At 42.7% G+C, this 144,179-nt stretch overlaps 1 protein-coding gene and 1 pseudogene across 1 annotated transcript; one reads left to right on the forward strand and one right to left on the reverse strand.

The window, feature by feature from the left end:
- Positions 1-27,563: 27,563 nt before the first annotated feature.
- LOC147441059 (uncharacterized) lies at positions 27,564-34,793 on the forward strand (annotated as a pseudogene).
- Positions 34,794-48,203: 13,410 nt separating this feature from the next.
- Positions 48,204-101,383, reverse strand: LOC147441060 (large ribosomal subunit protein uL3m-like). Its single transcript, XM_086482798.1, has 5 exons — positions 100,820-101,383; positions 49,191-49,400; positions 48,748-48,852; positions 48,558-48,671; positions 48,204-48,480 (listed from the first exon to the last, which is right to left on the reverse strand). The coding sequence occupies exons 1-5, from the start codon at positions 101,246-101,248 to the stop codon at positions 48,307-48,309; spliced, it is 1,032 nt and encodes a 343-aa protein (XP_086338924.1). The 5' UTR covers positions 101,249-101,383; the 3' UTR covers positions 48,204-48,306.
- Positions 101,384-144,179: the final 42,796 nt, after the last annotated feature.

Genomic DNA, 144,179 nt, shown 5'->3' on the forward strand with positions numbered 1-144,179 from the left:
CAAAAACTATGGCAAGACATTGTTTCTCATAAGCAAAAAGACTTAGATGACTACTACTTGTACAAGCAAGAGTTTCTACGTCTTTGGGCTCTATGGATACGAAATGTTGCTAACCCTGGTGATGGTGCAGAATTTCTAAAGAAGGAGAGGTTCATAGCCGGACTCTTTCCTGACCTTAAGGTAAAAGTTGAGGCGGTTGCACCTGCTACCTTTGATGCAGCTGAAACTAGGGCTGCTGAGAAGTATAGGAAACTCAAGTGCTTAAGGGGAGAGGTTCCAATAGAAGGTCTTACACCCAAAGGTAAGTCACAAGCATCAACATCTAGGGAGCTTCCTGAGGTAATGTTTGAAGTGATTGAGAAGTTAAATGAATCCTTAAGCAGCCTGTCAATTCACCTTGCACAAGCCGTAGGTCCAAAGGGACAAGCAAAGAAGTCTGAAGAGCGAGACCCACGACCTAGGAGAGTCTTGCAATGTTGGAATTGCGGAGAGTCTGGACATGGGATGTATAATTGTCCTTGGCCCCGTGGGGAGCCAGGGAGACCTAACTTGAATTACCCAGTGATGAATGCAGGAGAAGGAGCTGGTCAACAACCAAGGCTTCTACAAAGGCCAAATGGACCAAGACCACCTCCACAAGGAGTAGAAGGAGTTCCACCTTTGCCAGATCCAAATGTGCATGTGGTAGAGGTGACAAACTCAAATGAGGTTGACATGATAGCAAATGGCATTAAGCGTGGCCGAGGAAAAGGTAAAGAGAAAGAGGGTGTCCCATCACAGAGTGACCATGGACAAGGCAAGAAGGCAAAGGAGACCAAGGAAGCTAAGAGGACTCGGCGTCGTATCAATCTCCAAGACTTCCCTCTTGGACATGGTATGGCTCCATACAACCTGTTGGAAGACATGCGAGGTAAGGGCCCTGATATCTCATGGCCTCAGTTTCTTGCATTATCCCCACAAGTTAGGAGGGATTTAACAAAGGCGGTTAGCACTAGGAGAAAGGTAAAAGAGAGTTTTCCTATTGTAAAAGTTGCACATGCTGAAATGAACGAGGATATTACACCTGTGCTAGATTGTTACATAAAAGGAAGATTGGTTAGGAAAGGTCTAGTGGATGGGGGTGCACAAATTTGCATCATGACAGAAGGGCTCATGCAAAGACTAGGCATGCACATCCATGAGACACCTGAAATCAAAGTGAAAATGGCAAACAATAGCAAGGCTAGGTGCGTAGGCATTTGTAAAAATGTTTTTGTGGAGGCCTTTGGCATTAAGAAGGCAGTGGATTTCTATGTCATGTCTACCAAGGGAAATGGTTACCCATTTATCCTAGGAAGACCATGGCTAATGAAAATGCGAGCTTTGCAGGATTGGGAGAGTGGAAAGCTAATTTGCAGGAATGACAATCACAAGAAGGTTGTCTTTGACATGAAGGAGCAATGCCAAGAGGAGCTCCATGAAGAATCATCTCGAAGTGAGACGGAAGAAAATTGGACTGAAAACACTTGAGAAGAAGAAAGTAGCGGCAGCATTACTGAAGAGGAGTCCTCCATTGAAGTCATGGGGGTAAGGTTTAAGCCAAACAACCAGGAGACCTCTTCTCGAGGTTTGGAAGAGGTAGGTTCCCAAGAGAACCAAAAGGTGGAAGATGAAGGAATGCTGGAAGGTATGCTATCAACAACACTTACAAAGGATGAAAGAGAGGAGTTCAAATGTGTGCTAAGGAAGTTTCCTAGGCTTTTTGCTAAAGACTACACCGACGTGCGTGGAGTAGATGTTGTTCAACACAAGATTGAGTTGAAGCCAGAGGCCACACCTAAGGCTCAAAAGCTACGAAGGCTAGGAGTCATTAAGGAGCAGGCTCTACTTAAGGAGGTAAGAAAGCTTCTAGCAGCTGGTTTCATTTATCCAGTGGAGAATTCAGAGTGGGTCTCTCCCGTTGTTGTCACTCCTAAGAAAAACGGCAAGTGGAGGGTGTGTGTGGATTATCGTCCACTTAATGAGGCAACAAAAAGAGATCACTTTCCCCGCCCATTCCAAGATGAGATACTAAATGAGGTAGCTGGTCATGAGAAGTACACTGTGTGCGATGGTTACTCAGGTTACTTTCAAATAGGGATTGCACTGGAGGATCAATTGAAAACAACCTTTATCACTCCTTGGGGTTGTTATGCTTTTAGAGTCATGCCATTTGGTCTGACAAATGCTCCTGCAACATTCCAACGTTTAATGAATATGGTGTTTCAAGCATTCTTTGGGAAGTCAATTAGGGTGTTCATTGATGATTTCTGTATTTATAGCTCAAAATCATTGCATCTACAAAGGGTAGAAGAAGGTTTAAAGAAGCTCTACGACATGGGAGGTCAACTCAACCCCGACAAGTGCCACATAGGTGAGGATGAAGTGATCTTGCTCGGTCACAAGGTTTCCTATAAAGGCATTGAGGTGGATCCTTCAAAGGCAAAGGCTCTTATTGAGCTCCCATCACCGAAGAGTCTTAAGGAGGTCATCTCTTTCATTCAGAAGGTGAAGTATATGTCACGCTTCATTCACTTAGCCTGGGAGTTGCTTCACCCTTTGCAAAAGTTGACACAACAAGTAGAATTTGCATGGTCTGATGAGCTTGAAGAGTACTTTTGTAACATTAAAGTCATTTTGTCAGAGCTACCAACACTCATGCCTCCTTGTTGGAAGTACACATTCTTTGTTAGCTCTAGTGCTGGGAAAGAAACAATTGGTGCTGTGTTGCTACAACAAGATCCCCACAGTACAAGGATGCGACCCATCTACTTTGCTAGTAGGGTCATGAATGCTTTGGAGAGAGACTACACAGAAGCAGAACTCATGATGCTTTCTCTCATGTTTGCGGTGAGAAAGTTTAGATCCTACCTGCTACCAAAACCTTTTGTAATTCTCACTGCAGAGAATTTGTTCCCTTGGGTGTCATCTCAAATGAATCTTAGTACTAGGATCTCAAAGTGGATTATGGAGTTGCAAGAGTTTCAATACTCTTTCAAGGTAGAAGATAGTGTGCGTGCACAATTGGCAGGGATTCTCACTTATAGGGTGCATGAAAAGGAGATTAAGGTGTTTGAAGTAAAGACCCTACCATTATCACCACCAAAAAGTATTCCTAATGCTTTTACCTTTTTCTTTGATGGAGCTTTTCGTCGAGCCACAGGAAAAGCAGGGGGAGGGCTAGTGTTGCTCAACCCAAGTGGAGAGGTGGTCATGAAAGAGAAGTTCAATCTACCAAGTTCAGCTAGCAACAATGAAGCAGAATATGACACTCTACTTCATGGTTTGAAGATGTGCATTGGCCAAGGGATACAACGTCCCATGGTAAAAGGAGATGCACTTCTCATTGTTAAACAGATTTTAGGCATTTGGGCATGCAAGAATGAAAGCTTAAGGACAAAAGTTCATGCCATTCGTAGGCTATTTAATCAATTTGAGGAGGTGCAATTATATCATATTCCTAGGAAACAAAATGAAGATGCTGATTTACTTGCACAACAAGCCGTTGCATGTGTAAATAAAGAAGTGCAGGTCATCATGGTGGCGGCTACTGTGAAGCAACCGAGGTACCAGGGATTGGAGTCATTGGCTCCCATCATTGGCTACATTTTGGATGGTGAGTTTCCACCAGACTTCACAAAAGCTCAGAAGAGGAGACTCATGAAGAAGGCAAGCATGTATCTCTTCCTAGAAGGCTCCCTCTATCAAAGAGGGAAGGATCAAGTATGCAGAAGAGTACCAACTATTGAGGAAATTCCAGCCATTCTAAAAGGTTTGCACGAAGAAGCATGTGGTGGTCATTTTGCCCAAGAATTAACTGTGAAGAAGATTTTGCTTGCAGGGTATGTTTGGCCAAGCTTGCATGTGGATGTTCAACATTGGTGTAAAAGCTGTCACAATTGTCAGATAAATGGAAATAGAAGGTTGGTGCATGGCCCGAGGCAAATAGTGATTGCAAATGGACCCTTTGAAAAGTGGGGCATTGATGCCATGGGTCCTCTGCCTAGGACAAAAAATGGTAAACTCTACATTCTAGTGGCTGTAGACTATATGACTAGGTGGGTGGAAGCTCAAAGTGTGGCAAGAGTGAATGAGAGGACAGTTAGCAAGTTTGTGTACAATCACATTTGTTGCAGATTTGGCACACCTTTGGAGATTGTTTTTGATAATGGTCCAGGGTTTAGGAAGGGCTTTCTCACATAAGTCTGTGAAGTACTTCACATTCTACATCGTCACAGTACACCCTACTATCCCCAATCAAATGGTTTGGTAGAAAAAGCTAATGGTGTCATTGCAGGCATCATTAGAAAGATGGTGAAAAATAAGACAAAGTTGTGGGATGACTTCTTGGATGGTGCCTTGTGGGCGTATCGAACCACATATAGGGAAGCCACGGAGTTCACACCATTTAACTTGGTCTATGGTCAAGAGGCTTTACAGCCAATTGAGCTAAACATTCCAACAATGCGACTTCATGGCAAATCAGCACAAGATGATCAAGAAGCATGGATGGATTGACTTCTTACCTTAGCTGAGCTTGAGTGGAAAAGAGAAGCAGCATACGAGTGCTATAAGAGGAAAGCCACACAGACAAAGGAGAAGCTTGACAAGAAACTGAAGGACAAAGGCATCAATGAAGGAGATATTGTGCTAAGGTATGACAATCGACTCGATAATCGTTTTGATACCAAATTTGAAACAAGATGGCAAGGGCCATACATAGTCAAGAAGGCTTTCAATTCAAGTTACTATCAGCTTATGGACTTGAATGGTAAAGAGCACTCCAAGAAAGTAAACGGGTATCGCTTGAAGCCCTATTTGAGTCGCCTTCTACCAAAGGATCTACCAAAGATCTGTCCAAAGGCCGCTGTCTCATGTAAGTATTGTTACATAAAGCATGAGTGTAACTCTAGCCAAAATTCCGAGGGGCCAAACAATGAAGATCTTGTCAAGGACTCTGAAGCACTCTCTTTGGAAAAGATGCTCTATGATGGTACATGAATATACCATCATCCAGGGGGAGGGCTAATGATAGCCGTTTTTCGGCTCTTTGTAATTGCCACAGTGAGTTACCTCACCCTACCAAAATCACCCAAACACTGTGGCTATCCCTACCATTTCACTGTACATAGGCGTGCGTGAGTCACGGGACTTTTCCCATATCTTCTTTAAAAAAACCCTCAATTAGCTAGTCATTGGGCTAGTTGAGCCAAAAAAATAAAAAATAAAAAAAAAATAAGTATATTATGGCCCATGCGTATGTAAATATTTCTTTGTATATAGGGCCTAAATAAAAGATTTTTTCATAATTATTTTGATATTTATTTAAATATTTCTACCTAGGTGTGTGTTATTTATGCTCTGTACATTGCCTCACCATTACCACAATTTTTTTTTACCATTTTTCATACTCTTAATTCCATATAGAAATATTTTCATGTAAGCTTCTCTTATATTTGGTGTAACTCCACCCCAACAAAAATCCAAAAAAACTAGTTTTATTTATGTGTATATTTTTTCACTATTTTGATTTTTCCCTTCCTACATCTATTTTGTTTTTTTCTAAAAAATTAGAACACCAAAAATATTTATCTTTTTATGGTAGCCTCATAATGAGAGAGATTTCTTTTGACCCCTTTATATTTTTTCCACTTATATTATTGACATGTACATATTTTTTAGACCCCTCAATATTTGATTTTCTTAGTTGTACTATTCACTTATATCCTAATCTCAACAATATCTTCAATTATAGACCTACCAAATAAGGTCAAGGGTAGGTGGCATGCATACATGCACTATGGAGGGCTCACTCTTGGAGGTATTCAAAAGAATCATCCAAAGAAGGACCCCACAAGGACCTTGCAGTGGAAAAAAACGGTCGGTTTTGCTGAATTTTTTAAAGTTCACTTGCTCTCCGAATTTGAAAAGGTGATACAAACAAAAGTTGTAGGTCATGGGCTGAACTTTTGCCTCAAAGTTTTTCATATTTTTTTGAGCTACGAGCTGTGAGCTATGATTTTTTTAGTGGACCCCATTTTTCCCATGCTATGCAGCCACACTCTCTCTTCCACTTTATCATTTTCCTCTTTCACACACACTTCTCCACTCATCATCCCCATCTCTCTCACCACTCCTCTCTGCACACTACTCACCTTCTCCTCAACCTTGAAGAATAAGAGAAACCATGGTGAACTCATACCTCCCACACACAATTCCATTCCAAAATTGACCACCTAGTCTCATTTTTCCTCCTCCAATTTGCCCATATCTATCAAAAAAACCACAAAATTCAGCCTCTTCTCTTAAAAGACAGCATCATGGTGGTTGATTACTCAGCTTCAATTATCTTGTCTCTCAAGGAAGGTCAAGAGTGGAGAAAAAATGTACCGTCAAAGCTAGTGGACCGTCAACAGGCGTCAAAATCGGCCCTACTCAAGACACTTGGAGCATCAACCTTGTAAGAAAGCCACCTTTTCTTACCTCTTAAGAGTTTTTTTCTTCCTTATTTGTATCCTACATGGATACTCCCATTCTAAATATCCAATTCCATTTGTAAATTAATACTAACTCTACTAACACTAACCCACTATGAAAAGTCCTATCACCTCCATTTCTCTCCTCTCTCTTTCCTCACCAACTTCTTGATAATTCCAAGCAAAAGAAATTAGATAAATTGCTAAAAATCTAACCCAACCATGGTTAGAGGAGTAACCCTAGCCTTCAAAATTGCTATAAAAGGAGGGTGTAGCTAGCACAAAGAGGGAGCCATAAGCAAGAGCACTATGCTATAGCTTGAGAAGCCAAGCTCAACCTCTCTAGAAGGAGCTCTTGAGTGCAAGCTCATTGTCTTATGCATGTGCATGTGTTGTAATAGGGGATTAGCAAGGGAACTCTATGCCATTGTAAGAGAGAGAGTGATCATTCAATTGAGAGTAGGAAATCTATCATTTCTCCTACTAGTGTAAGCCCAACATTTGTTGAATCAAGGAGGGTGGATTTGGACTAAGCTTGGATATTTTGTCTCCCTTCCAACGTGAAGTAATGGACAACAATGATGCGTAAGTGTCTTGGTGTTTTTTGTTAAGTTCTTGATAGCTTGTTCTCTGGTGTTGTCATCAACCTAGCCATAAATCCCACATACTGTAAGAGGGCGACGGGGTGGAGAGAACTCCCCTGGCTTTAAGACAGTGATTGGGGTGGCTTTTCTTGTGATGTGTTGTGGTGAAATTTACGCAAGCTATGTTGAACAAATACTAATTTCACTTTGATTTGTCATGACAGATTTGTAAGAAGGTATTAATGCAACAAGCACCCCCTCCCCCTTTCTCTCTCTTTCTTAAATATATAGTTGTGTTTGCTTGATCATTGTCGATACGTTTCAAAGCAGCCCGAGCACTATCTCTCTCTCTCTCTCTCTCTCTCTCTCTCTCTCTCTCTCTCTCGTGTTTTAAAGTGTGAGAGTGTTCCATTGGTGTTAGGGTTAGTGTAAATTCCTTGCTTGTTTGTGGGTTGCTCTAACGATTCTCCTCTTTTGCGTCCTAGTTCGCTCTTAAACTAGGTGGTGCCCCTTGTGTAGTTGGGATTTGGCTGTGGGTTTGTTGTTTTGGTTTGTGTTTTGGTGTGCCCTAGCCCCATTGAGCAGCACGGGAGCCTTGAAGGGTGTCTAGAGGTTGCTCTTCTTGTTGCCCGCCCCGGACCGCCTCAACATATAGATGCTTCCAATTTTGCCATTGGATGTATACTAGCTCAACCAGGAGATGGAAAAATTGATTTTCCTATTTCTCATGCTAGCCATAGGTTGAATATGGCAGAGAATAACTATACACAACTGAAAGGGAAGGACTAGGAATGATCTATGCCGTGAAAAAGTATAGACATTACCTATTAGCAAACTAATTTGTGTTCTTTGTGGACCACCAAGCGTTATTGTACTTAGTCAACAAGCCATGCAACGCAGGAAGAATAGTGAGATGGTTCATCATTCTTCTAGAATTTGATTTCAGTGCAGTTGTGAAAAAGGGCACCACTCATCAAAGAGAAGATTATTTGTCAAGGATTGTTTTTGGAGAACCACCTAAGGGTGTAGATGATGATTGATGACCATAGCTCAAGTGGATTCACAAATTCCACTTCCTATTACAACCAGATTAATTGAGCAATTGGCTATGTATCAATTACTAGCTGAAATATTGTACAAAATAAATCAAGATAGAATATTGCTTTTATGCATTAATCTCGAGGAGAAAACCCAATATCTAAGTCAAGCACATATTACTACAGTAGGACTTCACTTTGTGGAAGACCAAACTATGCAAAGGATCTTGAGACTTAGAGTATTTGGCCAACTATGAGGAGTGATGTTCATTCTTTTGTGAAAAATTGTCCTCAATGTCAAAAACAAGCACCTATACCTCATGTAACATTGTTCCAAATGTCGTATGTTCCTAAGTGGACTAACTATTTAGTTACTTACTTATCAAGCCGAAACTTTTTCGAGGATATGAGTAAACGCCGTCAAAGAGCAATTGAAACTAAAGCAAGAGACTATGCTCTTATTGGAAACCAATTGTATCGAAGAGGTAAAGATCAACATTTGCGTCTTTGTGCAAATTAAGACGAATATATTCCTATTATAGAACAAGCACATGTTGGATTAGTTGGAGGTCACTTTTCTAGTAAGACCACCGCAAGAGCAATCTTAATGGCAGGCATATGGTGGCCAACACTTTTTGCGGATGCTAAGGAATATGTTCAAAGGTGTGATGCATGTCAACGAGCAAAAATGTCAACCCGTGTAGATAGCATGCCCTTAAGACCAATGATGGAGGCTAGAGCTTTCGCAAAATGGGGTATAGACTTTGTTGGGCCAATACAGTCACCTGCTTATAGAACCCAAGCTCAATATATCATTGTAGCTACGGACTATTTGACCAAGTGGACCAAGGCTAAAGCAACTCAAAAGAATGATGCCAGAACCACCGTCGCATTCTTATATGAGTATGTGTTCACAAGATATGGACTGCCAATAGAAATTGTCAGTGATAGAGGAAATCATTTCCTCAATAAAGTAATTGAGTATTTTCTTACTGAATTTATGATCATCCATAACAAATCGGCTCCCTATCACCCACAAGCAAACGGACAAGCTGAGCATACGAATAAAATTCTTAGTTCGGTATTGACTAAATTGATTAGTTCATGAAGGACAGACTGAGAAATGAATCTCCATGCAGCTCTATGGGCTTATAGAGTTTCATTCAAAACATCTTTAAATGCTACACCCTTTAACCTTGTTTATGGTCTTGATGCCATACTGCCAATAGAATTTCTATTGCCGACACTAAGGGTAGCTAAGGATCTTGAGTGGACTAGACATGAATTGTCAGAGAGACTTGAAGATTTGAAAAAGCTAGATGAGCAAAGGCTAACTACTGTAGTGCACAAAAGTGAAAACAAGAACAATTTTTTGATTCCCATCTAATTACAAAAATCTTCAAAAAAGGAGACTTATTTTTAGTCTATTCCCTTAAGCAACACATTCCCAAGTTTAAGAAAAAGGAAAACGAACTGTTTATTATTGAAGATGTATCTCTAAGTGGAGCAGTTACGTTGTTCACCCTAGGTGGTGAACCAATGGCTAATTGGATTAGTGGATGTCATTTAAAGAAGTACAATTTACCACTAATCAATGAATTGCTAGAAAGGATGCATGCAACTAAGCAAAGAAAGATAAAATGACAGCAGGTTATTGATGAAGCCCAAGAAGAAGCTCGGCTTTGAGTACTCAAAAAGAAAGCTGCTCTCGAAATCAACAAATACCTATTCCCATCAACACTCTGGAAATAGATGACCGACAATGGGAATTGCAGAAAGATGAAATGTCAAGAGATGATGAATGGTTAGATGGAATGGACCTTAGCATCAAAGTACAGATAAATAATCATAGTACAAATGCATTGGTCGATACAGGAGCTCGAGTAAATGCAGCCAGTTATTCCACATACAAGAAAGCAACAACTCAGTCTTTGACAGCAGGAATAGCGACTATCAAAGGATACAACAAGAACCCAACACAAACATTGGGAGTAGTCAACTTAAATGTGATAGTACATGGATGTTTATGCCCTCATCAGTTTGTATGCTTACCAGATGAACACATGAATGAGACGATGATTCTTGGAATCCCATGGATGTAGACTTACAAGGCAGTACCAGATTGGGATACCAATCAGCTCAAGCTATCACCTAAAGACAGAGAGCTCATTGTTCCAATTGCACCAAACAAGAAGGAATGCAAAGGAGGTTACCAATAGAACAAACCACGAAGCAATCAATCTTCTCCATCCTATCGACAAGCAAATGCTACAAGTAGCATGCAAGGAGTCATGCAAATTTGGTACCAAAAGCACAGCTTAAGGACAAGCCGATTCAAATCTGGGTGCCCAAAACATCATTGACAGCACCAACGACGGTTCCAAGGTTCAAAAACCAAAGAAGAGTATCTTCGAGCAGGGAATCTAACACGAAATGGATTTTTTTTTAAAAAAAAGCACTTATCTTCTCTGCAAACTGTAAAACCAATCAAGCAATGGAGAGTTAAGTCTCAGAAGACTTCACCACACCATTTTGACCAAGACAAACCAAGATACCAATGGCAGGTAAAAGCTCGACAATCATCATTATTGATACCAACATCTCAAAAAGCCAGCATGCCAAAGCATCCTGATGGGACAATCAAGCAAAGAGCACACAAGCTACAAGATTTGCTCTTTGGAATACAGCAAAAGAAAACCTCGACATCATAAACCCTTGAGTTAATTACTCAAGACCTAACTCTTGCACAGCATAATGGTTTGAATTGCATTGATCTTCAAAGCATGGTAGAGCTAACCAAGGCTATGTATAGACACGATTATTCAACCCATGCACACAACCGTCCCGGAGTACGCCATCTAAGAGGGAGTGGAAGGGAACTAAGTCATTAAGGGCAATGTTTGAAGAGGGAGAAAAAAAGTTTGATGTTAACGTGTGATTTTATGTAAAATTGCCTAATAATTCCCTTAACAAATCATCACAGGGAAAATTTCAATAATAACATCTCCTCGATCAATGTAAATAGTGTATATACTATCAGAAAATCATCAAAAAATAGTCTTTTTTGTTATTTTTTATCATTTTTCTTGATATTGGGACTTAAAAATGAAGAAATCCAACAAACAACAATAAAGTTGTGTTTTTCAATGGATTTGCTTCATTATTAGATTTTCATTTCTTTTTTTAGAGTATTTTGTTTTTTTCAATAAACATGTCAAAAATTATGAATAAATAGCAAATAAGCTCAGATGGAAAAACTGAAGACGTGATGATGATCAGAAGGATAAGACAGACAGACACAAAAAGTCTCAATCAAATCAGCATACGAAAGCGAGAAGCCTAAATTAGGCGGTCAGACTTACTTTTGCAAAATTCTTGCAGAATGAGCTACAGGAATCTGATTGAAAAAAAAAATTAGTTTAACATAGAATTCACGGACTAGTAAGACTAACAGGATAATTTGGAGAAAAATGGTTCGAAAAGTTCGGATATAGATGTCCAGGGTAGTCTAAAATCACCTCATTTCCACTTGTCGCCTTTGGAGAGAGAGCTTTTCAACCTTCTTCGCGCGTATTTTCTGGAGTCCACATTCGCATGTTTACAACGCCATCTCACACGAGACATGAGGGGTAAATTCTATACTTATCAATGATCCATTCTGTATGGCCGGTAGCTAGTCTAAACCCCAAGAAAAACCCCTAGAAACCGAGCAGTGCACGAAGACCTACAACTAAAAATTGACCATAGCGGCCTGTCAGCTCAACCAAATCAGACGAGACTTGAACTATAGCATGTCCCTAGATGATAGAACACTTATATATCAACAGTTGACCATTTGGCAAGGGTCTAGGGGGGTCCCAAGTAGAAACCCTAGGTTTTTGACAGATGCAAGAATTGGATTCTAACTCCACAGACAATTTATAGAGTGGGTCTATACACAATGTATATGGTTGGTTTCATACAATTAGTAAGGCAAGCCCTCAGAAATCAAAAAACAGCTCGAAGGCTACAAAGCGTCAAATTTGACATGCGTAGTTAAACTGACCCCAAATGGGCCAAAACTAAATGAGTTGCTTTCAGGATTATGTAGCGGACAAGTCCATAGCCTCAAAAGTGACTAACCAGCTCCACATGCCATGTAGTCACAAAAATCGATGATTTCATAGTCGACATAGCACAAAGTGATGCCGACAGCACAAAACTTTACCAAAAATTCAATTTAGGACTTGTTTTAGGTGTATAGAATATGTTTATGTCAAAATTTTCAAGTTTTACAAAAAAAAGTTGACTGCTGTAAATAATCGTGATTATTTGCTTTTGTAATATTTTGGCTTGAAAATGGTACCATCACCTCACCTATCACTTGTACACACTTATTACATGCCACTTTTCAAGTATGAGCCAAAATAATCAATGATAACTTGAAAATTTGTCAAAAAACGCAAAGAAGTCCTTTCAAACCAATTTCTATGTTATCAGTCACATTTTTTGATTCAAATCACCTCATATTGTATACACAGGGTCTACATCATGCCTAGAACCAATTTGCACCAAATATGTTCATTTTGATGAAAAAGTTAATAATCACGATTATGTACTTTTTTACCAAAATGGGAGGAAAATGCAACTTTGCCTTCATGGGACCAAAGCACATGGTGTCTTAAGCCCACTAACCAAGTTTGAACAAATTTGGAGCTCAAAATCTCAAAATTCCTTTATATCTATTGTTTCAGAGACACAAAGCCTAAATCGGACACCATTCTCACCATGTGCACTCAAAATGAGCCTACACTTCACTCAGAGTATCTAATTGATATATAGTTTAAGCCCATGATGCCAAAATTGCAAAAAGTTGAAAAATTTCATCAGCTGTAAATAATCGCAATTATTTACTTTTGTTGCAAATTTTTGTTGGGACTTTATGATTTTGATCTTACATGTTTTTATGCATCTATGCATGTTCAAAAATTGATTTGAAGAAAATTGGACTCAATTTGTCAACAATTCAAACTGAAGGACATTTCAAAGTGGAATCTGCCAAATTTTCTAACTTTGGCACTCGATTCACTTAACAGGAGCAATGCAAGCTGCGGAGAAGGCCAAGAAGAGGGTCACTCAAAAAGAGAAGCTGCAAGAGCTGCCACCATACCAACTGGACCCCAGTTCAATAAAGACAGCCAAGGCAACATATCTATCCAAAGAACATCTTGAAGAAAACAACACCACAGTTTTTACAGACAGATTCAAAAGTGAAGAAGGACATCAGTTAGAACTACACCTGTTGCCAAAATAGGTCTATGATGTCGCGACAAAGCTCGAAACTAACAAAAGGCTTGGACTCAAAGAATTCCCAAGAGCCATGTGGTGTAGATTTTCACAAATCCTATGAGCTTTTGTCTACAATAAAAGAAAATGGAACAGCGCAGATTACTGACCAGCAAGGGCAGAAGGACAATGAGGGCTAGAGACATAAAGACAACAGGTATCTTCACCAAGGAGATCGTTGCGACTACCTTTGCTGATCTCATCCAGAAACAGGTGAAAGAACCAGCACGGTTATATCATTAACACTTCCACTTTCGAGGAATCCCAAAATCCGAGCCAATAAAAGCGAGCAAACCATAAACCGAGCAAAACTAACAATATTTTTTGATATCCTTGTGCAATATATTAGTATTTTTTGATATCCTTGTGCAATATATTAGTTGCAATGCAAAATTACGCCAACCATAAACTTTTCTTTGATATCTTTGCAATACAAATTTTTTGATATCCTTGTGCAATATATTGATTGTAATACAAAATTATGCAAAGCATAAATTTTTTTTGATATCCTTGTAATACAAAATTATGTGTGGGCAGACATGTTATGGTTGTAACTGCTTGATAGTAATATAACGAGGTGCCGGATGAGAGCGAGGCACACTTGGTTTGGTCGTGAAGGCAGAGTAGACAACACACCACAGTATCTTGGATTTTTGTTGGTTAGAGATACTCCCTACCCAGTTTCTTAACCTATAAAAATAATTTTAAATTGTTCTATCTCTAACACATGCCAAAAACCTTCCATCAACATTGAAATCAACCAAAAAGGTGTATTGCATCTACATATCAAAATGGAGTGTGCAACAAAAAAAAATACTGCCGCACTGGAATATGTGGGGCAAAAGTTAATAGCCATAAGCACATATCACCGAAAAAACTAATGTTATAAAACCACAGCAAGGTCCACAAGCCTTTAAGTCTGCATCAGCACCCGTGACCCTCCAAGTGCTTGGACTAACTCCAATTTCGTTAAAGCCGCCTAATGCATGAACTCATGAGCATGAGGGTCAAGGCCAAGTACTTGCAGAAATATGAAGTAAATGTGCTTACATGGCATATACACAAGGCGCTTGCTTTCCCGGTTTTGAAAATCCTCGCAAGTACATCTAGGAAAATCTGACATTGTCACAGACTACGTCACTCCCTTTGCACTTGACCCCACAGTATTAACATAGAAAACATGTGTTTCATTGCAAACCACAATGACCTCTCGCACCAACTCTGCTGCCATGGTTCTACCCACTTCAATCTTGCCATGAAACTCCTTTGTTAATCGTAATCTCCATTTCACAATCTTTCCATCTCTAAATTTGGGACGGATGCTGCTAGCAACTCTTTGGTTCAATGGAACTGTTTCATGCATTCTTGATGCTGATGTAACTCCTACTTGCAAAACAAAACCATTGGCTTGCAGCTGCATTACCTCTTGAGGTTGCAAATTTGTGCCCTCTACGACCACCCAAACAACGGGAGCTGGACCTGGTGGCCCTTCGACTATGCTGTGAACCTTCCAAGTGTGCATGTTATTGGAATTACAAAACCAAATGAACCCTTCCACAAGGCCTCACAATTGTGAACCAGATGGAGGATATTTCTTGCGACCCCAAAAACAAGGAGCTGGCACCCCTATTTTGGCATCCGTTGAGCATGCATTAATAGACCGCCCACATCGATCTCCATCTTTTGACACTACACCAAAACAAGTCATCTTTCGCCCAAGTTCTGTTCTCCTTATTGCCCAAACTGACTTTGCTACATTTACTTCGGGATATGGGACATCCTTTGAAGCTTTTTTTTTGTGTTGAAGCCCACCAATTGAAGTTGTCATTGTAACATACTCTGGCCTGTGGCTATCCTCCTCCAAGACAATATTTGCATCAGCAAAAATTGGTCTCTTTTTTCTAATACTCTTCTCTTGGAGTATATTTCTATTCATTTCTGGACTATTGACACCCATTTCATGCATTGATGAATGTGTGAGGTCAACTAGTTTCTTTCCAGCTATCGCGGAAGCAGATGAAGGTCGGTTCATGAAGCGATCTGCCAAATCTTTAATGCCGAGACCGGTGGAGCTCCCAACACCTTTCAAATAGGCATTATATTCCACACTTTGAAGCACATCTAAAGCCATATCTGCACATGCTGCCTCATACAAACTTATGTGATCCTTGTAACCAACCGAGGCACGCATACTAGCATGTTTTGACTCAGACAAGTTTGTGTTAGGAACAAAGATACCTGCAGCATCTTGTGATACAAATCTTTCCCCCCAATGAGGCACTCGTACATCCCACCAAGCCAACCATGTCTCCAATGAAGAAATCTCCCCTTCAATGGCCATTCCTGTTTTCCAAAATATTCTAATGTCTCCCTTACAATGCTCAGCCGCATTCTCTGTAGGTGCAGTTCTCCACTTGCGACACAAAATCTTGTGCTCCTCTTGAAATGCTAGACGGATGCACTTGACAGTATGTCGAACCATACTTTGCTCCCAATGAAACAAGCATGATCTCTCTTTGTCTGGAGTAGACTTCTTTGCTCCCCCAAAATAAACAGTACGCACAGCAATCCAATTGGCATTGGCTTCATCTGCCATAAATCCCCTAAACTATGGCTTATCAAAACCCTGTTGCTTAACCACATTGTTCAGCATCTTCCAAAATTCAATCTGAGCATATTTATTTTCCACGCTAAACTCAGCAGTTGCAATGGTGAGCAGCTCTCGCACGTTAGGGTCGTAGACATGCGCTGACATAGTCGGCCATCCTTGAACACGGTGAACATGATCAAAGTGCACCCACATTTGCTCCAAATTCCCTCCAGGACGCATGCGATTCACCAAATCAACTCCACTGCCCGGTCCCTTAATTGACATTTTAAATACATGAGGTTGTACTTTATCACCCAATTGGCCTGGGAAAAGGATACTATGGATAAAAGGATATCTGCACTTGCTTTTCAAGTCAAGCACTGCCTCAAGACCTTTTGAAGTGATATTCTTTGATCTCTTTGCAGACTCCAAACTTCGTTCGACCCTCCTTTTATTTGACAGGGGAGTCATACTGTCAAGGAATTCAGAAAATTCCAAATCTTCAATCATAGCACTTGCAGTTGAACCTGCTCCAATAAGCTTTTCCATGATAAGATCATTAGTGGTGGCCCGCTCCAATTGTTTCGCAGTCACCAAAGGGTCCCGACTTGCTCGCTCAAGCAACATTTCATCTATGTGACTTTCGACCATCCGACTCCTCCCTTCTGCACATGGATGATTATGTTCTCCAAGATGCAAAGCACACCTAGTACAATTATGCTTATCTCTAGGCAAACAATAGTAAATTACTGTAGGACATGTAGATATACATTCGGGAATTTGTCCACAATGAGTGCATACCAGTGTGCCATATTGAGAAGAGATCAATCCTTTAGGGATGGATTTAACAAGCCGACCTCGCCATTGAGACTCATTGAACATATTTGAGCGCAAATAAAATGGACAATCAATGTTGATGCAGCACAAATGCCCAGAGCATCTACTAAATCTGACAATGCCATTAAAACTATCACTGCTACAAGTGACATACTCTGTCCACATGTGACTATCATGTCTTTGCTCCATACCACTCATACCTGAAGAATTACCAGATGGTGGTAATTCAAAAGCAATATACCCATCATAATGAGTTGGTAGCTCATCAGTACAAACCACTTTCTTGGCTTGATGAAGGGCAATATATAAATTGCTTTGCAATGGCATGCACTTAATCATGTCAATAACACTCGCATTGATCTCAGAGAGAGGTACTTTCTTGTCTTTCATGTCTTGAGAAACTTTGCCAATGCCAGCATCAATCTAATCCTCACTTCTCATATCCACCTTGTAGAAATGGTGTTTTTCATGATCAAGCATAAAAGTTTGCTCACCATCTGATGATATAGTAGCTTCTACCTTGACTTGCGGGCCAGATAATGTTAGTGGACGAAGACAAAATTTAGCATCACAAAGCTCAAAATGTTCTTGCAAAGAAGCAACTGTCAAAGAATAAATTCTGGTATCAAACATAAGCACTAGCTTCTGTCCACTCCCTGGACCAAAAACTGTAATGCATCTCCCCATGGGTAAATGGTGTGTTTAGCAGAAGGTAAGAATAGCACAGTTGTGATTGATACAGCGGGTGTAAATAGAATAGATTGATATCCTTAAAATTCTATCCATAAGCACAAGCAGCCAGGAGTATTGCACGTTTGTGTTCCCACGAACAACAATTATTGTTTTATAAAATATATATTAGAAATAAAAATTCACTATATAATATAGCCAAAACATGAAGTATAACGTGCTCAAAAAACGAGCCTGCTTTTAGTGTTAAAACACTAAGGAAGAACCTGTTTTAGTTTTAAAAACACTAAAAAAACGAACCTGCTTTTAATTTTCAAAACACTAAAAAACGACCCTGTTTTTAGTGCTTTGAGTTTTACGATTTTCAGTCAATCGAGCTTATTAATGACAACCGAACTTCACCTACTCAGTTAAATACCCCATGCACAATATCTCATGCCGAAGTTAAGGGCGTTTACACTACTGAGTGTTTTTGGTGTATTAAATTCTAAGACACTCAAATTTCAAAAATTCCCAAAAAGCCCTAATATTTTGTCACAAATTCCTAAAATTCCCTTTAAGTTTTTCAAAATTCCCAAAGTACCCCTTGTCGTGAGATCAAATTTCTTGAAAGGCAGAAAAAATTGTAGCTTTTCATAAGAAGACTGATTGTCTATCAGTACGAGTAATTGCTTCTTTATTTTTTAGTTATAATTACCCTTTTTGCATGGTAATTTGTGACAAATTACATGCTAAGTATTTAAAAGCGGATTCATGGTTTCATACTTAAACAAGCTCGAAAAAAACCTAGATATAGTATAATCCCACCTACAAATTTTGAAGTTTACCTTTAAATTTTATATTTGAAGGTGAAAAAACCTTTCAAATTTTGAAAAAACTAGTGTAATTTGGTGATTGCACCTTCAAATATTATCAGTTTACCTCCGTTGTTTCACATATGTAGGTTTGCAGGCAACTCCACGCCATCATTAACTGATTCGCAGGCAACTCCACGCCATCATTAACTATGGTCATTAGCTATAGGCGGGCAACACGCGGGCAACTCCATGCAATATAATTATTACCTCTTGAGAGAGAGAGAGAGAGAGAGAGAGAGAGAACGATCTAATTTGCAAGGGGCCATGTAGGTCCCTAGTGTATTTTTTTAATGCTATTCATAGTGCTAAGCATTAAAGGTCTGTTTCTAATATCTAGCGCTAGCTATCTCTCATCTGTATCTGCGCTATCTCAGAAACCTGCAACTGCTGCGTTTTTTCAGCCCTTCATGCCTCTTTGCTTTCACCTTCCTCGCCTCACATCTCTTCCCTGTGCAGCCGTTATGCAACTCTGCTGCGACCTTGCTCGCAACCAAGGGCCTTCCTTGCGCCCATAGGAGGCTTTCTTCCCTGCCCTCTTGCGCCCATAGGAGGCTTTCTTCCTTGCGATAATTCCCTGCTGAAAATCGAATCAGTTAATCTCTCAAGCCAAGCCGGTTTAGAGAAGCCGCCTTCACAACTCAAATCAAGCTCGGAGCTTGGAGAAGGGAGAATGAGTCTAACTCGACCATGGGGAGAAGGGAGTCTACCTCGGCCCGAAAACCTCCTGCTAGGTAGATTTGAAAACTACCTGTAGCCATCCACGCCGGCGTGGATGGCTACAGGTAGTTTTTTTTTTTCAATGTTTTAAGGTTATGTTTGTAAGGCTTATGTTTTAATTAAAATGAGAAGCCTTCTGTAACTGTAACTCTTCAAAACTTTCTGTAACTGTAACGCTCTCTGTAAAGCTCAAGATAGATGTTGGAGGGGTAGTGTACCCACTGCAAAGAGAGAGAGAGAGAGAGAGAGAGAGAGAGAGAGAGAGAGAGAGAGAGAGAGAGAGAGAGAGAGAGAGAGAGAGAGAGAGAGAGAGAGAGAGAGAGAGAGAGACCTTATCGCCAGTGTATTGGAGAATCATGGCGGAAACTCAAACCCAAGTGCTTGTGTTGGGCTAAGTTGCCATGGCTCTGCCTGGACTTCTGTGTAGCTTCCTTATCATTTTGATTCAAAGCCTAAACTACCTGTAGCCATCCACGCCGACGCGATGGCTAGAAGGAGTTTTGAATGTGAAAATCTACCTGTTTATAAGCTCTCTCTGAGAATCTTCAGATCTGCATAGCTTCTCTTAAAACTACTTGAATCCATCCACGCCGGCGTGGATGGCTAGAAATAGTTTCTTGCGACATGATTTAGGTGTAGTGATTCATTGTTGCATTGAATTTAATCATGTTTTATTAAGCTAAGTAATCTCAGTCAAGCTATCCACACCAACATGGATGTCTAGAGGGAATTTCTTGAGATAAATTTTTTGATTGATCATGCTTTTTTGTGAAGTAATTAAATTGTTTTTGGTTTTGTTTTGCAAGTCCTTCAATTCGTGGACGAGGTCGCAGAGGGAGACGGCTTTCTTCAACTCAAGCTTCCAGTATCTTAGAGAGCAGTGATCAAATCATTGCAGTCTCTGTCACAGATATGACAGATGGTTTGGAGACATAGGAGGAGGAGATGCAAAGTCAGGACTTGGTGTTGGAATTAGGGTTGAAGAGAAACACACACAGCTTGGAGAAGACGAAGGAAGCTCAAGGCACACAATAGAGAGTGTGTTACTTAGTGTGCAATGGAAAGATAGATAGCCCTAGAGTGATGGGCGTATATACAATGCACGGGGGAAAAAACCTCCTAAAGAGGGAAAAAATGCCTCGGCGGTCCTAGTGTGTTCACACACATCACTACCACATGTATATGGTAACAAATCCCCCCTGGAGTGATGCGGTGAACGAGAGCTGGCACATGAGTAAAGGGAAGTGCCATGCCCTGAGGACAGGATCAGTCCACAAAGGGGAGTAAGCCCAAAGCTTTGCGGAAAGCTTCAAGCTTCTCACGAGACAATGCCTTTGTGAAAAGATCTGCAAGGTTGTCCTGTGTTGGCACATAAGCCAAGCTGATCTCTCCTGCTGAGAGCCTCTCCCTGACATAGTGGTAATGCACCTCAATGTGCTTTGTGCGAGCATGAAAAACTGGGTTCCTCGCAACTGCCAATGCGCTCTGACTGTCAGTGTAGATAGTGTTGGCAGTGTCCTGTCCAACACCCAAGTCAGCCATAAGGCGTCTGGGCCATACACACTCAACCGTAGCTGTGAAGACTGCCCTGTACTCAGCCTCACAACTCGAAGTGGCCACAGTAGGTTGCTTCTTGCTCAACCATGATATACATGAACTGCCAAGCATGAAACAAAAACCACTTGTGGACACTCGCGTGTCAAAACAACCAGCCCAATCTGAGTCCGAAAAAGCATGTAAGTTTGGCGGCAATGATCCCCCCTTGGGATAAAACAAGCCAAGATGTAAAGTGCCACTAAGGTAGCGGAAAATCCTCTTGACAGCCTGCCAATGCTTAGACCCTGGGCTATGCATAAATCTGCTGACCTGCGAGACTGCAAACTGAATATCTGACCTCGTGTTGCATACATAAATGAGGCAGCCAACAGCAGTTTGGTAAAGAGTGACATCAGCAGGATCGCCAGCATCATGTAGACTCAACTTCAAACCTGTTTCCATGGGAGTGGCAATAGGTTTGCAATCCTCAAGTCCAAACTTACATAGCAATGTCTCTATGTAACTTTTCTGACACAAGGCAATACCACCATCACACTGCTTAAACTGTATACCCAAGTAATGATGCAACAGCCCCAAATCTTTCATCTTGAAAGTAGCATTCAAATCAGCCTTAAATTCAGCAATATGTCTCTCATTTGGTCCAGTGATCAGCAAATCATCAACATAAAGAACCACAATGAGAAATACATCATCCTCACGCTTTACATACAATGTGCTTTCTGTTGGACTGTTACGAAAGCCTCGTTTAACCAAATGAGTGTCAGCTTTCTCATACCAAGCACGAGGAGATTGCTTCAACCCATACAAAGCCTTCTTACATTTGCACACTTTGTCCTCTTGTCCTTTTATGACAAAACCGCGAGGCTGCGTTACATAAACTTCCTCAAATATGTCACCATTCAAGAAAGCAGTAACAATGTCTGATTGATGTACATCCCAACCAAAATGAGCTGCCAATGCACATAGAAAACGCACAGTAGTCATACGACAAGTGGGAGCAAAAGTCTCTTCATAATCTATGCCTTTTTGTTGTGCATAACCCTTTGCAACAAGTCGAGCCTTATGGCGATCGATCTCACCATCCGGCTTGCGTTTCAACTTGTAAACCCACTTCGTACCAATGGCCTTTTTGCCAGGAGGCAAATCACATAAAGTCCATGTGTCATTCTCTATAAGTGCATCATATTCTGATTTCATGGCAGCAATCCAATTTTCTGAATTCTGTGCTTCATCAAACGACAGAGGCTCCTCAACATCATGTAAACTAGACACAGCCAAAGCATAACAATCTGATGCATAAGATGCATGGCGAGAGCCTGAACGAGTACGACTAGATAAAGGTGCATCCAATTTACTGTCACGCAAAGTGTGCACCAGCCATTTTGGCATACCTCTAGCCTGCTCATTTTCAGCCCTTTCCTCATCAAGTACATCATGTACATCTGCATCAGTAATAGGCTGTTCTAAAACATTTTCAGAAACCCCCATAGGCTGTACATTTGCCTCATTGGAACTTACATTCGTATTTCCACCACTGAAAAGAGGCAACAAAGTGTCATAAATGTCCTGTGAGCTTACATTACTGTCTCTAGTACATGACAGCAAGGGTTGAACAGAATCTTCCACAAACACTACATCCCGTGAAACCAAAATACGTTTTGTTTGCGGATGATACAACCTGTAACCTTTGCTTTCAGCACTATAACCAACAAAAATACATTTGACAGCCTTATCATCCAATTTTCTGCGCTGCACTTGTGGCACCAAAGCATATGCCAAACAGCCAAAAACACGCATGTGCTCAATAGAAGGTTTTCTATCATGCCATGCTTCATATGGAGTAATAGACTGCAAAGCTTTCGTAGGACACCTGTTAAGTACATAAGTGGCACACATGATGGCCTCAAGCCAAAAAGAATGCGGCAAAGCTTGACTTTTGACCATACATCGTGCCATTTCCGTTAGTGACCTGTTTTTCCTCTCAGCAACACCATTTTGCTGAGGTGTATAAGGCACTGTACATTGGTGTTTTATCCCACGACTAGCCAGAAATGCATTAAATTCATGAGACATATACTCCCCCCCTCGATCGGAACGGAGGGTGCCCATAGTACATTTTGAGACATTTTCAGCCATAGCCAAAAATTGTTTGAAGCACATAAAAACTTCGGACTTCGCTTTAAGCGGAAATACCCACGCATGCCTGGAGTAATCATCAATGAAAGTCACGAAGTACAGGTAATTGCCCAAGGACGGAGTTTGCATGGGTCCACAAACGTCACTATGCACAAGCTGCAACCTGCATGTAGCCCTAACTGAACCATCCTTTGGAAACTTAGAACGCTGCATTTTACCCAGAATACAGCCTTCACAAACATGTTTGATAGGTGCTTCAAGAGGCAGCAAAGAAGCAACCATATCAGATTTCTGCAAACGCAGCAAACTGGCAAAATTCAGATGACCAAAACGTGCATGCCAAAGTTTTGCATCTGAAATAGCCCTTGAATCTACAACAGCATTTGCAAAATTTTGTCCACACTTGTCATACAAAGTGAGCTTATACAGCCCACGGCACAAAAGCCCAGATGCAACAATTTCATCACCAAAACTGAGATCATGAACTGTACATCTGTCATCCACAAATTTGACTACAAGTCCAAGTCTAGCAAGTGCGGATACAGACAAGAGATTCTTCTTGATCCCAGGTACATAAAGTGCATCAACAAGTGTGAAGGAACTGCCATTAGCAGCAGTGAGCACAATCTTTCCAACTCCCTGAACTGGATAAGAGGCGTTGTTGGCACAAGTGACTGAATTCCCATGAGGGACAGACTCGAGAGAGGTAAACAATTCACGATGTGAGGTAATGTGCTTTGTAGCACCACTGTCGAAATACCACACATGTGAATCTGCAGCAACTGACAAGCATGCATCATGGACAGCAGGATTGTAAGTGCACTCTGCGCTAAAAGCCCATTCTGCATCAACATCAGCATCACAATCTCCTTTCACAGAAGACTCAACAATGGCTGCATTTGTAGTGGAACCAGCATTTGCAGTGGAACCACCCTCTTTCTTCTTAGCCTCTTTGGCCTTCAACTTAGGACACGACTTGATCAAGTGATCATTGGCTTTACAATAATGGCAACGCATCTTCTTTTTGCCCTTATCACCAGAATTTCCAGACGAAGTGCTGCCAGCAGAAGCATTAGGAACAGAATTTTTGCCACTCGCAGCAGAACCATAAGAAGTGGCTGCATTACTGTTACCACCCTTTCTTTGAGAAGCAATAAAAGCCTGTTCAACTGCACGCTGCCTAGTCCTGTTTTTTCTAGAAAGTGACTCTTGCAACAGCAATGTGCATAATGCATCAAACTTGACAACTTCAGGATTTCCTTGGGTCATCAGTCTCCAAGTACTAGCAAAAGTCTGGTAGGAATCTGGTAAGGCATCAAGAACAGTCTGCACAAGGGAACTGTCAGAAATGACTTCACCTGCAGAAATGAGTTGCTCATTGATATCCTTGACACTAGCAAGGAAAGTGTCCATATCATCTTCCTCATGCATAATCTTCGACTCTAGCTCTTTACGCAGCAAAGCAATTTTAGCCTCATTGCGGCTTGCATAAAGACCTGCTAGAATATCCCAAGCCTGTTTTGCAGATTTTGCTGAACGGATGTGAGGAATAATGGTGCGCTTCACAGACAACGCAATCAATGCATGAGCCTGCGCATCCTTAACATCCCAACGAGCTTGTTCTGCTGTAGGCAAAACAACTCTAACAGCTGCAATCCTTGCAGCAAGACCTGCAACATCCTCAACATCGCCTACATCTTCAGAACCAGGACGTACATCAATGCCCTGCACAATGTTCCAGACACCTTTTGACACAAGAACGTGTTGCATCATATAAGCCCACATAGGGTAGTTGTCCCCATCCAACCTGTCCTCAGCAGCAAACATCTTGAACACATCTGTGTTGTTGTTGTCAGCCATGGTAAATGCTGCACCTGATGTGAAAACTGCCCGAAAATAGGAGAAATGGAGCGGGAACAACTTGTGCTATATAGCACAAACCGTAGAAGACTATAAGGCACCTGTTATGCAGAAAACGGCACTGACAGAAAATCTGCACAAAATGACGAAATAGCCTGTGCAGTACTGCCCGTAGTGGAAACGGAGGTCGAAATGAGCCCAAATCAAAATTCTGAGCAGACCAAGCTCTTCGAGCTCTCCCAAAATATTTGTAGACCTGCGAACGCTTGCCAAAGCTCACTGAAATCGGAGAAAGTGAGCAGGCGTGTGCTGGAGCAGCTGGCGACTAAGCCCGGGAGGACGTGACCTGCTCTGATACCAATTGTTGGAATTAGGGTTGAAGAGAAACACACACAGCTTGGAGAAGACGAAGGAAGCTCAAGGCACACAATAGAGAGTGTGTTACTTAGTGTGCAATGGAAAGATAGATAGCCCTAGAGTGATGGGCGTATATACAATGCACGGGGGAAAAAACCTCCTAAAGAGGGAAAAAATGCCCCGGCGGTCCTAGTGTGTTCACACACATCACTACCACATGTATATGGTAACACTTGGGGCTTGGATCCATAAATGAAGTTGATGAATCTCTTGCCCCACAAGAGGCATGTTTTCAAATAGTGCCTTATGTCGTAAGAGATGAAGTAGCAGTAGAGACTGAGACAGGGGAAGAGCACAAACTTTACATGCATAGAGGACAAGATATTCTTCAATGTACTCGCATGTTCAGTTGTTTTGATTGTCCACCAATTCCTTTATGTCGATTGATCCCTTATGCAAGGGTGAGAGGCTTACGAGATGATGTTAGTGGATTGAAAGCTGCTTTTGCAAAGGACGGCTACATGCAAGAAAAAGGAGCTTTTATTGTTTCAGTTTGGAATTGCAAGAAGGAGGAAGCTTATGTGATAGGTATTTCATTTCTCTGCTTTGGTCTTTCCTACTCTCTATTTCTCATAAATAGTAGTTGAGTGTGATTTTCTGCCTATGATTATCTTTTTTGCAGAGGACCTTCTTTCTTCATGGGACCCAATATGGGTTGATATACATAAAGAGTTTGAAATTGAGCTTTCTAAAAGACCAAACCTTCAAGTTCTCTCTAATAAAATGTTCTATGTTTGGGAGGGTAATCATAGAACGGTCGCTTGGATGGCTGCTATTAAAGAGAGATTCTCCATTGATCGAGAGAAACATTGTAGTGTGCTTTGTACAGTTATTGATCCTACTCAAGTGCCAGAGATAGCTCTGCTTAGTAGCTTGCAAAGAATGAATTTGTAAGCTTCATGACTTTCTATATATTTTAGTAGAAAATTTCTATGTTGTGTTTCTGACTTTGTATATATTGTGTATGACCTTGGAATAGCATGAATACACATGCCCTTATAGTCACGCATCTTAGGGATGAGCTTGTCAACTGCTCCCACATTTGTCCAGCAGATCATGAAGCCTATGTAACAGGGCTTCCAGAAAAAGATCAAAAGTTGATTGCTGCAGTCCGTAAGAAATACTCGAAGGGTGTGGAGCCTTGGTATCCACTTACTCGTTGATACTTGGGAAAGCTCTTATACGATGTGAGTGTCTTTGACTTGCTTTTTTGGAACGATCTTATATTTGCTTTTTGAGAAAATTACATATGTTCAATTGTGTATTGAAGGATAAAATATCCAAGTAATTGAGCCAAAGAGTATGTGCTTGTTTTTTGCAAATTATTTATTTTTAAGTATGTGTTGAAGCTTCAAATGTCCAAGGAATTGAGCCAAAGAATAGAGCAAGCTAGGCAGACAATGACAAATGAAGAACTAATAAAAGAGGAGGAGAAAATATTGAATGATTTAGCACTCAAATATGGAGAGCGCGTTGGGAAGGTGGTTGAAATTTTTTTTTTGGGGTGTTTTGCACATAGTGTAATAGCCATCTAAACTTGGTTTTCTATTCGTTCCTCAAAAATTGCAGTTGCTAAATATTGTTGATCCGAATCTTGGACCGGATTGGATGGTTCAAGTTCTTGCACTCAAATGGGGTCCTGATAGTTGGGCTACGCTTGAGAAACTGAACTTGATTGCTATGCATGATGCTCCTATCCTAAGCAAACTGTTATGGGTTTCCTTGCTTGAGACAGATAAGATTACTAGATCCTCTTATGGTTTAAAGAAAGGAGATCATGTGTATCGCATGTGAGTAAAGTTTCTATTGACTTTCAAGAATCTTTGATTGATGTAGAGTTGCTAGTTTTTGTGATTATTTTAGTTTTTTCTCAACTTCCTTGTTATGTAGTTGAATTCGTAGAGAGGGCCTTCTACAAAGGATTTTTGATAGGGCCACAAAGTTTGTGGAGGACTTGAGCAACATTGCTGGTGGTATTTTGTTGCCTCATGATTTCTCTCTTGCCTCTTACTTTGAGGAGCTCAAGTTTGAAGCACGACCCTATCTTTATCCTTTGGAGACCTCTCTTGAAGCTAAGACAAAAGATGTTGACAAGCAAGCTATGAAGAAAGTGGACAAGGTACGCATGGCATCTCAGCGGCTAGCCTACAGGTCAAGCTCATCATACTTTTATTTCAAGCTTTTCATAATTACGAAGTGTGTAGTCATGTTATTTTGTTATTTTGTTTTAGATTTCTATTATTCTTGGTTGGAAAAGGCTTTCTATCAGGGATTCCATTCTTAGCTAAGCAGTGGGCACAACTATCTACTGGGGAAGGATGCATGTACTCCCCTTCCATGCATAAGCTCACTACTTGGGAGATGGAGGCATGTCCATGGTGGATAGACATGGCTTCTGGGCATGTATTGGAGAGAGAGAGAGAGAGAGAGAGAGAGAGAGAGAGAGAGAGCTTCACGATACTATGAGAGTTGGTGGCACATCAGTCGATGTGCCTCTCCCTCTTAGAGTGGACGAGGTGAAATCCGGTAAATGGTTACTCAAAATAGCCTCAAACATAATTTTTCTAAGAGCTTTAAATTCTCTTTTTCCTAAAGTTATTTGTTATACATACCGGTAATATTGTGTTTCTTTGCTTTTTTCAAGCTACAAATACTTCTCGCAAGGAAAAGGAGGTGATTGTTGAGACTAGGGTGGATGCAAACATGGAGGGAAAGCATGGTGAGATTTCACTTGTGATGCAATTGTTTGTTTCGTTCATTTATTGGAGTTAAGTCACTTCGTACTGCCTCTTGTATCGCAGTACCTCTTGGGGAGATTGTTGCAAAGAAAACCATTTCTTTTGTCTACATCGTTGATACTCCCTTGTCTTCTCTGTCCTCATTGCCTGACTCACGATGCATGGCCATTTCTGGAGACTACATAGCCATTGCTGCTGATTTTAGGGCCGGTGTTCGACATCCGGCATGGATTCGTGTTCATGAGCACATGGGATGTGCACGCCTTGATGGGACCTTGTGCATGCGTGGTGGGAGAACAGTCGCATGAGCTGCTGATTTTATTTTTTTGGATCTTCCCTTTGGTGGTTCCCCATTAGCCTCCCCTATTGTACCCCTTTGGGATGTTTGTAGTGAGGATCATGTTCGTGCAGGCATGCAGCTTGCATATTCGAGTTTGTCAGACTCAGGGTGGTTGTTGATCATGGTCTCTATGGCAGGTTTTTGCTTCATTCATAATTTTATACAATACTTGTCGAGTTTTGTTGTGTGTTTTTTATTGTGACTTTTGAAACCTCTTGCAGGAGATACCATTGGCTGGGTTGAGAGATTTTGTCGTGCATCAGAGATGGCTATTCTGTTAGGAAATAAGACGTAGCATCTGTTGGGTTGTCCTCAGTGTGTACCTTGACCAGATCAATGAGCTTTTTTGGCCAAGAAATCTCTCATGAGATTGTTAGGAAATAAGACGTAGCTGAATAGATAATTGAGTAGATTACTTAATGGAGAGAGACAGATTTATATACACGAGATTATAGAGTAGAGAGAGAGAGAGAGAGTACACACGATATACGTGGTTCACCCAATGTGGGCTACGTCCACGGGAAAGCAGCCACTCAATGGCTTTAGTACTTCAAAACAAGAAGTAGTTTACAAAGGGATTATACCCTTAATGGAGCTCCCGCCTTGCTTCACTCTCACCACCTCACACTCACCTTGTTGCATCAACTCCACACTATGAAATGTATGTAGAAATGGCCTCCTTTTATAGACCAAAAGGGCTGCCCTCTCTTATGAGAGATAGCCATGTGTAGCCGCCCTTGTGCGAATAAGTCCAAATCGGACCCTCCAATCCGCCCATGTGTGGCCGCCCTTGAGAAGACAAGTCCGCTTTTGAATTCGGCCACTGGCCATTGAATTCGGCCACCGGCCGTTGACTTCCGACCACCGGCCACCGGCCATTGACTTTCGACCACCGGCCATCGGCCATTGACTACCGGCCACCGGCCAACCGACCGGTTGTTTTCCGACCACTTTTCGGCCGCCGTCCGGCCATAATATTCCGGCGAAAAGGAATATTCCGGTGAAAAAAAAGTTCTCGGGGGCCTCCGCCCCCAAGGTCTTTAAAGTTGCCCCTGATTCTTGTCCGTGAAAATTTTGGTTTCCGGTGAGTGATTTTCCTTCACGCACGATGGCTTCTCCTCATAATGGGGGCCTTACAAATGTGCGCTTTTACCACAGAAAATTACAAGGGTAAATCAGGCTCCATACTTAACAATCTCCCACTTGGAGATTGATCTCCAAACCAAACCTGTGACTGCTTTCCATTCTGGCTTCTTATCCTTGAATGGCGATTGAAGATGAGCAAAATCTCAACTTCTCCTTGTTGACCACCTTTGTAAACATGTCTGCAGGATTTTCACTTGTATGCACCTTTCCTAGCTTTAGTTGTCCCTCTTCCAAAAGAGTGCGTATGAAGTGATATCTCACCTCAATGTGCTTTGTCCTTGAATGAAAGGCTGAGTTCTTCGCAAGATGGATAGCGCTTTGGCTATCACTATACAAGACACAATTGTCTTGTTTGAATCCAAGCTCTTTTAAGAATCTGTGAAGCCACAGAATTTCTTTGCTTGCCTCCGTCATTGCTACATACTCTGCTTCCATGGTAGAAAGTGAAACCACTTTCTGCAGCTTTAAAGCCCAGCTTACTGCTGTGCCTCCAACCGTGAACACATAGCCAGTAGTGCTCCTTCGAGTATCTTTGTCACCTGCCATATCTGCATCAGCATACCCTTCTAGAAAAATATCAGTTCCTCCAAAATACAAAGCATTTGTTGTTGTCCCTTTTAGATACCTAAGTATCCACTTCACAGCTTGCCAATGTTCTTTACCTGGGTTGTCCATGAACCTACTCACAACTCCCACTGCATGTGCAATGTCTGGCCTTGTCTAGACCATAGCATACATTAGAGAACCTACCACTGCAGCATATGGAACTTTAGACATATAGGCTATCTCCTCTTGTGTCTTTGGACACATATCCTTCGTTAGTTTAAAATGACCAGCCAAAGGTGTAGAAACTGGTTTTGCATTTTGCATTGCAAACCTTTCTAGTACCTTCTTGATGTAATCTTCTTGAGATAGCTTTATTGTCTTCTTCGTCCTGTCCCTTGATATTTTCATACCAAGTATCCTCTTTGCAGCACCTAAATCTTTCATTGAAAAAGATTTGGACAGCTCCTCTTTTAGGTCTTTGATGTCCTGCATGTTAGCACTTGCAATCAACATGTCATCAACATACAACATTAGGATGATGAATTTCCCATCTCCCAAATTCTCCGTGTAGACACAGTGATCCGAGTTGCATCTTGTGAATCCATGATCCAACATCCATCGATCAAACTTCAAGTACCATTTTCTTGATGCTTGCTTTAAACCATACAAGCTCTTCTTTAATCTGCAAACCATTTTCTCCTTACCTTTTACTTCATATCCCTTTGTTTGAAGCATGTAGATTTCCTCCTCTAAGTCACCGTGAGGGAATGCCGTATTTACATCCATTTGCTCGAGATTTAGATCATGAGTAGCCACAAGGCTTAAGACAAGCTTAATTGAGTTCATTTTTACAACAGGAGAAAATATTTCATTGAATTCAATACCTTTCTTTTGAGAAAAACCTTTTACCACAAGCCTAGACTTGTACCTTTTCTTCCCCCCTTCTTCTTCCTTTAGCTTGTACACCCATTTTTTTTGAAGTGCCCGCTTACCTTTAGGCAACTCAACCAACTCCCATGTTTGGTTGCGATGTAGTGAGTCCATCTCCACTTGCATGCTCTTCGTCCATTCTTCTTTGGATTCATGTTGCATAGCTTCTTCATATGATTCCGGCTCTCCAGAATCTGAGATCAAGAGATGGTTGAAGGAAGGAACAAACCTTTCTGGAGGTCTACTTGCTCTTGTAGATCTTCGGGGAATAGGTTGAGGCTCCTCATTTGGTTGACGTTGTTGCACATTGTCACCGTTTGCAGTCCTTGAGTCTTCTCCGTCCTCAAGCTCCATGTACTCATCACCTGTTTCTTTTGTTTTTTTTCTTTCCAAGTAATCTTTGTACATATTTTGTTCGTTAAAAATTACATCCCTACTCCTTAAGATTTTACCATCTTCAAGATTCCATAGGCGATACCCAAAGTCTCCTTCTCCATAGACAATGAAGAAACACTTTTTGGACTTTGCATCTAACTTTGATCTTAGGCTTCTATCTATGTGCATGAAAGCCTCACACCCAAACACTTTGAGAAATGCATAATTCACCGGTTTACCTATCCATGTCTCTTCTGGAACTCCCCCATCCAATGCCGTTGAGGGTGACCGATTGATTAAGTACACAGACGTACTTACAGCTTCTGCCCAAAGCTCAAGCGGTAGGCCTGCATGTAGCCGCATGCTTCGTGCTCGTTCCATGATTGTCCTGTTCATCCTTTCCGAAATCCCATTTTGTTGAGGTGTCCTTGGGGTTGTCCTTTGCCTCCAAATGCCATTGCTAGCACAAAAGCTTTCAAAAGCTTGGCTGCAATATTCACCTCCATTGTCGGATCTGAGGCATTTAACCTTGGTACCTGTTTCATTCTCCACCAAGGCTTTCCACCTTTGAAATATGGAAAATACATCGAATTTATTCTTCATGACATAAACCCATGTTTTTCTAGTCGCATCGTCTATGAATGTTACATAGTACAATGAGCCACCAAGTGATGGTGTACTTGCAGGACCCCAAACATCAGAATGAACCAACTCAAGTTTTCTATTTTTTCTTTCATTTCCTGATTTTTGAAATTTTACTCTCTTTTGTTTACCATAAACACAATCTTCCCAGAACTCTAATTCCACTTCTTTCAAACCTGGTAGAAGCTTCTTTGTTTGAAGGATTTGCATTCCTTTGGCACTCATATGCCCAAGTCGGTAGTGCCACACCGCACTGTCAACTTATGTAGTTGCTGCACAAGCTGAAGGTTGCGTGCTAACAGTACACAAGTAAAGTGTACCGACTTTTTCACCCTTGGCAATCACCAAAGATCCCTTTGAGATCTTCCACCGTTTGTTTCCGAATGCAATGTTGTGACCTTCATCGTCCAATTGTCCTGTAGAGATCAAATTTTTGCGAAGAGAAGGAACATGCCTAACATCTTTAAGCTTCCATTCATTTCCGTTAGCAGTTTTGACAGAAACTGTACCTTTGCCGACAATCTCACAAGCTTCATCATCTCCCAAGTATACATACCCAAAATTACCTTTGGTGTAGTCTTGGAAATGTTGCTTGTGTGGTGTCGCATGGAATGAAGCCCCGGAATCTACTATCTAGGAATTAGACACATTGCCTAATGAGAGAATTAGAGCATCTTACTCTACTTTACCTGCCACATTGGCCTCCGATGTTGGCTTGTTGTCTTGAGACTCTGTCTCCTTCTTCTTCTTGAACCAGCAATCCTTCTTGACGTGGCCCTTCTTGCCGCAGTTCCAACATTCAAGAACTGACTTTGTGCGTGACTTGCTCCGCCTTGAGCGACCACGACCCTTTTGGTTTTTGAAACTCTCCTTAAGCCTTCCTCTTGTTTCCACTGATAGTGCAGCACTTGATGATTCTCATGTGCTTCTCCGTCGCATTTCCTCGCTTAGGAGAACACCCACAACATCATCAAACTTAAGAGTATTTGTGCCAGAGATAGAATTACTTACAACCATCACAAGGCTGTCCCAACTATCCAGTAGAGATGATAGTATAAGGAGAGCTCGCACTTCGTCATCGAAATTGATTTTCACTGATCGAAGTTGACTTATGTTTGTGTTAAAGTCATTTAGGTGTTCTGCAACTGAACCATTCTCTGTCATCTTTAGATTGAACAAGTGCTTCATAAGAAATACCTTATTGGATGCCGATGGTTTCTCGTAGAAGTCGTCAAGTGACTTCATCAAGTCCTCCGTGGTCTTCATCTCCGAAACATTGAAGGCCACCGTTGACGCCAAGCTTAACTGGATTGTTCCCAATGCCTTTTGATCAAGGACAATCCATGCTTCATCTGCCATTGTTGCGGGCTTCTTCGCAAGACCGCCTAGTGGCAAATAGAGGTCCTTCTGGTAGAGATAGCCTTCAATCTGCATCTTCCAATGTTGGTAGTTTTTGCCGTTAAACTTCTCAATCTTGAGCTTCCCTTCCTCCGCCATAACTCCCACTCAATTCAAGGAATCCTTTCCTTGAGATAATTTAGCTACGAGCAAACCTTGCTCTGATACCAGTTGTTAGGAAATAAGACGTAGCTAAATAGATAATTGAGTAGATTACTTAATGGAGAGAGACAGATTTATATACACGAGATTATAGAGTAGAGAGAGAGAGAGAGAGAGAGTACACACGATATATGTGGTTCACCCAATGTGAGCTACGTCCACGGGAAAGCAGCCACTCAATGGCTTTAGTACTTCAAAACAAAAAGTAGTTTACAAAGGGATTATACCCTTAATGGAGCTCCCGCCTTGCTTCACTCTCACCACCTCACACTCACCTTGTTGCATCAACTTCACACTATGAAATGTGTGTAGAAATGGCCTCCTTTTATAGGCCAAAAGGGCTGCCCTCTCTTATGAGAGACAGCCATGTGTAGCCGCCCTTGTGCGAATAAGTCCAAATCGGACCCTCCAATCCGCCTGTGGCCACCCTTGAGAAGACAAGTCCGCTTTTGAATTCGGCCACCGGCCACTGGCCATTGAATTCCGACCACCGGCCATCGGCCATGGACGACCGGCCACTGGCCAACCAACTGGTTGTTTTCCAACCACTTTTCGGCCGCCATCCGGCCATAATATTCCGGCGAAAAGAATATTCCGGCGAAAAAAAAAGTCTCGGGGGCCTTCGCCCCAAGGCCTTTAAAGTTGCCCCTGATTCTTGTCCGTGAAAATTTTGGTTTCCAGTGAGTGATTTTTCTTCACGCACGATGGCTTCTCCTCATAATGGGGGCCTTACAAATGTGCGTTTTTACCACAAAAAATTACAAGGGTAAATCAGGCTCCATACTTAACATATTCATTGTCGCATTGTGGTCCTCCGTCATGGAGCTTATGGTTACGGTAATAGCTTTGGTGGTCGGATTGAGGTAATGCTCTTCTACATATTAACTTGTTTGTTTCTCATTTTGGTGTGTTATTATTATTGTGATTGCCCTCTAATTGTCTATGTGGTGGTGTAGTGTCATTGTTCTCTCTTACTTATGGTGCATAGGGTTGGCATGCAACCACCTTGCTTTGTGGTTGAGAGCACTCCACTATTCAATCGGCTTGGCATGCAGCCTTTGGATTCTTACATGATGCACCATCTTCCAGAGTCTTCTCTAGCCAGATCATCATCAGGGGAGCCATGGCGTGGTGGCTTGCAACGAAGTCACTCTTTTATTGCATGTTTTTTGGAGCTTCTTTGTAGGCCTAGAGGTCTTTGTTTGGAGTTGGGATGTAGTACAACGCCCGTATTGGTAGCATGCTTAGGCACAGGGCGGGTGTGTGCAGCAGTCGACATTGATGACACTTTGATTTCAGATTATGTGCAGCCATTATTTCGCCCTAAAAAGCGAAGCAGAGAGGAAGCCTCCACCTCTCTTGATGTTGATGATGTGGGTGACATGCCTTCGCGTGTCAATCCCTTTGATGAATAGTGAGAGTCCACCTTACACTTCATTTCCCCCACCTATTTTATGTTTCCATCATACGTTTATGCTATTTTGTCACTTTTTTGTATCATTGTTTAGTATTTGAAAATTATGGATAATGATTCAAACAACAATTTGAGATTTCTTGTGCTTTTAGGATGTAGATTTTGTATTGCTTGCATGCGGATTGTGAGACTTATCTTTTTCTTTTTGTATGGAAGTGTGTTGCTAGTTTATGCTGAGGGGATTGCAAAAACCATGGCTGTTGATATACGATACGATTTTGACACCCACAAGAAGTGTCAGAGACTCAATGTCTTTATTGATGACGAGTGTGACTCTTCATAGTCACGAGATAGAACCATATCATTTCTTGTTTTCATTAGAGTGCAAAGGCACGACATGCTGTTCTCTATATTCCACTTGTTATCTTACAAATCTAAAGAAATCTGTCTTTTTTTGTACAAGATTTGGCAATTCTCTCTTAGTACAGTTTTAGAAACTTTGTAGATGTATGAGCATTGTTGACTTGCATTAGTTTAAAGTTAAAATAAAAATTATGGTGTTGAATGTAGTTGTGGATCATTGCATGGTTTGTAATAGCTTTGCTACTAGCTTGGGTTTTTCATTGCTCAACATCAAGTATCAACTGTGCAAAAGAATCTAGAGTCTAATTTTGAACAAACATATTGCTACAATTACTTAGGGATCTAAGATCCTACTATTATTAAAGTAGGATCTTCATTCATCTTTCTTATCAAAGCCCATTTGGTTTCTTTATTCATTTGCTCGGATTTTCCTTCGCTCGAAAAATCTCGCTCGCCACATGGTAAGACTCCCACTTTCTAGCAAAGAGACCACCAAGGTACACAACATCCAATCACGCAGTTGTGACTACCTTCACACAAGTGTTAAATTCCACAACCAGGAAACCCATTGATCACGTGCAGTATGTGCTATCCACATTGAAGGGTACCAAGAAAGAGGGCAAGATCAGTTACCTAGGTGCACCTGAGGTACTCACAAGAATAGTGTATCATGCTATCAGCATGGCAGACAATTTGTCGTCCGTCCCATATCAAAACACATGGATAGTATCAGCACAGCCATCTCCAAGAACCACAAGGTCGACAAAAAGAGTTTACAAATCTGATGAGGAGTCTGCAAAAAGCTTTCATGAAGCACATAGCAGCGAAAGATCAAACAATGAAGAGAAAAGTGCCAAAGGAGAGGAAATGAAGAAGAAGGCAATGGCTGCACATCAGGAAGAACCTCAGCAAAAGAAAGCGAGGTTTGAAAGGAAAAAAAAAACCTATGAAAGAAGCCGCCAAGCTACTAGTGAGGACCCAGCACGATGGGTTCCAAGAGATATAAAAGGCCCTCGAACCAAGAATCCTACAAGGAGAGAACCAGAACATCCCAAGGATTCTCTTGAACGCATGTACAAGGAAGCAGAAGCGTTAAAGCTAAAAGAAGCTCAAAAAGCTGAAAGAAAAGCAAAGGAAGATGCGGCGGAACAGCAAAGACAATCTTAAGCGATCCAACAAAGTGAAGCCCAGCACGATCAAGAAGAAATGTCTCCCAAACCATCATCACCTGCTACGGAACAACAAGACTAACCCATGCCAAGTCCTCCACCATCACCAACAATTAGACCCATTGAGGGCGAGCAAACCAAAGAAAGAGAGCCTAAACCGCAAAGAACAACAAGTCCTGAACCACAAGAAACTGCTAGTTTTGAGCAACTGAAGGCACAAGCAACAGAGGCCACCCCGTCTACCACCAACCAACAGGTAACGACGGAGGCATCCATGAAGCCTCAAGAAGACAAAACAGCAGAGGCAACCACACAGCCAAAACAGAGATAGAACCATGCCGCTACCATAAACAGCCGCCACAGTCCCACGCAAGGAGCCACAAGAGACTGCTGAAATATCAAGGCTGCTCACAAAACAAGAAGACTGGCAAAAAAATGATGAAGTAATTCTCCAAGTAAACGAATATGCCAAGCCGATGTAGGAAATGACAGAGAAAATGCGATCAACAGTACTTAGCCGCAGTGCTAAGGCTAGAGAGATGGAGATGGTGATAGATGCTCTGCAAGGAGAACTAGAGAATAGGATGACTGTCATCATCGATCTGCAGAGACAAATCCAAGAGTTGAAAGTTGAACCTGAACAACACCAGCTAGCCAGAGAAAAGCAACAAAAGGAAATGGAAGAGCTAGGTGAACTTCTCACAAAGTAAACAAATGCCTGCAAGACCAAAGACGAACAACTGACAGAGGTTACCAACGAACTCTTAACTATAACTCCGTCAGTTCAAAACATCTAAGTGCATCTCGACGTGGCAAACGCTTCATTACAATATTCAGAGCAAAGGATCAATGATCAGGTAACCTTCTTATGATAGATACGAAAAAATCTCGCAGTTGCCTCGATCAAAGGTACAGACGAAGTGTATAAAGCACTGGAGAAGAAGATCTCGTGCTCGAGCTAAAACTAGAGCAGTCACAACGTATAGACCTTGCATTAATGCGAGTACAAAGAGAAGAAGAGCTGCTCAAGGAGATAGCAAAGCTCAACAAAGTTAATCAGCTACTGCAAGACGGACAGCAAGAGACGCAAGAAGAAGCAGGTACTTCAGAACAACCTTACATTAAAATTCTTTCAATCTCTTTCGCTGAGATGGAAACACAGCCGTCAGAAAGGCCAAGAGGAGAAGAAGACTTTCAGGTACCAATCACAGATGTCGATCACGTGCCAATGGTCCAGCTGTCAAAAGTTGAGGAAGATGCACTCAAGGAGCAGGTCGCTCAAGAAACAGATGAGCAATTGAAAGTAGTGGTGGATTGGAAGCTGAGAGTTCTCCATTCAGTCGATGTTACTCAACTCACTCCCAACCAAATTAATGCACAATGGCATCAACAATCACTGTCATATCGCTTGATCAAGGTAGAGCTGCTACAGGTTAAGGAACGACTATATAAAGACATGTAACCAGAAGGAGTAGACAAAGTCCACCCCAAGTGGAGAAAGAGCTCGCTGAACAAGAATCCCAGATACTTGATTCTGTTCACAAGAGCACCTGCAGCAAATCGAAAAGACCCGACTTTTTGTCATGTACCAAGAGTAAGGACGTGGCAATCACATGAGGCAATGACAAAGAAGCAGCCTACATGGCTGAATTATCCAAGTTGCTAGCTCTAGAAAAGAGAACTTCGACAAAGGAATACATGGTGAAAACCCTAACGGGCGCCATGGCATTCTTCAAAAGTCTCCCTGATCTCTCATATACTATGCTCTACAAAATATGCCGAATGTTGTTCACTTGCATTGAAGCTTTTCATGAGCCAAAACAAGCAGGAGAACCGTGGATGTCATTCCTCGAGGAAAATAAAGGTCTTTGCTACGACCTTAACAGCCGGCCTTCCGAAGAAGTCCTTTATGGCTTCTACGTCCGCTGCATGTTCTTGATATCTCACAATATGTTGACGTTTGAGGAAGCGATCTATATAGGGTTATTCACTTGGCGAACGAAGATATTTGAGCCAGTGATCAGCAACCTAACTTCCAAATTCGTAGGCTATTCAATCATCGAGCTTAAGAACAGAGTCACCATGCAATTTTTGCAAGTTTCAGAAAAAGAAAGAAAGATCAAATATGAGAAGGCACTCCATGATGCACTTAAAGACCGCCTCCCCAACCGTCAACCCGAAGATTATTTCAGCCCATAAAGTTGTGTCAAGGGATGACACAGGCGAGGAGGGAGAGAAAGTTAGCAGCAAGCTAACTTGGACACCATTTTTTGAAGCTCTGATTATAAGCACAATTATTATTTTGATGAATCGAGAATATTGTAACTCCTATTTTTCGGATAAATTTTGTAATCAATGAGCCGGGGCTACAAGCTTCCAAATTGTATCAACCTGTCTTTAGTTAGAGTTCCTAGATTATTAGTTTTGACCACCAAAAACCTTGGCTTGGGTATAAAAACCAATCTTATAAAGTCATTATTAAGTTTTGGATAATGAAATACACAGCGTGATCTAACGGCGCTCACTTCTCTTCTTCTTGCGCTTCCTACTCCCTCCCCAGTTGTCACATTGCAGTTACGGCTGTTGCATTGCAACCGCAGGTAAGAGCTTTACGCATTGACGTAAGCAATTCACAGTATTTCGTAGCTTTTGGCGTCATCGACCCGTGGCTTAATTTCATCATAAGTAGGAATTTACACTTCAAAATCAAAAACTAAGCATACACGGGATATTGAGGCATCATTGCTAAGCATTTAGATGCATTATGGGTCAAAAAACGACTAGGTCAAAAATCCACTGCTGTTAATAATCGCGATTTTTGCACTTGACTTAAAGTGAGATTTGAAACTATAAACAAATCTAATTAGGTCTTATAAACATGTCCTAGAAGTTTCGTTACCTTTGGATGTCATTTGATGATGTAACGAATGTGATTTGTTTGCCGATGAGCGATTGACTTTTGGTGATTTCAATCACTTGAGTATAGTTTGAGTTAGATGCGAGTTGTTTGTTGTTTTCCAAGAGATTGACAACATCTTGTAGTCTCTATACACTGAGAAACGTCGGCACGTTACCTTCATAAAAGAGAGTTCTTTTTTACGTATGCCAGAGCATTCAAAAAGTAATCTCAAGACTAGATCAATACCTAAATTGTAAGTTTTTGTTGGGCCTTTAAAATACTCTAGTGAGTAGAAAAAATGGCTTACAAACTCTCATTATATACCCACTCTCACATTCATCGGTATTTCATGTAAGTTGTTTACATAAGAGATTGCATAAGAAAAACGATGTCATTGATCAAAAGATTTTGGTCGCTTTCATTGGACCTCCAACCCAATTGCATAAACCTAGGTATATTTTCGATTACCTACGTACGCATTATCATATGCGTTGACAAGCATAAGTCAAGTGGAAAGACAACCTGGAGAAGGTGCCACTTAGAAAACATAAGTATTTTTGCTCAACAATATCCCACTTTTGTTTCCAAGGACGAAAACACTCTCCAAGAGGGGAGTAATGATAGGCCAAGGGCCAGAAATCAAAGACCGGTTTGAACACAACTCGAGGGAGAGAGAGCCATTAGCAAACAAGGATTATTCATAAACTTGACTAAAGGCTTGCTTGATACATTAACTAATTAAACACATTCTAGCGGCAATCTCTTACGAGAAGAAACGTTGTACCCATTACATACCTAAACGATTCCAAGTTTAATTTTCGAGATAGATGTTCTTTTTATTCAAACATGAGGTGGCCCCAATCATGCAATTCATTTATTGAAGATTTTTTTGCAACTAAATGAATAAACAAGTGAAAAAATCACGATGGCTTTCTAAAACGATTAAAACGTGCTAAAATCATTAGGTTGAGTTTAAGTAGAATCAGTGTTTAAGAAAGGATTGCCTTAGCTTAGCCTTGAGCAGGTTGAAAATCGAGACCAGCTGGTTGCAAACCATGGTAAAGGGAAGAAAAACTGGTGAAATATGTGAGAAAATAGTTCAAAAATCTTGCAAATTTTAAATTTATGCTAGTATTTCCAGTTCGCTTCTTTGTGGGGAGGAAACTCAACGGATGGCCGCTTAATGAAAGAGACTTTCCTTAATATTGACTTGAATTAAGTTATAGAATATAAGAAAAGTCGAGCCATGTGAGGCTTTGAAATAAAGAAACTCATTAATATATATATATATATATATATATATATATGTGTGTGTGTGTGTGTGTGTGTGTGTGTGTGTGCACGCGCACGTGCATGCGTGTGTATCCATAGGATTTACTAGAATTATGCAAGCGAAGTTTCACTTTAACATTCTAAAACAATAGAATGCAAGAAAAGTCAATTTATGTCAAGATATGAATTGAAAGTGAAATAAAATGATACTAATTTAAAATTGAAATAACATTTAAGGTAAGTCTCAATCATCACTGAAAACATTGAAAGTATGCCTGACCCAACTCAACTCTAAGGCTTCTTTTCGAAAGCCAAAAATCTTGATAAAAAATGTGAAATCCATAAGGAAAGAAAATGTGAAATCTTGCATGAAAAGTCGAGCGTGGGACGAAGTCAAAAGGTGAAAAGTTCTTGCAGGATATAAAATAGTCAGAAGTGTGAAGGTATAGGGAATGGTCACGTGTGGTGACCATTCTCTGTAATGCATGTGACCCCTTGACGACCGGAGCCATGGGGGAGCAGACGTTGCAAAGAATGGTCACTGCGGGGTCATTGGGGGGGGGGGTTGCACCTACCGCACACGTCAACAGTGGGAATCTCGCCAAGCTGAGATGGCAAGTGTCCTCTGACATGCAAGGACAGTCGCTAGAGATTCCAGATTCCAGGAGTTGAGATGGCAAGCTGTGAGTATCTCAGGCTATAAAAATTTCACCAACTAAGGTGTCAGAGCAGATCGTGATTTCCTTGCGCTGACAAGGCAGCTCCTCATTGGAACCATGGGCATACTCGTCCAAGTGCTGACCTGTCATACATCTACTGGTGCAAGCATGGATTCTGCTGGAGAATATGTAGCAGATTGACAGCTCGAAGGTTTGCCCCGCGACCCCTAACCTTGACGGTGTAGGGAATGGTCGCCTACTGACCATTCCCGTTAATCATGGGCGACCGGCGGAGGCCGGGAGCCCTGATTACGGGAATGGTCAGTAGGCGACCATTCCCGGCCTTCAAAGTTGTGGGGAGGGAGGGCCAACATTTGTGGCATCTGACAGCGCTAAACAGTCTGCAGCGCAGATTTCGCTTGCTTACGTGGTGGCTCGTGGTTGATTGGAGCAGGGCATGTTCTGGCTGCTGAGCTGTCAGTAGAAGGACGCATTCTGATCACTGATGTGGAGGGCAAGTATTGGCTGATTGTATTCTGGCATTCTGAGAGCTGAGGTGGCATCCATCTGACGGCCCATGCAGGGATTACGCCAAGGAATGGCTTCGGGATGGATGGCCCTGATCACCTGCCCCGCGACCCCTGACCTTGACAGATATGGGAAGTCAAGAGTAGAAAGGATACGAAAAGTGAAAAGTTGTTAAAGGATACAAGGAGTCTCAATTGCCTATAAAAGGGATACCTTCCACGAGATACAGCTGTTTCACTTGCATTTCTCTCTCCCTTCGTCTCTCTCTCTTTCTTAAATAATTCCGTTGCTTAGATGTTAGGTGTGATATCCCATGAGGTTCCTCTTGGGGTTAAAGGCCCTAAACGGCCGGCCCATAATGTACATTTTGTATAGCTTCAAAGGGTTTTAAAACCCTTGGCCAAGTTCACATTGAACTTGGCCCAACATTTTAAAAATGGTCCTAAAGATAATAAAAGGGATGCAAGGCTCAAAAACGTGAGCACTTGATTTCCCCCACCTAGCGTGAGTCTCTCTCTCTCTCTCTCTCTCTCTCTCTCTCTCTCTCTATTTCGATCTGCATCGTGGGCTCTCTCTCCCTTCATCGCTTGCACTAGTTGCCGTGCTCTACCACCTGCACTTCTTGCTGCGCACTCAACAACTGGTATCAGAGCTAACTTAGGGTTTGGCCCAAAACCTGCAAATGCTGATTTTCAGCCAAGAGGATCAACTTTGACGCGAAGAGTTGCGTTTCGTCACCAAGGGATCGTCCCCGGACACTAGTGGGCCCCCGGGCTTGCACTTTTGACCTAAAACAGGCTGAAAATAGGTAAAAATCAGCAATTACAGGTCATTACAGCAAAACACAGGTATTGCAAAGCATGTATTAAGGTGTGAGTTCGCATTCCCTTAGTCCCCACTGCCGAAAAACACTGAAATTGCCGAAAACAGGTCTTCAAAACAGGTGTTTCCGACAAATTTCAGATTTGCGCAGGTTTTTTACAAGTGTATTTCGATGTATATACAATGGGGGAAGTGCAAATCGCTTTAATTTATGCACATTGACCTCCTCTTGCCTATGTATGACCATCTGTGGGCCAATTTCATTCAAAATTGATGCAACAAATTGGGGCTTTTGCTCATACATGCTTCTAAAGGCTGTGTTTTAGCCTTATGTATGTCCTGTGAGGGTAAAAACAACCAAAATTGTTGTTTTTGGGCACAAGTTAGCTCGCTGAAATTTTTTGCGCAGAAAATTCAGAACTCGATTTTTGTGCCTAAACTGACCCGTTTTGCCTCGAATTGCTCATGTGACTATTTGGAGTTGTTGTACACACTCCTGTGAGGCTGTACGTCGTTTTTGGTGCGTGTTGCCTAAAATTTCAGCAAGTTAGCTCTCCTTTTGTGCAACTATGGCGTCATCCTCCTCGAACGTGAAGAATCTCTTTGAGATCCGGCGCTTCGAAGATACAGGTTTTGACCTATGGAAGGACAAAATTCAAGGAATTCTCTTCCTTAAAGACTGTGACAGGGCATTAGAGGAACACAAGCCAGAGGACATGTCTGATGATGCATGGGCCACTTTGAACAAGAAGACCATTACTTACATAAAGATGGTCGTTTTTGACGAGATCTTGGTAGATCTCAAAGGTCTTATGACTGCTTTTAGTTTGTGGGCAAAGTTGAAGGCAACGTATGAAAATACAACACCGGTCAATCAAGTGCATTTGATGCGAAAACTTATTGGTATGCAATTGGATGAGTCAAAGAGCGCTGCAGAGCACTTGTCGTCGTTTATTACAAGTACTTTGTCGCAGTTGCAGGATTCAGGCATGCCTCCCTTTGATGATAAGCTGAAAGCTATCTTCTTGCTTATGACCCTACCTGATTCTTGGGAGACATTGGTGGTTTCACTGTCTAATAACCCCAATCTGACCTTTGATGGTGTTAGGGGTTCTATTCTCAATGAGGAAATCAGGAGGAAAGCAGGTGGAGAGGGAGGCAGCTCAGCCAACATCGTTAGACGCAGGACAGAGAAGAAGAATAACTATGCACAAAGGAGTAAGAGTAAGAGCAAGGAAAGGGGAAATGCCAGCAAAGGCAAGGGTGATGTGACATGCTATCAATGTGGTAGGAAAGGTCACAAGAAGCCCGATTGCAGGTATTATAAAGCAGAGTTAGAAAGAAAGAAGAATGGCGGAGACAAAAAGAAAGAGAAGAAAGAAGTCAAGACAGATGCACAGGACAGCTCTAAGGACAAGGAGAAGGCCAATGTGGCCTCTAGTGTTGTTATTGAGGAGTTGTCAGATGTAAAGGACATCCTATGTGCTACTTTATCAGCTGATGATGCTCACGAGTTTGATGCCTCTCTCTATGTTCATACACAAGACATGCAGATCACTAAGAGTGATCTTATTGATGCTTTGTTAACTGTGAATGATGCATTGTCCCGGACTTGGATTGTTGATTCTGGTGCTTCGTTTCATGTGACTCCCATTAGGGAGTGTTTTTCTACTTTTACTGCAGGCAGCCATGGCCATGTATACCTTGGAAACGATCATGCATGTTCCATTGAGGGAATTGGCACCGTGCATCTTGCTACAGATGGCACGAATGAGCTTGTTTTGCATAATGTTAGATATGTGCCGGGAATCAAGAAGAGTCTGCTTTCCGTTGGTCAGATGGACATGCATGGTTACAGCGTTTTGTTTGAGAGAGGATCATGGAAAATGACTAAAGGCTCAAGGCTGATTGTGAAAGGCACAAAGAAAGGGACACTTTACTGCTTGCAGGGAAAGGCTTTGTTGGGCAAGTTTATTGCCTTGGCTGAAATTAACTCACATGGAGTTGTGGCATAAGAGGCTTGACCATATGAGCCAAAAGGGCCTCACTAAGCTTTGTACTTTGAACAAGCTTGATGCTAAAGGCACAAAGCTTGACTTTTGTAATGAATGTCAATATGGCAAGCAAGTGAAGCATTCTTATTACTCCGGTGTCTCTCGTAAATCTTGTGTGCTTGATCTTGTACATTCTGATGTATGTAGTATGCCTTCTAAGTCTATGGGCGGTGCATGCTATTTTGTCTCCTTTGTTGATGATCATTCTAAAAACATTTGGGTTTATTTGCTTAAATCTAAGGATGAAGCCTTTGCTACGTTTAAGAAGTTTCATGCATTTGTGACCACCCAAACAGTAGAAAGTTGAAATGCTTGCGTACGGACAATGGGGGGGAGTTCACAAGTGCTAAATTTAAGAAATTTTGTGAAAATTTAGGCATTAAGAGGGAGCTTACTGTGCCATACAGCCCCTCTTCTAATGGTGTGGCTGAAAGATATAATAGGACACTTTGTGAAAGGGTGAGATGCATGCTATCCACAGCTAATCTCTCTCATGGATTTTGGGGAGAAGCTTTGAAAACTGCAGTGCATATATGCAATCGATCCCCTCACATGTCTTTGAAAGGTGACATCCCTGAAGAGGTTTGGTTGGGCAAACCTGCTTCATATGATCACTTACGTATCTTTGGTTGTGAAGATTTTGTGCATATTAGACTTGAGTTGAGAAGCAAACTAGATGCCAAGTCCATTAGAGGCCTCTTCATGGGATATGGTGAAGAAGGTGAAATGGGTTACAAGATTTGGTTGCCTCAACTCAAGAAGGTTGTACGCAGCCGGGATGTTGTTTTTAATGAGGCAAGGCTGCTTCAAAACAATTGTGTCGCAAAGCATGACCATAAAAAGCTCAAATTTTAGCATGACCAGCCACCTGTTAGGCCTATTCTTGACCCTCAAGATGCACCACGTATGGCTGAAAATGTAGATAATCCAGTGGTGTTTGAGCCAGATGATGTTGGACAGCAAAATGAGGCTCCTGAAGGGCATTTGCAGCCACATAATAATGCTGAAAATGGTGCTGAAAATGATGGACAGCAGCCCATTGTTGATGATGTTTTCATCCACCTGATATAAACCCATTTCCGGATAATGTAGATCATTGGGTGAGGCGTTCTACTCGTCCAAGACGGAATGTGAGTAGATATGATCCCTCTTTGCATTACATTATGTTGATAGATGAGGGGGAGCCTCTTACTTACAAAGAGGCAAAGACATGTGAGCACAGCAGCAAGTGGGAGCTTGCTATGCAGGAAGAGATTAAAGCTTTGCATGCTAATGATACTTGGGACTTGGTTGAATTGTCCAAAGGTAGGAAGGCTATTCCTAACAAATGGGTGTATAAAATCAAAACAGTTGATGCAAAACCCAAGTATAAGGCAAGGCTGGTTGTAAAAGGATATGCTCAAACTAAAGGCATAGACTTTCAGGAAGTGTTCTCTCCTGTATTGAAGATGACCACTTTGCGTGTGTTGTTTGCTATAGCGGCTGCTCTTGATTTGGAATTGGACCAAATGGATGTACATACATCTTTCTTGCATGGTGATGTTGATGAAGAGCTTTACATGAAACAACCCGAGGGTTTTGTTATTCCTGGAAAGGAACATTTGGTATGTAAGCTCAATAGAAGCTTGTATGGGTTGAAACAAGCTTCTAGACAATGGTACAAAAAGTTTGATGCGTTTATGCTCAAACATGGGTATTAAAGAAGCCATGCAGATCATTGTTTGTACACAAAAATTGATGAGGATGGCAGCCCTATCATTCTTGTGCTCTATGTTGATGACATGTTGATTGCTGCAAAGAAAAGCAGCACTGTGGATGCTCGTAAACAGCAACTGAAATCTGCATTTTCAATGAAAGACCTTGGGGCAACGGAGCATGTACTTGGAGTGAGGATTAGAAGACAAAGAGACCAACGCATATTGTATTTGTCTCAAGAAAGGTGCTGGACAGGTTTAATATGACTGATGCAAAGCCTCTTGGTGTGTCGTTACAGCCATATGTTAAAATCTCCAAGGACGATTGTCCCAAATCAAAGGAAGCAACCAATGATATGCAAAGTGTGCCTTATGCTTCAACTTGTGATTCACTTATGTATGCTATGGTTGCTACTAGGCCTGACATAGCCCATGCAGTGGTAGTTGTGAGCCGATTTATGGCTAATCCAGGCAAGTTACATTGGGATGCAGTGAAGTCCATTATGAGGTACTTGAAAGGGACTAAAAACAAATGCCTCTGTTATGGTAAAGGACCATTGGAGTTTTAACGGATTTTGTGACTAACATGGCTGGTGATGTGGATACACGTAAATCCACAAGTGGTTATGTATTTACACTTGCAGGAGGCGTTGTCTCATGGTGCTCTAGACTACAAAAGATAGTTGCACTGACTATTACAGAGGCTGAATATATTTCAACCACTGAGGCTTCCAAAGAAGCCATATGGTTGGCACGTCTATGCAGTGAGTTTTGTTTGCCTGACAAGGCACCTATGCTTGGTTGTGATAGCCATGTTTTATGCGCGCACAAAGCATATTGATGTACGGTATCACTGCATTCGAGAAGTGCTTGAGGATGGCCTTATCAATTTGGTTAAGGTCCATACGTCACAAAATCCTGCAGATGCTCTCACTAAGCGCTTATCCAAAGCACATCAGTAGCTATGCATACAGATGGTGGGAGTCACTTAGCTTAAAGGCGCCATTTATGCCTTTAAGTGGGAGGTTGTTGGGATTAAAGGCCCTAAATGGCCAGCCCATAATGTACATTTTGTATTGCTTCAAAGGGTTTTAAAACCCTTGGCCAAGTTCACATTGAGCTTGGCCCAACATTTTAAAAATGGTCCTAAAGATAATAAAAGGGATGCAAGGCTCAAAAACGTGAGCTCTTGATTTTCCCCACCTAGCGTGAGTCTCTCTCTCTCTCTCTCTCTCTCTCTCTCTCTCTCTCTCTCTCCTGATTTCGATCTACATCGTGGGCTCTCTCTCCCTTCATCGCCTGCACTAGTTGCCGTGCTCTACCACCTGCACTTCTTGCTGCGCTCTCAACAGTTCCCAGTTTATTCTGTGATTTGTGAATCTCCGTGCATTACATTCCGATGTCAGGGAGGGCAGCGGGATATGTTGGAGCTCAAATTAAACTCTAGGTTACACTAACAAAAGAGCTGCTGAAACTTTTTGAGGGCCTAGCTGTACAGGTAGAGCAGGAAAGAAAGACTGACTGATAAAACAACATGAAAAAGGCAAGCACCACAGAACAGGGCAAGGTACACTCCTGACACCAGTCCATTAGCTCCAACTACCCAGTCAACAACATGAATTATAACTATGGAAGGCCTTTTCTATTTCTAAATGAAAGCCTCTACTAGTGGTTTTTACCCATTAGTACAAGCTCGAGGGTCCACCCCTTAGACAAAGAATGCTATAGTGAGCCTAGGATTCTATTTTTATGATTCCTTAACCACCCTAACCATAGGGCCATGTTCACGCTTGGGACGACTACTAGTCCCAATTGGAAAGAAGAATAGAGCATGATCTGCATAACTTGCACCAGGATTGTGATAAACAAGCCTCTACAAGAACTAAAGAATAAAACTACTAGTCTCCATGCAAACTTAAGTTGTGTAAACAAGACCAAATATTGCACAACAAGACCAAATATGCCATCATGTGCATCACTCAATCACGAAGGTCAACCTCATTGCAAAATTGCAGAAGTCTCTTTGGGCTACATCTTTTTTCTGGGACAAGGATTTAATCATCTGCTAAGAAGGGATCGACATCCCCTATCTCTGCAACCAGAGGTTCAACTGACGTGATATCCTCATTAGAGTCGGGAACATAAGTTGGAAAAGGGGTGATGGACAAATCCGGCCTTCTCTGAAAAGCGTCCTTCACAAAGACAAAATTGCCAGCATGTCCAGGAACCTGTTGTGATTGCTCTTTCCATCAAAATACAGCATAATGTATTGAAGCAAGCAGTAAGGGGTCCAAGTATACTATACCTGGCCTCTAACCCACATCAAATTTCTAGCTGGATCAATTTTGTAGATCCACACACATTTCGCGGTCCGCCGCTTGCCTCCCATGCGCCCAGCCATCTTCTTCCCTTTGAACACCTGCAGAGGCACGGCACTTGACATAGCTTGTGTGAAGAAGGATGCATGCAAGGAGGTAAAATCCCATCCACAATACCTTGCCAGGATCCTGGCGTCCACCAGTCGAGCCCAAACTGCGGTGAGAGAGAGAAGCTCCATGTGAAGCTGGACCTCCAGAAAAACCCCACCTTTTCATTCCCCCCTGCATCAGTGATAAGTAAACCATCAATACCTCTAGAAACAATGGATACTAGTGCATTGTTTGAGCGAATGCAAGTGCCATTTTAAACAAGTCAAGTATCAGTCAAAAGAGTGTGTTTTGTGTTCAAAAGCTGCAGTGTCATCGGAGACTGTTGCAGACTTCCATAGCCGGACCTTAACGTCCTTGATAGAGTGCTATGGGTCAACTTTAAACGGAAAGAATACAAATTGACACGATGTGTAACATTTGTAGTAAAAATGAGGAAGAGTTTTACAGGTGTGATTAAAATGAGGAAGAGCTTTACAGGTAGTAAATAAGAAGCTTCACACAAAACACACCTGAAAGCCTTTGCCTATAGTGATTCCAGCTATGTCAACATACTGGCCAGGAACAAAGTGGCGAATATCAATAGGTGTCCCCACAGGTAGCAACGCATCATCTGTGACTGGAAACTCGGTCAGCTTGCGCTTGAGAGGGACTCCTTGCTTGATGAAGTGGCCAACCTCAGGCTTGGTTAGTTGCTTGGCTTTCTTTAGCCCACACCCCACCTGGACAAAATAGCAAAAAACATAAGTGAAAACTAGCCACTTAGTTGCAACTCTTTCAAAAATAGCTTCCACTGGTTAAACTTAATTTTGAACCCAAAGCAACTGCCTCCCTGATGATTGAAGAATTGATCTGCAGGGGGTTGTGATAAAATTGAGCAAATCAACTATTCTTAAGAAGAATTGAGAATTAAGTTAAGAACAAGAGGAGGCCGAGGCTTCACCTCGTGGAGTTTTGCTGTGGTGAGCTATTTTTGGTGCTCACCTCCTCTATTGTACCAGCGCCCCCTCTCCCTTTGTTCAGTACCTCTCATTCCCATGTGTCAAGATTGTCTCTGCTTCACCTTTTATATTATTTTATTTATTTTCCCCCTAAGTTCTGCCTATGGGCAAGTGGAGAAAGCCTAGAGGTCCCAAGATAATGCATGGTGGTGTGAAATGAGCCAGGGTCAGTTAGCCATAAGTGTGGGCCGTGGCTTGTGTTTTGAGTTGGTCCGCATTGAAATCGGAAGTGTGTGCGCCAGTTTTTAGGCTTGGATGACCTTTATAAATGTGGACAGAGCCAGTTAGAAGGTTATGTGTGAAATGAATTAATGAGAACAATACTTGTCCTCGACAATCAAAAATACACCTGCCAAAAGAGGCTTCATTAGGGGAAAAGTGGGAGACAGTGCACCTTCTCTAGGAAGCATGCCAGAGAATCAGCCCTAACCTCATATTTAAAGACCCTAGGCCCCAAAAGCAGTTTACAGTAAAAAGCCTTCAAACTCAAAAGCATCTGGTCCAAAAGCAAAGCCAAAAAGCTGCCAGCGTAACTTACAGAAATCCGTACAGCTGCCATGTCATCAGCCAATGCAAAACGCGAAAATCCGTACAGCCTGCTACGTTATCATTTCAACGCAATTAAACGAAAACCTACCACGTCATCAGTTTGTGACATCTCCTGGTGGGGAAATTTCTTCTTCGCCACTTCCATGCTCATCACCTCCATGCGAAGTATCCATTCCGCTTCGGGTGATGACCATACACTAAAGTCTTGGGTTCTTAAGTTCACGAGGAACTTGGGTTCTTGTGGTTCTTGGTTTCTTGAGATTCTTGAAGTTCTGGAATCTTGAGATTCTTGAGGTTCTTGAGGTTCTTGAAGTTCTTGAGATTCTACTTTAGCTTGCAATCTGTGTTAGAGAAGGATCTTCTCTTACTCGAGCTCCTCTTTCCCGCGGGCGCACCCCTTGGCGGCCTTGCGCTCACACCAAGGTTGCTTTTTCCCACCTCACGTCGATTGGCCGGCCGCTAAGTCCACGGTCCGCTCTCAATGAGTGAAAAGAGAAACAAGGGGAGGCTGGACAAGCCCTTCTTTCTTGTGTTTCTTGTCACTCTTCAAAAACACAATTAGGAATCGACACGCACAAGTGGACTTGGGTTACGTGCGACCGCAAACAGCAAAAAAATTCTTGTGGTTCTTTCCTTGAGTGATACAGAACACTCCCAAACTCTGATACCAATGTAAGGTGCAACGGATGAATGTTGAACTTTGCTCAAGATGAGTGCTCCGAACTGTGCTCAAGGGTTCCTTTTAATTACGGAAGGGAGAGCCTTCCGTTCCTTTAGTGAGAGAGTGTATATGATCACAAACAAGTGGATAAACACAGTGAATGAAGGTGCTGAGACTGAGAGATAGAGAGAGAAGAATACGACACCACAATGTTGTCAAACCCTCCTCCAAGGGCCCCACTCTCTATGACGAGAGCGGTCTACTATTGATTGCACAAATCTCTACAATGCAATGGACTTGCCGACGATGTTGACGACGATGAGGACGGCGACGAACGGGCTGAAAACTGAAAACGCTAATGGCTGAAATCTGCAAATCTTGTATCTACTAAATTCTAATTGCATGTCAGTGACGACGGCGATGACGACGATGCGACGACGACGCTCTAAAAACGCAGATGCTGAAATCTGTGAATAGCGGGCTGAATCTGCAAACGCTGGCTGATCTGATCGTGCGGCGAGAATCTGCTACGGGAAGGTGAGATCTGCGAGGTTTGGGGACTGCGGTACGGAGGCTAACTGCTGAAAATGCAAAACGCTGGTGCTAGGGGCTGAACTGTCGCCAAAAACAGCAAAACGCTAAGGCTGGTCTGCTGTTCCCAAAACGCTAGGCTGAAATTGGTATCTACTGCAGAAACGCTAGGGGATCTGCAAACGCCAGGCTGATCTGCAACTTGCAAAACGCTTGGGCTGACTGCAGTTGATGAAAACGCCAGGCTGTTCTTTATGGCTCAAAATGCTAGGTGTTCCGCCGGGGGTCTGCCACAAACTAGTGACGTCACAGATTTCCGAGATTTACGTTGTCTTGCTGACGTGGCACTGCCCGTCTTTTGCGGCAGTGTACGGATGCTTTTTCCTACGCAAACCAGGGCTGCAAAATTCTACGCAAAGGCTTATTGACAAGTTGCTTTAATTTTACCAAGCCAGGCTGTGCTTTATTATTTAATGCTTTTAATTGGCAGCTTTTGGGGCTCTGTTTTTAGCACCCCTTGTAAACTTATAAATTAGTGGACAGGGCTCCCACTCTGCAGAGCATCTGGACGCAGAGTCCGAGAATGAGACCCCTCCCACTCCCTTGTACTTAGAGCACAGATTAATACAAAAAGAAATACCGAAAGGGGCGCCAATCTCTGTGGGGCCAATATCTCTAGGCACGAAACAAGTGAATCTCTGTTGTGTCGCGGTAGAATCTTGACTTGGAGTGTCCAAGTTTGTTGCAGTGGTATCAGAGCGCGGCTGATTTCTCTTCTACTGGGAAATCTGATCCTTTTTCTCGCGACACTTATGGATTCAAACAGAGATCAATCGACTTCCTCTGCATGTGGAGATGTTGCTGCGGGAAGGTGAGATCTGCGAGGTTTGGGACTTCTATTGCAATGTCTGACTGCTGAAAACTAAAAACGCTGGTGCTACTGTGGATCTTGTCGCGATGGAACTGCAAAACGTTAGGGGTTGATCTGCAATTCAAAAACGCTCGCTGAAATCTGTGTCCTGCTGTGGAGAACTGCTAACGCTAGGGCTGATCTATTGTCTTTCTGTTGCCGGGGCTGATCTGCAATGCAAACGCCAGGGCTGGTCTTCAATGCAAAAACGCTAGGTCTGCTGATGGGGGGGGTCCTGCTGAGAAGGTTCCTGTTGAACCGAAGTTCCTGCTGCCTCTTCTATCAGAAAGTGCTAACGCTAGATTTCTTTATATACATGCTTGTCTAATTTTCCCTACCCAGTTCGCAACAAAAGTCGTTTAAAAATAATAAGTGAAAATTGTCTAAAATAGGAAAAATAGATCTATGCACTGTAAAAATGCTCCTAATGGGTTCTGATTGAAATCTGATGGTCATGTTGTGTGCAACCAGAGGATATGCATCTATTCTAAGTGCCTGGGCATGCACGGTCTGCGAACAGACTCACAAAAGTGCCATAACACTTCCTGCTCTAACTGAACTGAACCCATGTCATGAAGTAGCTAGTCCACGTACACATAGGGTTAGATGTGCACGTGATATCCTCTGCTTTTCAAAGTGAGATATTGGTACCGAACTGTATGGCGTCGAGGGAGATCGCCAACAGTGTCTGGAATCCTGGGAAGGACTCTTCGTCGGCCCACTCTGATGCGTGGGTCATGCGATACTTGAACTTCAGAAAGGTCTGCAATGCTTGCTTCTATGGGCTGCGCTGAAAGCGACACAAAGTCATCTCTTCAATCATGCCCTCGTTGATGTCATCTTCACCCACTTCCCCATACACTCGACCTATGCGTGCCACACTCACCACTCTTTTTTTGGTAGAGTGTGGCTATTTTGGGCTAATATCTATCATCAAACCAATAGGGCAAATGGTATTGTTATTTGCATGGAAATCAATTGGAGTGGCCACCAACACTGAGGGCCCCAAGCCACCAACTAAACCTCTCTCTCTCTCCCTCTCAATGCAGCTTGCCATGCAATTTGAGAGCCGCCAATCCACACCTACTGAGCTACATGCAGGTCGTGGTGGTGCGGTTAAAGAGACTCATGCATGGCGGCCCCACACACACACACTGCCATGCGGGCTCGTTCTCTTTCTCTCTTTTTTCCTCGGCCACTTACGACCACTTGCACTGATTGCACATGAAGCTCTCATTCTCCTAGTCCTTCAATGCTTCAACTTCGTCTATAGTCATGCGTCTACCTTCTTCAAGAATCTCCGAAAATTCCTGAAACCACTTCCAAGACAAAAACATGAACATATCCATTCCATGTAAAATGACCGGAAAAATACTATTCCTTCGAAAAAACTGTGCGTGTAATGCAGATGAACAAAGTGACGGAGTGCCAAACCATTCATCAAACACACGCAAACAATGGGGTTGAATCTTGACTTTCTGATCTAAATCAATCAATTGTGGCAAATCACAATGGAAATGCATGTGCTTGATGCTCAATCCTTCTTGTGCTCTTTTGGATTGTGTCATACCAAGGAAGAGACATGGAATGTGAATTTCTTGGGTGCAAACATTTCATCTTTCCATGAGTAATCTGCATACATCCATGCCCATTCATGAGTGAATGGTGTTCAACGTACAATATGTCATCCCTATGAAAAGGGATCACATAAACACGGTGACTAAAATACAGGAAAGCATCACGAATGAAACACTCGAACAATGCGTGCTGACTAATCATTCGATCACATTATACTTCTTGTGGGGGTTCTTTGGACCTCGACTCGAGAGCCAAGATCCTTTCGTCGTGATCGATCATATCTGCAACGAGGTTAGCTTCACTGGACAAAGTATCAACTAAACCATCATCCTTGTGAACAATCACATCATTATCCAGTAAAATCATCATGCTCGTGAATAATCACATCTTGATCATGCAAATCATTATGCTTATCATCATGCAAATCATGTGTGTCATGCTTTGGAAAAGAAGAGACTGAGAGAGTCTCCTTCTCTTGAATCTCTTTAATCTGTGCCTGCACATTAGAAAAGAGTCGGAACAACTCTTGCATGTGTTGGGCGCTCTGTGCTTCACGCTCTAACCATCTTTCTTCCTGTTCACGTGCTATGGTTGCAATTCTTTCTTCGTATTTACGCTCTATTTCGGCTCTTCTTTCTTTGTGCTTGCGATCCATTTTTGCTTTTCTTTCTTCACGTTCTAACTTCTTATCCATCATCATCTTGTCGAAAGCCTCCATAGGAGTTAGTGCAATCCTTGGCGTAGATGGAAAAGGGGAAGAGTTGGAAAAACCTCCTGGTGGGGTAAATTCTTCTTCGCCTCTTCCATGCTCATCACCTCCATGTGAAGTATCCATTCCGCTTCGGGTGATGACCATCCACTGAAGTCTTGGGTTCTTAAGTTCACTAGGAACTTGGGTCCTTGTGGGTCTTGGGTTCTAAGGGCTCTTGAGGGTCTTGTGTTCTTGAGGGTCTTGAGGTTCTTCTTTAGCTTGCAATCTGTGTTAGAGAAGGATCTTCTCACCTAAGTTCTTCTCTTTCCGGCGGGCGCACCCCTTTGCAGCCTTGCGCTCACACCACAATTGCTTTTTCCCACCTCACATCGATTGGCCGGCCGCTAAGTGAACGGTCTGCTCTCAATGAGTGAAAAAAGAGACAAGGGGAGGCTAGACAAGCCCTTCTTTCTTGGGATTCCTGTCACTCTTCAAAAACACGATTAGGAATTGACACACAAGAGGACTTGGGTTACGTGCGACCGCAACAAGCAAAAAAAAAATTGTAGATATATATATATATATATATATATATATATATATATATTCTGTGGTTCTTGTGATTCTTTCCTTGAGTGATAAAGAACACTACCAAAGCTCTGATACCAATGTAAGGTGCAGCGGAAGTGAATGTTAAACTTTGCTCAAAATGAGTGCTCCGAACTGTGCTCAAGGTTCCTTTAACTTACAAAAGGGAGAGCCTTCCGTTCCTTTAGTGAGAGAGTGCAATGGACACAAACAACGTGGATAAACACTGTCAATGAAGGTGCATGGGACTATGAGATAGAAAGAGAAGAATATGACACCAGAATGTTGTCAAAACCCTCCTCCGAAGGCCCGACTCTCTATGGCGAGAGCGGTCTACTATTGATTGCACAAATCTCTATAATGCATGGACTTCCGACGATGAGGACGACGACGGGACGAGCTAAAATCTGAAAACGCTAAAGGTTGAAATCTGCAATGTCACGTGACACATCCAACCCTATGTGTCCCTGGACAAGCTACAGCATGACAAGGGTTCAGTTCAGTCAAGTCAATCTAGAATTAGAAGTGATCAGGCACTTTTGTGAGTCTATTCGTAGACCGTGCATGCCCAGTCACTTAGTGTAGATGCATATCCTCTGGTTGCACACAACATAATCATAAGCATTCTCATCAGAATCCTTCAGGGAATTTTCCAGTGCATTTAGCCTATTTTACCTATTTTTGACATTTTCACTTATTATTTTTAAGTGACTTTTGTTGGAAAGTAGGTAGGGCAATTTTGCTAAGTTTGTATATAAGCAAACTAGAGTTAGCACTATTTGGCAGAAGAGGCAACAGGAGCCAAGCTCAACAGGCAACTTCTCAACAAGACCCCTTGGCGGTTTCCCCCTCCAAGCAAGAAGAACCTTTCCCCTAGCGTTTTCTTCATCCACAACAACCTAGCGTTTCTGGAGTGCATCAGTCACCTAGCGTTTTTGGAAAGCATCATAGCCTGGCGTTTTTGCCTCAGGACACCATCGCCACAAATTCCTTCAGCTAGCGTTTTTACAAAGCTCGGCATACCTAGCGTTTTGACAGTTTTCAGCCACAGCCTGCAACGTTTTTCAGCTATGAAGTACCTGCAGTTTTCAGCCCTAAAGAGTAGCAGATTCAGCCCGGAAAGACATCAGCGTTTTTTTTGCTTGTTGAGGTCGCACGAACCCAAGTTCGCTTGGGCATGTCGATTCCTAATCGTGTTTTTGAAGAGTGACAGGAATCCCAAGAAAGAAGCGCTTGTCCAACCTCCCCTTGTGTCTCTTTTCACTCATTGAGAGCGGACCGTGCACTTAGCGGCCAGCCAATCGACGTGAGGTGGGAAAAAGCAACCTTGGTGTGAGCGCAAGGCTGCCAAGGGGTGCGCCCGCGGAAAAGAACAAAACTCGGGTGAAGAGAAGATCCTTCTCTAACGCTGTTTGCAAGCAAAAGAAAACCTCAAGAACCTCAAGACCCTCAAGAACTCAAAAACCCAAGAAACCAAGACCCCCCAAAGAACCCAAGTTCCTCGTGAACTTAAGACCCAAGACCACAAGAACCCACGACTTCAAAATGATTGTCACTCGAAGCAAAATGGATACTTCGCTTAGAGGTGATGAGCATGAGAGAGGCGAAGAAGAATTTTCCCCACCAGGAGTTTTTTCCCACCCTTCCCCTTCCCCATCTACGTCAAGGATTGCACTAACTCCTATGGGGGCTTTATACCAGATGTTTATGGAAAGGAAGTTAGAACGCGAAGCAAGACATGCAGAAAGAATGGCAGAAATGGAACGCAGACACGCAGAAAGAAGAGCAGAAGAAAAGCAGAAATAGAGCGCAGACACCAAGAAAGAATGGCAACCGCCGTCAAAGGAAAGAGCGACCAACACATGAAAGAGTTCTTGCGACTCGTTTCTCAAGCTCAGGCACAGATGCAAGAGATCTGCGAACAAACTCACAAAGGTGCCAGATCACTTCTTATTCAAGACTGGCTTGACTGAACTAAACCCTTGTCATGTTGTAGCTTGTCCACGGACACATAGGGTTGGATGCGTTACATGACAGAAGGAGTGTGGCTTTTGGCGAAGCGTCATGTCTCTTGAGCGAAGGGTCGTGACCATCCAAGCGTAGGGGTTCTCCTTGGCATGGCACGTTGCGTATCTGCAACTAGGGGTTGATGTAATACTGTAAAATAGTCACAATCGTGACATTACCTTCTATTTAAAATGAGAGCCTCGGTTAAAGGAATGACTTCTTATGTTGATAGAACTCTAAAAAAGCATTGAATCTTCGAAAATCTTCAGTCTTTGAGTTAATTGAAACCTTTGCTTCTTGCGAAACCTTTTTGCTTTGACTGCTAAATCCCATGTCATTACATTATTCAAAGACGTTTTAGAGGAATCTGGCATAATTACATTGATTGCAACAGCTTCTCAAGGCACTCTTCAAATGGGGTAGCTTCAACTCTATGAATCACTAGAGAGGATTTTAGATTGAGATTGCAATCATCTTCCAATAATGAATCCCAAAACTCTTCAGAATCGTCTTTAGAAACTGCCACTTCATGACTTGCAATTGGCATATCATCATCCAGTAAAGAATCAAAGAAAGCATAGTCGTCGTCAAACCAATGGTGACCAAGAATCATGTCGTAGTAAGATAAAACTTCAAAATCCAATTGATCTGCATAACCTCGAACTGCAATACTTATTATTAATAAGTGATTTTGTTGGGAAACTGGGTAGGGCAATTTGACTCAGGCAATATATAAGAAAAGCTAGCACTAGCACTTTCTCGCAGAAGAGGCAGCAGAGACCACAAGTCTGACAGTGCACCTTCTCAGCAAGACCCTGTAACAAACTTGGCACTCCAAGTCAAGATTCTACCGCGACACTGGAGAGATTCACTTTAAAACAATTCACAGTTCACAATTGATTCGACACGGCCCGACGGAGTTCCGTGCCTAGAGATATTGGCCTCAAAGAATGGCGTCTTTTTCGGTATTTCTTTTTGTATTAATCTGTACTCAAAAAACAAGGGAGTGGAAAGGGTAACGCGTCTCACTCTCAAGACTCTACATCCAGATGCTCTACAGAGTGGGAGCCCTACCCACTAATTTATAAGTTAACAAGGGATGCTAAAAACAGAGCCCCAAAAGCTACCAATTAAAAGCATTCAAAAATAAAGCAAGGTGTCTCACAAGCCTTGCTTGGTAAAATTAAACCAACGTGTCAAAAAGCCTTTGCGTAGAATTTTGCAGCCCTGGTTTGCGCAGGAAAAAGCATCCGTACACTGCCGCAAAACGCGGGGTCCGTACGGCAGTGCCACGTGAGCAAAAGACAGTGTAAGTCCCAGAAATATGCCACGTCAAAATTTTTGCCTCCTTTACCGAAACTGCCTGCCAGAGGGAGTGTGTGTATGATGTGTCACCATGCCACATCACCAGTTTGTGACATACCCCCCTCTTGAAAGCATTGTAATCGCCCTCGATTACGCCTGCAAAACAAACAGAGGCCATAAACTGTCTTAGCAGACACTGACTGTTAGTACCGACGATGTAACAGACTTGGACACTCCAAGTCAAGAATCAATCGCGACAGCACCAAATAACCACCTCAAAACAATTCACAGATCACAATAGATTTTCACTGGCCCGGCAGAGTTCCGTGCCTAGAGATATTGGCCCCAAACACTGGCACCCCTTTGGTATTTCTTTATGTATTAAATCAATGTCAAAGTACAAAGAGCGGTTAGGGTTTCACACTCAGACTCTCCATCCAGATGCTCTGCAAAGTGAGCCCTAAACCATGTATATAAAGATTACAAGGGATGCCCAAGAGCAGAGGCCCAAAAGCTTTCAGTTCAAAAGCAGTTTCTCTCTCTCTCTCTCTGAATGGGAGCAAAATAAAGCAAAGCGTAGCCCAAAAGCTCGGATTTGCGTCCCTCAAAAATTTAGAAATTTTTTAAAAAAAAATCCACCCCTGTGATTTACAGAAATTAAGGTTTTTGCAAAATTAGGATTTCTGGCAGAAATTAGGGTTTGCAGGAATTTTAGGGTTTCTAGCAGAAATTAGGGTTTTTGTTGTCGGTAGCCACGTCATCACTTTGTGACATACCTCCATCTTGAAAGCATTGTAATCGACTGTGATTACACCTGCAAAACCGACAAAAGCCATAGCCGTCTTAGCAGACACTGACTGTTAGTACCTACGTACTAGGAACACACATCTAGCACATGTACCAAATCGACAGTCACATCACACAACATCACGGGACATCACTAGACATTCAACATTCATTCCGATCGTAGACCATGATTTATCGGCAATGTAGCTAGCAATCACATCTAGGTCCAATCAGGACCTCATCGATGTCCGATTGACTAACCCCTCTTGCAACCATGTCTATTCGAGATCAATCAGACCAAAATGCTGCAGTCATTTCGTCTATTAGTTCCTGCACTTAAAAGAAATCAAGAACAAATCTGTATCATAATCAAGAATTCCATTTCATAAAGTCATCCAGTAGAATACTGTCAGCTCTCAGTATCCCTGAAGCTCAAAGAGACATCAGTGACTTTAGTATCAAAATCAAGGCATCTGTTGACATCTTCGGCCAAGCTGAATTTCCGGGTTCCGTTTGGAGTAGACTATGCTAAACCAAAGCATCGAGGTAAAGTTTCACAATCCGAGGAGTATCTGCTAGGTCCTCCTCCTCCATCCACTTCGCATCAAATGCAGGAAAGTTCTTGAACTTAACCAAGAACCGCCTTCGGACTTTATCTTTCTTCGTATCCCTATGTACCAAAATCTGTTCAGAAACAAGAGTCTCCTCGTTTTCTTCCACTTCGGGTTGCTCATCAGGCTCCCCATCATCAGACACATCACCCTTAAAAGGTTTCAAGAGACCCACATGGAATGCATTGTGAATCCTCCAAGTATCTGGCAGTTTCAATCGGAAGGAGACATCGTTTATCTTTTCAGTAATCTGCAAAGGTCCGTAGTATCGCATACTAAGCTTTGGAAAAAGCCTCTCCTTTCCCTTTTTCTCTCTTAGGTCTGCCTTCTCAAAACGTAAGAGCACCCAATCATCCTCCTTCAGTTTCAAGTCGCGATGATGGCGATCCGCTGCCTTTTCTGTCGTTCTTGAGACTTCTGCAAAGTCTCGCGAACCTTGACAAAAGCCATATCCAAATCTCGCAAATATTCATCCGCTTCAAATATCTAATCTTTCATGCTCAGGAAGGATGGAACCTTCGCAGCACTTTCAACAATCTCAAACGGCGTCTTCCCCGTCGAAGAGTATATCTTGTTATTGTAGGCAAATTCCACCAAAGCTAAGTTCTTTTCCCATTGAGTCTTCTGATCCGAGATACAAGACTTCAATAAATCTAAAACCACTGAATTGGCAATCTCAGATTGCCCGTCACTCTGCAAGTGGAACGATGACGAGAACTACAAGCGCGTGCCAATGTTCTCCCAAATTGCCCTCCAAAACAAACTCATAAATCTGGGGTCTCTGTCGAAGACAATCCTCTCAGACGTGCCATGTAATCGGAAAATCATCGTGATCATTCTGTGTTCTCGGGAGATCAAAAATGAAATCCATTGCAATACTTTCCCAGGGGTGGGTGGGTATGGGTAAAGGCTGTAACAATCCATGTGCCTTATGCCTGTCAAACTTGACCTTCTGGCATACCAAGCAACTGCATACAAACTCTTCGACTTCCTTCTTGAGTCTCGGCCAAAAGAAGTATCTCTCTACCCCTTTCATGGTGGTAGCAATGCCGCAGTGACCCGTAAAAAGGTGGACAATGGCATTCAATCATAACCTTTTCCCTCAACGGCTGTGTAACGCACAACATGGTTTTTTTTCATCAAGTAGCCTTCCCCAAGGGAGTATCCAGCTATTGTCTCCCCATCCCATATCCATGTGAAAATATCTGCAAAATCTGTATCTGTGGCATACTGATCGACCATATCCTCGAAGCTCCTATGATGTATCGCGGAAATATAGACTCACAAAAGTGCTAGATCACTTCCTATTCTAGACTGACTGGACTCAACTGAACCCTGATCATGCTGTAGCTTGTACACGGACACACAGGGTTGGATGTGTCACGTGACATCCCCTCCTTTTCAAAGTGAGGTACTGGTACCGAACTATATGGCGTCGAGGGAGATCGCCAATAGCATCCGGAATCCGGGAAGGGACTCTTTGCCGGCCCACCCTGATGTGTGGGTCGTGCGGTACTTAAACTTCATAAAGGTCTGCAACGCTTACTTCTTTGGGCTGTGCCGAAAGCGACACAAAGTCTTTTGTGGCTCCTTCGATGCTTCAACTTCGTTGAGAGTCATGCTTCTTTCTTCTTCAAGAATCTCCATGGCTGAAAATTCCCGGAAACAACCTCCAGCACAAAAACATGAACATACCCATTCCATGTAAAGTGATTGGAAAAAATCTTGTCTTCGCTAAAGACTGTGTATGCAATGTAGATGAACATAGAGACAGAGTGACAACCCGTTCATCAAGCACATGCAAACAATGAGATCGAATCTTTCTCTTATGATCTAGAGCAATCAACTGTGGCAATTCACAACGGACATGCCCATGCTTGGTGCTCATACTTTCATGTGCTCGTTCGGAAACTGTTTCATGCCAAGGAAGAGACGTGGAATGTGACTTCCTTACATACATACCTTTCAACTTTTCATGAAAAATCCGCATACATCCGTGCTCATTCATGAGTGAAACGTGCTCAACGTACAATATGTCATGCCTAGGAAAAGGGATCACATAACGATGCTGACTAAAATATAGGAAACGATCACGAATGAAACATTCGAAGGATGCGTGCGTATCAATCATGCGAACACATAATACTTCATGTGAGGGTTCTTTGGACCTAGGCTCAAGAGCCAAGATCGGTTCTTCCTGAATGATCGAATCGTCCTGTGGGGGTTCTTTGGACCTCGACTCGAAAGCCAAGATCGGGTCTTCGTGATTGATCGAATCTACAACGAGGTTAGCTTCGCTAGAAAAAGCATCCACTAACACATCATCCTTGTGAACAATCACATCATCTTCATGCAAATCATCATGCTTGTCATTCAAATCATCATGCTTATCATCATGCAAATCATTGTGCTTATCATTGTCAATCAAATCATCATCATGCTTCTCAGTAGATGGGGAAGGGTCGGAAAAACCTCCTGGTGGGGAAAATTCTTCTTCGCCTCTCTCATGCTCAATACCTCCAAGTGAAGTATCCATTCCGCTTCGAGTGATGATCATTCTGAAGTCCTGGGTTCTTGTGGGTTCTTGTGGGTCTTGGGTGCTTAAGTTCACGAGGAACTTGGGTTCTTGAGGTTCTTGAGTGTTTTCTTTCTCTTGCAATCTGTGTTTGAGAAGGATCTTCTCTTCACCCAAGTTCTACTCTTTTCTGCGGGCGCACCCCTTGGCGACCTTGCGCTCACACCAAGGTTGATTTTTCCCACCTCACGTCGATTGGCCGGCCGCCCGCTAAGTGCACGGTCCGCTCTCAATGAGTGAAAAGAGACACAAGGGGAGGCTGGACAAGCCCTTCTTTCTTGGGATTCCCGTCACTCTTCAACAAAACACGATTAGGAATCGACACGCCCAAGTGAACTTGGGTTCGTGCGACCTCAACAAGCAAAAAAATTCTTGTGGTTCTTTCCTTGAGTGATACAGAACACTGCCAAAGCTCTGATACCAATGTAAGGTGCAGCGGAATGATTGTTTGCGCTTTGCTCAAAATGAGTGCTCCGAACTGTGCTCAAGGTTCCTTTTGTTCTTATGGAAGGTAGAGCCTTCCGTTCTTAATGAGAGAGTGCTATGATCACAAACAAAGTGAATGGACATTGTGCGTGCAAGTGTATGAGACTTAGAGATAGAGAGAAGAGAGATACGACACCAGAGACGACGTAAAACCCTCCTCCGAAGGCCCCACTCTCGTCGGCGAGAGTGGTCTACTTATTGATTGCACAAAGTGGTACAATGCGGATGCAATGGACTGATGCAACTTGGGACTATGCCGATGACGACGACGGTGACGACTTAAGGTAGAAATCTGTGGTCTTCTATCTGCTGAATTTCGGGACTGTTTCGGGGCTGAAAATGACTGTTTTGGCTGCGTTTTTATGGCTGAAAATGAGGGTCTCCTGCAATGCTTCAAAGGCTGAATCTGCTACTCTGTCTAATGCTGAAAACGCTGCTGTTTTGATGCTGATTGGCTGAAAATACAAAACACTGGGCTGCCTCTGCTCTGCGGATTGGCTGGAAACCAAAAACGCTACCTACCTTTGCTAGCGTTAGTGAACTCTGCTGGCTATCTGGGGAAGCTGGCGATCATGGGAGAAAACGTCAGGGATCTGGAGTTGTTGGCGATGATCGCAAGGGAAAACGCCAAGCAATAGGGGGTCTTGATGGTGATGGAAAACTGGAAACGCTAGGCTTGGGGAGGGAGGTCGCCAAGGCCTTGAAGGTGCTGAGGGTATTGCGGGTTCTGCTGAGAAGTTGCCTGTTGAGCGCGGAGCTCATGCTGCCTCTTCTGCCATTTAGTGCTAACTTGGGTTTGCTTATATATTAACTTAGCAAAATTGCCCTACCTACTTTTGTTGGAAAGTCACTTAAAAATAATAAGTGAAAATACCAAAAATAGGGAAAATAGGCTAAATGCACTGGAAAATTCCCCTGATTGAATCTAATGGATCCTGAAGGGAATACTGATGATCATGCTGTGTGCAACCAGAGGATATGCATCTACACTAAGTGACTGGGCATGCACGGGTCTACGAATAGACTCACAAAAGTGCCAGATCACTTCCTATTCTAGACTGACTGGACTGAACTGAACCCTGATCATGTTGTAGCTTGTCCACGGACACATAGGGTTGGATGTGTCACGTGATACTGCTTGTCTAGAGAACGAGGCCGAAAAGATTGCTGTCTAGAAAATTGGTGTCGAGAAGACTGAGGCTGTTGTAGTGAGCGCCAATTAGGATTAAAGTTGCTTGGGTGACCACGTTGAGGAAAGCGGCCACTGGTTGAAGACTGATTGCGCATAAATGAGGTCCATGTTGGACGACGATTGTCTCCAAGCCGTTCGACATAAGCAATGGCAGCATCCAGTGTAGTTATGTAACTAAGTCAGACTTTGTAAATAATTAATTTATTTACGAGAAAAGAATTATCTAATTAGTTGTGTGCACACCAGAATAGACCTAGCAGTTCTAAGGCCTCAGGTGAGCCTAAATGCGGGCTAGAACACCTCAGAGGGACCTTAGCAGAAATTACCCTGAAGCCCTAGTGATTGGGAAATCGGGTCTTCAGAAAGGGGTAAGCAGTAGCCTCAGATTTTAGGCTCAGAAAAATACGCGCGTCAGTACAAGCACATGAATGAGATGGGGTCCTTAGAACAGTGACCCTAAGGCTAATAAAGCTAAAAAAAAGCCTTAGGGTAAATTTCGTGAAATTAAATTTAACGGTCCGTGCCCGGGCGGGCGGCCGGACAAGCGTGAACAGGTAAAGGCGGTGCAGTGCCCGAGCGGCATTGCGCCGGCAGACCTTTGGTGTTCTCATAAAAGAATCATTGGTAGCAGTTGTTAGTTAGTTGCACATTTTTTATTAATGAGCTAGAAGTTTTTAAAGTCAAAAGTTGAATGGTTTTTAAGTTTTTAAAGTAAGTGTGCCAAGTGGCACACTTACCAATGCAAACTAACTCTCTCTCACTCTCACTCTCACCCTCTCTCTCTTCCTAGCGCCTCCTCTTCTGGGAGGCTATAAGAAAGCAGCCCCTCCCCCTCTTGCCAGGTTGGGATTGCACTACCCCCCCCAAGTTGATCATCCTCTACGCAGTGAAGCTCTCCATTGAAGCTTGAGAGCAGCACCTTGTGGTGTATGTGGAGCCTCTGAGCACCCATCACCTAGAACAAGGCCTCTCATGGTTGCTTGCAGCTTTGGGAGAAGTTTCATCGCGTAAAGTAGTGGAAAACTCTTTTTCTCCCTTGTCTAGCTGCTGCAAATTCCCTGTTTTCAGCCCCTAATCACTTGTATTAGGGTGAATTTCAGCAAAGTCTTATTAGAATCTCATTCCCCACTACCTACTCTACACATACACCAAGTTTGGAGCATTTCCATCGCGAAAAGGACCTCCATTTTGGCATTGGAACGCGCTCAGGTAACAATTTCTGGTTATGTGCAGAAAATTACAGCAATCGTGCGTGTGTGTGTTTGGCATGTTTCTGTGGTTGGTTAATTGCAGGAATGATTACGTCCAAAGGGGCACAGTTAGCGGAAGATAGACCCTCATTCGTGAGAGCTTCCGATGAGTTTTGTGGAAGGTAGACTCTCTCCTACGAGAGCTTCCCAAAATCTCACAGAAGAGGATAGATCCTCTCAGTAGTCAGAGAGCAGTTTTTCTACTCTCTCAGTCAGAAGCACAAAAAGGCCAAGAAAGAATAGAGGACGGGCTTTTGCCCCGTTCCTGTGCTTGTAAAGATTCTCCCTTAGTAATAAAGATTTTCTCTTTATGGGGGGGGACCAGCCCATCTTCTGGTCCCCAATGAAGTGTCAAGTTTTCTCGCTCCCTCTAATTCTCTTGAGTATTTGAAGTGCAATTAAACGTCAGTTTACGCTTCCGTATTTTTGTGACAGTGGTATCAGAGCGAGGTGCTCTCTCTCTTCCTGAAGGGATTGACGACTCTTGGCAGACTGCAGAAATGGAAGGACGCGAGATAGAGTTCTCTCTCCTCCAACAGCAGGTGGAAGAGTTGCAGAAAGCTCTCTCCCATCCAGAAGTCCAAAAGATTCTCCATACTCTTGAAAAAGGGAAGGAGAAAATGTCGATGGGGTCGGGAGAAATTCCGCAGAACCCAAAGGCGCCACAACCAAGAAAAGATCCTTTGATTGGAACTTCCCGCATGCACGAGAGGCAGAAGAAATCTCCAGAACGTCATGTGCGGTTTAATCCAAAAGTTCAAGAGCAGGATCCCCCTGATTCCCCTCAGTTTTCTTTCATGAAGGATCTGGAAGACAGTTTCTCCGGAAGACATGTTTCTCGACGATCCGTCGCAGCAAGAAGTACATTCAAGGGAAAGGACTCCTGTCCCCAAGGAGTCTAAGCATCGAAAGAAGGAGCACCATAAGAAGAAGCACCACAGGCAGAAAACATTCAAGTCGGGAGATAAAGATGTGAAATTCGACACCTACAATGGACGGCGTGATAATGACAAAGCTTTGGCTTTCATCCGCCAATTTGAAGTTGCATTTGCTGAAGGGAATTTTAAAGAAAGATCCAAGCTTCGCCATGTTAGTTTGTACCTGAAAGGCACCGCAAGCAATTGGTGGTTAACCCTTATCCTGGAAGAACGCAAACCCCAAGATTGGACCGCTTTCAAGAAGGAGTTCTACGCACAGTTCCTTCCTCCAGACTATGAGGAAGAGGTAAAGAAAGAATGGGATCGACTTTCACAGTCAGAGAACGAAACCGTTCCACGCTATGTGGATAGGTTTTGGGACGTTCTCTTGAAAGTCATTCCATTCAAGAAGATTGACGATTCGGAGAAGATGCGCAAGTTTGAAGCAGGTTTGCATGAAGCCTTGCAAAAGGCTATGAAGCTTTACCCTCGAGGTAACTTGCAGATACTTATGGAATCAGCCCGCATAGCTGATGGAATACATGACAAGGGTACTCCCAGGAAGATGGAGCAAAGCACTTACCATGCTAAGCAGAAGGCTCTCCATGAGCAACCTACCTCTTCTACTTCTTCTCAAAAGAAGAAAAGAACCGCCTCCGAAGCAGAAGCAAAGCCAAATCAGCCCAAGAAAGGGAGATATCTCTCTCCTGCTGAGTTGCGAACCTACATTAGTGAAGGAAGATGCTTCAAGTGCGGACAAGTTGGTCATATGAAGGGTGACTGTCCAACCAAACCTCCACAACCACCCTCCTCCAATGCAATCCCAGATGTACAGGGAAATACAACCAAGGATGGAAAAGAAAGAGCTCTTCTCAAAGCATGGGGTAGTATCAACAACCAACGGGCTCTTATTTTGTTTGACCCTGGTAGTACAGACAACTTCATCTCTACCAAGCTAGCTGACGACTTGAACTTGCAGCCCAATCGTTTTGGAGTCTCTATTCAAGCGCAATCAGCTTTCAAAGGGCAGAACTCAAACTCTACTCCAATCATAGGGAAGTTGAATCTAAAGGTCGACGACTACAAGGATCAAGAGTCTTTCTTACTAGCTTCACTTGAAGGATGCGATGTTATCTTGGGAATGCCTTGGCACTACAAGATGCATCCCATTCCTGACTATGTTCAGAAAACCTTATCTTTTGCTCATAAAGGAAAGGAGTATCTTGTACTTGCAGATGCAGGTGATTGGCGTATTCCTATCGCCAACCACATTGCCGTCAAGAAAGAAATGAAAAAGTGTGTTTCAGCGTACTTGATTTTTGCAAGAGAGAGAGATGTGTCTGTTTCACAACTTTCTTCCTCTTTAGAGCAAAAAAGACTTAAGTTAATAGAAAGATATAATTTGTTTTGCAGATGAACTTCCAAATGAACTCCCACCTTCGCGACCTGAGGATCATACCATTGATTTGATCCCGGGAAGTTCTCCTCCAAATCAGCCCCCTTATCGAGTTAGTCTAATGCAGCAAGAGGAAATTCTCAAGCAGGTTAACGAACTTTTGGAGAAGGGCTTAATAAGGCCTAGTACTTCTCCATATTGTTCACCTGTCTTGCTAGTACAGAAAAAGGATGGCACATTCCGCATGTGCATAGACTATAGATCTCTAAACAAGATCACAATCAAGAATCGATTTCCAATCCCTCGGATTGACGACATTCTTGACAAGTTACAAGGAGCAAGTGTCTTTAGTCGTATAGACTTGAAGAGCGGTTATCATCAAATCCGCATAGCTCCTCAGGATGTGCATAAGACTTCATTTAGAACAACCTTCGGGTTGTATGAATTTCTAGTGATGCCTTTTGGGCTCACTAATGCACCAGCTACATTCAACAGAATGATGGATAGAATCTTCCACTCATACAGAAGCTTTACAGGCATTTTCTTTGATGACGTCTTAATCTTCTCAGAGACGGAAGACGAACACTATAAGCATCTCGCCTTAGTGTTTGAAGAATTACGCAAACACAAATTATTTGTGAATGCTAAGAAGAGTGAGTTCTTTCTAAAAGAAATCCACTATTTGGGCCATATAGTATCTCACAACCAGGTGAGAATGGACCCTGATAAGATTCAAGCAGTTGTAGAATGGCCTATGCCAACTACAGTACATGATGTACGAAGTTTCCTTGGCCTCTGTTCTTATTATCGGCGTTTCATTCGAGCTTTTGCTGCGATAGCAGGTCCCCTCCATGACCTGACAAAGAAGCGGATTCCATTCCATTGGGGGTTTGGACAAAAACAAGCTTTCGAAAAGCTTAAGTATCTACTCAGTCACGGACCTGTTCTCACCGTCCCTGATCTTCGCAAACCTTTCGAGGTATACTGCGATGCATCTGGAGATTGTGTAGGAGCAGTTTTGAACCAAGAGGGTCACGCGATAGCCTATGAAAGTCGGCGCCTTAAAGATGCAGAGTTGCATGCCTCCATATACGAAAAAGAGCTAATGGCAGTAATTCATGCTCTTTCCATTTGGAAACACTATCTATTAGGAGCTGATTTTATTATCAAGACAGATCATCAAAGTCTTCGCTACTTTCTCACACAGAGAAAGTTATCAGAAAAGCAGATGAGATGGGCCAACTTTCTTTCAATGTTTCATTTTCAGATTTTACACACTTCTGGAACAAAGAATGCAGTTGCAGATGCTCTCTCCAGGCGTCCAAAGATCAATGCACTCACAACAATTTATCATGAGGACCTAGAATCTCTCAGCGAGATGTATCCTCAAGATCCAGACTTCGCCACAATTTGGGCAGATCTTCAAGCTGGTCACTCAAAGCCACCTTATTCTATCAGGGATAATACACTCTATCGTCAACAAGCAATATGCATAGCTCAGCCCTTACGACAAAAGGTGATGGATGAAGCACATAATTCTCCTTATGCCGGGCATCGGGGAATTGCTTCCACCACTAGTGCCCTCGAAAGGTATTTCTTTTGGCCAACACTCCGTGCGGATATTGAAAAACATGTACGTGAGTGTTTAGTATGCCAAAAAGTGAAATATGACAGACATAAAGTTTATGGCAAGCTTCAGCCGCTCCCTGTGCCTAACACGTCATGGGAAAGTATTGCCATGGATTTTATTACGGATCTTCCTCGATCCAAGAATGGAAATGATGCAATCTGGACTATCGTAGACAGATTCAGTAAGCAAGCCCATTTCCTTCCAGTAAAGAAGACGATCAAAGTTGATCACATGGCTAGAATATTTCTAGCTCAGATTTTTAAACACCATGGATTGCCAAAGACTATTGTGAGCGACAGAGATCCCCGCATGACTAGTCTATTTTGGCAGGCATTGTTTGAAAACTTGGGAACTAAGCTTGATTTTTCATCAGCTTATCATCCTCAAACAGATGGTCAAAGCGAAATCGCTAATGCCACTGTTTTAGATCTCCTCAAGTGCTATGTTTCGGAACGACAATCCGAATGGGAACAGTACTTACCAATAGTTGAGTTTGCATATAATAATACCATACATTCCTCAACTGGTAAAGCTCCCTTTGAAATTATTTATGGGAAGCCACTCCTACTTCCTATTATGGTTACCAAAGAAAACATCTTCGCCGCAGATGAATTTGTGCGCAATATTGATATTGCCCATCAACAAGTAAAGCAAGCGATTCTTCGTACTCAAGAGCAACAGAAGAGAAAAGCAGACAAGCACAGAAGGAATCTCAATCTTGAAAAAGGACAATATATCCTGCTTCGGTTTGAGAAAGCTAGATTGAAAAAGCAGGTCGGCAAAGGGAAAGTTGTCAAACTTTCCCATAGATTTTACGGCCCTTTCAAAATTACAGATAAAGTCAATGATGTGACTTTCAGATTGGATTTGCCTTCTCATTGGCGCATCCATAATGCTTTTCATGTCAGTCTCCTCCGACCATATGTTGGACCTCCTCCAGTGGCGCCAGTACAAGAAGATCCTCCAGAAGTCGAAGAGACTGAGGAAATCCTTCAACCTGAACAGATAATACACCACTCGGAGAGACAACTCAAGTCGGGGAGTCTACATCGAAAGTATTTAGTCAAGTTCAAGAATTACACTCCTTTAGATGCAAAGTGGATGACTGAGTCCGATCTCAAGGACTACCCGGACATCTTGCACAGTTATGTTGACGCTCTACAGTTGAGGTCAACTGTTTAGAACCAAGAGGGATGTAACTAAGTCAGACTTTGTAAATAATTAATTTATTTACGAGAAAAGAATTATCTAATTAGTTGTGTGCACACCAGAATAGACCTAGCAGTTCTAAGGCCTCAGGTGAGCCTAAATGCGGGCTAGAACACCTCAGAGGGACCTTAGCAGAAATTACCCTGAAGCCCTAGTGATTGGGAAATCGGGTCTTCAGAAAGGGGTAAGCAGTAGCCTCAGATTTTAGGCTCAGAAAAATACGCGCGTCAGTACAAGCACATGAATGAGATGGGGTCCTTAGAACAGTGACCCTAAGGCTAATAAAGCTAAAAAAAAGCCTTAGGGTAAATTTCGTGAAATTAAATTTAACGGTCCGTGCCCGGGCGGGCGGCCGGACAAGCGTGAACAGGTAAAGGCGGTGCAGTGCCCGAGCGGCATTGCGCCGGCAGACCTTTGGTGTTCTCATAAAAGAATCATTGGTAGCAGTTGTTAGTTAGTTGCACATTTTTTATTAATGAGCTAGAAGTTTTTAAAGTCAAAAGTTGAATGGTTTTTAAGTTTTTAAAGTAAGTGTGCCAAGTGGCACACTTACCAATGCAAACTAACTCTCTCTCACTCTCACTCTCACCCTCTCTCTCTTCCTAGCGCCTCCTCTTCTGGGAGGCTATAAGAAAGCAGCCCCTCCCCCTCTTGCCAGGTTGGGATTGCACTACCCCCCCCAAGTTGATCATCCTCTACGCAGTGAAGCTCTCCATTGAAGCTTGAGAGCAGCACCTTGTGGTGTATGTGGAGCCTCTGAGCACCCATCACCTAGAACAAGGCCTCTCATGGTTGCTTGCAGCTTTGGGAGAAGTTTCATCGCGTAAAGTAGTGGAAAACTCTTTTTCTCCCTTGTCTAGCTGCTGCAAATTCCCTGTTTTCAGCCCCTAATCACTTGTATTAGGGTGAATTTCAGCAAAGTCTTATTAGAATCTCATTCCCCACTACCTACTCTACACATACACCAAGTTTGGAGCATTTCCATCGCGAAAAGGACCTCCATTTTGGCATTGGAACGCGCTCAGGTAACAATTTCTGGTTATGTGCAGAAAATTACAGCAATCGTGCGTGTGTGTGTTTGGCATGTTTCTGTGGTTGGTTAATTGCAGGAATGATTACGTCCAAAGGGGCACAGTTAGCGGAAGATAGACCCTCATTCGTGAGAGCTTCCGATGAGTTTTGTGGAAGGTAGACTCTCTCCTACGAGAGCTTCCCAAAATCTCACAGAAGAGGATAGATCCTCTCAGTAGTCAGAGAGCAGTTTTTCTACTCTCTCAGTCAGAAGCACAAAAAGGCCAAGAAAGAATAGAGGACGGGCTTTTGCCCCGTTCCTGTGCTTGTAAAGATTCTCCCTTAGTAATAAAGATTTTCTCTTTATGGGGGGGGACCAGCCCATCTTCTGGTCCCCAATGAAGTGTCAAGTTTTCTCGCTCCCTCTAATTCTCTTGAGTATTTGAAGTGCAATTAAACGTCAGTTTACGCTTCCGTATTTTTGTGACAGTTGGGTTAAACTTTTGCACATCATACTTCAGGTTGGGTTCTAGTCCGTCGATAAAATTGTGTAGTTTATCCGAGGAACTGAGGGTCTCTATCTCCAGAGTTAGCCTTTGGAACTCTGTGATATACGCGGCCAAGAAACCTGTTTGGTTCAAGCGACGGAGAGCAGACCGGGCATGAAAATCCGCATTCGCAGGTTCAAATGCTTTGCAAATGGAGTGTCGGAATTTGTCCCATGAAGGAGTGTGTTTACCGTCAGCAACTTTACGTTGCCACCACAGGAATGCTGTGTCTTTCAACAATGAACTGGCTAATGCAACTTTCTTACTTTCCACCAAGTCCGTATTGGACATGTAGACCTCCATCTTAAATATCCATTGGTCTAGCACGCGCTTGTGCACTGGCTACTATGAACTGGCTAATGCAACTTTCTTACTTTCCACCAAGTCCGTATTGGACATGTAGACCTCCATCTTAAATATCCATTGGTCTAGCACGCGCTTGTCGCGGCGACCATTGTATGGTTCTGGCAGCTTAACATCGAGCTTCTTTTTCTGTGCCGAATTAAAAATTTTATAAAGAGGCTGTAATTCATGATTGTCTACCTCTCTGTTGTAGGATCTGGTTCGTCTTTGTGTGCATCGATTGAAGCTTTTAAAGAAGAGGATGTAGCAGCAGAAGGGTTTGCTCGAGAAGAAGTGTGCGTCTGCTGCATCTGCTCCAAACGAGTGTTGAGGGAAGCAAGACTTGTTGTAAAAGTCTGTTGTAAAGCTTCCATTTGTTCCTTGAGGAGAGCAAGCATTTGTGCCTGCTGGCCATCTTCTTCTGCTTGGGACATGGTTCTGCCTCAGAGAGCGTATCGAGGAGATGCTGGAGAAGTATGAGGCATGTAGACAGGAGAAGCTGATTCTAACGATTCGCCAAGCTCTGCTAGAAAGCCGGAATCGAAGTCTGAATCCTCGAGATCCTCTATCTCTTCCACTGGAGGTGTTTCTGCTGGAGCGGGCGACAAAGGTGTATACTCCGGAATGCGTAACTCGCTGTGAACACGTACAAGGGGCTGGAGGGATATAATATTGTTGACAACATCCACTCTGCACTATGCCAGTGAGTAGGCAAGATGGGTGTAGCGCCCAAGGATAAACTCGTAATGCTGAAGGTGCTGAGATTCGCAGGTTAGAAAAATATGCCACACCACCCAAGTCTGGAACTGTGTCTCGTGGCGGTGGGTGACGTAAAGTAAATATTCCTACTGGACCGGCACGGCCTGTGGCACGGGAACAGGTGCGAGGACGGGTTCTGGGACGGTTTCTGGAACGGTTTTTGAAGAATCCGGAATAATAATGACCTCTCGTGCGAGTACGGCCAATTGTTCGGGCTATGGAGTATCGAAAATAAGAATTACTTGTGGTGCTGGCAGCGGATGCGCCGGCAAAATTGCGTCGGGAATCTCGTCTATGTACGAGAGATAGGGGATTGGAACGTCGAAAGCATCGTCGGCCATGATGGTGAAGTATCCCGCACGCGCACCAGGCGAAGGCCAGACTGTGTAGCGCGGAAAATTGGCAAAAGAGGGGGCGGCAGAAGTTGCTCACGCTGGTGCCGAATTTTCATTGCATTGGCTGTTTCACTGGCTGTTTCGCTGGTGGCCTATTGTTTATTTTTTTAATGTTTGGTACCCAATAGGTGCCCACCTAAACTATTTGGGCGGCCGGCCAATTCCCTTAAAATTTTAATGGGTGGCCAATGTTTATAATCTTCAACGACATGCTTCAAAAAAAAAACGCTGGCTGGACAGTGAATTTTACGCAACGCTGCCTTATTGCCTTGCGTAGCACATTACTGCCGAAAAGTTGTCATCGTTGGCTTGCTGCGCTGCTAATGCCCCTTGAGAAGGGTGCCGTCTGGGTTGGGTGTACCATGCAGAGGGTCACCAACGAAGAGACACCGGCGAAGGGGTGCAAAGCAGCCCGCATATAATTTAGCCCGTCGGAGCAGGAAGTCCGCCAAGGGGTGCTCACACGAAGGGGTACTCACAGGTACACCTTGTCACTTGAAAAGGCACACACTCCCGCTCTTACCCATGCACCAGCTGTCACAAAACGGGAGCGTACACGAGCACTTAGAAAATCTGAAAATTATAATTCTTTGAAAACATGAGAGAAGGGAGAAGATCGACACAGTATTGGGGACCAGAAGATGGGCTGGTCCCCCCCCCCGTTAAGAGTATTCTTTTATTCAGGGAGAATTCTTATACAAGCACGAGAACCCGAGGAAACCCCTCCGTACTGTAGTCTTAGACCCAAAGGTCGTGCTTTCCCGTAAAGGGCTTGGGCACAAGGCCGTTCCTTCCCGTGAGGGACTTAAGCGCGAAGCCGTACTTTCCCGTAAGGGACTTAGGCATGAAGCCGCACTTCCCGTGAAGGGCCTTCCCGTGAGAAGAGAGATTCCTGCAAAACAAACCACACAAAGCAGCAATTCTCAATGCGTATCAACACCTTATACCTATCGCTCCTTGCTCGGAGAATCAACCTCCGTACTCAGTCGTCACGCGAGCACTTGCAAATTCCGTCGCCAGTCTCTGCTCCAGAATCCCAGCGCTTGCACTTCCTGCTGCTTCCGGCTCCTCCAAACTGAAACGTTGGCTGCCCTTTTATAGGGTCTGACACCCGGCAGGAATAGGGGTCCAAAAGCAGAGCTTGGCGCTCCTAGAGAGAGGAGAGAGAAAATCGTGTTTTCTAGAGAGAGAGAGAGAGAGAGAGAGAGAGAGAGAGAGATCGCAATTCAACCCCCCCTGCATTGGTTCTAGCGCTGGCTTTTTTTTAAGGGCCTTGCTTGCTTTATTTTATTAATAAAAGCCTGGTCACTTAAAAGTGGCCGGCCACTTTAATAAAATAAGGTGTGAACCTTTAAAAACTCACTCAATTAGTGAAAACAATGCTACACGGACACATTCCAGACGTCCCCGGGTGCAAGACACGACACAGATGCAATGCAGACACAGACTCCTCGCAGGAAAACATCTGTCCTCCCGCGACTGTTCCTGCTTTTCGTAAAAAGCTTCATTGAACCCATCTTTATTCTTGTGCTTGCGTTCTTACGCGTATTTTCTTACTCAGTTTCGATTTCCTCCTTAGCCTACGGAAGCCCCCTTACTGATGCACCCGTCACCCATCATGTGACGCATCAGAGGCACTCGTAACCCGGCCCTTTCCATCGAACTTACGGAAACTCCTTCGCGATGTTTACCGTCACCCATCAAATGACACATCGGAGTTGTCCGTTCCTGATGGCAGTTCCTGTAGCTACAATCTTTTTAACAGTTCTTAGTGCACATAATAAAATATCCTAAAAAAGAGATTTCATCATTAAAAATAAGAAAATAGTCCAATTAGCAACATCCCTCTGGCTTCTAAACAGTTGACCTCAACTGTAGTGCTTGGACATATACCTCCAGTATCTCGGGATAAGCTGCTAATTCCTCCTGCGTCATCCACTGAGCATCTAGATTCGAATAGTTCTTAAACTTAACCAAATACTTCCGTCTTATCTTTCCGGATTTGAGAGACCGCTCCTGATGATTTACTATCTGCTCCGGTTGGAGTATTTCTTCTGTTTCCTCAACCTCAGGAGGTTCCTCAACACTAGGCTGGCTCGGAGGCGGTCCCACATACGGCCGGAGTAAACTGACATGGAAAGCATTATGGATCTTCCAATTAGGCGGTAGCTCTAATCGGAAAGTGACATCATTCACTCGCTCAGTGATCTTAAACGACCCATAATAACGGGTAGAAAGTTTTACCACTTTCCCCTTATGAGACGCTTGTTTCTTAAGTCTTGCCTTCTCAAACTTGAGTAAGACTAACTGTCCGACTGTTAAGTCCAGATTCCTTTTGTGCTTATCTGCAGCTATCTTATGCTTTTCCTGAGAGCGTAGAATAGCTCTCCTAACTTGCCCGTAGGCGGTGTCCAAATCCCGGACAAATTCATCCGCTGGAAAGATCTTATCCTTAGTTAAAAGGATGGGTGGAAACAAAGGCTTACCATAAAGAATCTCAAAAGGTGCTTTCCCTGTCGATGAGTGTATGGTATTGTTATACGCATACTCGACAAGAGGCAAATATTTCTCCCAGTCAGATTGCTGGTCTGACACATAAGCTTTTAACATATCCAATAGTGTGGAATTGGCTCTCTCACTTTGCCCGTCCGTTTGAGGATGGTAGGCAGATGAAAAATTCAGCTTTGTACCAAGATTATCCATCAAGGCACGCCAAAAATTTCCTGTCATGCGAGGATCTCGATCACTCACAATTGACTTAGGCATTCCATGATGCTTAAAGATCTGTGCCAGGAAGACCCTAGCCATATGATCTGCTTTGATCGTTTTCTTGACTGGTATAAAGTGTGCTTACTTGCTAAACCTGTCCACAATGGTCCAGATCGCGTCATTTCCAGTCTGAGTTCTAGGGAGGTCCATGATGAAGTCCATGGCAATACTTTCCCAAGGTTCATTAGGCACAGGCAAAGGTTGTAGCAACCCAGGCGTCTTATGCCGATCATACTTCACTTTTTGGCAAACCAAACATTCCCTGACATACTTATCAATGTTTGCTCTAAGGCTAGGCCAAAAGAAATATCTTTCCATTGCTAAGGTTGTAGGGAGAATACCCCGATGACCCGCATAAGGCGAAGCGTGCGCTTCATCCATGATCTTCTTTCTTAATGGTTCCGCCACACATATGGCCTGATGGTGGTAGAGATAACCGTCCCGAATGGAATAGGGAAACTCATTCTCTCCACGATGTAGCTTTCCCCAGATGGTGGAGAAGTCTGGATCATTCGGATATAAATCTGGTAGTGCTTCTAATTCTTGGTGATACACCGAAGTGATAGCGTTCACCCTTGGCCGCCTAGACAGTGCGTCTGCGACTACGTTCTTACTCCCAGCCGTGTGAAGGATCTGGAAGTGAAACATACACAAAAAGTTTGCCCACCTCATCTACTTCTCAGATAGTTTCCTTTGCGTAAGAAAATACCGCAAACTCTGGTGATCAGTCTTGATCTCAAAATCCGCTCCTAGAAGATAGTGCTTCCAGTTGGATAAGGCGTGAATCACAGCCGTGAGTTCCTTTTCGTAGATTGATGCATGCAACTCTGCATCCTTAAGCCATCTGCTTTCATAAGCCACTACATGGCCTTCTCGGTTTAACACTGCTCCGATGCGATCACCTGAAGCATCGCAGTGAACCTCAAATGGTTTCCTTAAGTCAGGCACTATCAAAATAGGTCCATGGCTTAGCAAGTACTTGAGCCGATCAAAAGCTCCTTGTTGTCTCGATCCCCATCTGAAAGGAATCTTCTTCTTTGTCAAATCATGAAGTGGTCCTGCTACATTAGCAAATCCTCGGACAAACCTTCGATAATATGAACATAATCCCAGAAAGCTACGTATATCATGTACCGTAGTGGGAATAGGCCAATCTTCTACCACTCGGATCTTGGCAGGATCCATACTCACTTTATTGTGGGAGACTATATGGCCGAGATAGTGTATCTCAGAGAGAAAGAACTCGCTCTTCTTTGCATTCACATGCAACTCATGCTTTCGCAATTCTTGAAACACTAAGTCCAAGTGCTTCCGATGTTCCTCTTCTGACTTAGAGAAGATGAGTATGTCATCAAAGAATACTCCCGTAAAAGCTCGATACGGGCTGAAAATGCGGTCCATCATGCGATTGAACGTCGCAGGAGCATTGGTCAAGCCGAAAGGCATTACCAAGAATTCATATAGTTAAAAGGTTGTGCGGAAAGCAGTCTTATGGACATCCTCAGGGGCGATCCGTATCTGATGATACCCACTCTTTAAGTCTATGCGACTAAAGACACTTGCACCCTGCAATTTATCAAGTATATCATCAATCCAAGGGATCAGAAATCGATTCTTGATTGTGATCTTGTTTAAAGACCGATAGTCTATGCACATTCGAAACGTGCCATCTTTCTTCTGCACCAGTAGAACTGGAGAGCAGTAGGGTGAAGCACTTGGCCGTACTAACCCTTTCTCTAGAAGCTCGTTGACTTGCTTCAAAATTTCCTCTTGTTGAACAAGACTTACCCGATAAGGGGGTTGATTGGGAGGCGAGCTACCCGGTATGAGATCTATGCGGTGATCTTCCGGGCGTACCGGAGGGAGTTCATCAGGAAGTGTTTCCGTGAAACAATCCTTGTACTTTTCAATAAATTGAAGACGCTTAATTTCCAGACTAGAGAGAGAGTCCCTACTAGTTTTATCCTTTGCAAAAATCAAGTAAGCAGAAACACACTTCTTCATTCCTTTCTTAATGGAGATATGGCTTACAATTTGGAACTGCCAATCTCCTGCATCAGCTTGAATCTTTATTTTCTTACCCCCATGATCAAAAGTGAGGGTCTTTTCCACATAATCGGGAATAGGTGTCATGTGGAAGTGCAATGGCATACCCAAGATGATATCACATCCCTCGATGGGTGCCATCAAAAATGATTCGCGGTCCTTGTACTCGCCAATCCAAAGATTGAGTTGTCCTTGCACGAGAGTTGCATTGGTTGTCAACCCCTCGAATGCCGATCCGGATGTAACCGGTGTGCCAAGCTGAGCCGGTGTGAGGCACAAACGTTCCACAGTATCCAGGGAGATGAAGTTATCCGTGGATCCTGGATCATAAAGAACCAATACTCGCTGGTTGTTCAAAGACCCCCAGCCCTTCAGAAGTTGACGCTTCCCTTTCTCCATTTCTGTGTTTCCTTGAACATCTGGAATGGAGTTTGTGAAACCGGCCTGTTCAATCCAAAAAGGGCAGTAGACTTTACTTTAAACCTTGATTTAGCTTTCACCCATTATTAGTCGTCTATTTTACCTGTACTTTCAAGACACAACCAAGGGGAGAGGGATACAGGCTGCTAGATTGCACCTGTATGAGTGGACAGACACCAGATTGGCCCCTAACTTAGGCGCCCCTTTCGGTATTTCTTTATTGTTCAAAAGAGGGAATAAACGCTGTGGTTCCTACAAGCTGCCCCGCACAAACTCGGCTGAATTTCCTCTGTTCCAGCCCGATTTCGGCAGCATAACTGTACTAGAACCCTTCACGGTCAGTATTCCCACGCATTGACCGACTTTCCCGACGCATACGGGCACTTTGCAAAACCTGGCGAGAATCTGCAGCACGCTGAATTCTCTGTTTTCAGCCCTGAAAATGCGCCAGATCGCCTGTACAGCGGTTCCCTTGCGTCCCCGAACCTCCTGGGGGTATTAGGGTCCGTTTAGGGCCAAAACCCTAAACCTGCAAAAATACACAGCAGGCTGTAATTCACTGTTTCGGGCTCCGTTTCGCGTGCCGGTCGCATCCCTAGCAAGTCCTCGAGCTCCCGCACCTGTAGGGCTACTTGCCCTTTGAATCGGACGAGATTTCTGGCGTGAAACCTCTCCGAATTCACCTGTACCTGCGGGGGGATTAGCCGCTAGCTAATCCAGTACCTGTGCAAGAGGCTCTTGCCTCGGCAATCGCGCATGAACCCACACAACTGTACATTGGTCAAATGAAGAGCCCACTAGAGGGGCATAACATACTGCCAAAGGGGAGAGAGAGGGCAGTGCGTAGCGTGCAGGGCATCACTCCTGGCACCGCACTGTGCATAAGAGGGAAAGCAAGCACTCCATAGCTCTTAACCTGTGACAGAGACTTGCAAAATGAGCCTCCCAACTATAAATCACGTTTTTGCCTTCTCTATAAGTAGTAAACTGGCCTCAAAGTGCCAAGTGTCACTCATTTGTGCATTTTCCCGCTTTAGACCCTCGGGTCTAAAAATATCTCACCTGCAGCCTCTGTTGACTTGGCCACAGAGTAACAAAATGATCCCCATGTCAAACTGCACGTAATGACGCGAAGACATTTTCAGGTCCCAAAATAGCAGTTCCCTAAATTTTAGGAGATGTTGCCATTGTATCTTTCTAGGTCATCCGACCCTCTTTGTACACTGCGGCCACATCCAGAACTGAAATGTAGCCTCTGTAGCAAAGGATTCCACTTTGGCTAGTCAATGACCCCACTTGGCTAACCATAGTCCTTGTCCAACCTTAGTGCTCTCTTGCCCTCAGGCCCGGACTCCCTCTGGACAGTTCCACACTAGCTATGCAATGCAGGGCAGTTAGATTTCCCGAGGGGTGTTTCCAAAAAGTGAAAGTAAATAGATAATAAGAAAGAAATCAACAAAAAGGATAGATAGTAGTCACACACTGGTGACAGTTTGAGCTTGGTGGTGCGGGTTCCTTCCTTGCTTTCTCTTGCCTCGTAGAGGCTTCCTTTCGGCGAAGAGCTGCAACCATTGGGCGAAGAGTCGCACCCGTAGAGCGAAAGGGTGTGACCAATCGTCGAAGGAGTGTGACTTTTGGCGAAGATGCACGTTTCTTGGGCGAAGGGGTGTGACCATCCAAGCACAAGGGTCGTCCTTGGCATGGCACTTCGCGTATCCGCATCAATGAGCAAGTATTGTAATGTAGATAAGTCACAAACGTGACACCATAAGCTCTTGCATGGTAGAGACTTGCTTGGAGACAATATTCCTGCAATGGTGATGGTAGTTCAATGGTGTAGCGCTCGCACTGGTCCTCCAAGGAAATGAACTTATAGAAGGACATCAGCAGGTACACGCATTGTCACGTCGAGAAACCTTTGGTTATAGTCGTCCATGGTTTCGGTGGCAAGCATTTTCAAGTTGCCCTCTGTTGGGTTAAAGGCCTAAATAACCCCTTTTTGTATATTTTTATACTTTGTCCCTAGACACATTTTGTTAAAGTCACTTATAATAAAAGTGGGAAAACCCAAAACTCACTTATTGAGTTTTCCCCAAAAACGTGGTCTCTCTCTCTCCCTGCTTCGATCCCTAGCGCTTCCTCTCTGCTGCACTCCGCCTCCTGCTTCTTGCCCCAATCTTGCACTACATCGTGACGCGACCTATCGATACCTTCTGCTTCGCGCTTTCAACTGGTATCAGAGCCCTAGGGTTTCAAAACAGCCCTGCGCAGTCTGCTGGACAGCGAGTTAAAATTGCCCTCCCATGATCAATTTCGCTTCCATCGCGAAGCCCCTTGCTTGCGGAGTCGAAAACTGCCAAAACATCCCAAAACAGGCTGTTTTTAGGTCAAAACAAGTGATTTACAAGTTATAACAGGTCAAAACACCAATACGCAGGTGTACCAAAGTTATGGAATCACATGCATTGATGTTTGTCACGACAAATTGAGTGAAAAGCTGAGTACAGGTGCTTGAAATTGCACTTTTCAGCTGAAATTTCAGATTTGGACAGTTTCATGTAAAGAAATTGTCATCTATCGTATGCAAAGTCTTGTGGCTGCTCCTATTTGCTGAAATTTTCAGCCTATTGCATCTCTCTTGTATACACACTTGTGGTTGAATTAAAATGGCTTCTTCCTCTTCCGCATCTGACACTAAAAGTTTTATGGAAATCAAAAGGTTCGATGGTCAAGGCTTCGACCTCTGGCAAGAACGCATGCAAGGTATCCTTTTCTTAAAGGATTGTGAAGATGCATTGGAGAAGAATAAGCCGCCAGGTTTGTCTGATGAAGAGTGGGCCAGGTTGAATAAGAAGGCTATGGCCTACATCAAAATGGCTATCAATGATAACATTTTGACGGACATCAAGCGTTTGGACTTTGCTTATGCAATATGGCAAAAGCTAAAGTCCAATTATGAAAACACCACGCCTGTGAACCAGGTACATTTGATGCGAAAGTTGGTGAATATGCAACTTGATGACTCGAAGTTAGCTTCTGGGCATTTGAGTGCTTTTACAGGTGTGTTGAGTCAGTTGCAGGACGGTGGGCTTCAGCAATTCGATGATAAGCTGAAAGCTATTTTCTTGCTTATGACATTGCCAGATAGTTGGGAAACCTTGGTTGTCTCTTTGAGCAACAATCCCACCCTCACGTATGACGGTGTGAGAGGGTCTATTCTCAATGAAGAGATTAGACGCAAGTCTAGTGGGGAAGATGGCAGTTCTGCCTACAATGCAAGAGGTAGAAATCAAAAGCGTGATGCGGGCAACAGGACTCAAAATAGAAGTAAGAGCAAGACAAAGGATAAGGATGTCACTTGTTATCAATGTGGTAGAAAGGGTCACAAAAAACCCGATTGCAGGTATTTCAAGAGAGCAGGAAAGGAATAAGGAAACGCAAGATAAGAAGAAGAAAGATGAGAAGAAAGGGGAAATATCAGCAAGTGATTCCTCTAGGGATCCGAGAATGCAAATGTATCCTCTAGTATGGTCATTGAGGAGTTGTCAGACGTTGAGGAAATCTTGGTTACGGCTTCATGCCCCTCAGATTTGGTGATAGCTAATGCAGAAGATATGCTTATCGAAGAAAGATGTCATTGATGCATTGCTTAGTGCTAATGATGGCCTATCCCAGTCATGGATAGTGGATTCTGGTGCTTCATTCCATGTGACTCCATCTTTGGAGTGTTTTGCTACATATGCTGCAGGCAATTATGGCAAGGTGTACCTTGGTGATAATTTTGTTTGCAATATTGAGGGAATGGGTCTTAACAATGGTCAAGAGCTTGTGTTGAATGATGTCAGGTTTGTACCAGGCATTAAGAAAAGTTTGCTATCTGTTGACCAATTTTAGATGCACATGGTTATACTACCATCTTTGCGGGGGGTTCATGGAAGTTGCTTTAAGGGCTCTATGCTTGTTGCAAAAGGGTCTAAAGAGGTACTTTGTACTATCTTCGATGCAAAGCTTTGCCTGGCAAGTTTCTTGTTGTTGCTGAAGTTGCTTCACACACGGAATTGTGGCATAAGAGACTTGGCCATATGAGCCAAAAGGGTATTGATGTGCTTTCCTTTCTGAAGAGGGTTGATGTAAAAGGCAAAAACTTGGATTTTTGTAATGATTGTCAAAAAGAAATCTTCTTATTACTCTGGTGTCTCTCGCAAAGCTAATCCTCTTGATCTTATTCACTCCGATGTATGCACTACGCATGTTAAGTCTTTTGGTGGTACATTGTATTTTGTTCCATTCATTGATGACTGTATTGGAGAGGATGGGTGTATTTGTTGAAAAGTAAGAGTGAGACTTTTAATGCTTTTAAGAAGTTTCATGCTTTTGTCACTACGCAAAAGAGTACTAAGCTTAAATGTCTCAGATCTGATAATGAAGGAGAGTATGTATCTGCTGAATTGCAACGTTTTTGTGATGAAAATGGGATTAAAAGGGAGTTGACAGCCCCTTATAATCCGTCTTCTAATGGTGTGGCTGAGAGACATAATCGTACTTTATGTGAGAGTGCGTTGCATGTTGTCCACCGCTAATCTTTTCCAAAAGTTTTGGAGGGAGGCATTGAAAACTGCAGTTCATATTTGCAATCGCTCTCCTAATAGTACACTGAAAAATGACATTCCAGAGGAGGTTTGGTCTGGCAAACCTGCCTCTTATGATCATTTGAGAGTATTTGGCTGCGAAGCTTTTGTTCATGTACGCAATGACTTGAGAACAAAGCTTGATATGAAGTCCATTAAAGGAGTCTTCCTAGGTTATGGGGAAGAAGGTGAAATGGGCTATAGAATGTGGTTACCACAATTTAGAAAGGTAATATGCAGCCGAGATGTAATGTTCAATGAGGCAAAATTGCTTAAGCATGCTACAAAATATGGTGCTAACAAGAAAACAGTCAGATTCCAACCTTCCGTGCCACCCATTGATGTTGAAAAAGAGCCTCATGATGCATTTCCGCAAGCTGAAATTGATAATCAGCCGGTTAACCTTGAGCTAGAAGAGGTAGGACATGATTTTGATGCTCCTAATGAGGATGGACAGCCACCTGAATTGGCTGAAAATGATTTTCAGCAGCATGATAGAGCTGAAAATGAGTTGCCTTATGATGTAGAACCGTTGCCTGAGAATGTAGATCATTGGGTACGTAGGTCAACTCGTTTGAGAAGGCAACCGCAGAGATTTAACCCCTCTTTGGATCATGTAATGTTGACAGATGAGGGTGAACCTCTTACATATAAAAGAGGCCAAATCATGTGAGTCAAGTAGTAAGTGGGAGCTTGCGATGCAAGAGGAAATGAAATCCTTGTATGCAAATGATACTTGGGATCTTGTGCCATTGCCTAAAAGGAGAAAGGCTCTTCCTAACAAATGGGTATACAAGATTAAGATAGTGGATGAAAAACCCAAGTACAAGGCAAGATTGGTTGCAAAAGGATAAGCACAAAAAGAAGGAATTGATTTTCAAGAAATCTTTTCTCTTGTTGTAAAGCTTACAACTATATGTGTCCTTTTTGCTCTCGTTGCGGTGCTTAATTTGGAATTGAATCAAATGGATGTAAAGACGGCGTTTTTGCATGGTGACATTGAAGAGGACATATACATGAAACAGCTTGAAGGTTTTATAGTTCCTACAGGCGAGGAACTTGTATGCAAACTGGAAAGGGCTCTGTATGTTTAGAGATAGTCATCACGACAGTGGTATAAGAAGTTTGACACTTTTATGCTGTCTCAAGGCTTTAAACGCAGCCATGCAGATCATTGTTTGTATACGAAAAGGGATGAAGATGGTAGTCCCATCATACTTGTTCTCTATGTTGATGACATGCTGCTTGCCGGCAAACATAAGACTATTATTGATGCTCTGAAACGTAAGCTAAATTCAGCATTTGCTATGAAGGATTTGGGTGACGCAGAGCATATTTTGGGCATGCGTATTAATAGAGATAGAAAGCTGAAATTGTTGTTTTTATCTCAAGAAAGGTACATTGCAAAAGTACTTGACGAATTTAATATGGCTGATGCTAAGTCTCTTGGGGTACCTTTACCTCCATACACTAAGCTTAGCAAAGCAGATTGCCCAAAGGATGAAGTAGCATTGAAAGCAATGAAGGGAATCCCTTATGCATCAGCTTGTGGTTCTCTTATGTATGCTATGGTTGCCACTCGTCCCGACATTGCTTATGCAGTGGGAGTTGTTAGTCGATACATGTCAAATCCTGGCAAAGCGCATTGGGAAGCTGTCAAATGCATTTTGAGATATTTAAAAGGTACACAATCAAAGTGTATCTGTTATGGCAAAAGTGACTTAAAGTTGTAGGGATATTGTGATGCAGACACGGCAGGTGACATGGATACCAGGAAATCTACCAGTGGATATGTATTTGCCATTGCTGGTGGTGCAGTCTCTTGGTGTTCTAGGTTACAGAAAATTGTGGCATTGAGTACTACTAAGGCTGAATATATTTCAGCCACATAGGCTTCAAAAGAGGCCATTTGGTTGGGCAGACTTGCAAAAGAACTTGGCATGCCTGCTCATACATCCGTGTTGGGTTGTGATAGCCAGAGTGTTGTCTATTTAGCCAAAAATGCCATGTTTCATGCGCGTACCAAACACAGATGTGCGGTACCACTTCATACGACACGTATTGGAGAATGGTCTAGTCACATTGACTAAGATCCATACACAGGATAACCATGCAGATGTTCTCACCAAGAGTCTTGCTAAGGCTCAACATGAGCATGGCATACAGCTGGTGGGAGTTGGTTAACTTAAAGGCATCATGTATGCCTTTAAGTGGAAGGTTATTGGGTTAAAAGCCTAAATAACCCCTTTTTGTACATTTTTATACTTTGTCCAAATTCAATATGGTTCATATTGAACCTGGACACAGTTTTTTAAGTCACTTATAATAAAAGTGGGAAAACCAAAAACTCACTTCTTGAGTTTTTCCCAAAAACGTGAGCTCTCTCTCTCTCCCTGCTTCGATCCCTAGCGCTTCCTCTCTGCAGCACTCCGTCTCCTGCTTCTTGCCCCAATCCTGCACTACATCGCAACGCGCACCTACCGGTACCTTCTGCTGCGCGCTTTCACCCCCCTCTGCCAAAATCTGGACTTCAAACATAGAAGTCATGTAACTGTGTGCAAAAACTGTCTTGAAAGCTTGCCACGTCCTTGGAGGATGTGGTTGTGTCGCCATTGAACTCCACCATTGCATAGCATATCTTTAAGAAATCCCGCTGCTAGAGAAATCTTGGATTCTTCTGTATAGTTTCCCAAAGCATAGATATTGTCAAATTGCACTAGGAACTGTAATGCTTTCTTCCGATCTTTCACCCCGAAAAGTGTGAAAAAATTGACTGTCGTGCCGCCATCCTTCAAATCTTTGGGTTGGTTAGGCGCATATCCCGAGTATGGATAATAAGGGTATCCATATGGGCTCCAACCATTGTAGCTTGGTGGCGGTGGTGGTGGTGGTGAGGTGGGGGCAATGGCGGTGGCAAAGGCAGTTGCACTGGATCAAAGTCAAATGGCATCACCATATTCCTGACGACTCCCCCGATAGGAGCAGACAGCTGAGAAGGTTGCCGGTTGGAAGCTCTTGTACTTTCTGGTGCCGGAGGAGGAGGTACCACCTGGGGCATCAGAGGGGGTAACATGTAGTTCAAAAATTGTTGAAAACTTTTTAGCATCGGAAGATTCTCTTGAGGATGCCGCGAAAGAATGTCGTGCAGCTCGTCGAGCAGAAACTGCAAATATTCTGTTGAATCCATGAATGCCATGTCTTGGGTTCTTTATGGCTTATGCCATGTAAGACACAGCGATGAAGACGGGAGCGTGTCCGATGCGCGATGAAGTAAGGGTGGGAGTGGCTAATAAGTGCGGGGTCAGGACCCGAAGTATCAAGATACTTCTAATAAAATTTCAATAGTCTCTGGTTTGCTCTGTTTGCTCTTTTGTAGGACGTCGGGACCCGAAGATACTTCAAATAAAATTCCAGTAGTCTCTCGTTTGCTCTGTCTGCTCTTTTGTAGGACCGGTATGCTTTCAGAAAAGCACACGCCTGATGCTCTGATACCATTGTCACAAGACGGGCACCACGTGCCAATAGAAAAGAAAAGACTGAACGAACTTTTAGCACTTCAATAACAACTGAACTGAGAGAGAGACGACACGCGACACACGTATATCACGGAAATCCATACAACTACCACGTCAACAGTCAATGCAAAACGCGGAAATCCGTACAGTTTGCCACGTCATCATGTCGACGCAAAATCAAGGTTTTCCGTACAACTGCCACGTCATCAGATTCTATGCTGTGTGTGAGGGTCCAGCTTTATTTTGATTCCTTTATGTCACTTGGGCCCCATCGAACGGTGTCCCCATAAGTTGGTAGGACTTCTTTTTCTATTGTTGCTTGTTCTTCTTAGGGTTTAGGCCCCTCGGCCGTGATCTGAAGGTTGGCTCTGTTCTTCAGTGACTTGACACGTCAGCACTTTGTGACACTTTGCATATGCATTTAGACTGCATCAGTGTCCCGCCGCCACTCCGGGCCGGGCGCCCACATATATTTCCATAATCATTTTCTTGTTGAATTGTGGGGGATTTTTCCAAGCTTTGCCCTACCTCCCCTGAGGCACCTATTTATGGGGGCAGGGGGGTACCCACTTCCACTACATCTGGTCATTGTGTATTGGGTCTTCTACTCATGGTAGTCATGGGGGGTTGATCGCCCCCTCTTCACCGTATCTTGCGTTTGTGGTCTACTCTCTCTCTCTCTCATGCTTCCGCACACGCGCACTCTCACATGGTATCAGCAGTTTCAGGCTCTGCCTGTTCTGAGGCACTACATCGCAGTAGGTTCTTCTTCCAAGGACTGAATCAGTCACGTTTTTGCAACTGGGGCCAGATCTGCAAGCATTTTTACATCAACCAGGCAAGCGCAAAAAGGGGAGCCATTTCTGTTGCGGAGGTGTCACGTGACACATCCAACCCTATGTGTCCGTGGACAAGCTACAGCATGACCAGGGTTCAGTTCAGTCAAGTTAGTCTAGAATAGGAAGTGATCTGGCACTTTTGTGAGTGTTCGCAGATCGTGCATGTCCAGACACTTAGAGTAGATGCATATCCTCTGGTTGCACACAGCATGATCATCAGCATTCCTATTAGATTCCATCAAGATCATTCTACAGGACAAAAAACCTATTTTCCCTATTTTGACATTTTTCACTCATTATTTTTAAGTGACTTTTGTTGGGAACTAGGTAGGGCAAATTTACTAAGTTTGTATATAAGAAACCTAGCGCTAGCACTTTCCGGCAGAAGAGGCAACAGGAACCCGATGTTCATCAGGCAACTTCTCAGCAAGACCCCCCCTCCCCCCCCCCCCCCCCCCCCCCCCGCGACAACTCTAGCGTTTTCACTCACCAGAAGGCCTAGCGTTTTTGCATCAGATCAACCAGCGTTTTTGCACTTGCAGATTCCCGACGAAGGTAGACAGCAGATCAGCCCTAGCGTTGGCAGATTCCCCAGTAGACAGCAAATTCCTAGCGTGAGCAGATTTCCACCGTAGGAAGCAGAATTCAGCCTAGCGTTTTTGGTTTGCAGATCATCCTCGGCGTTTTGCAATTCCATCACAACAGATTCAGCCCTAGGACCAGCGTTTTCAGTTTTCAGCACATAGACTCCACAGAACAAGTCCCGAACCTCGTAGATCTCACCTTCCCGCAACAGATCCTCGCCGCACAGTGAGATTCATCAAGGTTTACGGTTTCAGCCCGGAAAACGCAGATTTCAGCATCTGCGTTTTCAGTGCGTCGTCGTTGCATCGTCGTCATCGACATAGAGTTAGAATTCAACAGATATAAGATTTGCAGATTTCAGCCATTAGCGTTTTCAGATTTCAGCCCGTCTCGTCATCATCCTCATCGTCATCGACATCATCGGCAAGTCCATAGCATTGTAGAGATTTGTGAAATCAATAGTAGACCGCTCTCGCCATAGAGAGTGGGGCCTTCGGAGGAGGGTTTGACAACATTCTGGTGTCGTATTCTTCTTCTCTATCTCTCAGTCTCAGCACCTTCATTCACAGTGTTTACCACTTGTTTGTGATCATTTGCACTCTCTCACTAAAGGAACGGAAGGCTCTCCCTTCCGTAAGTAAAAGGAACCCTTGAGCACAGTTCGGAGCACTCATCTTAAGCAAAGTTCAACATTCACTTCCGCTGCACCTTACATGAGGACCTCACCTCACCTCATCTGTGTTTTTTGCAAGAAACATCAGATCTACTGATTTCCCTGCTAGCGCTACACTTCTGGGACAGTTTCGTCGCCGGAAATGCCCCTACTCCATTTGCCTTTTTGATCTTCATCTGCGTTTTTGGACAGGTGCTGCGTTTTTGCAATAGGAGGGCAGCTCTCAGCTTTTGGACCCCGGATCTCGCCACCACCTACCCGGCCTTGGCATCCGGTGCCTTGCCGGCGAAGTTCCTCTTCACATCTACAGATTTCAGCCATTAACCCCGGCTGTTTTCTCTGTTTTCAGCCCACAAGGGATTGTGCCAGGGATTCACCATCGTCCTCATACCCTCTGCACCATTTCGGTCAGTTCCGAGAGCGTACGAGCACGCTGAAAATCAACGGACAGCAGCGTTTTCATCACCTCGCAATTGCGTTTTTGGGTGGACAACAACCACTTGGCTTGTGTTTTTCACAGAGGATGAAGTTACCTCTTGCCAGGACACCATCCAATGGTGGTCCATGCGGTCTCTGCTGCAGTACAGGGTATCTTCGACATCAGCTTGATCATCTACAGGCATACGATCCTTGGGAGATCCATTCATTCCAGCCATTATTCGGCAGTTGCGCACTCCAGAGGGGAAGGTGACTTGTGGTTTGCTATGGACACACCTATGCTATGGACACACCTATGCACTCATCAAAGGAGTTCACACAAGATATGACCATGCTCATGGCATATGGGATTCCGACATTCCTAGAGAAGACACCACCATCTTGGGTGGACAAACTTACCACTTAACCTCGACACGTCAGATCACTTGCTTACACATGAGCATCTACATGGACTTAGGGAGAGGATGTTGGATCTCTTCTTGAACAAGTTCATTGCTTGGATCCACAAACTGGAGTGGGACTTTAGTGCTTTGGACTCTCTTGGAGAGTTTACCCGCAAGATGCGGGAGATTAAGCATCCCGCGACTACATCCAGAGTCACCCAGAGCTTCGACTGGATGGTTGTGCAGCTGCTCTTCTACACTCCTGATCATTTGGATTGCTACCTTCAGAGTTACTTACACTCACCCTCAGTAACCTTACAACAGACTTATCCTCAGACCTGGGCAGTAGGCCACTCCTATGTCACAAAGTGATGACATGGCGGACAGCAGAAACCCTAGTTTCTGCCAAAAACCCTAAAATTCTTGCAAACCCTAATTTCTGCCAGAAACCCTAATTTCCAGAAATCGCGGAGGCTGAAAAAAAAAAATTTAATGATGAGCAACGCGAATTTGGCTTTTTACTCTATGCAATGAGAAAGAGAGAGAGAATGCTTTTGCTTTCAAGTTTTGACTCTCTGTGTGAGAGAGAGAGCAGTTGCTTTTGATTTGAAGCTTTTGGGGCTCTGCTTTTGGGCATCCCTTGTAACCTTTAAATTAGTGGTGAGGGCCTCACTTCTCAGAGCATCTGGACGCAGAGTCTGAGAGTGAATCTCGACCCACTCTCTTGTACTTTGAACTGATTAATATAAAAAGAAATACCGAAAGGGGCACCAGTCTTTGGGGCCAATATCTCTAGGCACAGAACTCCACCGGGCCAGTGCAAATCTGTTGTGATCTGTGAATTGTTTTGAAGTGGTTATTTGGTGCTGTCGCGGTTGATTCTTGACTTGGAGTGACCAAGTCTGTTACAGTGGTATCAGAGCACGGCCGATTTCTCTTCTACGGGAAATCCGATCCCCAATTTTTTTTCTGCGGCACCTATGGCTTCACGCAAGGATCAGACGACTCCCTCTGCATCTGGAGATGCGGGTTGGGATCACAACGAAGGTTCAGACAGAGAGTATGGCCTGCCTCGGCCTACTCAGGCGGAGCAAAGAGAGATGAAGCATCGTCAATTGATCGGCGATGCAACAAAGATGATGCTCAGTTTTGCGAAGGATCCGAAATTGGCAAAATATTTGAGCGAGACTTCTTTTCAGGAAGTGCATGCACAGTGGTAAAAAACCACTACACCCACTCTCAAGAAACCTTCTACTCACAAGAAATATTCAGAGAAGGAACTAGAAGAGGTGGTTGATGCACGGATTGCTCAGCTTTTTGACGCGCAAAAGAAAGCCAAAAAGCACGGCAAAAAGCAGAAGAAAAGCACTGACTTCCCGGGATATTTGGGTCGTCAGTCGACTTTTGACAAGGCAAAGAAATGGAAGAAGCATGTTCGATTTGAAGGAGTACCCAGTTCTTCTTCTTCTTCTTCTTCTGACAGTTCTTCTAGCTCCTCGGATTCGAGCGAAGAAGACAGAAAAGGTAAAAAGCGAAGCAAGAAGGAACGCTTCGGAAAGGGCAAGAGAAAGGCAAAGAAGGCTAAATCTCGCCCAGAGATTAACAGTTCTACCGAGGACTCGTCTACACACAGCTCAAATTCCGATGACGGAAACTTTTATGCGAACAAGAAGAATTTTTACAAGCCAACCAGTATGACTTTCTCGAAGATAAAAGCAAGAAAGTCCGAGAGTTTAAGGAAGGTGGCCACTCGATCAAGTTGCTTCGAATGCTTTGTCTTTTATACAGCAGTTTGACATCGCTTTCATGGGAGGACGCTATTCAGAGCACTCCAAGATTCGGAGAGCTACCTCTTACTTTAAGGGGAATGCTCGTAGTTGGTGGTCCACGCTTCTTTTAAACAAGACTGCGCCAGTTAAATGGCTGAAATTTAAGAAGATTTTTATTTCTTCTTGGTTACCGCAAGAATATGAACGAGATGTACGAGCTTCTTGGAACCATCTTCGGATGACCAAGAAAGATACAATCAATGCTTATTGTGAAAGATTCTCGAGCTCTTTTCTACCCACCTCTTCATTCAAGAAGATCTCGTTCAGAGAACAGATTGAGCGGTTTACCTTGGGTCTACCTACAGAGATCCGAGATCACTGCTTGGACCAGAAGTCAGCTTCTATTCAGGAGTTGATGAGTCATGCGAAGCGAGGCTTTGCCATTCACTCTGGCAATCTGACCTACCCCACATATGAGGCCAGGACACAACGAGCCGAACAGACTTCTGGGAATGAAAGTAGAAGGAAAAAGAGCAACCCAGACAAGAAGGATGCACGACCAAAGCTTACTCCTCAGGAGAAAGCTCGCTTCATCAGGGAGGGGAAGTGCTTCGGATGCGGGGAACATGGACATATCTCCGCGAAGTGCCCTAGAAAGGCACAAAAAGAACAGAATGATAAAGACGACGAAAGGCTTGAGAGTTCGAGAGCAGCTGAGGAATGTGGCAGAAAAGGCAGATAGAAAAGCAGAACTGGTACCACATGGCGTGGGACCTGCACCAAATCTAATGAATGAAAGTACAAACTTTGCCGCTTTTTGGGCAAAGTGAAGGATCAGGAAGCTCTTTTGAAGGAGCCAAGGACAACTTCTTTTCACTTGGGATTGGCGGCTCAATTTGGAATTACGCCCGACGTAGTTCGACTGGCACCCGGATGGGATGTTGCCATTACACCGAGCATTGGCAAACTTCGTTTGCAATGACAGGGGTAATCAGGGCACGCGAGTGACGTTCTACTCAAGATCCCTTGGTACCACAAGAACTACGCTGTGGTTGACTACCGGGCCGAGAAAGCGACTTTGATAAATGAAGGGCTTAGAGATTGTACTTGATGAACTTCAGTTTCTTACTCATTCTTTTGGGAGAGAACTAAACGATGGATAAAGGTTGAATATGTTTTGACCTGATCAAAAGAACGCCAAGATTTTTCTCCACGCTCATGCCGATTGCTTTTCAAAGGGCCTGAAGATCAACCCATTGATCTGATACCTAGAAGCACGCCACCGAATCGGCCACCTTACCGTGTGAGCCGAGTACAGAATGAAAAGATTATGAACCCAGTGAAAGACCTCTTGGAAAAGGGTCTTGTCCAACCTAGTACTTCACCGTATTGCTCTCCAGTGTTGTTGGTTTTGAAGAAAGACGGATCTTGGAGAATGTGCATCGATTATAGCACTCTCAACGAAATCACCATCAAGAACAGATTTCCGATTCGTAGGATCGATGATATACTCGACAGGTTACAGGGATCCTCGTGCTTTAGCAGGATTGACTTGAAGAGTGGATATCATCAGATCAGGATAGCGCCAGGCGATGTCTACAAGCCAGCTTTTCGGACGACTTTTGGGTTATTTGAGTTTTTGGTGATGCCTTTTGGCTTAACCAATGCTCTTGCGACATTTAACCGGATGATGGACAGGATTTTTCGAGAGTACAAGCTATTTGTTGGCACTTTCTTTGACGACATCATTGTTTTCTCCAAGAATGAGGCAGAACACAGAGATCATCAGCTTCAAGTCTTTCAAGCATTACGAGATCACACGTTAGTGATTAATGCAAAGAAAAGTGAATTTTTCCTACCAGAGATGCACTTTTTGGGACACATTGTGTCAGCAACAGGAGTGCAAATGGACCCGGCCAAGATAGAGACTATCCGTGATTGGCCCAATTTGAGGAATGTCCATGAAGTTAGAAGCTTCTTTGGACTGTGTTCATACTACACGCGGTTCATACGAAAGTTTGCAGAGGTTGCTTCCCCTTTGCATACCTTGACACACAAAGGAGTACCTTTTTCGTGGAGACCCACAGAGGTGACTGCCTTTCGGACATTGAAAGAGAAATTGACTACGGTACCTATTTTGACTTGCCGCTACTTCTTGTCACAGAAGCAGCTTTCGGAAAAGCAGATGCGGTGGGCGAACATCTTGTCACAGTTCCACTTCCAGATTGTCCATGTGCAGGGACAGAAGAATGTGGTCGCAGATGCTTTGTCTCGGAAACCGTTGGTTCTGGCTATTTCCGCGATACATAATAGGAGCTTCGAGGATATGGTCGATCAATATGCCACAGATACAGATTTTGCAGATATTTTCACACAGATACGGGATGGGGAGACAGTAGCTCGATACTCCCTTCGGGAAGGCTACTTGATGAAAAAGACTATGTTGTGCGTTACACAGCCGTTGAGGGAAAAGGTTATGACTGAATGCCACTGTCCACCTTTTACGGGTCACCGCGACATCGCTACCACCATGAAAGGGGTAGAGAGATACTTCTTTTGGCCGTGACTCAAAAAGGAAGTGGAAGAGTTGTGCGCAATATGCCAGAAGGTCAAGTTTGACAAGCATAAGGCACAGGAATTGTTACACCCTTTACCCATACCCACCTGCCCCTGGGAAAGTATTGAAATGGATTTCATTTTTGATCTCCCGATAACACAGAATGATCACGATGATTTTCCAATTACATGGCACGTCTAAGACGATTGTCTCCGACAGAGACCCCAGATTTATGAGTTTGTTTCGGAAGGCAATTTGGGAGAACATTGGCACGCGGTTGCAGTTCTCGTCATCGTTCCACTTGCAAACTGACGGGCAATCTGAGATTGCCAATTCAGTGGTTTTAGATTTATTGAAGTCTTGTATCTCGGATCAAAAGACTCAATGGAAAAAGAACTTACCTTTGGTGGAATTTGCCTACAATAACACGATACACTCTTCGACGGGGAAGATGCCATGTGAGATTGTTGGAAGTGCTGCGAAGGTTCCATCCTTCCTGAGCACGAAAGATTAGATATTGGAAGCGCATGAATATTCGCGAGATTTGGATACGGCTTTTGCCAAGGTTCGCGAGACTTTGCAGGAGTCTCAAGAGCGACAGAAAAAGGTAGCGGATCGCCATCGTCGCGACTTGAAATTGAAGGAGGATGATTGGGTGCTCTTACGTTTTGAGAAGACACGCCTACGAAAGAAAAAGGGAAAGGAGAGGCTTTTTCCAAAGCTTAATATGCGATACTACGGACCTTTCCAGATCACTGACAAGATTAATGATGTCTCCTTCCGATTGAAACTGCCAGATACTTGGAGGATTCACAATGCATTGCATGTGAATCTCTTGAAACCTATTAAGGGTGATGTGTCTGATGATGGGGAGCCTGATGAGCAACCCGAAGTGGAAGAAAACGAGGAGATCCTTGTTCCTGAACAGATTTTGGCACATAACGATATGAAGAAAGGTAAAGTCCGAAGGCGGTTCTTGGTTAAGTTCAAGAACTTTCCTGCATTTGATGCGAAGTGGATGGAGGAGGAGGACCTAGCAAATACTCCTCGGATTGTGAAACTTTACCTCGATGTTTTGGTTTAGCATAGTCTACTCCAAACGGAACCCAGAATACAGCTTGGCCGGAGATCTGGTGCAGTGGGATGCACAAGAGCGGAGTCACTCCGCTCCTTTGTCAACAGATGCCTCGATTTTGATACTAAAGTCACTGATGTCTCTTTGAGCTTCAGGGATACTGATAGCTGACAGTATTCTGCTGGATGACTTTATGAAATGGAATTCCTGATAATGATACTGATTTGTTCTTGACTTCTTGTGAGTGCAAGAACTGACAGACGAAATGACTGCAGCATTTTGGTCTGATTGATCTCGAATAGACATGGTTGCAATAAGGGTTAGTCAATCGGACATCGATGAGGTCCCGATTGGACCTAGATGTGATTGCTAGCTACATTGCTGATAAACCATGGTCTAAGATCCGAATGAATGTTGAATGTCATGTGATGTCATGTGATGTCCTGTGATGTCGTGTAATGTGACTGTCGATTTTGTACATGTACTAGATGTGTGTTCCTAGTACATAGGTACTAACAGTCAGTGTCTCCTAAGACGGTTTATGGCTCTTGTCGGTTTTGCAAGCGTAATCGCGGTTGATTACAATGCTTTCAAGAGGGGGGTATGTCACAAAGTGATGACGTGGCGGACAGCAAAAACCCTAATTTCTGCCAAAAACCCTAAAATTCCTGCAAACCCTAATTTCTGCCAAAAACCCTAATTTCCGGAAATCGCGAAGGCTGAAAAAATAAAATTAAAATTAAAATGATGAGCGACGCGAATTTCACTTTTTACTCTATGCAATGAGAAAGAGAGAGAATGCTTTTGCTTTCAAGTTTTGACTCTCTGTGTGAGAGAGAGAGCAGTTGCTTTTGATTTGAAGCTTTTGGGGCTCTGCTTTTGGGCATCCCTTGTAACCTTTAAATTAGTGGTGAGGGCCTCACTTCTCAGAGCATCTGGACGCAGAGTTTGAGAGTGAATCCCGACCCACTCTCTTGTACTTTGAACTGATTAATATAAAAGAAATATCGAAAGGGGCACCAGTCTTTGGGGCCAATATCTCTAGGCACGGAACTCCGCCGGGCCAGTGCAAATCTATTGTGATCTGTGAATTGTTTTGAAGTGGTTATTTGGTGCTGTCGCGGTTGATTCTTGACTTGGAGTGTCCAAGTCTGTTACACCTAGCTCGTTCACATTGAGAGCCACACCAAGATGTAGTTTGGTGGCGTTGTTGGTGCGGATTCTGTTTTGGTTGACATAGGAGGATTGGAGGCAGGAGATACAAGCAAGACGGCGCAGACAAATTGGTATGGCCTTACCTCTTCTCAGAGGATCTTCACAGCGCAGACTTCTTAGTCTAGCTTCCCTAATGATACAGGATGATTACGGTGCAGACAGCTTGGTTTGACCAAACCTCTTCTCAGAGACCCTTCACAATGCAGACTGTTGAGTCTCGCTTTCCCCTCATCTTCAATTACCTTGGATTACCCTACCTACTGACAGGACACCATCCGGTGGTGGTCCGTGCGGTCTCTCGGTGACTGATGCAGCTTACAGTAGCTCCTACAGTGCAGACTGTTTAGTCCGGCTTTCCTTGTTTCGGAGGACATTTACTGTGCAGATAGCTACATCTGGCCTTCATGGAGTTTTACACAGCTTAGCCACCTGGCCACACTGGGTTACACATTCATGCATTGATAGGCTTCCGATCATTCTCATGACGGTTCTGCCATTTGGGCTTCCCCATTTTCTCCAGACGGTTTGACTAAAGACACCACAAATCCTATTGGACAGGACTTGTAGGTCTATTGGCACTTGTTTTACGACAAGGAATTGTTTTCACACTCAGTTCGTCCCTCGGAACCTTCATGCAGTATCTTCACCCTGTATCGGCAAAGTACAGTAGTTTGCTACACTGCTCGTGACGGCGCTTTACCATGGAGATCTCTCAGAGGTTGGGACATCTGGCCTTCCTGGAGAATTACACAGCTTAGCCACCTGGCCACACTGGGTTACACATTCATGCATTGATAGGCTTCCGGTCATTCTCATGACGGTTCTGCCATCTGGGCTTCCGCATTTTCTCCTGACGGTTTGACTAAAGACACCACAAATCCTATTGGGCAGGACACTTGTAGATCTATTGGCACTTCTTTTACGACAAGGAATTGTTTTCACACTCAGTTCGGGACCTTCATGCACTATCTTCACCCTGTATCGACAGAGTACAGCAGTTTGCTACACTTGCTCATGACAGCGCTTTATCATGGAGACCTCTCAGAGGTTGGGACACCCCAAACTACTGCAGACATGGTAGCAGACATCTTCATCATTTGTCTCACATCTTCGGCTTCATGTGGTTTGTTCAGCATCCGGTGCTGAGAGGGGGTGTTAAAACTTACACCACTTTGCTGCTCCACAAGCCTAGGGCATACATGTACAGCTAGTGTGCCTTCGGACTGGCCACCCTTTGCATATGCATTTAGACTGCATCACTCCAAGACGGCCACCCACTTTTGTTCGGGCGCCCACATATATTTCCATATATCATTTTCTTGTTGGGTCGTGGGGGATTTTTCCAGGCTTTGCCCTACCTCCCCTTGGACACCTAGTTATGGGGCCAGGGGGGTACCCACTTCCACATCCGGTCATTGTGTATTGGATCTTCTGCTCGTGGTAGTCAAGGGGGGCTGATCGCCCCCTCTTCACCATATCTTGCAATTGTGGTCTATTCTCTCTCTCTCTCTCTCTCTCTCTCTCTCTCTCTCTCTCTCTCTCTCTCTCTCTCTCTCTCTCTCTCTCTCTCTCTCTCTCTCTCTCTCTCTCTCACAAAGGGGTTGTATTCTATGTACACAAGAGACCTTTGGAGATGCCCAATGGCCTATCACCTAGAGGAAGTCACAGTGACATAAAAACCTGTTTCAACCCTTTGAAACCTCGAAACGGCGAAACGGACGAAACGATTCGACAAAACGTGCGAAACGAGTTGATTTTTTCTTTTTTTGCCCCCTTTTGACCAATTAACCTCAAACCACCTGTTCGAGGATTTTTTAAGCTATACACAAAGGCCGCCTCAAAAAATCGATAGATTTTTTGACCCTCACACACATCGAATAATGTATCTCTCTCTCTCTCTCTCTCTCTCTCTCTCTCTCTCTCTGAAGTTACATGTCAACATGGCCCCCTCGTTTTTACCTCCACGTTTTTACAGCTGGCTGCCGACTCACCTTGTTCACTCGTGACTCAAGTCTCACATCTAGATTTTGGTATTTCATGTCTTTACAGATGAATTTGTATGTATATTCAATGTATAATTATACGGACATACATATAAAACGAAACATGTGTTTCGCTGTCTTCGAGCTTCGAAACGAAACGTTTCAAAAACCTCGAAACCCCAAAACGTTTCATGTCACACTGGTTCAAGAAGTGCAAAAGCGGGGCAACAATGTGTAGGCTATGTAAACATCAAGGTGATTTGTACAATGAGTGTAGAATGAAACACTGTGGGGTTGCATAATGCCACGTGATGTGCACGATGATCCCGACCGAAAAGAATTGATGACCTCGCCCATGTGTCAAGAAAGACGCATTGCTGCTGCTCCTCTACCTTGGAGGACCCGGCTGAAGAATCCCACTGACTGCGAAGAGTATGCAGCAGCTCAATCCAAATGTATTTCAAAACGGTGGTGTGAGGCTATGAGCATAGCGAGCCTTCTACATGATCCATTGCATGATGTTGCATATCGTGGTGAAAACCATGTCTTGCTGGCAAAATCCAACTCGTGACCTACGTGTGGGATCATTTGTAGAGTGTCCGAGCTATATCCGAAAGGAATAAGCATGAAGACCGGATTTGTTGGCAAGCCCTGAAAAAAGGTGTGACCCCAAAAATTACAAAAGCCATGCAACCGCCCACCATGTCACAAACCCATCATGGATGCCCACTCTAATCAACGAACAACAAATTGCCATCCACATTGGCTGCGCACATGGACAAACCCAGAAGCAGTGCCGCAAGGACTCCGGCTCTGAAGTACATCTCTGACAAGTCGGATCGTGACCAGTGACTGCTGACCAAGTGCCAACAGGCAATCCTACATGTGCTATCATCCACATGAACAAAACAAATCTTGCGGCTAATCCGGAGGGACCAAATGCATGACCAAAATTGTCGCTAGAAAGCTAGGAGGATGCGCAGATCGTGCCATACCTCCAATTGGACTAGACAAACATGTAAGAAATGCGGAATACAATAAGGATCTAGTAGCAGGGAGAGTAAAGAGAGATACGATGCAAAGTAGATTAGTGACAAATAAAAAACTTTAGATTAGCACACTATTACAAACTGATGGCGTCATCCACCCACGCGCTCTCAAGGTAGAGCTTAGATGGCGATTTAGACAACTAGAACGAAGGCCACTGCCACTCGCCAAGATCCCAATCCAACTAAACAAGGGGCTTGCCTTGCCGAATCAACAATCTCCAAAGTGATGCCACCCCGGTAGTAAAAAAGAGTCTACACATGATATCCTCTAGAAACACTGTACCAATCTGACACGTAGCAGTCAACTGTTGATCAGGTGGAACCTCACGGTGAACTCCAATCTGATGTGGCGTCAATGTTGGCCGGTCTCTGCAATGCTAAAGAGCAATAATAGGGTCTCCTGTTTGAGGGTCGAAGTACACCCACCATCCTTGATGAGAAAGATCCCACCTAGCCCAATCAATGTGAGTCCTCTTGCCAAGCTGACGGCCTTCTGAAGCTGTCACATATGTATTCCATACAAGTGGCTGCCTCACTACCTCCTCGACACACGAAGGTAGGCGTCGAATCAAAGCAAGACGCAATTCTTGCCAAACCCGCAGCAAGCAACGCATAAAAGGTGACAAATTGGACAAATCCAATGGTGCATCTATGAAGGTGAACCTGATGGTCGGGCGACAACGCCAGCAGAGTCTAGAGATCGAAAACTAACACTCACTCTCTCTCTCTCTCTCTCTCTCTCTCTCTCTCTCTCTCTCTCTCTCTCTCTCTCTCTCTCTCTCTCTCTCGCTATGTGCAGTTAAAAGGAGTTGGATATCCTCTACAAAGGACCTCTAGGGATGCTCAATGAAGCCGATCTCAACAGACTTGTATACAATACAGCTCTCCTAACCTCAACAGAAAACATTCTTAGCTGCCATCTTGTATTCGTCTTTCTTTTTTGCTTGTCTCAAATGTTAACTAAATCTCAGTAACCCAAAACCATCACTGCATCATGGTCTGTATATCTACTAGCCAAAAAAATTGGTGTCGAGAGCTAGTAGGAGTACACCAACAGCATTCACATCAAATACACTTAAGACCTTTCCACAAAAATCTGATTAGTATTGATGTGAAAACAAATTTGAGATCTCTACTGACGAATGTTTTAAAATGAAAACTAAGAGAAGAATTCTGATCAGCAACAGAAAAATTTTGGTTGTAAATGAAGCATACAGAAACGTAACTAAAGAACTTCATTTTTACAAAGCAAGGGCTACCTTGGCCTTACCTGGAGCGCAGTGGTGCAATCCTTTCCTTCAACTTTCACTTGTGTGACAACATTGTGATCAAACCAGAGAACAGTGTAGGGAACACGTGCCCCCCACTTGTCCCACCCTGCCGTCATGCCACATTTGATGGCAATGGCACCTGTTCTACATGAGTCTGCTGTCATCTCACGGGGCCTTGTTGAAATTTCAACTCCTTTGGCCTTAGCAACATCTTCAACAGAAATAGCGGGCTGTTTGACAACTATCTCTGTCTCCCGCCCCTTCACTGCTTTGCTCGAATAATGGAAAATGGTGTGATCTGAAGGCCCCTCCGCAAATGGCCTTTGACGAACGTATGCCCAGGACGAGGAGACAATTCTGCTTGCAGATAATATGGGCGATTGTTTGTGCTGTCGAGCAAGCCTGGCAAGAATCGTCCTGGCTTGCATATTGATTCGCACCGCGGCGTCTGCCTTACATAATGCTCAATACTCCTCGACCGTCGCTCGACAACACAGCTTACTTGAGCAAAACCTGCTGACTGTGAGTGAAGGGTTTAAGGGGAGCTCTATGAAGGAACCATCTACCTCTAGAACATTTGTCAAAAGTTTCTATCCTTAAAAAACAAGGTGAAAATTCACTCTGGCCTACATAAGGCTATTGAGAAGAATTTCATAATAAGAGGCTTCTTTGAAAGAGAGAAAAATAGAAAGTGATTAATATTTTAAAATATGTGGTATCACAATAAAAAGTGTGGCAATGAACTATCTAGATTACAATATACTTCAAAAGCATAAAAAATAATGTTACACAATACTCAATGCCCCTCCTAAAAGAGACAGGTACACAAATGTAAACACCCTCTCCAGTGTTCACGAAATATCAATTTTGCAAACATACAAAATTCCCTATAGGGTAGATTCAAAGACGAAGTACTCAAAAATAATCAAAAAATTTGCAATTTAACTCTATTTTCTTATATATTTCAAGTGGATTTTCTCCTTCTTCCCCTCCCTTCAACCAGTTGTTTTGATATTTCAACCGGTTCAACGCTAAGTTGAGACACACTTTTCCGGAACACTGACCTCTCACAAGGGCTTAAAAGAAATAATAAAATAACATTTTATTATTATTACTTTTCCATGTCAAGCTTGATCCAATGGTCCAAAGATGCACCAAAAATCCAACCCTTTACTAAAGACTACTTATGTAGTCCAAAATAATTTACATATGAAGCGAAATACGTCACCACGATTCATTTTAAATAAATGATAAAAGAGAATCTAGTATGTGCCTACGATTTTGGAAAAATAGCAATTAGGCAAAATCCTACGGGATGCCCTAGTGATGTTAAGCAAAAGTGAATGAAAGCAAAGTTGGAGGCCGACCGCAGCTCGCAGGGAGGAGGACATGTCACGTACAAGAAGACGGAAAGGAAGGAGGGAATGTGGCGCACCATGGAGCATAGGGGGCAATTGCTCAAGCGGAAAGGCTGATTTTTGTTGCTTTTGATATTCTAGGGGCGCGCAGGCTCGAGGAGAGCCACACGCCGGGCAAGGATGGCACAGGATGAACATGTGTTTTTTTAGTAAAGAATTGAGTGCGTTCACAACTAAGTCGTTGTGATGCAGTGGCTAGCCAATTTGAATTGTTTTTTAAATCTCCAGAGTTCCATTCACTTTTGATGGCACGTTTTGCTTGGAAGATGCGTTGCAAAGGTGGGGCAAAGGTATCTGTGGAGATTCGGCATAATAAATCTACATACCTACCAGTGTATGATTCTCTCTCACACACACATGCAAAAAGTAGAAGGGTAAAGTGAAACAAAGTGAGAGAGAAGTGGTGGGTAGGATGCATGCAACCCCAATGCACTTTTGGGCCAGTTCTTTTTGCAAAGTTGAATGTCGAGCTTTAAAGGACAGAGATAGCGCTTAAAGCTCAGAGATGGCGCTGCTGAGAAGGCATCTCCTTGTGTTGCTACGATGGCACACAAGGGTGGCATGGATCAAACAGAAGTAGTTCGGGTAGGAACTATTCAAGCGTAGTTGTATTGAATGGGGTGGTTGATAAGGGTTGCCTGAGTCACAGTGCAATGCTATGGGAGAAGGCAGCTCTCTCCCTCTCAACAAGTCCAGTCGCATTGTGGCATTAGACAAGTTGAGGATGGGGTGCACAACAAAGCAAGTCCAGGGAATGCAAGCTGGCAAGGATGCACTCTCTCTCTCTCTCTCTCTCTCTCTCTCTCTCTCTCTCTCTCTCTCTCTCTCTCTCTCTCTCTCTCTCTCTCTCTCTCTCTCTCTCTCTCTCTCTCTCTCTCTCTCTCTCTCTCTCTCTCTCTCTCTCTCTCTCTCTCTCTCTCTCACACACACACACACACACACACACATACACACACACAGCGATCGAGGCTTCGACTCGATGATGGTGATGGCCGTCTCCATCTCTCCAGCTGTGATCGAGGCTTGTATAGGTAGGGAAGATGAGGCCAGGTGGGGAGGGCAGGTGCAAGGGGGGAGGAAGGAGGGGTTACTTAGGGAGGGGGGAAGGCCAAGCCCTCAAGGGGGGCAGGGAACATCGAGAGAATCTCTAAACTATTGTATTTTTTTAAAAGAAGAACCAGTATGTGTGAGGATGTGTGCCCCAACACTAAAAAAAGAAAAATTATAAGATTCCCAGTGAGATGCTCGTATAGGAGCTCTCTCTCTATATATATACCTTTCCTCACATTCCTTTGTACTTTTCAAAGTCGTTGGAAACAGTTGTGGTAGGCCTTGGACTTGATGTGTGTTAGAAGGCCCTTAAATCTCTCTCAACACTAAAATAAAAAAATATATATATATAAGATTCCTACGAGATGCTAATGTGAATGCTCTCTCTCTCTCTCTCTCTCTCTCTCTCTCTCTCTCTCTCTACTTTTTGAAGTTGTTGGAAACAGTCTTGGCAAGCCTTGGACTTGACGGGTGTTTTTGTGTACTTTTTGAAGTTGTTGGAAACAGTCTTGGCAAGCCTTGGACTTGATGGGTGTTAGAAGGCCCTTAAATCTCTCTCTCTTCCTTCATTTTCCCTTCCTTCATCACCTCTTCACACACGAATTCTTGCACAACAAAACTACACGGCACTTTTCCTTTTCTTCTCTTCTTCCTACACACACACACACACACACACACATGCACACACTCACTCATGTGCCTTCCCTATGAGTGTACAACATTGAAGAAACACACGCAACCCCCCTCCCCCCCCCCCGCCGACATGCCGAAGAACGTCGCAAAGGATGAGGTGGCCAAACTTGAAGATAAGGCGGCACCCTACATTACAGACACTCACAACGTCATCATCAACAGGCTATCCAAGCTTGAGAAAGAGGTTGAAGCATTGACCAAGGAGAAGGAAGCATGGAAGAAGGAGAAGGAAAAATGGGAGGAGGAGAGAGAGGAATGGAAGAAAGAAAAGGAAGAGGTGAAGGAGAAAATCAAACTCCTCCATTCTTCTAGCGCATCCCTCACCCGAGAAGAAGGAGAGCTAAAGCAGAAGCTCTCAAGGCAAGTATCAACGACAAATCGGAGACCACCAATGAAGGATGGGTCAAAGTATCAAGAAGAATATCAAAAAAGAGGCGAGACTGGAAGCCCAAAAAGATGAGGCGCTCATTACACACACAACCATTGAGGAAGAGAAGATTTGACAAGCCTACCGCCTCAATGTATGAGTGACTACCATCAAAGAAGAGGAGGGATCCACACTTGAGAGCAATGGGAAAGCCCTATGCATGAAACTCGAGTACAATGAAGAAGAGGATACCCGTATCCAAAGCTTGGAGAGCCGGCAAAGACTTACAAAAAAGAGCCCTCATCCTCCAATTCACCTCCGAGGAGTCTTCAAGCTCATTCATCCCAAAGAGGGCCATCTTGAGAGGACTAGAGGGCCCTCATATCTACCTTGACGACGACCTCACAAAGATGCAACAAGACCACCGCCGTGCATGCACGCCTAGAGTCAAAAAATTTCGCAAAGAAGGGAAGAAGGTGGTATACCAAGATGGTAGCAAGACCATCGCATAAAGACTCCCGGCCTATGGGACACATGAGGAGATCCACATTGTGATTTGAAACTGCAATGGGGATCTATGGACATTGACACATCCAGAGAGGCTTGAGGAGGTGATGAGAGGATGGGACCTCATTCTCCTTATAGAGAAACATGAGAGCCCATAGCTAAGTCTACCGCGGATCATGGATTTCAGTGGGATTCCTCAAGTTGAGGGAGTACTTGCCAGCACACTACACGAAGATCGGGAGGGTAGCTATACTCTTCAGACATGGACTCCAGAGTAGGATACATATTGATGCACACGACCTGTAGGCCCGTTATCTTTGGATTCACTTTGAGCTATCACGAGATAGGATCTTCTCCATTTCCCCCCTCAGGCTCAAGATTTTCTACTACAGGGATGGGGAAAAGAGACCGTCCCCATACACATGCTTGTTAGATGAGATTATGGGGTACTCTACATTGAGGGATGTCCTCCTCATGGGAGACTTCAATGCCAAGACATGTTGTGACCAGTGTGAGACATACGACACAGAGAACCCGGTGGCACTACATGCCACACAGGAGGATGCTACCATGAGAGATTCAACAGACACAACCCACACATCATAGAGTACGGCCATCATTTACTCAGATTAGGCTCTCATCACCATCTCGTTATTTATAATGGGATGGCCTAGTGGCCCACTTCAGGAGGGTTGACATGCATACCACATGGAGTTATAGATGGCGGATATTACCATGAGAGAGGCCACTCACATGCTTATCTCTTTCACCATCCCTCCCATACCTATTGGACACATATCTTGCACTCTCCCTCACTCCACACCCTCCACATCCACGACATGCCCCCCATGTTAGGAATGGGATCGTGCTAGCTAAGGTGGATTAAGGAGAAACATAATGCAAGTGTGTGAGTGTGTGTGTAAGCAAGATTATCACTCAAGTGAATTAGGTTCCAAGATAGAATTAGCTTGGACTCATAAACACAATCTTGAGTATTGATTTAGCTTAGCACAAGCTCACCATAGACAAGCATGTAGTGCAAAATAGAGTTGTGTTTATTCATTCATGAAATGAGCTTTAAGTAGCTCTACAGCCTTGCTCCACAGCATGTGGGTTAATTCCACTCTTATCTCCTTGACTCACACTTTACAATCCTCCCCTTGAGGTATGGACTATGACAAAATACTGAAGATGCATTATCCACACAAGATGATAAGCTGGTATCCACACAGGATGGTAAAATCCACACAGGCTGACAAAATCCACATAGGATGATAATATCCACACAGGAAAATAAAAGTCCTCCCCTACAATCATGGTGATCTTATAAAGTTGTCTTTTGAGACTAACTTTACTTTCTTTTGGCCCTGGCTCCAAAATTTCTTTCTAGGACATGCTAGGCATCATGTGCATGCTTGTGTTTGTCTATGAAATGCACATAATTGTCATGCAAGGAGGTGATGATGATTCCTAACACTTGTTCGTCTTTGGCCAAATTCTGTGCACTTGCTATGAGTGTAGATGCCCTAGTGTGCACTCCATCGGGTTCGGCTTGTTGCTCTAAGGCAATGCTGATGACAGACCACAAACATTTTTTCATAAGGTAACCTCTTAACTTCATTTTCCAGGTGTGAAACCCTTCCCCATTCCCTTGTCCCCCATTTGTGCTAATAGAGGGGTCTTAGCTTAGGAGACTCTCCTAGCCAGTGTCTACCTCTTTACACAAGCACAATTGATGATAGAAAATTTATTTGCAAAATTGTGTGCTTGGTTGTAGATTTTAAGGCTTCATTGTAAGAGAGAGAGAGAGAGAGACAGAGAGAGAGAGAGAGAGGGATCCCCTTATGTGAAGCTCCTCTTCACTAGAGTGAAGCCCCTCTTCGCAATAGGTAGTGCTCTTTGAGGTTTTTGAAATTTGTGCTTGGAGAAGTCCTTTTGAAACTCGATGAGATCTTGAGGTCCGCCTTTGAATGCCTTTTGGAAGGCTCCCTTTTGAGGGCTTAATGACTCGCTTGGAAAGATTTTTTTGAATGCTCGTCCTTCTCTTTAATGCTTTTGTATGGTGTGTCTTGGTAGCCTCGGGTCGCGTTCTTTGATGCCTTTGATGCTGCGGAGTTGGAGAATGCCTTAGAGGTTTTAGCATCGATGCCCTTCAGCCAAGCTGGGCCACGGGGTTGTGCTCTTTTGTGGCCTTGGTGCGAATGGCGGCCCGTGTGAATACCTCCTTGGAGTGCCTTCCACAATGGATGGCCCTTGGTTGGGTTGAGGTAATTTCAAAAGGGGCTCGGGTAGCGACGGGCAAGGCAGGTAGGTTTAGGACATGCGTGGGCAGAGGCGGGCAGGCGGGGACAGGTCGCCGAGCAGGCGGGCAGAGCACCGATCGATCGGAGATTTTTTTGCTGTGTGGCCGGCTGTTCGGACCCGAAATTCATTGCAATACACTTTACCGCAACGCTGAGGTCCACCAGTTGGGAGGCTGGGTAGTGGACGATCAACACCCTATAATAGGGTTCCCTCTCGCGGGTCTAGCAGAAAGTATTTAATGCATCAACTTTACACACACACACACACACGCCTAAAAATAGGTAACGTTGAGGATAGGTTTAATGGGGTTCTCAGGCTCGGATTGCATAACTTGAAGGCTCTATGGCAACCTTGCAATGACCACTTTGAAATGAGGAGAGCAATGCACGCTAAATGCGAAATCAAGGAGATTAATTGGAGATGCAAACAACTTAGAAATATGACACAAAAATGACTAGATTAAGGGCCCCAATTAAGAATTAGCAAAGCCTAACACTAATTAGGCTACTAATGATCAAAGAGTAGTGGCCCAAGAGTTCCAAGACTCAAGGACATGCTCAAAATAACCATTAGAGCTCTAATTAGGCCTAGAGAGAGAGAGGGCTAATAATCAAGGATCTTGCTAATGATAATTAAGGAATGCTAATAATAACAAAACTAGCTAGCATAACCTAATGCTCTGATACCATTTGTTAGAAATGGGATTGTGCTAGCTAAGGTGGATTAAAGAGAAACATAATGCAAGTGTGTGAGTGTGTGTGTAAGCAAGATTATCACTCAAGTGAATTAGGTTCCAAGATAGAATTAGCTTGGACTCATAAACACAATCTTGAGTATTGACTTAGCTTAGCACAAGCTCACCATAGACAAGCATGTAGTGCAAAATAGAGTTGTGTTTATTCATTCATGAAATGAGCTTTAAGTAGCTCTACAGCCTTGCTCCACAGCATGTGGGATAATTCCACTCTTCTCTCCTTGACTCACACTTTAGGACAAAGCTCACACTTTGCACCCCACACACCACGATACATTTCACACATGAGCTAGCCCCCTTATACTTGAGAGAGGTTGAGAAGGGACTCCTTTTACTTCATCCCTCTACGCCACTACCCATGCTCACCTCCCACATCACATATGTCCTTCATATATCTCCCATTAGCTCTTTCCTACACACCACCAACACACGCCACACTTCCCCCTTAGGGACTATGCCACATAACATCTGGTAAGATGATGAGTGCAAAGACCTTTATCGTCAGTTGTGTGCGCAACGGACACTTGGTGAGATCACTAATCGAGAAGCCAGGTGCCACATGAAGATACTCACACGCCGAAAGCGGCGAGCTTTCAAGGAAGCACATGAGCTAGAGCTATACCACTTACTCATGAGCATGGACACGCCGAAAGCGACGAGCTTTCGAAGAGGCACTGGAGCTCGATCTACACCGCTTATTCAGCCACAGCATGGTGCACCCTTCAAGAGCCACGCTCGACTACTCCTATTGAGGACCCACAGGTATGGCATGATTATGCAGAGAGACTCTATGAGGTACCAAACCAACCTCCGATTCCACAGCCACCCCAACCTCGACCCATGAGCTCTTCTTTCTTCACAACATAGATGGTTAAGAAGGCCATCCACCATCTACAGCATCGTCGGTCTTCAGAACATATAAGATTACAAAGTGAACCCCTCATTTACGCAGCCACCACTATAGCGCCTGTTGATTGCACATGCATTCAATCGGGCTATAGGGGAAGGCTTCCTAGAGTAGTGGACTCGTCACACCATTGTACCAACCACAAATGTGGGGACACCTTGGACCCAGGGAATTACAAGGATATCATGATTGGCCATACAATGGTCAAACTGTATGGGGCAATACTTGAGGCTTAGCTTAGTTCATATGGAGAAACTGAGGGCCTACGGGCTCCTAGCCAAGCAAGGTTCAAGTGGACCTTCTCCTCCATCGACCACATCTTCATTATGCACTACCTCACTGATGCAAAGGTGTGGAGGAAGAAGATTTATTGTTGCTTTGTGGAATTTCCCAAAGCGTTTGACACAACCCCACGAAAGAGTAAGTTTCGGTGACTTCAGAGTCTAGGGATACCATTAGACATGATATGGGCCATCTATACACTCTTTGAGAGAGTGACTGGGGAAGTTCGTTGTCTAGGCGGCCTGTCAGAGTCCATTGCTAGCACCATTGGTGTTAAGCAAGGATGCCCCCTCTCCCCGACCCTCTTTGGATTCTACATCGGATGAGATATCTGACTACATATTACGAGCAAGAGGGGCAGGTGTTGACCTAGCAGGTACTCCAATACACATTATGCTATATGTTGATGACATTGTTTTGATTTCTGAGTCACCAGGGGGTCTACAAAGCCTTTTGGATGAGATGGCCCCTTCTCCATGACTTAGGCAGCCCCACTGGCAAACTCACCCGTGGATATGCAACTCTAGCCATGTTAGAGCGAGATATCATCAGGCACACTTTCAGGAGCCCCGCACAAAGGGGTGCCTATTTGATACATTAGTCACCTAGCCTTGATGTATGCAGCAAAAGTGTGGGCACTGGGTTAATAGATAGTGAGTGGGCACGAATTGAGAGACCACATGTATATATAATCTCCTACTTGTTTTGTTGAAAACATGCAGTGCCATAGGACATCATTATAGCAAAGCTTGCTAACCCCCTCCCCCCCTAGAGGCACTCTTTTAGATGGTCTGCTTTATTCAGAGAGTGAGACAGCTCTCGAATGAGAGACTCACACGGAGAGCATTTGAGTCAGCCATACAGATAGCAAAGTCTAGGTATGATAGAGCTTCGTACACCCAGGTCAAATCATGGGTCGGAGCACATGGCCTCGATCTTGAGATATTGCCATCATCCCGGTATGACCCCGACTCACCCCAGGGGTCATACTCACCCCAGGTTCATCTCTCACCTAGTGGGTAAAATAGAGTGCTCCGATAGGATATCTAGAAGTTATATATCAGACAGACTTGGATCACATCCCCCCTTCAGCGAAAGATGTCACACTACAAAGATCATTATCTTACCATGCTTGAAACAGGTTCATACATTGACCATGCTATTGTTAGAGTCTTGGCATCTCAAGCGAACTGCCCAATGTGATCCCATTATCTAGTTTGGCTTTTAGGTATTTATTTTACTTATTTGTCAAAGTCTTGGGTAGGGCAATTTACTGAGATTGCTATATAAGCAACCTCTTACCTCCATTGTATACACATTCAGTTATTCATTGCCAAGGTTGACAATTCAGGAGTCTCTCTCTCTCTCTCTCTCTCTCTCTCTCTCTCTCTCTCTCTCTCTCTCTCTCTCTCTCTCTCTCTCTCTCTCTCTCTCTCTCTCTCTCTCTCTCTCTCTCTCTCTCTCTCTCTCTCTCTCTCCCCCTTGGTCAGAGAGAAGAACCTTCACGCCAGCCACTCTCTACCCTCCTCTGCTCCCAACGTTTTAAAACGTTTTTGTATAGAGGCATCAAATCACCTCCTTACGCTCATGTAGCGTTTCAAAACGCTGGCCGCTAGGCCACTTACTGTCGCCCCCCTTCTACGCTGCCAGCGCATTCTGAAACACTGCCCGTGACTGTGATCGTTTGCAGTCGTGGATGTTGCGGGCTTTCTGAAACGCTTGCCTTAGCCCAACTCCCAGTGTCACTTCCCCTCTCTCTTGCATTTTGAAATGCACAATGGGCCCTTGCCACCAATAGTGAAGGAACTCTCCGACACTAAACTGCGACCCCCCTCTTAAGGCAGAGCGTTTTGAAACGCTAGCCCTTGAGAACCCTGGAGCAGTTTGGAAATCCATTTGTTGGAAGAGAGGCACTTGGTGAGCAGAGTGTACAAGAGACACTTGGTGCGGCTTGGGAGATGAAGAGGCGGGAAATTGGAGTTGAAAAGGCAGACTGTGGAGCAATTTGGCATAAGTCGTGGAGCGGATTGACATCGGCTTGGATGGAACTCTCTTAGCCCTTGCTATGCATAGTTTATTTTGGAGCTCTGGATTTGTTCAAGGCCTACCACAGAGAAAACGTGCAAAGCGGCTGTTGACGACAGAGTTTCAAATTTCAGAGAGGGATAGCAAATTGTGCGGAGCCCATTGTGTGTGGAATTCCCTTTGCGGTGGAATTGAATTTGCTTGGAGCTTTTACGGCTTGGTTTGTATGGCCATTTTTTGGAGTGCAAGAAGGTACTCGATTACCAGAACTTGCAACTTCAAAATATGTCCCTCCCTTGCTCGAGCACCCGCGACGACATCGACCAAAACCAACCAAAAGCTATGGATAACAAATTGTCAACCATCCATTTAGTGGCCTGTGCACCGGCACAGTTCTCAAGGAACCCGACAAATTGTTTGGCTTGAGTTTGTGAAGTCAAAAGCAAATGGAGGAGTTTGCTAGAGAACCGCAACAAAGGTCAGTTGGACAAGGATGGCAATACCACTATTTTGTTAGCTGCCACGGTACCCATGAGGTACAACCACATTTGTGTGACTGCTTTGTTTGGCTTGAGAGTTTGAAGCCAAAGGAAAAAGTAGGAACTCACAGATAGACAAGGATAATGGCAAGCTCGACAAAGATTACGATAATAAAGATTTGTCAGAGGAGATCGGCATGGCACACATGGCGGTAGCCATAGGGGCCTCGACGTCAAATTTCTAGTCAAATGATAGGTGTCACCACTAGCTTCAACCAGAGAGAGGCTTGTGAGTGGCAGTGAAGGGCAATGAATGCTCCCTATAATCAATTTGGACCCTTGTGTTGGAGTTCAAGTTATCGGTGTTTGGACCCATAGGTAGGAGTTCAATGCACGTGGATCTGGTAGGGAACCAATGAGACGTCTAAAACACTATGGATGAGTGCACCAATCCATCGTTGTTGGTCAGATTATGGACAGGATGTGTTCCAATAGTTCATTATCTTGGAGTTTTATATTTTGGACGTGATGTGTTCACAGTTCACAAATGGGGATTATTGGACGTAGTATGGTCTACACTTCAAAGTTTCTACAAAGGCAACCGATGCTCAAGATGGCATTACTTTCATGTACAAAGTTGAGGAGAGCAACACCGAGGTGTATCGAGTAGTCCAAGGCCTTCTATTGGGGTGTCCATGGTAGCTTCTTCATTGACTTGGTCTCACTATTGATGTTCATTATGAGCTGTAGAGAGGGTGTTAGAGTTTTGGCATCTCAAGTGGACTGCCCAATGTGATCCCATTATCTAGTTTGGCTTTTAGGTAGTTATTTTACTTATTTGTCAAAGTCTTGGGTAGGGAAATTTATTGACATTGCTATATAAGCAACCTCTTGCCTCCATTGTATACACATTCAGTTATTCATTGCCAAGGTTGATTGGTTCAAGAGACTCTCTCTCTCTCTCTCTCTCTCTCTCTCTCTCTCTCTCTCTCTCTCTCTCTCTCTCTCTCTCTCTCTCTCTCTCTCTCTCTCTCTCTGGTCTCTACGCTTTCGCATCATTGACTTTGATAGCTATATGGACACCTACATGCCACACAGGTCACGAATGGCGATGGTTAACGTATCATCACACACACTAGAGATAGAGCTGGGGCGAGCTCATGACATTCCCAGGGAGGAGAGAGTCTCTCAAATATGCACAAAGGAGGTCGAGAATGAGGAGCATTTTTTTTGCAAATGCAGAGCTTATGATGATATTAGAGGAAGATATGAGAGTCATTATTCTGAGGGCAATCTACCCTCCTTGACACCATGCACTCTCAAGATCAGAGACAGTTGGAATGCTACCTGCTAGAGATACACTTTTGCAGCCACATATAGAGACACAGATGGGGGGGGTGACAGTCACAACTTATAGATTTTTTCCAGAAGACCACACCTCCACTCCCAGATCCATCGAGGGGTATCTCTCCAGTAGCCAGGCCAAACGATGACGCTCCCGTGTTATCGGATGCTGGGACCTACGACTCCACCACATACGTATTGAGAAGATCCAAACCCGAGAGCATCGAGTTTTTAAGGAGACATGAGCCCAGATGATGGCTAACCCAGTTGTGCACATTCGAGCAGCCCTTTGCTCCTAATCCTCCCATTTACCACATTTACACCCCCCTATTAGCACAGGATGGAGCTAGCTAGCTTGATGCATCTGCATGGTTGTACTACCCTAAGCATATAGACATGCACACATCCCTAGTACTATAGCTCCAATCCCCCCCATAGGTCCCCATCATACACCTAGGTTTTTTCCTTATTTTGTACCAATTTGGATTGTTGTGTCTTTTTCGATAGATGGAAGACATACACATGTATACTCAATTTGTCTCATAGGCCAACTTCGACCTCATATAGATGCTTGGCACGGAGATGGATTTTCTAGAGAGCATCTCCTTGATCTTACAGAGGATGTTTTTGTGATGAAACCCACCTACATGGACACTCATCTATCCCATGATTACGATGTGTTATTGGACAGATGCGCACATTGTCACATCAGTTAGAGATTGAGACTAGTAGATTTAGAGGAGTACCATAAAGGAAAATATTTGTCAACTATGCCATATAGAGCCAAAGACAGAGTTACATCACATGAGATAAGAGGCAGTCTACTATGAGATACGAGGTAGTTTCCACTGCCTATTCAGAGAAGGTTTTGGACCACTAGCCAAAGTTATGAGATGTCAAGATCAGAGATGCCTTGGGACTATTTTTATTGCAATTGTGCAGACATAGGGATAGCCTCTTGTGGAGACCAGACAATAGGAGACACTATTTGAGGACAGATCAAACATGCATTCAACTGGTCAGACACATAGCCAGACACCACATTTGTGGTCTATTATTTTGACGAGCTAGTGTAGTAATACTCTGTGTAAATCCTAATTCCAGAGTAACGGATCAATCCCTGAGTTGTAATGATGTCATGATAATTGTAAAGGTCCGTGTGAACCGGCCACCACTGGCCATTTAGAATGCCCTAGGTAGAAAGATCAATAACCTTAATGTGAAAGGAGGCTTATCTTTAGAAGAAGAAGGGAGCTCAAAAAACGTACGCTCAAGCTACAAGCTGCTCCAAACTTGTAATCATCGCAGCTAATGATTTGGTAATCCGTTTTTTATTCAAAAACTTTCATTGTGTTCCTCTCTCTTTGCTCTTTAATTCAAGTGTAAGCATTGTCAGTTTTGTTGAGCTTCGCGATTATGTGTCTGTGACCTGTAAATGCAGATTTGAGTGCTTAAATCATTGTTTTTAGTCGTTTTGACCATAGGAGAGTGTTCCTTGACCATAGGGCGACCTTTCTGGATAGTTCTGTTGCAGTTTTCAGGACCTTTCTTATGATGGATCATGATTTTGGTACCTTGTTGGATTGCGACCAAACTTGCTAGGATAGTGCCTCTAGGTGTCCTAGACCTCCTCCTAAAGTTTCATTGCATTTCGAGTCCATCCGAGTGCCAAAATGGCGTGATGACCTAGAGCTGTGAGAAAGGACATAGGCATATTTCCCTGATCATTCAGTGATTGATTTGCTTGCTTAGTTGTTGTGTTGGCTTGTTAGGTTCACTTCTTGAGATTGACGATCTCAAAACGTCTTCGTGCCCCATCCGAGTCACTTTCCTGAGTATTGAGTGCCAGAAAGCTATGCTGCAGACGTCCGTGGTGGTGACCCGCTAACATTGGCGTCGTTGTCGGGGACAGATCGAACAACCTCAATTGAGGATAATACTTGTGGAGGGGATCATCTCACTCCATGGTGTAGCACTCAGTCAAAGCCGCAACAAATGCTAGGGCAGCAATCGCATCTTCTGAATGATGGTAGAGTAGTATTCAACTACACTTAGCCAATGCATGTACCACAACCTACAAAAAACTAGTACTCCATGGATGCAAATACATTCATGTTCATAGCCAATCATCAGGAGTATGGTTCAATGAATATCCTCACAAGGCAAGAACAACCATTGATTGGATCACCAGTAGCTACGAAACAAGAAGGTCCATGTTATGAGTGTGGAGGTGATCATTGGGCACGAAGTTGTCCAAACAAGGGTCCACAAATATAATTATTTGTGTTCTGTGAACATTGTGGGATAGACCATCCACGCCAACATTGTGCTAAAAATCCAAACTATAGGGGGAAAGCAACAATGAACGTTGTAAGCGTGATGCCTTCTTCAAGCGGATCCGAGGTAGAACCCGCTATTCCTTTAAAGGTGATGACTCGAGCTCAAGCTCAAGAAGCTGCCAAAAACACAATCGTTGAGGAGGAACCCACATTGTCTGTTCAAACAGAAATTGAGAACATATCGGTGAGAACTTCCGGAAGAAGATCATGGAAAGCCAAACGAGATAAAATGAAAGCGAAGAGGCTACAAGAGAAAGCTTCTTTGGAAACTAAATTGAATCAAACAAGAGAACAACTTAGACAAGAGCAAGAAAGGAACAAAAACATAAAGGGACCTAGAAAGTCAAAGACTAACTCGGGGGGTTTAGTCTTGGTGGACAAACTCTTTGAACCTTTGGATGTTATCTTGAAAGCTTATGATGCTAGGTTAAAGACCAACCAAACCCAGGAGGATAGATGGCTAACGTACCCTCATCCAGGGTATGAGAAAGAGAGGTTGCAAATGTGCAAGGAGCTCATCTAGAAGGCCCAATCTATTATGGAACCAATTCCAAATGCTCCAAAAATGGAGGTGCTAATTGGTGGAAAAATCCAAGAAATGGAGAGCCGTGGTATTGTAAACAAAGAGGAAGATCCAGGATTTGAGGCACCTTTAGATACAAGGGAAGTAGATAATACCAAAGATGGGGTGGGCTCACAAGTAGTGATGCCAATTCCAGAAGTGGAAGAACAATGGCCACAGGATCTGTGGGAGGATATCAGAAACCAAAAAGATGGTAGTGCTACTTTACATTCAACACCTATCCCAGAGATAAACATGGATCACAAATTTTTCCCAGGAGATATATGATCTCTATACGAGGATGTCGGGTCTGTCGCATCTGAAGAGAGTACACCACGCTCTCTACAGACTTTGCCATCTTTCATAGGAGAACTCGAAACAAATCGGAGGTTAAAATGGTACCTTCTCAGTGGAAAGCCACACCAAAAATGATGGATACCAAGAGCTTGCATGAATTGATGTCTTCTCCTATAAAATGTACTTTATCTCTCGTAGCTACTAAAAATTAGACCGCATCCATGGAGCCAAATGGACAAAAACATGGAAAAAATGGGATTTAGGGATGACAAAAACATGGATGACACCGCCACAGACAAAGCCAGTACCAGTAAATAAGGTGGGTGACTACTGTGAAGGCAAAGAAGGAAACACCACCTTACCACTTGAGTACAAAGGAGTAAGTACGGTTGCTATATTAGATAGTGGGGTAGGAATTGCCATTGCAACCAAAGAGATATGGAAAAAATGGGGAAAGCTTACTCTAATGAAAACTCAAATAAAACTGCAATTAGTGGATGGATGCGTGGAGAAACCGATTGGAATATTAGAACAAATCATTGTATCCTCATGTGGCATCAAGTATGAGCACACCTTTGCCATGATGAATTTTGATAAGGACAACACCTTTGACATCATATTGGGCAGACCATTCATGCATCAGCTGAAAATGGGACAAAACTGGGGCTATGAATATATCTACTTAAGACACAAGGAGGTCACTACAAAAATCAGTGTCAAAGATCATAGTTATAGAGATGTAGAACGAACCCCAGGGGAAGAATTAAACTCCACAACTGATTTCGAAAGCAAAGCGCATATTTGGATGTACGGAGCTCCTGAGAGTGGAAGTCTTAGAAAGCAAGACTGCATCCTAGAGCATTCCGTAGAAGATGAAGCATATGTACCAGAGCCATTTCTAGAGGAGTTATTTGAATCCTTTGGATGGGATCAAATACTGACGACTCTTGATGTCTGTGTGAATGAGGTGACCCTGACTAAATTTTGCAATAAAGATGGGTATGATCTAATTCCCTTATTTACAATAAAGGTGTTGAAGGAAGCTAATGAAGTTTGTGAGTATGAAAGCAGACAAGTTGAGACAGATACCTACGTCATGGAGCATGATGCCAAAGTGCACATGAAGGAAGCAGAGAAACAATGAGAATATGTCATCATTGACATACCTGAAGAATCGATAAAAGCTATTTCAAAGAAGTCGACTCCACAAAAAGCGCAAATGAAAGCAGATGAAGGAGAAAGGTTTCCAAGTTTAACGGCAAATCTTCAACAAATGCAAGATCAAGACACGAACAAGAATAAGGAAGAAGATCAACGTCTCCTATGACAATCAAATTTAGCATATGTAGAGAAACCGAACTCAACATCACATGTTCAATTGTGTTAGATTCAAAAGCGACAAAGAATCTAATGACCTATGGAATGTGGATCATGATGGGAAAGCCACCAATCAAAGAGCAAGAGAAGATTGTGTACATAACTTCTAAAACTCCTATTCCTAGCTTCGGAGTGGCATCAGCTGTACTCAAGTTGAGTACCGGAGAGTATAAGGATACTTTCCACATAATCGACTCCCAGCACATCAAAGAGAGTCTAGTCTTGACAAAAAGTTGGAGGAACATCTTCTTTCGACAACAATTAAAAGCTTCAACAACAACAACTGTAAGAGTTCATGAAGCTTCTCAAATCCATGTGAAGAAAAAATCGCCAACCATCGCGGATCAAGGTAAAGCAAAGGTAAACACCGAAGTATATCAACCTCGCAAGAGGACTTTACCCTCAATGAGCGTCCATCAAACTTCTCGCAAAGCCTCTACATCAAGAGCCAAACCATCAACAATGCAATGGAGACCAAAGCAAAAAGTCTATCAACCAAAGTTTCCATCACAAAAACGCATCTGGAAGAAGCCAAAGAATGTCAACCAAATGTTGGTATCCAAAGAGCACATCAAAGTCAAAGACCCAGTTTGGATACATGCAGCACAAGCTCAACTACAACAACAAAAGGTGACAGGGTGGGTAGCATCAAATGAGTCAATCATTGCTCAGAGCTACTTCCAAGGAAACGCTAATGTTTGGGCCAAAAAGCCTAAAGTAACAGCCTGGATCTACTCGCCTCAATCGAAGAGTTCTACAAAGAGCAAGACGAGCTATAAACGCAAGACAAACAACTCAACCAGGAGAAAGAACTACCACAAAAGGCAAAAGCAAAAATCAAAGCAGCAAGAAATGCAAAAAGTATGGGTGCCAAAGTCAGACCTTAGCGAAGCTACCCAACACAAACAGGTGAATCAACGGCTAATTCTAGTCAAGCTACTTGAAGCACAAATTTTATGAAGGTAACACTCAAATATGGTTACCAAAAATTGTAGCTCAATCTAAAACAACCAAGAGAAATCATGCAGCACAAGCTTCTATCCAAAGGCAAGCAATGACAACCAAAAGCCAACAGAAGCTAATTGCAACCAAGACTGCTCCAATATACAGATAGATACCTCGTCATCAACTAAAGAATCAAGGCTTCTACAAATGAAATCATCAGATTTGGCTACTGAAGCTTAGTGAACATCAAGTCATCGAGCAAAAGGAGAAAATGAAAAAGATGGTCACACGAGGACCAAAAACAAGATGGGTTCTGAAATTGCTCATGGAAACTCAATCACAAAGAACACACACACAGATTCAACCGCTTCTCATGGGAGATAAAGCAAAGGCTCCATCAGTCTCTACATTAGCTGAAGAACTTGTTTCACAAAGCAGTGTGAACATACGACAAGCAAGTCAAGAGGAGCCAAAATTTTCCAACCTACTCGACAAAATGGTGGTATCCAAAGACTAACACAATGGAAGAGGCCTAAATTTCAGAAACTTATGGAATTGGGTTTCTGGCCTTGAACAGGTAAGTCCAAGTTGCCATTAGAAATACATGGCATAAAAGTCAGAGTCGGGCAGCTAAGCCACTAAATGAGCGAGGAATATTCTCTTTGTTCTAAGGGTCTTAGCTATTATAGGTATTGTTGAAATTGGAAGAGTTGAGCATAATTACATTGCGTCGCTCATGCTGGTATAGGTGAGCATAAGAGTCGAAGTCATTGTAGTATAGTGGTAAGTGAAGGAGGAAGTCCAAAAGACACTCACACACTCAACATAGTGAGGTATGACTGGACAAGCTTCTACATCGAAAACCCTTCTTGGAAACGTGGAAGCTATTGAGATGTCCTTTGATGTCACATGTGCTACCTTTGTTCCTTGAAGCACCCATCAACTCCATCTCTTACACTACATGCTTTTGTTTGAAAAATCTCTCATATGCATATAGAGTGTCCCATAATTGACACTTGCATTTAGATACTCTTCCGTTATTTCTCTCAAGCACTCACCTTGCATGACTGCAGGTACTTCAAGTCCAATTGCTCAACTCCAATAAGAGCGTATACCAAAGGCACTTTTTTTCCACCGGTTTTTTTCCCTTTGGTCATCCAGGTTTTAAGACCCTAATCTAGAAACCCTCATCATCGACTTCTTGTATATATTTCTTCTACATCAATAATAAGGAAATGGCTACCCAAATCAATCGGCAACAACTTTGGAGCAAAAATTTCATGTCTCTATATGCTTATCAAGAGCATCTTTTATCTTCAAGGGCGACAACAAAGCTCCATAAAAAAATGGCCTACAATGACAAGCAATGACAAATTCCACGAGAGAGTGATCAACAACAATTAAAAGTATCTCACACAGTGCTTCAACATTGGTGACCTATTGCAAACAACTCAAATTGTAGTGGACCTTGAAAGCAAATCCATCATAAAGTCCATGTCCCAAAGAGGAGAAGTTCTACGAACTTAGACACATCAACATCCACCTTTACGGCGGCTAAGATTGGCAACAAAGAGGCAAATGTACAACAAGAAGAAAAGTTTCCTAAAAAATCAAAGATAAAATCACGTATCAACAACATGATAGATATGTATCACTCAAGGAAGGGGGGAGTGTCATCAACGACAAAGCACTTCCCAAGCTGAAGTCCAACCTTGAACGAAGCACTTCCCAAACTAAAGATAACCCTATGACAAGACTGCACAAGGTCATGTCAAGGGATGACACGAATGTTTGAGGACAGATCAAACAGGCACCCACCTGGCCGGACACATAGTCAGACACCACATTTGTACTTTATTAGTTTTCCAAGCTAGTGTAGTGATACTTTGTGTAAATCCTAATTTTAGAATAGTGGATCAATTCCTTGAGTTGTAATTCTGTAATGATATTTGTAAAGGTAATACTCTCTGTAAATCCTAATACTCCTAATATTTGAATAGTCTGGACCCTCTAATGCAGCTTCCACTAATGTCTCGATGTCCCTCACAATCATGGGTGTATGGATCTCCCAAGCTTAGTGGCTCTATCAGTCAGTGTACCTCTAGTACATGGGGACTCTGAAGTCTGCTGTGATGCCTGCTCATCTAAATGTCGCGCATGTAGTTTGAAAAACGAGATGCTCCAAACTTGTAATCATCGCAGCTAGTGATTTGGTAACCCGTTTTTTATTCATAAACTTGCACTGGTTTCCTCTCTCTTTGCTCTTTAATTCAAGTGTAAGCATTGTCAGTTTCGTGACTACGTGTCTGTGACCTGTAAATGCACATTTAAGTTCTTAAATCACTGTTTTCAGTCGTTTTGACCATAGGAGAGTGTTCCTAGACCATAGGGCGACCTTTTTGGATAGTTTTGTTGCAGTTTTCAGGACCTTTTTTATGATGGATTGTGATTTTGGTACCTTGTCGGATTGTGACCAAACTTGATAGGATAGTGCCCCTAGGTGTCCTAGACCTCCTCCTAAAGTTTCCTTGCATTTCGAGTCCGTTCAAGTGCCGAAATGGCGGGGTGACCTAGAGCTGTGAGAAAGGACATAGACAAATTTCCCTTAGTATTGAGTGATTGATTTGCTTGCTTAGTTGTTGTGTTGGCTTGTTAGGTTCACTTCTTGAGATTGACGATCTCAAAGAGTCTCTGTTCCCCATCCGAGTCACTTTCCCTGAGTATTGACATTATGTTAGTGCTAGAAAGCTATGTTGCAGATGTCTATAGCGGCGACCCGCTAACATGACTGCCTGTCACACGGGTGAACCGGGTTCGATCCGCGAACCTCAGACAATGCTTACACTTGAATTAAAGAGCAAAGGAGAGGAACATAATGCAAGTTTTTGAATCGAAAACGGATTACCAAATCATTACTGCGATGATTACAAGTTTGGAGCAGCTCGTAGCTTGAGCGTACGTTTTTTGAGCTCCCTTCTTCTTCTAAAGATAAACCTCCTTTCACATTAAGGTTATTGACCTTTATACCTAGGGTATTCTAAATGGCCAGTGGCCGGCTCACACGGACATTTACAATTATCATGACATCATTACAACTCAGGGATTGATCCACTACTTTGGAATTATGATTTACAGAGAGTATTAGTACACTAACTCGGCAAAATAATAGACCACAAATGTGGTGTTTGGCTATGTGTCCGACCAGTTAGATGCATGTTTGATCTGTTCTCAAACAGACACTCACAGAGGGAGATCACTGATTTTTTCAAACTACATGCGCGACATTTAGATGAGCAGGCATCACAGCAGACTTCAGAGTCCCCATGTACTAGAGATACACTGACTGATAGAGCTACTGAGCTTGGGAGATCCATACACCCATGATTGTGAGGGACATCGAGACATTAGTCAAAGCTGCATTAGAGGGTCCAAACTATTCTGCCATGACATGGGAGACTCCCAATCAGAGTACTCACTGAGGAGGACATTGATGAGCTCCGCCAAAGACCGATGTTGGATATCATAGGATAGGATCTTGATCCCAACATCTTAACCTTTCATTTCATTTCATTTTGTTCAATTTCACTTTAATTGTTTTAGTTTTTGAGTTTTTAGTTTTTCAGTCTTTTACAGCGACATTGTATCAGATTCACCATTTGTAAACTCTTTTGTCTCATAGGTCACTTTGGCCTTTGAAGACGTTAATATATCATTTCATTTCATTTCTCTGTGTGTGTGTGTGTGTGTAATGCCAAGGGAAAACGCAGGGGGGTCACGGACTCAGGCCAAGGGCCGGCTGTTAGGTGTGGATAGGGGATTCTATAGAAGATGGCCAAGGGCCTATATAATGGGTGGTAGGGCAGAGAATCTCTAAAGGTAGTCCCTGGGTTCTCACACTAGTATCAGAGCTTTACGACTTTGGGGGGCAAACAAGGCATGGAGATTGCATGTTCATGCAATAGAGGAGTGGTGAAGGAATGTTGCAGGCACCCTTGGAGCAAGGAAGAGGGTGAGGCTGACATGCACCATAGCCAAGGAGGGCAGGCTCGTTGGGTTTGCAGGGAGGAAGGACCAACTTTCGCTATAGGCATGAAGCCTGACAAGGTCCGTAGCTCCCGCTAGCTCTCTCTCTCTTTTAACTCATTATGCAAACGTTTCTGCCATCTCTTGACTGGGGGGTTTTCACATTTTGGCCACCCAGAATGCCTCAATTGACCCATTTAATTAATCAAGGGTGCATGCCCACCCCCAGCACACACCCGACATATGTAGAGTTCAAAGAAGTTAGCCAGGGTTCCATATTCAAAAACATTCTTTGGCTCTCCAACAATCATAAAAATTCTGTGCAGCCTACATATTTTTACCTCCTAAGTTTGAGGCCTACACTACCTTGTTTAGGAGCTCTTTTCAATCGTTTTTCAAAGGCTTCATCTCGAAGCTCCTCCACACTCAAGAAGGGACTTGATTCGATAAGGTTGGATGTCGCAATTGTTATCCAAGCATCTCAACAGAGACATAAAAAAGTTTTTGACACTCCCCACAAGGACGGATTGAAGCATTAAAGCGGTGCAATCCTAGTTTTTTGTGATCGGATTGAACAAGATCAGATCTTTTTCGACAAGCGGCAAAAATTGACAAAGTTGGTGGTGCAGTAATGCTTTACAAGCTCAACTTCCAAAATTATCTCCGTTTTATCGAATAAATTAGCAAGGCTAAATAATCACGGTAACGGTGGTTCCTAGACGGTTTGAAATGGTTCTCAACCGATGATTTTTTTGAGGTATTTATTGCTTTTGATTTAGCTAACTACTCCTCATGGATTTCGTGCTTGACTCTCTGCACATAGAATTTTCAGAGCATCATCTTTTTATTTTGAACTTCCCTCAAGGAGATCAACTCCTCCTTTTCAAAGCGTCCTCGACATTCTAGAAGATACCAGAAATTTACTTGAAGCAAAGGACTATGTCACACATCATGATCTCCAAAAGTTGGATGATCTATTTTGCAAATTGGCCGTTTGAGTTCAATTGCTATCTACTCAAGTGGAGCAACTTACACAGTTGATCACCACATCCATCTCACAAGATGTATTCATTTCTCATGGGGAAAGGATAAAAAAAGTATCACTTAATGTGGCCAAGAGGAGACTCTCACCTGTAGAGTTTAAGAGAGTAAAAATGCAAAAACTATGCTTTCATTGTATGGAGCAACACTAGATAAAATATTGTCCCCATGCATCAAATTCATAGGTTTTAATGAATGTCATCAATAAGTTGTGAACTATCTTTCATATGTTATTGACTAGGTACCTATTCGATCAGCTCTTTGTATAAGATACAATAGATGGATAGAGATAGCCTACATAGTCTATAAATTGCAAATGTTGCTTTCTACTTGGATTCTCAGACGGGTTGACTTCTACATACATATGGTGCTTACCCTTATGTCATTTACGTTTAGGAAAATCAATAGGATATGGTCTACCTATTCTTTTGCAGGCGCGTCCCTTTAAAACATGTATAATTTCTCCTACCAATTGCATGATAGGTGAACATTTGTGAACGCAACACATAGCTACAAGCACGGTCATTTCTTAAAATTCTTACGGTCAAGCACGGTATCTAGGAGCACGGATCCATATATATATGTGTGTGTATGCATTAATTATTCTACAATGTCAACTTGACAAGCAACATTGCTTCAGCCAAGCAGAGTTTGGCAATTTGCTACCTTTGATAGCTAAGCCTTAGGAGCTATCCCTTTCAGTATTGGGTCATCTAAGGAATCTCAATAAGAGGCATGATTTGGCAAGGCCAATTTTCTCAACGAAAACTCGACAAGGTCGATTTTTTTTTCTACGTTGACATCTGTTTGTCACTTGGAGAAGTTGTTAGATATGAACCTCCGCATCCATTCTATCTTATCCTTTTCATATATTTATGTGAACCACAGCTTCAACTTAGGACACATTGCATAGAAGTTTCCAAAGTTTGGAATATTCTATTAGCATACAGACTTGGGAAAACTTGACAACATGTCTACCTATTTCAAAGTCGGTATGAACCAAATCCCGAGGGCATATATGATACATACGAAAACTCTAAATTTCTCAGCATGCATGGCTAGGAGCCACATTCAAGTAAAGACAATTGCTCCCAGAGGGACGATAATGTGCTTTGACAAACTTACACGAAACAAGCCTTTTGTTTTGTACCATAGTACTATCTATTGATTTAGGATCAAGGATAATGGCACACAAGTTTGGCAATAAGAGGATATAAGCTCATAGTTATGGTTTGCCATGACCAACTGTGATGTATCCATGCTAATACACATTGTGCAAGGCATATAGGACATCTACTCACATTGTGAAGATTGTCATTGAAGCCAAGGGCTTATGCATGCATGTCAATAAAATATTGGCATGCCAATATTGTTTACTCACTCCACTAAAGCATGGTTTACGCTTCCGCTATAACATTAGCTACTCTGCTCAAAAAGAGTTGAAGCTGGTATAATTACTTGTGATTGTTGTATATGATTATATCAACGAGCAATTTTTGTGTGCAAGGTGCTAGAAATAGAGATGATGTTTTGTGTGAGTAGCAACTAATCATGACCTCGCTATCAAGCACATAATTCATGGGATGACAATTAGAGAGCCTTCTAGTAGGTAATGTCTTGTTGCAAACCCAAGAAAATTTAGTTTGACTACTTTCTTATGTAAAGAATTATTTTGAGATTCAATTGTGAATACGATTCCAACTTGAGAAGAAATTTTGTTTAGTGTAGCACTGATTATATCTCTGGGAGTGGCATTTTTTGAGATGTGACCCAACTAATACACAATCACTGCATAAGTGTTGAGCATCACAGTTCTACTTTCAAGGAAATAAATCCATAAGCTGCTAAGGGGTAGTGAACAAGCTCAACTTCCAAAGTTGACTTCAATTACTATTAGTCATGGTTGATAGTATTGGTCACCGTTAGCTACTAGTTGGAACTGTTCTCATATAAAGCCTATCCAAGGGTTTTTAACCAAGGGGTTTGGATTGCAAAGGCAACACCTAGGGTTACCAATATAATCGTGCTTGATTTTCACTAATATTTCAATTACTATTACTAGATCTTTTCAGGTAAGAGATTTGGTCATGAGCATTGGACTATGGGTAAGTGAACACTATGTTCAACCTCCAGGTATGCATTTGATTTGGTTTTATTTCATTTTTGAATGTGTTAGCTTAAATGCTTTCATCCATTTTTCTCTTCAAAGTCATGACAAGGTTACGTAAGAGCAAAGAATTTTGAACCGCAGTTTCCCAAATACCCATCACGCAGTTATGGACCTCTATGTAGGGTTTTGTTGTCACATGGGATACAACATGGTCTAGTAACTCAAGGAGTTTGGTTTAGCCAGTGTGTAGCAAGTTTAATGAGGGTCCCTCTTACTCATGCCGCTAAGTGTTTACAGTTACCTCCACACCCAACTACATCTTGTACTTGAAGGATGTTCTTTTTTCAGACAGCCTTATCTGAGACATCCTTAACAGATGGTTGCTTATACAAGTAGAAAAGCTATATTCTGTTAATGAACATGCTCTATTTAGTACCTAGGTGTGATCAATTTTCACATTCTATTATGGTCCAAATATGTTAGCACGGCTTTCACATGGAAAGTATTTAGTTCTTTCTCTATGAGCTATGAGCATGACGCTAGCCATAAGCATTAGCAAGTTCTACCAATCACCAGTAGAGGTCATGGCTCAATTTGGGTGCTTGTGGATCTTTCAAGCTAACTAAGATGTTTATTTATAACATTGTTGATTCCTCAGTAATGTTTTGTCATTTATCCAAAGAGAATAGGCAAATTACAAGTGTAATCTTATGCTAAAGGAATGCTAAGCGTGTGTGTTAGCACCAAGCAATCCAATTAGAAAGCATATATCTCTCTAGTTGGAGTTTGATTACCATAAGGCAAAGCACGTTTGTGACTAAGTTTAGTCTCTTCATGTTTAAGTCAGGTTCTCCACCTTGAACACTAGTTATGGTGGGGTTGTTTGCTAATGCGAAGATAACAAGTCAAGGACAAGTTTTGCTGGTGAGTTACATCAGCTAGTTGCTTCATGGACCCAACTATAATTGACATTGTTTTGTTAGCTAGAGAAGTTGTTAGATATGAACCTCCACTTTGTTGATGAGTTACGTTAGCTAGTTGCTTCATGATCTGGTCAAAAGGATAGTTGGGTCCATGAAGTATGCCACTGCCAAAAACATTAGTGTTCTTTACGACGCTATCACAGCTTTTGTTTTTGAGGATGAAAACACTTCTCCGAGAGGGGGGGGGGGGGGGGTAATGTAAGGCCAAGGGCAGGGGGTCACGGACTTCGCCCAAAGGCTGCCCAACTGCTAGGTGTGGATAGGGGATTCTATAGAAGATGGCCAAGGGTCTATATAATGGATGAAAGGGCTGAGATTATCTAAAGGCAATCCTTGGGTTCTCGCTCTCTCTCTCTCAAATAGGGCACTTGAGATTGTTGGTGATGAGGGGCTACTCGGGAGATTGGGAGTTGAGAGCTATTGTGAGGGGGGAGGTGCGTAGGCATATAGAGTGTAGAGGGGGAGGAGGGCACGTAGGCAACATTTTTTGGGGGATAAGATATAGACAACATTTGAGATCTCCCCACCCTTTGGGGGTGGGGAGATCTCATTAATTAATACAATTTTTTATCATTCGAGACACTAACATAAATACACTATGAAACTCCTCAACTTGATAATGTATATGGCATCTTATTCTCTATATTGACATGGCCTTTTGTAGTTTTTAGTTGAAGTTCGCCAATGTTAGGAGACTAAGCTCCTTGGAAGTAAAAAAAGATGACAGTTTATGGTGGGGTCAACTTGTTATGACACATGACAGTGGTAGACTAAGAATAGCTTACCAATCTATCTTAGGTTTGGCTCTTGTGAGCCTACAATGTATGCAATATTGATCAATGCTTGCGCACCAATCATGAAAACTATAAGGTTTGTGTGCTTTCTTTTTTTGTGCAACTGTCACTACTGACTTTTTTTAACTATGTTTCCAAAATAAGCTTTTTGAATTTTGGTCTACAAGTTGTTTTTTACCCTTGAGGTATTTTAGTTTTGACTTTTGAGTAAGGTTTGGCATGAAACAAGGTGCCTTTAGGGAGAGATTCTTTAAGTACAATGATATAATACTCTATGTTCTTCAAACCAAAATGTTATGAAATAAGAAATCTTGAGTCCATCAATAAATTTCTTTTGATGCAAATTTCCAATCATGATCCTTCGATTCAATGTTGCCAAGCAAAAAAAAAGCACTAAACTTTTAAATTCACTATGTGTCTCTTAACAATTTTATCCCTTGATCATTTAGTTAGAAGCCTAACAATGCAATTTTCCCAAGAGAAAGACCAATGCAAAGGCTGTTAGTGCCTAATGTGTCAGGGTACTTATCTTTTTGGACTTTATCTAAGGTCTTAGCTTTAAAACTTAGGGGCATGTTTACACAAGTGCCTAATGCTTAGATAGTTTGGAATACCCAAATTGTCTTATGGTGTATGGCAATTTTTGAATGTAAGCAACGAGCAGTTTGTAGTCTTTCTGTAGTCGTACTGCTGTTTTGGGTCTGTATTTTGATGATGTGATGATGAATATATAGTGAAGCAATACCTTCTTTCTCTTAATCATGTTGTTTTCTATTCATATGCTTTGCAACTATGTGATCTAATGTGTAGTCTCATGTAGTCATTTTCCTTTATACTCCATGTTTCTTGTACTTAATACCTGTTAGAAATGTGAACCCCTAACACTTTGGCGATCGTACAATTGGTTCAAATTTAGCTTGAACCATATGGCACTCAGGAATGCAGCAGGGAACTGGTATGTTGGTTGACATAGACCATCTGCAAGAATTCTCAAATTGGGTAAACCCGCAAGAAGATTTTGAGGAATATGCAACAAAGTTCTTGGAGGATTTCTTCCCCAATCTGCCAGGGGAAATCAAAATTGCAATTGCTGACAATTGCCTTGAACTGCAATCTCATTTTTGCCTTTTGGTGCCTGCAATTTTCCTTCATGTTACAGTTTATATGAAAAGAAAGTGTTGGTATAGTATTTAAGACAAAAGAGAAGAAACAATGCATGAGTGGGTTAGGGCAAGGTCCAATTTACCACAACACTCATATGGCACAAGGTTTAGACTGAGGAGAGAGTTCTTTGCAAGGGGAAGGCATGAAGAAGATTCTGGTAGTGATGATCAAGAAGAACCTGTAAGGGGGCTTGTTGCAAGAACAGAAACTGTTGGGGTAGGGAGTGAACTGCAAGAACCTGAACACATGCTACAGGAGACCCCACCTGCAAAGCAAGGAGTCCAACAAACAACTCCTCCTACAACATACCCACTTTTGGGACAATTCCTTAATGTCCTGCTAGCTCAGACAATCTTAAGGGCAAGAATACATTTGCAGTTTGTACCATCAGGGACAGGTAATTTACCTTTTAATCCACTCTTGGTAAGAGTACTCAGAACACTTCCGATACCTCCAATGGCTACACCAAATCCCAAAGTGGGCGCAACAAAGTTCAACGGGAAAAAGTCCCAAGATGTTGACAGCCACGTTGGTTAGTTTCAAACAAGGTGGTCTACAAGTGGATATGAGGCATTACATCCGGATGTAGTGAAGAAATAGCATTTTGCAGCAACACTGCAGGTAAGGCCATGGATCGGTTCTTGCAGTATGGCATGGCAGCTTTTGCTGACTATAATGATTTCAGGCAGAGATTTTTATTAAGGTTCAGGGAGGATAAAACACCTGAAGATATTTTAAAGAAATTGATGAAATTGAAGCAGAAAGATTTGCTGGTTGAAGATTATGCATGTAAATCTAGAAATTTGAATAATAGACTGGAGGCAACACAACAGCCTTCTATGGAGTGATTGGGAGACTACTTTTGTAAGGGACTCAAAAAGGAGTTTAGGAGTGCAGTAGCGGGGAGACCCCCATTAGCAATTGCATAGGATTTTATTGATTTGGTTGAAGCAACTGCAAGTGATGAAAGAAGATATGGTGGTAAAGCAAAACTAAAGGAAAAGAAGAAGAAGAAGAAGATTGAGGATTCAGACTCAGAGTCAAATGAGTCAGAGTCAGAAGATGAAGATTCAGATCAGGATACTGAAGAGGAAACTGATACTGATGATGAAGATTGGTCAGAGAAGAAGAAGAAGCGGGAAAAGAAAAATCAGAAGAAAGCTAAGGGTAAGCAAAAGAATGAAAAGAAGCAGGGAAAGGAAGTGGTAACTGCAGATGGACTCAACAAAATTATTCAATAAAAATTGCATACAATTTGAATGAGCAAGTTTGGAATGTTAGGAAAACCATATTGTCAGGCTTGTCAAAGATTTGGTCATGATTATAAAAACTGTTATTATAATCCAGATTTCAGGGGAAGAAGACTTGAGTATATTACTCAAAAAATGAGGCAGGCAGTTGCAAATGTGGTAGCTCCTCAAGGTGTTAACAGGAGATATCAGGGACCTGCACCTCAAAGAAGGTTTCAAAACCAAAATTATTGGGGATACCAGAACAGAGGTCAAAAGAATATGCAGCATTTGCAATGTAATTACTATGGAGCAATAGGATATAGACAAGGTCTTGATTGTGAATTGTGGTGTAGACACAAAAATGATAGAGGCATTCCTATCATCAGGTACAACAATAACAATAACAACAATAATAACAGGCCTCATGAACAGAATCAACAACCTCCACCCAACAACAACAAAGACCTCCAAGTGATGCTAATTTAGTGGTGTTGGAGGAATGGATTGAAGAAGAATGGATCGAGGAGGAATGGATTCAGGACAGGGTACAGTTGCATCAAGAGGAACAAAAACTTGGTCAGAAAGTACAAGAGTGTTAGTGTACTCAGGGAATGGGTAAGCATTACAACTGTGATTGTGCATCATGTATCCAAATTGAGGATGTTCTTGAAAACAGTGGAGAAATAAGGGTACTCGATTAGAGCATCAAATTAATGATGTTAATGGGATAGAGATGTCTTATGCATGCGAGGTAGTGGAAGAGGACATCATTTTGAGGGGTGGAAAATTCTACTTCGCGATGTTTTTCTTCATCGCTGCACTTTCTTGCTTGTTGCAGCATGTCGAACCTTCGCAACACACCTATGGGTGCGGGGTTTGACTCAAGGATGGAGGAAGAAGAGCCCTTTGTCACGCTGTAACCTTTTCACAAAACTCGTTACCAGAGGACTATGGTGGATGGGTCCAGTGAGGAGGATGAGCCAGAAATGTTTACACCCATCAAGGATTTACCACCTTCAAAAGAGGAAGTAATCCCAGAGTACACTTTCTTGGGCTTTAGGTATGATTTAGTGGCAAATGAGGAGAATATTCCATGGTTGAAGAAAATAGGGTTACTAAATTTTGCAACATTACCGTGGATGAGTTGGAGGTAGAATCAAATGCCAATGGTATACTTAAAGCATGTACAGGCAAATGATGGACATATCTTTGCAGAGGACTATTTGATAGAAGAACTGATTGCACAGGTGTTTGATATACCTACTGCAGAAGACAATGAAGTCAACAAAGCAACTAAAAAGGAGATGACAAAGGCTTTTGGACAGTCTCAAGGTGGGTGGTATTACTATCAACTATCATGAATGAAGAACCAGGTGAGACTGCAAACAGGTGAAATGGTTTCTTGAGAGAATATTTTTGATGGTCAAGTCATAGTATATAAGGAGGGAAAATTATGGTATATTGTTAGCAGCTGAGACTGGCAGGCAGATTGGATGGGCAAACGTCCTATTTGACAGGATCAAGTTTGAAATTTACACCAAGCAAAAGAGAAAGGATAAAATAACAAAAGTGGGACCATATTTGACAGCAGTTTTTTAGTATGTGAACAACAAGAGTATTTTGCAGGGGAAAAGTGTTTCTGGGTCAAGACAGTTGATTGAAGACTCAGGATCTGCACCAAGGAAAGAAAAAAGACAAAATTTGTATCAAGAACAAAACACCCTACATATGACAAAGATGTGGAAAATTTGGTCTCTGCAAGATATTCAAAAAAGGAGTCTCTGGAAGCATTTAAGGTGAATCTGGACAAAGAATTTGGGGACTTGTTTCTTGAAATTGGAATGGAAACAAGTGAAAAATCTACAGTACCTGTGTCAGTCAAGACAGGTTTTAAACTTAGAAAGCTAAAAGGAAAGCCTGCAATAGAGACACCTATCATAATAGTTGGGGAATCTGCAGCTGAAAAGCCTAACATACCCAAGACTAGCTTTTCATATGTATCTTTCAGTGAGGTGCATAATGCAATTGGTGTGGTGAAAGAATGGATTTTACTTTAGTGAAGAGGAAGAATAAGAGACTGCACACTGAATTGGAGCAGATTAAGGAGGAAGCCCTGAAGGAAAAGAGATTTCAGACTAAAGAAGTAATTTTACAGAGAAAAGTTAAAGAGTCGACTGAAAGCCAGGAGCTGATGAAAAAGGAGTTAGCCTCATATAAGCAGTTGGTAGTATACAAACAGAAAAGTTTAGCTAGAATTGGTCAGTGGAGAGATGAGTGGTTTACTGTCTTGCAGGGACAATTGACTGAAATGAGTACTTTAAATGCCACTTTGGAGAGCAGCAACTGGGTTTTGTTGAGCAGAGTTACAACATGCAAAAAAGTGGAAGAAAAGATTAGGGAAATGTCAAAGAGGAGCTAGATGTAGAGGGGTGGTATCTGGCTTCAAATGATGTGGAAAAGATGAAGGCTGAAATGAGGGACTATATGAAGGGTGTTTGGGAGCAAATCAAAGTCAGAACGTATGATGTGGTCAATAAGCCATATTAGATCTTTGAAAAAGAAAAAGTAAAGGTGGAGAACTTGTTTGTGCAGAAGCAATATGAGGAATTGCAGAAGCAGATGGAGCAGCAGAAACATCATCAACCTGAATAGCTGCATACTCAAAATGATACTGTAATTTTGAATAAAATTGAAACTCAAGTTCAGATGCAGACAATTGAAGGTGTAGTTACAATTAAAGTTGCAGGTGAAGAGGGAAGTGATGCAGGTGGACACTAGAAATGTAAATATCCAGTACTGATTATTGTTGAAGATATACTCATACCATGTGGGACTTGGTGAAGATGATAAGGCAACTGCAACTGAAGGAGAAAGTGCAAAGTAGACTGAAGTTAAAGATCATGTTGATGTTGACATTTCTGATCAAGGATGGGTTCTTACAATGTTTGATAAACATTGCCCACCAGGTGTGCTAGGTGTTAGTGCCTGATGTGTCAGGGTACTTATCTTTTTGGAGTTTAACTAAGGTCTTAGCTTTAAACCTCAGGTGAAAGTTTACACAAGTGCCTAATGCTTAGGTAGTTTGGAATACCCGAATTGTCTTATGGCGTATGACAGTTTTGAATGTAACTAACAAGCAGTTTGCAGTCTTCCTGTAGTCGTACTATTGTTTTGGGTTTGTAGTTTGATGATGATGATGAATATACAGTGAAGAAGTACCTTCTTTCTCTCAATCATGGTGTTTTCTACTCATATGCTTTGAAGTTCTGTGACTTAATGTGCATTCGCTTGTAGTCATTTTTCTTTATACTGCATGTTTCTTGTACTTAATACCTGTTAGGGTTGTGAGCCCCTAACAAAGACATCTTCCATTTAGATATGACTGTGAAGGAAAAGCATCCATCAAGAAAATTTTTGGTGTTTTGTTGAAATTACCATGTTAGTATGACTTTTTTCGTCAAAATTAATGTCTAATATGCCTTACAGGAATCTCAAACATCAAAATAAATTCTTTGTCACACATAAATGTCAATATATTTAGAACAAGAGTAGAATTATTACATACAAAGCTTGGAGAAAGAGGAGAGGCTTATGAACACACAACAAGAAGTTATATTCTTTGGTTACAAGTGCAAAGATGGGGTAAAGATAAGCTAGCCCTAGAATAATGTGTGTGTATACAATGCACGGTCACAAATGTCCCAATGGTCCTAAATGTGTTCACACATATTGTTATATCAAAATATGGTATCAAACCTTCCTTGCGGTTGATCCACTGAATGCAAGCTAGGGCATAAAGGGAAGTGCAAAGCCCTATAGATAGTGGTTAAGCCACAAAGGGAGTATGCTTGTGATATTTACTATAAAGGATCTATCCTAAGCTCAATGATAACGCACATCCATGTGTTTTGTATGCTCATACTTTGTTTCTTTGCAACATGTGATGAGCTATCATTATTATTTTACGTAATGTAAGTTGATCATTGTCGAAGTCCTAAATACACTACAAGGTATTTGAGTACTCTATCATAGTTATGAAAGTTGCCCAATACTCAGCCTCATAACTAGAAGGGTTCATAGTAGGTTGCTTATTGCTCAACCAAGGAATGCATGAGCCTAAGTATAATACAACTGTCACTTTTAGGCACACAAGTGTTGGAACAACCAGTCCACAAACCTAAATCTCGAAAAGCATGTAAATTTAGATGCAACCATGATCCCTACTTAGGATCAAAAATCCAAATTTTCAAGTTCCACTCAAGTAGCAAAGGATCATTTTAACTATTTGTCGATAGTACATCGACTATAGAAAACTTACCAAACCACATAAGTGCAGGGGAAGAGGGTCTTTTGAAGATGGTGGATTGGTGTATAAGTTGCCTAATGGGAGATCTTGGCATTATTCAGACTCTAGTGTTGCATTGTGATAGTCAGATTGCAATTCCATTGGCGAACTATCCTTATGAGCTTAAAAATAATTGAGGGGGTAGCGTATGAAGTTCCAAAAAAGGAGAGAAAGGGGAGAAAAGAAAATATAGACGTGCAATAGATTCGTTCATTGTCTAATTACGCACTTACCTTCTTCAGTGGTAAGATGAATGAGGATATTATAAATGTAATGGTAAAGAATGTTCCATACAAAAGCTACAAATGTGCAATGAAAACAATTAGATTGATACATGTCTTCTTGATTTCACCAATGAATTAGTGATTGAGGCCAATTTTTATGTGCAATACATGAGGGAGACATGAAGCACTTAGATTTCTTTGCTCCATGTCATTGCAAAGGAAGGAATTTAAAGAAAAGGCTTGTTTCTTGGAAGAGTATACTTTAAAGAAATGCATAAATCCTCTTTTTAGATGATAATAACTTTGATTGCCACCATCACAAAAACTAACATATAAGATAGGGGTTAAATTCTCTTTTGACCCACTTGTTGCATAAGTGTAAAAAGGGGGTTCATAACTATTGTGTACATGTTGCAAAAGGATTTTTTAAAACCTTTCCACTCATAGGTGGCCTATATCATCCGATGAATAGTGAATCCCATGGGACTTAGTACCTAAGCTATGCACTAATCTACTTGTAGTTGACACTACGAACTTAGGATCCAATCTCATAAGGAATACTGAATGAGATAGCCAACAGATTGCTGAAAAAGGAAGACGTCCAAAGCACCACCACAATCATGCATGCTAAGTTTAAAACACATTTTTCTTGGCAAAGACCTAGGTTTACAATTAGGAAAATCAAATCTATGCAATTTCTTACATTAGATATGTGATGGGATGATCCATGGACTCATTTGAAATCTCCAAAGGTTGCATATCCGCAAAATTGAGATGTACTTTGAAATGTCCTTTATTGGGCAAAGGAACCAATGTATCATAAATGTCCTTTGAGCCCACATTTGTGTCTTTGGTCCAATATAATAAAGTTCAGAAAGCATCTTCCACAGAATCTACCTATTGACTAAGCCAAATATGTTTTGATCCAGATAATACAAACAAAAAACCCTTGCTTTGAGAATGAGAATCAACAAAAAAAATGCATATAGGAGCCTTATCATTTGGTTCTTTAATTTGTTGTTATGGCATTGAAGCATAGTTCATGCAAACAAATACATGCAAATGAAGTCTATCAACTCACCAAATCTCAAGTCCAAAAGTGACCAAACATGGATCGCAATCCATGTATTTCATTTGAATTTTTGGAAAGAAACTATACATAGACCATAGGGTGACCTTTTTGGATATTTTTAATGTAGTTTTTAGGACCTTGATCATCATGGATCGTGATTTTGGTACCTTGTTGAATTGCAAATAGAATTGGAAGGATAGTGCCCCAAGGTGTCTTAGATCTCCTCCTGAAGTGTCATTGCATTTTGACTTCATTTGAGTGCCAAAATGGCACGACGATCGAGAGCGATGAGCAAAGACATAGGTAGATTTTTCGATCATTTAGTGGTGGTTTGCTTATCGAGTTGTTGTGTTTCCTTGTTAGGTTCACTTCCTGAGGACTGACAACCTCAAAGAGTTTCCGTGTCCCATCCGAGTCACTTCCCTGAGTATTGACATTATGTTAGTGCCAGCTAGCTATGCTACAAACGTCTCTCGCAGTTTGTATCTTGGTCTTCAAAAGGTATTTTTAGCTCAAACTTGAGATTTGAGATGTACTCAAGTATGTCTAGAAGCTCATCAAGTCAATTACCCTCGCTATGAAGAGGAACGTGGATCGCGATCCAAGACTCCCTGTCAAGTTTTGACTTCAAATTTTGATAGTAGCTAGACAAGGCCACGCACTGGCTCTGTATCAATTTTCATCAAATTCTAGGTTGAGGGACATGGATTGCGATCCATGTTCAACCACATCTAAACTTGATCTCTGGGCAGCTTGTTGCACTCTATGTCCACATGATAAATCTCAAATCCTTTTGAATTTAGAGTTGTTTTGACAGATAAATGGCCAACAATAGGTGTGCACTGCAATTTTTAGTTTGTCACCCGTTTTAATGTCTTTTGACCCAATCTTGCTCAATTTTTTCCCAGAACTGGACTTGGGAATATGTTTCCTTATGTATGCACTATAGATCTTGAAAATTTTAGGTCAAGTTGTCATGATGGGTACATGGATCATGATCCATGTTTGAAGGCCAAATTGACTTTTTTTGCTGCCAAAAGGATCAGCATGACTAGTAGATGCTATGGTATCAATTTTTTTAAATTTGGACCCCTGGATTGGAAATTAGGTCAATTCTTGTACTTTGTCAGAATACTTGGCAGTTATGGGATTTTGACTAGGGTTTTGATGTCAAGATTCAGTTTTGGAAAGACTGCTAGTATCCTTGTGACCTGCTTTAGCTACGATACAAGTTTGGTCTCAGTTTGTGACAAAGAGACATGGATCGTGATCCATGCACCTCTACGTCAGAATGTGATGAAACTTGGTACACAACTTTCCCTTGGTAACTTGATCCTAGCTATATGATTTTTGTGTGATTTGGACTTGATCAGGTCCGTCAAAAGTCAATCCCTAGGTTTGTTTAGTGGTTTTTGTTCTTGAAGTGTTTTTGGCTTTTTGACCCTCTTTTTGTACTTTTTTTGGCAACCCTTGTTCACAATAGTCTCTATTCTAGGAACACTCTCCTACGATCGAAACGTCAAAAAATAGTGATTTAAGCACTCAAATATGAAGATTAGGCTCACTAACATGTAGTTGTGAACCTTAACAAAACTGACAATGCTTACACTTAACTGAAAGAGCATGTATAGGGGAACACAATGCAAATTTCAGAATAAAAAATGGATTTACCCAATCATTAGAAAAGTTGATTACAAGTTGTAGCTGAGAAGTCGCTTGAGTGTATAACTCTTTTCTCTTCAAAAGATAAGCCTCCTTTTCACATTAAGGTTATTGGCTTTTATACCTGGGGCTTTCTAAATGGCCAATGACCGACTCACATGGGTTTTTCTACATATCATGACAAAATTACAACTCAAGGAATTGATCTGCTACTTTGGAAACATGATTTACGCATAATGTAGCTACACTATCTCGAAAAAATAATAAAGTACAAATGTGGTGTCCAGCTAGGTGTCCGACTAGGTGGGTGTCCATTCAGTCAATCCGCCAACATTCCCCCCTTCCTAGCTCATGTCGTCCCTTGACACAACCATGTGCAATCTTGTTGCTAGGGCTGTCTTCAACTATGTATTTAAGGTTGGTCTTTAGCTTTGAATTTGTTTTGCAATTGATGACGCTTCCCCCTTCCTTGAGTAAGTCATATCTATTGTGTTTTTGTTGATATGTGAGTTGGGATTCATTGTCAAGACAATGTAGCATTTGGTTGTGCATTCTCCTCTTTGTTGCCACTTTGGGTCATGAAGATGGCTTTTGATGTGTCTGCCTCTATCGTTGACTGATAGGCCTTCTCTTGGTATCCTATAATAGTTCAGTAGCTTAGCATTGTTGAGCTCCTTATATTTGGAATTGCTTGTCTGTTGTCGTTGTATGACATTCTTCAACTTGCCATTGCTTGTTCAAGCTTTGTAATTGTCCTTGAAGATAGTTTCTTTCGACAAGCATGATTGAGATCCGTAGTTGTTGCTCCAATGCGTTGACGAATGATTTGGGTAGCAATTTCCTTATTGTTGATGTAGAAGGAATATATACAAGAAGATAGTGATGACCGTTTCTAGATTATGGTTTAAAACTTAGATGACTAAAGGGGGAAAAAAAGGTGGAAAAAAGTGCCTTTGGTATGCTCTTATTGGAGTTGAGCACTTGGACTTGAAGTACCTGTTCATGCAAGGTGACTGTTTGGGAGAAATAAAGGAAGAGTGTCTAATGCAAGCGCCATTTATGGGACACTCTATATGCATATGAGAAATTCATCAAATAAAAGCATGCAATGTAAGCGATGGTGTTGATGGGTGCTTCAAGAAACAATTGTAGCACATGTGACATCAATGGATGTCCCAATAGCTTCCACGTTTCCAAGAAGTGTTTTTGATGTAGAAGCTTCTCCACTCATACCTCAATGTGCTAAGTGCATGAGTGTCTTTTGGACTTCTTTCTTCACTTCACTAGACTTAAATACATAGACTTTGACTCTTATGCTCACCTATACCAGCATGAGAAACACAACATAAGTATGCTCAGCTTTTCCATCTTGAGCATTACCTAAACTAGCTAAGACTCTTAGACTGCATACAATGTTACTTCCAGCTTTTGGACTAAAGCCTCGCTCATTTACTGGCTTAGTTGTTACTGACTTTGACTCTTATGCCATGTATTTTTAATGGAAACTTGGACATACCTATTCAAGGCCAGAAACACAGTTTCATACGTTCTTGAGATTTATGTCGGTCTTTAGATGCCACCATTTTTTCTAGTAGGTGGGCATACTTCAACTCCTCTTAACTTGCTTATCGTGTTTTATATTGCTTTGTGAAATAGGTTCTATGGTTGTAGTAGGGATTGATGGAGCCTTTGCTTTATCTCCCATGAGAAGCGGTTGAAGATGTTAACATAAGTATGTTAACTTTATATTTCACTTTTGAACTTATTCACTTTTGCGAGAATTTTGATCAAGCAGTATTTGGAAATAGACGACACTTGATCGCTAAGCTATAGATGCTATCTCTATCAATATTGGGCAATCTCATGATTCTCAATAAGCTGGAGAATTTGGCAAGGCTGATTCTGTATGAAATTTTGACAAGGTTGATTCTTTGTTTTGACATATGTATGTAAAAAAGAACACCTGTTAGCTATGAGCACTCATGATATGTTCTGTCTCATCTTTTTGATGAACTTATGTGAAGCAATGCTTCACTTCAAAGCATCTTGCATAGAAGTTTTCCAAAGTTTGGAATATGCTAGTAGCATACAAACTTTAGGAAACTTGATACAATGTCTATCTAATTTTCTCTTGGAGGTCAATATGACCCAAGCCACGATGGCATCTGCGGTACATCCGAAGCTCTCAATTTCTTAGGATATGTGGCTACAAGCCAGTTCCAAGTGATGGCTTCTCGTCTCAGAGGAGCGACAAAGGTTAGTAGATTTCAAGGTATGCTTGTTTTTTTTTGCAATTTAACCTTCCATTTCAAAAATATTTCTTTACTGTGCAACACCAGACTTCATGTGAAGCAAGGCTTATCTTATGTGCCAAGGTATTATCAATTGACTTCAGATCAAGGATAATGACACAAATATTGGATATAAGTTCACTGTTGGAGTATAACAACAATGCACTGTGATGTATCCATGTCAGTGGAAGGCATATATAACAGTAGCTCACACGGCTGAGAATGTTATTTAAGCCAAGGGCTTACCAATCTATTTTTGTGATATGTATCCATGGCATGCATATACGATGGCAATACATCCATCCATAATTGTATACGCTTCCACAATATCATCAACTACTGTGTCTACAAAGATTTGAGACCGGTAGATACGCTTACGATCATTGTGCATATATAGAACAGTGAGGACTTTACATCATTGGTTCTATGCACAAGGCGCAACCAATGCCATTGACGGATTTTATGTGTAGCAAGTAGGCATGGCCTAGCTATCAAACAACTGATTCATGAGAAGACATGAATACATTAAAAGAGCCTCCATGTAGGTAGTCTCTTCTATAAACACGTGAGAAAATCTAGTATGACTTTTTTTTTGGAGAGTATTTTATATATTTCTGCTCGGTTCATAGAGGAAGACGATCATCTCACAACTTAGTTGTGAATAAGATTCCAACTGTAGAAGATCTATTGCTAAGTTGCAGCATGGATTATGTTTCTAGGAGTGGTATCTTAAGGTTTATGATTCTGCTAATACACATTCACTCCATAGGTGTTGAGAGTCATGCTTTGACTTTAGCAAAATTGTACTTTCAGAGAAAGAGGTCCACAATCTACCAAGGGGTAGTTGACAAATTCAACTTTCTTTAATGATTCCATACATTTTTCACCACCGGGAACTATATTCGTCACACCGTTGGATGCTAGTTTGAGCAGTTTCCATGCAAAGTCTAACCAAGTGGTTTGGCATTGTAGAAGCTAACCAAGGGGTTTGGATTGCAAAGTCAATACCCAAAAGCTAACAAAGGGATTTGGATTGCAAAGGAAATACCCAGAAGCTAACCAAGGGGTTTGGATTGCAAAGGCAACACCCAGGATTATCAGTTCCTATTGCTTGTTTTTCACTAATCTTTCCTTTAGTGTTTAATAGGTAATCGATAACTACATCTTCAAGGCTGGTTTTATTGTAAGGCACCATTCCAATTGTATGTTTTAGGTTTGCAAAGTGCGCATACTACGGGTAAGTGAACGATATGTTCAACCTCCAGGTATGCATATGTTTATTTTCATTTTTGCATATGTTTTGCTTGAATTTTTTAAGTTGGATGAATAAGCTTGAATGCTTTCATCCAATTTTGCTCTTCAAAGAGATGACAAGGTCATGTAAGAGACATGGATTTTGAGTTATAGTGTCCAAAATACATTTTTGCATTACTTAGTTGTGGACCCACTTGTAGGGTTTGATTTGGCACATGTTGTCACATGGGATACAACATGGTCTAGGAACTCAAGAAGTTTGGTTTAGCCAGCGTGGAACAAGTTCAATGAGGGTCTCTCTCATGCACGTTGCAGCGTGTTTGTAGCTACCTGCACACACAAGTACATCTCGTACTTCAAGGATGTTATTTTTCCAAACATTCTTATTTGATACATATTCCACATGTTGAGAATATGAGTCTTTGGGATTGACATTGGTGCATGCTATTTCAATTATGTGTCGCGACAAAGTCCTTAGGTGCTGGTCAAATCCAGTTATAATACCATTTACGCACGTCATATCAAGAACAATGTAAGTGGCCAAAAATTATCGGATACCTGGTCAGACTTGTTAAGGTACAAGTATTTTTAAATAACTATAACGGATGGTTGTTTATACATGTAGTAAGGCTCTGTTCTATTGATGAACATGTTTCATTGGTACCTAGGTGTGATTTACTTTCACATTCCATTATGGTCCAATGTCAGGCCAAGGGCCGGGACGGACATGGATATGCAAGTTTGAATCTATTTTTGCTAAATGCATGCACACTAGGTGTAATGACCCTAGTTTTTAGCAAAGGCTAATTTGGCGTGACATGCATATTCATGACATTAGTTTCTTATAAAGCATTTTGCACTCTATGTGCAGTATCTCTGTGAGATTCCTTTTTGATCTACCGATCACCAATAGAGGCTGTCGCTCATTTTGGGTGGTTGTGGATCTTTCAAGTTAACCAAGATGGTTATTAATGAAATTGTTGGTTCCTGAGCAATGTTGTACGGCATTGTGAACCTCGTTTATCAAACATTTTGGAAGTTGTCTGTAAATCGTGAGAAAACATACCTCACTACTGCCAGCTATCCAAAGAGGATAGGTAGATTACAAATGTAATCTTGTGCTAAATGATATGCGTAGAACGTACGTAGCACCAAGCAATCCAATTAGAAAGCATGTATTGCTCTAGTTGAGTTTGCTTACCACAAGATAAAGAATGTTTGGGACTAGGTTTAGTCTCTTCATGTATAAGTTAGGTTCTCAACCTTGAGCACTAGGTATGGTGGGGTTGTTTACTGATGCGATAAGGTAATAAGTCAAGGACTTCTACTTTGTGATGAATTATGTCAGTCAATTACTTTCATGGAAAGTGAAAGGCGGTACTCTTTTGGGTACATCCTAATTGTGATAGCTCGCTTAGCATGCTCATGTGAGTTCTAAATGGACTCTACACTCTATGTTGTATATGAGCCGGTTACACAAGACGATTGCAATGGGACAACAATGTGGAAAATCAAGATGCTACTCTTAGTTTCATTGAACCTCCTACTAAACCGTGTTTTGGTCCAATGAACAACTAAATCCATGAAGGATAGCACTATCGAAAACATTAGTGCTCTTATGAAGATATCATCGCTTTTGTTTTTGAGGACAAAAATGCTTCTCCAAGGGAGGAGTAATGTTAGGCCTAGGGTAGGACAAGGCATGCCAAGGGCGAGGACGAAGCCATGCGGTCAAGGGGGCCCAATTATTAGCAAGGCAGGGCCTTTATAGGGCATGGCTGGATGGAGAGTTACGGGCTCTAGTCCCCTCAGTCTCATATGCTGTTGAAGGTCTTTTTTGTTGTCGAAGGAAGATGTTCATCCAGCTTTTAGTAAAGACCAGGCTCTCTTTGATGTGATGGGAGTCGATTATGTAGAAAGTGTCCTTGAACTCCCCAATACCCAACTTGAATACGGCGTCTGCCATGCCAAAGCTAGGAATTGGCATTTTTGAACTCGTGTACACTGTTTCTTCTAGCTCTTTAATTGGCGGTTTTTCCATCATCATCCAAGTTCCATAAGGCAGTAGATTCTTTGTCATATCTGGATCTATCACAACTGAACATGTGATCTTGAGTCCTGTGTCTACAAATATGCTGAATTTGGCCAGTGTAGGCGACAATCAATCTTTTTCCTTATCCTTGCTCTTCTGTTGAACCTGAGTTTTGTTCAACATTTGATGTGGAACTTGGCGACATTACTTCTTCATCTCCTTTTAGTTGTATTTCTTCTGGAGTTGGCTTTTTTGAAACAACTTTTGTCGATTCTTTAGGTATGTCAATGATGACATATTCTTGTGGTGGTTTTGCTTCTTGCATTTGTGCTTTTGTATGATGGTTCATGACTTTGTTTACCTCACCAATTCTACTTTCATACTCATAATTTTCATTAGCTTCTTTCAATACCTTTATAATAAAACAGGGAGTTATGTCGCCATTCTCGTCACAAAACTTTGTAGGCATTATTTCATTTAAACACACATTTAGAGTTACCAATATTTGCACCCATCCAAAGGGTTCAAATAACTCCTCCAAAAATGGCTCCTTTACATATAGTACTTATGTTCTACCAAGCGCTTTAAGATACAATCTTCCTTTCTCAGGCTTCCACATTCAGATGCTCCACACATCCAAACATGCGCTCCCTTCATTAACCAAGTAAGCAATTGTGCACCAAAATCCGTAGTTATACCAAAATCTTCCAGTGGGGTTTGATTTACGTATCCATAACTATGGTCCTTCATGTTGACCCTGGTTGTGGTACCCTTCTAACGTAATTAGAGATGGTCATATCTCCAATCTTGAACTATTTTGAGTTGACGCATGAATGGCCGTCCCAAAATAACCTCAAAGTTGTTGCCTTTTCCAAAGTCAACTATAGCAAAAGTGTGCTCGTACTATATTCTACAAGAGGATACAATAATATATTCCAACATCCCAAGGGTCTCTCTACATATCCATATGCTAGTTGCAACTTCATGCGCATTTTCCTTAGAGATAAACTTTCGGATTCCCTTTGTAGCAATGGCTATTCTAACCACACTATCAAGTATGGCTATTGTTTTTACTCCTTTGTACTCTAGTGGTCAGGTAGTGTTCCCTTCTTCCCTTTCGCAATAGTCACCCATCTTATTAACCGGGCACTGGCTTTGCCTTTGGTTTCTCGGATTGAGTCATACCATCTAAAAGTTTGTCATGTGAAGGGATTTTCAATCCTATCTTTTTTGGGTTTCTGCCCATTTGACCCCATAGATGCGGTTTGATTTCAACAATTCTGAGAGAGAAAGTGTGCAATGTATAGGAGAAGACATTAATTCGTGCAAGCTTTTGGTATGCATCATTTTTTGTGTGGCTTTTCAATGAGAAGGTACCACTATAATCTCAAATTTCATTTTTGTGTTCTCCATATGACAACGTTTGTAGAGAGTGTGGTTTGCTCTCTTTAGATGCTATAGACCCGACATCTTCCTATAGAG

Source organism: Adiantum capillus-veneris, chromosome 15 (genome assembly GCF_014529385.1).
Source record: "Adiantum capillus-veneris isolate H3 chromosome 15, ASM1452938v2, whole genome shotgun sequence".
Taxonomy (NCBI): domain Eukaryota; kingdom Viridiplantae; phylum Streptophyta; class Polypodiopsida; order Polypodiales; family Pteridaceae; genus Adiantum; species Adiantum capillus-veneris.

What these genes read in the sequence shown, in the direction of transcription:
- LOC147441060 (XM_086482798.1), bottom strand. Translation starts at nt 101,248, where the DNA reads ATGCAAGCCAGGACGATTCTTGCCAGGCTTGCTCGACAGCACAAACAA. An exon ending in GACGCCAGGATCCTGGCAAG is followed by an intron (nt 48,672 to 48,747) that starts GTATTGTGGATG and finishes GTGCCTCTGCAG; the next exon opens with GTGTTCAAAGGGAAGAAGAT. An exon ending in TGATGTGGGTTAGAGGCCAG is followed by an intron (nt 48,481 to 48,557) that starts GTATAGTATACT and finishes CAATCACAACAG; the next exon opens with GTTCCTGGACATGCTGGCAA.